The following is a 120,725-nucleotide window of genomic DNA, read 5'->3' as shown; positions in this document are numbered from 1 at the left end:
GTTAATTGCCCCCTGCGGGGGCAATTAACCACCCACCCCTTCAAACAGTCAGAGCACCCCTTCTCCCGAATAAGCCGCACGGTTTGACACCTCATTCATGGGTCTACGACGAACGGTGCGGGACTCAGTCAAATTTGTTGTCAGGGTTAAGTCTGTGGGTGGTTAATTGCCCCCTGCGGGGGAAATTAACCACCCACCCCTTCAAACAATCAAAGCACCCTACTCCCGAATAAGCCGCACGGGTTGACACCTCATTCATGGGTCTACGACGAACGGTGCGGCACTAGTAATTTTTTAAAATTCCCATTATAAGTCAATGGGCAAAGTTGGCAAAATCCCCATTCAAATTCTATGGGGCAACTTTGGGGACCCCTCTTGCCCCGGGGGTCGAACTTATCCCCCTGTGCCGGGTATCTTCTGACACAGGCTGCAAACCTCTTCAAATGTGGTAAATTTGACGTCTCTACAAAATTCACTCTCTGCGCTACAATCCGTCAAAGTTGGCCTCAATGTTAAGTCTATGGGACTTTTCGGGGCGGTTAATTGCCCCCTGCGGGGGCAATTAACCACCCACCCCTTAGAAAAGTCATAGCACCCCATTCCCGTATAGGCCGCACGATTTGACACCTCATTCATGGGTCTACGACAAACGGTGCGGGACTAGTTACGCGCCGAACTTTCATACGGAAGAAGAAGAATAAGATAAAGAATAATAAGTTTGCAAGAGAATAGTAGTGATGCTTTGCAAGCACCACTAACTAGATACAAAAGTTTGTTTAGACAAACTTTAAGTTGGCTTGAGAAAGCCGGAGATGAAAGTTTAAAAGTGTGAAAAGTTTAAAATAGTTTAAGAAGTTAAAAAAAGTTAAAACAGTTTAAGTTTAAAAGGTTTAAAAGACAGATAGATAGATAGATAGATAGTGTCAGACAGATAGACAGTTACAGATATATAGATTGATAGATAGATAGATTCATGATTGAGTCTATAGATAGATAGAAATAGTCAGATAACAGATAGATAGATAGATAGATAGATTAGTTAGAAATAGTCAGATGATAGATAGATAGATAGATAGATAGATAGATAGATAGATAGTGTCAGACAGATAGACAGTTACAGATATATAGATTGATAGATAGATTCATGATTGAGTCTATAGATAGATAAAAAATAGTCAGATTACAGATAGATAGATAGATAGATAGATAGATAGATAGATAGAAATAGTCAGATGATAGATAGATAGATAGATAGATAGAAATAGTCAGATGATAGATAGATAGATAGATAGATAGATAGATAGATAGATAGATTAGTTAGAAATAGTCAAATGATAGATAGATACATAGATAGATAGATAGATAGATAGATAGATAGATAGATAGATTAGTTATAAATAGTCAGATGATAGATAGATAGATAGATAGATAGATAGATTAGTTAAAATAGTCAGATGATAGATAGATTAGTTAGATAAGTTTGAATGAGTTAAAATGTGTTAGAAAAAGTACATAGAAGGGAAGTCTATAGATAGATAGAAATAATCAGATTACAGATAGATAGATAGATAGATAGATAGATGAGTTTGAATGAGTTTGAATGGGTTAGAAATAGTACATAGAAGAGAAGTTTGATTGAGTCTAATTGGCATTAGCAAGTCGGTGGTGTGGGGGATGGGTCATGCATGCGCACGCACACTCTTCTGTGACAGACACAGAGAACCGCAAACTGTAATAATTAAGCTCTCAAACAAACGCTTCCCAACCGAGAACCGTAGGTCCGATCGCAAAAAATCTTTCACCGTGAGTGGCAGGAACTTCCTGACTACGACATATTGAATCCTCATGCCCGTAGAGTGTATTATATTGACGTGGTGACAGTGTAAAGACACCCTCCGATTCACACTCTGTGAATATGGCAGTTGACAGTGGCACGCATGGTGGAAAATCAAAATTTTCATCAAACTTAAGCTGCTCTCGTGAAGCAACCGTGAAAGTTATCAAAACATGGCCCCAATCCGTAAAAGTCCAAAGTCTTGTGACCCGTTTAAACTTTGAATGATGTTTCTACGACAAATTATGGCCGAACGGTAAGCTTTCAAAGTGACCCATGTTTTCACCCTTTTTCGGGCAATTTCCCATTGAAATGAATAGGGGAAAATGGGGTGGTTATTTGGGAATTTCGGGAAAACCGTGCGACGGATCCCTACCAAAAGTCATAGCACACCATTCCCGAAAAAGGCGCACGGTTTGACACCTCACTCATGGCACTCGGGCAAAGTTAGTCTCAATGTTAAGTCTGTGGGGGGTTAATTGCCCCCTGCGAGGGCAATTGATCACTCACCCCTTAGAAAAGTCACAGCACCCCATTCCCGAATAAGGCGCTCGGTTTGACACCTCACTCATGAGACTCGGTCAAAGTTGGTTTTAATGTTAAGTCTGTGGGTGGTTAATTGCCCCCTGCGGGGGCAATTAACCACCCACCCCTTAGAAGAGTCACGGCAACCCATTCCCGAATAGGGCGCAGAGTTTGACACCTCACTCATGGGATTCGGTTAATGTTGGTCTCAATGTTAAGTCTGTGGGTGGTTAATTGCCCCCTGCGGGGGCAATTAACCACCCACCCCTTAGAAGAGTCACGGCAACCCATTCCCGAATAGGGCGCACGGTTTGACACCTCACTCATGGGATTCGGTCAATGTTGGTCTCAATGTTAAGTCTGTGGGTGGTTAATTGCCCCCTGCGGGGGCAATTAACCACCCACCCCTTAGAAGAGTCACAGCACCCGATCCCCGAATAAGGCGCACGGTTTGACACCTCACTCATGGGACTCAGGCAATGTTGGTCTCAATGTTAAGTCTGTGGGTGGTTAATTGCCCCCTGCGGGGGCAATTAACCACCCACCCCTTAGAAGAGTCAAAGCACCCCATTACCGAATAAGGCGCACGGTTTGACACCTCATTTGTTGGTTTACGATGAACGGTGCGGGACCAGTTATAATTCGCTAAAATCCCCATTATAAGTCAATGGGACGGTTAATTGCCCCCTGCGGGGGCAATTAACCGCCCACCCCTTAGGAAAGTCATAGAAAATTATTCCCGAATATTCTGCACGCTTTGACACCTCACTCGTGGGTCTACGATAAATGGTGCGGGACTAGTTCATCGCCAAAATCCCCATTATATGTCTATGGGGCAAATTGGGGACCTCTCTTGCCCCGGGGGTAAAACTTATACCCTTGTGCATGGTATCTTTTGACAAAGGCTGCAAACATCTTCAAATAGGGTTAATTTAACGTTTCTACAAAATTCCCTCTCTGCGCAACAAACCGTCAAAATTCTCTCAATGTAAAGTAAATGGGATTTTTGGGGCGGTTAATTGCCCCTGCGGGGCAATTAGTAAGTCCGATCAGTTAGAAAAGATATAGCACACCCCGTGAGATCAGTCTGAAGGTCTGGGCCGAGTTTGGAGTTAGTGGAGTTAAAGCTCTAGGAGGAGAAGCGTTTGAAAAATTTAGTCTCAGAATAATAATAATAAGTTTAAGTCGGATATCAGTAAGTTGGCTTTCTCAAGCCAACTTAATAATAATAATAATAACTAGATATAAAAGTTTGTTTAGACAAACTTTAAGTTGGCTTGAGAAAGCCGGAGATCGAAGTTTAAAAGTGTGAAAAGTTTAAAATAGTTTAAAAAGTTAAAAAAGTTAAAACAGTTTAAGTTTAAAAGGTTTAAAAGACAGATAGATAGATAGTGTCAGACAGATAGACAGTTACAGATATATAGATTGATAGATAGATTTATCATTGAGTCTATAGATAGATAGAAATAGTCAGATTACAGATAGATAGATAGATAGATAGATAGATAGATTAGTTAGAAATAGTCAGATGATAGATAGATAGATAGATAGATAGATAGATTAGTTATAAATAGTCAGATGATAGATAAATAGATAGATAGATGATAGATAGATAGATAGATAGATAGATAGATAGATACATAGATAGATTAGTTAAAATAGTCAGATGATAGATAGATTAGAAAAGTTAGATAAGTTTGAATGAGTTAAAATGTGTTAGAAATAGTACATAGAAGGGAAGTCTATAGATAGATAGAAATAATCAGATTACAGATAGATAGATAGATAGATAGATAAATAGATAGATAGATAGATATATAGATAGATGGATAGATAGAAATAGTCAGATGATAGATAGATAGATAGATAGATAGATAGATAGATAGATAGATGAGTTTGAATGAGTTTGAATGGGTTAGAAATAGTACATAGAAGAGAAGTTTGATTGAGTCTAATTGGCATTAGCAAGTCGGTGGTGTGGGGGATGGATCGTGCATGCGCACGCACACTCTTCTGTGACAGACACAGAGAACCGCAAACTGTAATAATTAAGCTCTCAAACAAACGCTTCCCAACCGAGAACCGTAGGTCCGATCGCAAAAATTATTTTACCGTAAGTGGCAGGAACTTCCTGACTACGACATATTGAATCCTCATGCCCGTAGAGTGTATTATATTGACGTGGTGACAGTGTAAAGACACCCTCCGATTCACACTCTGTGAATATAGCAGTTGACAGTGGCACGCATGGTGAAAAATCAAAATTTTCATCAAACTTAAACTGCTCTCGTGAAGCAACCGTGCAAGTTATTAAAACATGGACCCAATCCGTAAAAGTCCAAAGTCTTGTGACCCGTTTAAACTTTGAATGATGTTTCTACGACAAATTATGGCCGAACGGTAAGCTTTCAAAGTGACCCGTGTTTTCACCCTTTTTCGGGCCATTTCCCATTGAAATGAATAGGGGAAAATAGGGTGGTTATTTGGGAATTTCGGGAAAACCGTGCGACGGATCCCTACCAAAAGTCATAGCACACCATTCCCGAAAAAGGCGCACGGTTTGACACCTCACTCATGGCACTCGGGCAAAGTTAGTCTCAATGTTAAGTCTGTGGGGGGTTAATTGCCCCCTGCGAGGGCAATTGACCACCCACCCCTTAGAAAAGTCACAGCACCCCATTCCCGAATAAGGCGCACGGTTTGACACCTCACTCATGGGTTTTGGTCAAAGTTGGTTTTAATGTTAAGTCTGTGGGTAGTTAATTGCCCCCTGCGGGGGCAATTAACCACCCACCCCTTAAAAGAGTCACGGCAACCCATTCCCGAATAGGGCGCACGGTTTGTCACCTCACTCATGGGATTCGGTCAATGTTAAGTCTGTGGGTGGTTAATTGCCCCCTGCGGGGGCAATTAACCACCCACCCCTTAGAAGAGTCACAGCACCCGATCCCCGAATAAGGCGCACGGTTTAACACCTCACTCATGGGACTCGGGCAATGTTGGTCTCAATGTTAAGTCTGTGGGTGGTTAATTGCCCCCTGCGGGGGCAATTAACCACCCACCCCTTAGAAGAGTCGATCCCCGAATAAGAGTCGATCCCCGAATAAGGCGCACGGTTTGACACCTCACTCATGGGACTCGGGCAATGTTGGTCTCAATGTTAAGTCTGTGGGTGGTTAATTGCCCCCTGCGGGGGCAATTAACCACCCACCCCTTAGAAGAGTCACGGCACCCCATTCCCGAATAAGGCGCACGGTTTGACACCTCACTCATGGGACTCGGCCAATGTTGGTCTCAATGTTAAGTCTGTGCGTGGTTAATTGCCCCCTGCGGGGGCAATTAACCACTCACCCCTTAGAAGAGTCATGGCACCCCATTCCCAAATAAGGCGCACGGTTTGACACCTCACTCATGGGACTCGGTCAAAGTTGTTCTCAGTGTTAAGTCTGTGGGTTAATTGCCTGCGGGGGCAATTAACCACCCACCCCTTAGAAGAGTCACGGCACCCCATTCCCGAATAAGGCGCACGGTTTGACACCTCACTCATGGGACTCGGCCAATGTTGGTCTCAATGTTAAGTCTGTGCGTGGTTAATTGCCCCCTGCGGGGGCAATTAACCACTCACCCCTTAGAAGAGTCATGGCACCCCATTCCCAAATAAGGCGCACGGTTTGACACCTCACTCATGGGACTCGGTCAAAGTTGTTCTCAGTGTTAAGTCTGTGGGTGGTTAATTGCCCCCTGCGGGGGCAATTAACCACCCACCCCTTAGAAGAGTCACAGCAACCGATCCCCGAATAAGGCGCACGGTTTGACACCTCACTCATGGGACTCGGGCAATGTTGGTCTCAATGTTAAGTCTGTGGGTGGTTAATTGCCCCCTGCGGGGGCAATTAACCACCCACCCCTTAGAAAGGTCACAGCACCCCATTCCCGAATAAGGCGCACGGTTTGACACCTCATTTGTTGGTTTACGATGAACGGTGCGGGACCAGTTATAATTCGCTAAAATCCCCATTATAAGTCAATGGGACGGTTAATTGCCCCCTGCGGGGGCAATTAACCGCCCACCCCTTAGAAGAGTCATAGAAAAATTCTTCCCGAATATTCTGCACGCTTTGACACCTCACTCATGGGTCTACGATAAATGGTGCGAGACTAGTTCATCGCCAAAATCCCCATTATATGTCAATGGGGCAAATTGGGGACCTCTCTTGCCCCGGGGGTAAAACTTATACCCTTGTGCATGGTATCTTTTGATAAAGGCTGCAAACATCTTCAAATAGGGTTAATTTAACGTTTCTACAAAATTCCCTCTCTGCGCAACAAACCGTCAAAATTCGTCTCAATGTTAAGTCAATGGGATTTTTGGGCAGGTTAATTGCCCCTGCGGGGCAATTAGTAAGTCCGATCAGTTAAAAAAGATATAGCACACCCCGCGAGATCAGTCTGAAGGTCTGGGCCGAGTTTGGAGTTAGTGGAGTTAAAGCTCTAGGAGGAGAAGCGTTTGATAATTTTAGTCTCGGAATAATAATAATAACTAGATACAAAAGTTTGTTTAGACAAACTTTAAGTTGGCTTGAGAAAGCCGGAAATAAAAGTTTAAAAGTGTTAAAAAGTTTAAAATAGTTTAAGAAGTTAAAAAAGTTAAAACAGTTTAAGTTTAAAAGGTTTAAAAGACAGACAGATAGATAGATAGATAGATAGATAGATAGATAGATAGATAGATAGATAGTGTCAGACAGATAGACAGTTACAGATATATAGATTGATAGATAGATAGATTCATGATTGAGTCTATAGATAGATAAAATAGTCAGATTACAGATAGATAGATAGATAGATAGATAGAAATAGTCAGATGATAGATAGATAGATAGATAGATAGATAGATAGATAGATAGATAGATAGATTAGTAATAAATAGTCAGATGATAGATAGATAGATAGATAGATAGATTAATTAAAATAGTCAGATGATAGATAGATTAGAAAAGTTAGATAAGTTTGAATGAGTTAAAATGTGTTAGAAATAGTACATAGAAGGGAAGTCTATAGATAGATAGAAATAATCAGATTACAGATAGATAGATAGATAGATAGATAGATAGATAGATAGATAGATAGATGAGTTTGAATGAGTTTGAATGGGTTAGAAATAGTACATAGAAGAGAAGTTTGATTGAGTCTAATTGGCAGTAGCAAGTCGGTGGTGTGGGGGATGGGTCATGCATGCGCACGCACACTCTTCTGTGACAGACACAGAGAACAGCAAACTGTAATAATTCAGCTCTCAAACAAACGCTTCCCAACCGAGAACCGTAGGTCCGATCGCAAAAATTCTTTCACCGTGAGTGGCAGGAACTTCCTGACTACGACATATTGAATCCTCATGCCCGTAGAGTGTATTATATTGACGTTGTGACAGTGTTAAGACACCCTCCGATTCACACTCTGTGAATATGGCAGTTGACAGTGGCACGCGTGGTGAAAAATCAAAATTTTCATCAAACTTAAACTGCTCTCGTGAAGCAACCGTGAAAGTTATCAAAACATGGACCCAATCCGTAAAAGTCCAAAGTCTTGTGACCCGTTTAAACTTTGAATGATGTTTCTACGACAAATAATGGCCGAACGGTAAGCTTTCAAAGTGACCCATGTTTTCACCCTTTTTCGGGCCATTTCCCATTGAAATGAATAGGGGAAAATGGGGTGGTTATTTGGGAATTTCGGGAAAACCGTGCAACGGATCCCTACCAAAAGTCATAGCACACCATTCCCGAAAAAGGCGCACGGTTTGACACCTCACTCATGGCACTCGGGCAGAGTTAGTCTCAATGTTAAGTCTGTGGGGGGTTAATTGCCCCCTGCGAGGGCAATTGATCACCCACCCCTTAGAAAAGTCACAGCACCCCATTCCCGAATAAGGCGCACGGTTTGACACCTCACTCATGGGACTCGGTCAAAGTTGGTTTTAATGTTAAGTCTGTGGGTGGTTAATTGCCCCCTGCGGGGGCAATTAACCACCCACCCCTTAAAAGAGTCACAGCGCCCGATTCCCGAATACCGAATAAGGCGCACGGTTTGACACCTCACTCATGGGATTCGGTCAAAGTTGGTCTCAATGTTAGGTCTGTGGGTGGTTAATTGCCCCCTGCGGGGGCAATTAACCACCCACCCCTTAGAAGAGTCACAGCACCCCATTACCGAATAAGGCGCACGGTTTGACACCTCATTTGTTGGTTTACGATGAACGGTGCGGGACCAGTTATAATTCGCTAAAATCCCCATTATAAGTCAATGGGACGGTTAATTGCCCCCTGCGGGGGCAATTAACCGCCCACCCCTTAGGAAAGTCATAGAAAATTATTCCCGAATATTCTGCACGCTTTGACACCTCACTCGTGGGTCTACGATAAATGGTGCGGGACTAGTTCATCGCCAAAATCCCCATTATATGTCTATGGGGCAAATTGGGGACCTCTCTTGCCCCGGGGGTAAAACTTATACCCTTGTGCATGGTATCTTTTGACAAAGGCTGCAAACATCTTCAAATAGGGTTAATTTAACGTTTCTACAAAATTCCCTCTCTGCGCAACAAACCGTCAAAATTCTCTCAATGTAAAGTAAATGGGATTTTTGGGGCGGTTAATTGCCCCTGCGGGGCAATTAGTAAGTCCGATCAGTTAGAAAAGATATAGCACACCCCGTGAGATCAGTCTGAAGGTCTGGGCCGAGTTTGGAGTTAGTGGAGTTAAAGCTCTAGGAGGAGAAGCGTTTGAAAAATTTAGTCTCAGAATAATAATAATAAGTTTAAGTCGGATATCAGTAAGTTGGCTTTCTCAAGCCAACTTAATAATAATAATAATAATAATAATAAGTTTAAGTCGGATATCAGTAAGTTGGCTTTCTCAAGCCAACTTAATAAGTTTAAGTCGGATATCAGTAAGTTGGCTTTCTCAAGCCAACTTAATAATAAGTTTAAGTCGGATATCAGTAAGTTGGCTTTCTCAAGCCAACTTAATAATAATAACTAGATACAAAAGTTTGTTTAGACAAACTTTAAGTTGGCTTGAGAAAGCCGGAGATAAAAGTTTAAAAGTGTGAAAAGTTTAAAATTGTTTAAGAAGTTAAAAAAGTTAAAACAGTTTAAGTTTAAAAGGTTTAAAAGACAGATAGATAGATAGATAGATAGATAGATAGATAGATAGATAGATAGATAGATAGATAGATAGAGTCAGACAGATAGACAGTTAAAGATATATAGATTGATAGATAGATTCATGATTGAGTCTATAGATAGATAAAAAATAGTCAGATTACAGATAGATAGATAGATAGATAGATAGATAGAAATAGCCAGATGATAGATAGATATATAGATAGATAGATAGATAGATAGATAGATTAGTTAGAAATAGTCAGATGATAGATACATAGCTAGATAGATAGATTAGTTAGAAATAGTCAGATGATAGATAGATAGATAGATAGATAGATAGATAGATAGATAGATAGATAGATAGATAGATAGATTAGGTTTAAATAGTCAGATGATAGATAGATAGATAGATAGATAGATAGATAGATAGATAGATAGATAGATAGATTAGTTAAAATAGTCAGATGATAGATAGATTAGAAAAGTTAGATAAGTTTGAATGAGTTAAAATGTGTTAGAAAAAGTACATAGAAGGGAAGTCTATAGATAGATAGAAATAATCAGATTACAGATAGATAGATAGATAGGTAGATAGATGAGTTTGAATGAGTTTGAATGGGTTAGAAATAGTACATAGAAGAGAAGTTTGATTGAGTCTAATTGGCATTAACAAGTCGGTGGTGTGGGGGATGGGTCGTGCATGCGCACGCACACTCTTCTGTGACAGACACAGAGAACCGCAAACTGTAATAATTAAGCTCTCAAACAAACGCTTCACAACCGAGAACCGTAGGTCCGATCGCAAAAATTCTTTCACCGTGAGTGGCAGGAACTTCCTGACTACGACATATTGAATCCTCATGCCCGTAGAGTGTATTATATTGACGTGGTGACAGTGTAAAGACACCCTCCGATTCACACTCTGTGAATATGGCAGTTGACAGTGGCACGCATGGTGAAAAATCAAAATTTTCATCAAACTTAAACTGCTCTCGTGAAGCAACCGTGAAAGTTATCAAAACATGGACCCAATCCGTAAAAGTCCAAAGTCTTGTGACCCGTTTAAACTTTGAATGATGTTTCTACGACAAATTATGGCCGAACGGTAAGCTTTCAAAGTGACCCATGTTTTCACCCTTTTTCGGGCAATTTCCCATTGAAATGAATAGGGGAAAATGGGGTGGTTATTTGGGAATTTCGGGAAAACCGTGCGACGGATCCCTACCAAAAGTCATAGCACACCATTCCCGAAAAAGGCGCACGGTTTGACACCTCACTCATGGCACTCGGGCAAAGTTAGTCTCAATGTTAAGTCTGTGGGGGGTTAATTGCCCCCTGCGAGGGCAATTGATCACCCACCCCTTAGAAAAGTCACAGCACCCCATTCCCGAATAAGGCGCATGGTTTGACACCTCACTCATGGGTTTCGGTCAAAGTTGGTTTTAATGTTAATTCTGTGGGTGGTTAATTGCCCCCTGCGGGGGCAATTAACCACCCACCCCTTAGAAGAGTCACAGCATCCGATCCCCGAATAAGGCGCACGATTTAACACCTCACTCATGGGACTCGGGCAATGTTGGTCTCAATGTTAAGTCTGTGGGTGGTTAATTGCCCCCTGCGGGGGCAATTAACCACCCACCCCTTCAAACAGTCACAGCACCCCATTCCCGAATAAGGCGCATGGTTTGACACCTTACTCATGGGTTTCGGTCAAAGTTGGTTTTAATGTTAATTCTGTGACTTAATTCTGTGTTAATTCTGTGACACCCCTTAGAAGAGTCACAGCACCCGATCCCCGAATAAGGCGCACGGTTTAACACCTCACTCATGGGACTCAGGCAATGTTGGTCTCAATGTTAAGTCTGTGGGTGGTTAATTGCCCCCTGCGGGGGCAATTAACCACCCACCCCTTAGAAGAGTCGATCCCCGAATAAGAGTCGATCCCCGAATAAGGCGCACGGTTTGACACCTCACTCATGGGACTCGGGCAATGTTGGTCTCAATGTTAAGTCTGTGGGTGGTTAATTGCCCCCTGCGGGGGCAATTAACCACCCACCCCTTAGAAGAGTCACGGCACCCCATTCCCGAATAAGGCGCACGGTTTGACACCTCATTTGTTGGTTTACGATGAACGGTGCGGGACCAGTTATAATTCGCTAAAATCCCCATTAAAAGTCAATGGGACGGTTAATTGCCCCCTGCGGGGGCAATTAACCGCCCACCCCTTAGGAAAGTCATAGAAAAATTCTTCCCGAATATTCTGCACGCTTTGACACCTCACTCATGGGTCTACGATAAATGGTGCGGGACTAGTTCATCGCCAAAATCCCCATTATATGTCAATGGGGCAAATTGGGGACCTCTCTTGCCCCGGGGGTAAAACTTATACCCTTGTGCATGGTATCTTTTGACAAAGGCTGCAAACATCTTCAAATAGGGTTAATTTAACGTTTCTACAAAATTCCCTCTCTGCGCAACAAACCGTCAAAATTCTCTCAATGTTAAGTGAATGGGATTTTTGGGGCGGTTAATTGCCCCTGCGGGGCAATTAGTAAGTCCGATCAGTTAGAAAAGATATAGCACACCCCGTGAGATCAGTCTGAAGGTCTGGGCCGAGTTTGGAGTTAGTGGAGTTAAAGCTCTAGGAGGAGATAGAGTTTATAAATTTAGTCTCAGAATAATAATAATAAGTTTAAGTCGGATATCAGTAAGTTGGCTTTCTCAAGCCAACTTAATAATAATAATAATAATAATAAGTTTAAGTCGGATATCAGTAAGTTGGCTTTCTCAAGCCAACTTAATAAGTTACCCTTACTAACCTCTGACTGACGAAGGCGTATATCATCAGCTCCAGCATGTATCACTATCTTTAAAAACCTGTGCTGTCCTAGAGCCCTAAGATTATCTGCTATGTCCGGTGCTCTGGCTCCCGGGATACACCTAACCACTGCCGCTGACGCCCCTAAAGGCCTAGCTAATTTCACGTGCATACACACGGACATAACGGATGCCCGGTAGAATTTACAAGGAGGATCATTTAATTTAAAAAAACACTGGTGAAAAGGACTATTAAATATTGACTTGTATTGGATTTATACTCATGTTATGAGAACACTATGTACAGTAGTTATGAGATTTGATCCTATCTGCTTGAATGTTGTCAAATTATGCATGGTTGTGCTTGGTTTAAAACATCCATGATAATTTTATGTGCATTCTGAATTTGTGTTCAAAATTCCAAAGATGCCACAAGTGTGTGTGCATGTGTGTGTGTGTGAGAGAGAGAGAGAGAGAGAGAGAGAGGAATAAGCTTTAGTGCCCCATACGAATACCGTCCTGAATGGTAGAGTCAAAGATGAAGGACATGCGTCAGTGCTAATGTACACGTGGAAGCGACACATGCGTAACAGGAATAATTCAACAGCTCTATTTTGGGTAGCCATTCACAAGAGAGCATTCGAACCATAAATATATCATCCAAAAATCATAAAATGCCTTTTCTTCTCCGGGCTCAACACACAGCTCATTCTCCCTCTTTCTTATCCAGGTCAAGGTAGGTTTGTATCATGATTTGTCTAATAAGATTTTTTATCAATGAATATTAGTTATCTAACACTATTAGAATAACCGAACGCTTTCAGACAGAAAAGTACTAACTTTGTATTGTTCCTTCCTTGTTGCTGGGGTGATTTTTATTTCTGAGAAGACGAGTATATAAATGCATCAGTTTAAGTATATGTGTACAGTATGTGCATGTGTATGTGACGTGTACTAAATATTATACAGTGTGCATAATTGGACCTTGAGGACCACCGAAAGCTTTACCATAAACACGTTACTATCAAAACATCATTATTCAAGGTAGAACTCATGATTTAAAACAACAACCCATCCAAATAGCATGAGAAAAAGTACAGTTTCTTTATTACAAAGAAGCTATGTACAGTACTGTATATGGGGAATTGTAAAGTGTACATGAGAACTAAACAGTCTGTTGCGATGGGAAAGTGTGGTAAGAAATATCTTCAGTGCTTGACAACAGGAATGTAACTGTAGACCCAATTTGCCCCAGATGACAAGTTGCCAAATGCACTCGCAGGTGAGCTGGACTATTGTACAAATTGCACTTTAGACTGTCCAGGAACTCTGCTCTGTACGAGGTGCTTTACAAACCATTGTGAAGTGATAAAAAAAGATCTAACGAGGAAATGAACCAACTGAGCAAAGATACATTTTTTTAATCGAGGGTAAACGGTTAACACGGCTGAAACCGGACAAATTGCTATAGATCCCCAATTATGTTGTTTGTTTTTTATCAAATAAAACTGCTGGAAAATACAGTACTGCAAGATAAATATTAAAGCCTTCGAAAAAGAACTTGTGCTAGATTGACAATAAAATGTTCTGTTTAGTGTGTGCAATATCTTTGTTACATACAAGTAATGTGTTTGTGGTGCACAAAAGCAAGCACGATCAAACTTTTCTTATTCCTAAACTTTAACCGAGTTGCCAAATGGTTCAGTAGTACTGAGAGCATCACAAGTAAAAAAAGAAATAAAAAAGACATTTGTGCATCTGGCAAGTCTATCAAGCAAGAAACTTAGCGTTAATTTGAACGTGTTGTTGTAGACAATGATTAGCTGATTATCTGAATTTGTCACTGATTTCCCAAAGTTTATGTGTAGCTAATCAAGAACTGAATCCAAAACTGAACTGGCTTGTGCGCCATATGCAAATGTAATCATGAGTTTTCCCTGCTCTTAACACATCCCTATCAACTAACTAACTAGGTAATTAATACCATGTGCACTTAAAGAGCAAGGTTTGCAAGTTCTGTAGACACAGCATATTGTTCAGTCTGAATGCTTGACCTCAGCCCCACTTCTGCTGTGAACAAATGTCAAAGGAAGACCTTGAGGGGTCACCTTTATCAGCTCCTTTATAAGCTCCGATTTTATCCGCTGGTATAATATCCTGTCAAACAGTGGCTTAAAGGTTGGCATAGGCACTATTTCTTGAGGAAATACCCGAACTTACTTTTTCATCAAAAATTGGAAGTTGGATTATCTTTAAAATAGGGGGTTTGCAAGGACAAGAAGAAAAACAGGCTCCTCTCACGTGGTTGCTCCTATAAAGATTTTAATCCTGCTAGCCAAGATTTTATAGTAGGCCTGGATGCCATCCCGCAGCTTCAAGGCTACAGCTGCTATTGTATCTGTGAGAAAGGAAGGAACCGTACCAAGGCTCATATTTAGCCAGACAAGAACACTTATAGCACACTGTGTCCTCTATTTAATAGCTGCAATATAACTTGAACAAATATACAGAACTTCGAAGCCATGGAAAAGACATGAGCATTAGGAATCTTTTTCACAGCCGAATTGGCCACCATAATCAAACTACTCCAAAATCAAGGCTAAAAAAATATTAGAGTGTTTTTACTGGGTTTATTTAGCATCAGTAACGCTGTGCTTTCTTTTTCTTAAAGGGCACCAAGAGAAGAATGTCGGAGGGGTAATGTGACAACCTGTTTCTGATTATTCAATTAAATGTCATTTGTGTAGCAAATTAACAACATTTACAAAGTAGCTTTACAGACATAAACAACCATAATGATGAATATTAATGAAAGAAATATTTATTCAATTAATCAACATTTGCTTTCATTTTTGTTCCTTTCTGCATAACAACACAGACCGGTACGTTGAACCATGAAGTCTTCTACCTGACGTTTGTTTCACATTACAGTTCAAAATGTTGAAAATCACAATTTTTAAAAAAATCACCTGTGTCCCCTTTAAAGCCCATAAAAATGTAGTTATATACTATACATTTTGTATTAATTTAACTGTATGTCATCAGTGATTTATGGTAGTTACTTAAAACTATACCATAGGATAGCAACACCGGGTTATAAGCAGATAATTTAATGAATGTTATTCACTTTCTTTGCTTATAGAAAAAGAACAAGATCACAGCCACACGCCGGCTTCTCCTAAAAGTGAGTGATATTATGTCATGGATACGACATGATGGGGTGTGCATTCTGTTGTAGGAAAATAATTCACATAGGAGTCCATTTATATTTACAGTGAAAAAAAATACAATGATATATTACAGGATTATTAGTTGGCACCAGAGCTGCTGTCATCAACACTTGTTTATGCCATATCAATATTGGCCTTGCTATTATCCCAAGCACAAGTTACATTTATTTTGGGGTTTTTGATATTATTAACACCGGTTCACAAATATATGCACGAAAACACTGAATATTTCAGTGGCGAGGAAAGGCCTGAAATGTCTTTAAATCGCCAAGCCCTATGCCTCTCTGCTGTGTGTTAATGATGATGGTTGATCATAAATGGTGCCAACATAAAAAGAATTAGTTTGACAGCATTCACTGGTCTGACAAACACACAATACAGTGGGAGATTCCACGGAGTTTAGTGCGGATCTGAGAAAGAGACACAAATAGAGGAGAGGTGGGTCATTGGGAGGTGAAGGAAATTCCACAATGTCTGGAAGGAGACTAAATCTGTCACTCTTAGCTGGGAAGAAATTGGTTCAGATTTTTTTAAAAAAAGAAAAGAAAACAGGAAGTAGCTGGAACACCAGCGTCACTGTCAACAAACATTAAAGAAAATCTTTAATGGGCAAAGAAAAAGCCTTCTGGGCAAAGGTTTTGACCAGAAATATGTTTGGATGAGCAACAGAAAGGCATTTAACCTCAAGCACACTGTATCAAGTGACCATGGTGGTGGTAGCATAGGGACTGGGGCTGTATTACTTGAACTGGTGCATAGCACAAAGTGGATGGAATAATGAAGAAGGACTATCATCTAAATCAGTATAACCCGAAATAATAAGCTAGATAGTTGGAACTTGAACAAAACACACATTAAAGCCTCAACCGCAAATATTAATTTTTCAAAGTGAATATTTGGAATTGTGGTTAAAATTCTAATTTTAGTTAAACACTATCAATTTTGCCAAAAAGAGTGGACATATACAGTATCTGACGAGCCAGAAACTTGTTGATGGTTATCACACGTATCTGCTGAAGGGGAAATTAAGGGGCGCTGATTTCAGAAAACCTAAAATAAATCAAGGCATGTGCACCAAATTCTTAGGGGTTTTTCTTTTATTAACTATCCACATTATACAGCCATTCTGCCCCAACAAGACACAAGTTCATAAAAACCATTCAGGACTCAGTACATTATTTACACAACATTCATGTTTATAAGTGTATGAAAACCCCTGATTGTAGCGGTATATATTCTGACCAATCAAAGTCGAGACTTTAACGATCCTGTGATGTAAACCAAGAGATTACACTATCCATCTCACTGTTAAAATCCTTCCAACAGGGCAAGCTGCTGAAGAAGGCAGCGTCTATGCTTATCGCAGAGAAAGAGCAGAGCAAGCGGGAGAGAGAGAGTGCCCTGAATGAGAGATTACCTCCACTTAAAGTCTCTGGACTGTCTTCACAAGACCTGCAGGTAGACACAATCTATCACAGTAGCGCCAGGAGTGTATGAGTTAGAGCTTTGCAAAGATCCTGACAGTTAATGATTTCACAAAAATGTCCTCCTAGGAGCTCTGCAAAGAACTCCATCGCAAGATAGACACCGTGGATGATGCACGATATGACCTTGAAGTTAAAGCATCCAAAAATGAAAAGGAGGTAGGAGGTGGTGCTCACTTTTCAATGCTAATAAAAGTTTTTTTTTAAATGACTATCTCCTCCTGTCTTTAAAGATAAAATGCAGCAATATGTTTTGGTTTTAGCATCAATAAGACTGGTATAAAGAACTAAGGCTGGGACTGATTTCTTTTTAGTGCAGACTGTAGATTCATAAAGCAGCTGATTACACAGTGTAAAACACTCCCGACTCTAAATTTGATCTACTTAACCTGAGTTAACTTGACTTATTTGGACTGATATTTTTACGACCCATGTGACAGATGCGGTTTCTACTTATAAAGTGTAATGAATGTGTACGGGGTGCAATTAAGGGCAGAAATTCCATTTAAACAAAAATAAATAATGGTAAAATGGTTAAACAAATGAAATGAAATTAGGTAAACTTAATTTATTTTAGTAAAATAGATAGGATATCAATATGAAAAAGCAATATGAGGCTAGAAACAGTTTTCGAATGTGCTTAGGCTCTCATACCTATGAAGAAATCTATAAAAAAATAAATACATATTATTTAATTAATGACACATTAAATAACACAAAAAGCAAAGCCATTAAAACTGTATGTTCTTGTAAGACTGAGCCTTTTTTTATTTTAACAAAAGATATACAGCTTTTATTGAAATATGGCATGAACCTATAGGACAGGGGTAAATGCATTGGACCATGGATCGGAAGCTCCCATGGTTCAATCCCCACTGACAAGTTGCCACTGTGTGGCCCTTGAGCAAAGCCCTTAACCCTCAACCGCTCAGATGTTCAATAGAGTAAGTCACTCTGGATAAGGGAGTATGCCGTAATGTACATGTAAACCTTGTATAGCAATGCACACTTGAAACATTTTTAAAGATACAAATATTGTATCTTATCTGCCTTTAAGTGCAGGTATGCATTTGTAATAGTTTTTTTACATCATCATCATCATCATCATCCCATCTACTTGATTTCAATGATGCAGTTTTATGAATAATATTATTATTATATATAAAACACCTTCCAAATCCCAAGGATCCAATCATGGGTCCAAGGGCACACTCCTCACTCTTATAACTATAACCTGTTCCTTATTACAGTCCCTGCAGTGACTTAATAATAAAATAGCTATTGGAAATTGATTGGGTGAATCTGAAGATCTTCAGTAACACAAATGTTGTATTGCCGTAGATCCAATCGCTAACACAGAAGATTTGTGAGATAAAGGGCACTATGAACAGAACCAAACTGAAGAGGGTAAAGAAATCTGCTGATGATGTCCTGGGTGCCCTGACTGAATCCAAAATGTCATCGAAGGCAGATTTTAAAGCCAACCTGAAGACAGTCAAAAAAGAGGAGGAAAAGGTAAGCTTTAAGATAAAACTACATGGCTTATTAATGAGTCAGTATCATGAACATTGTATTTAAGTGAGCTTTTCTCATGGCGAGTCTTCTTCCAACAGAAAGAGGAGGTGACTGACTGGCGTAAGAACGTGGAGGCCATGTCTGGAATGGAAGGCAGGAAGAAGATTTTTAATGCTGGTCAATAATTTTTTTTTATAGATACAGAAGGGTCCTCTGTAAACGAATTAGAATAGCTGAGTGGTTCATTTTGTGCAATATTGTCTCACAATTAAGCAACATTCACTGCAGTTTTATACCAAATTGATGTCATACTGAAGAACAAGGTGGTCCCCGATGAGAAGACATCTTTATGGAAACTGAAGGAAATCAGTGGAAATCTGTGCATATTCTATTTTATTGTATAGTTCTTTGTGATCTGTGACTTTTCATATGTTTTTTATTGTAATAGATGTTGGCCGTTGTTTCAAACTGATTTTTGTCAGCATAAATATATCCTATATACATTTACTTCTTTCTGTTTGCAATGAAATACACTGTGTGCAGTGATCTGTGCAAAAGCTGAAATGAATCTGATTAGACGTGGATGAACTGTATGTAACCCTTTGTGTTATGATGGTATTGTAAAAAGGCAGATTTTGCAGATATTGCATACTTTTCTAGTCACTTGCGAATACAACTCACAGTGTAATGGCATTCCACAATTAAATATCACGTAATGTATTAATAAAAATGGTGTGTAGATTTATTTTTTCACCAATGCTCTCATTTGAAGAAAATGTCAGAAATATGAAATTATCTGAATGACTTAATTGCAATTAATGCCATGGAATTGACTAAATGGCAATTAATAAAATAATAAATGTTGTCAGTTTACGTTTAATATAATCATGTTTTGATGAAACTGATGAATAATTGGGCAGAACATCCATTAGCAAAAATTTGCATTTGTAGGTAGCTGTAAAGTAAAATTAGCCTGAGCTGGGACTGTTATTAACAAATCAGTAGATGTCTACTGGTATCAGAGTAAAATTGACTGTATCTTTTTACCTTATTTGTAAATATTTTGTTTTTTTCTTAAGAACTTAATTCTGAGCTTTGATCTAGTTTCACGTTAGTTAATGCAAACAGGATTTCATATCTTTCAAACAGAGTGATGCAGCAGCTTTACTTTTGGAACAAAGATCTTTTTTTGGCATTTGGCTTCTGTACACCAATGCAATGAATTTAAAATGCAACACTCAAGATGTGTGTGAAGTCAAGACTTTCAGCTTTAATTTAAGGGGCTTGACAAAACTGTGGCATTAACTATTTAGCAATTACGGCTGACCACATATTGTTCAATTACAGCTGATTTTCATACACACACCATTTTTGTGGGATCATAAAAAATGGAACAAATAGCTGCCAAGCAGTTGTATCCTCATTACTCCATTACTAATCAAACAGATAACAGTCCTGGAGGTGGCGGTTCTAAGTACCATATTTGCATTTGGTTTGGTTCACTTGAACTCTTAACATAAGGTCCAAAGCGGTTTCTATGCAAGTGGCCATCATTTGGCTAAAAAAAAGTTAAAGATAGCAAAAACACTGGAAGTGACCAATATAACAGATTGGAACATTCTTAAAAAAGAAGGATTAACTGTCAAAAGACTAAAGTGGATGACTGCAGAATCTTGTCCATGGTGAAGAAGAACCCTTTCACAACATCTAGCCAAGTCAGGAACACTCTAGAGGAGGTAGGCGTGTCATTGTCATTGTCATGTTCCAAAACAGCCCAAATGCCAAAACACTTATTTTTGTTCCAAAATTTATGACTCCCTGTTTGTAAGTCCTTTCATCAAACCAGATCTGTAATTTCTCTCATAATGACATCAATTTCTAAAATTTAGCAACACCATCAACACCATTGGACTCAACATCTCGTAGATAACTAACAATCTGAATCTCTGCTCTAACTGCATCTTATAATTGTACTGCACTCTGGAACTTTGAGTCTGGCATTTGCTTTTCTCATAAATATGACATTAAATGTTTCTACAAATGGTGAAGAGCTGGAGTAGCTAGTGCTCTTTCCATGTCCACCTGTGAAATAAGCAAACAAGGTGACCACTAAACACTACATTAAGTAATAAATTAACAACAGAAACATTAAAACATAAAAATATTTCAACATTTCATGTGTTTAGGTGAATAAATTTTTTAGCTGTTGTGTGTATGTTAATCGTGTATGTAAGACAAGTGAACCAAATTGTGTGCACAAAAGTGTGCTCTGATGAAACAGTGTGCATTTCCATGTCTGAAACCTTATGACAGACAAAATTTTTTAAGAAGGCACCAAAGCTCAACAGACTCACGCAGTCAGATTAAGGCCGGTGCAACATAAGAACATTGCACAACTTTCTATTTGAACCAGTAACACAAGGACAAGATCTGCTGCCAGGTCGATAATGAGATCATAGCACATAGTCATGTTAAGTAAAGGGGCCTGTTGCATTTGTCCAAATGTTATCAGTGGACATAAGGACTAAAAATAAGTCGGCGACAAAGGCTCGGTGATAATTCTTGACACCTCTGTCATGGACACGCTCCATATAGAGAGCTCACATAACAGTAAGACAAAGCTTCCACCTGCTTCCAAACGTCTACATAAAACCAGTGATTTATGCTGTTGAGATCCCGGATAAGCCACTTGTCCATGGTGCTTGGACATAATCACATTCATACAATTGTGAATAATTAGCCTAATTTTACTGTGGAATTATTTAATACATTTAAGCTCAAACAACAGAAATTCCGAAAATGTACTGCATACCCACTGTAATCCTGTTACAGAGTTAAACAACACCTTAACAGCTCTTTGGATTAGTCTTTGACCCAATCCAAACCAAGACTTCTTCACCCACAGTATATAATATGAGTGTCTCACTCTTTGTCTCAATGTGCCATTAAATGTCCCTTGTTGAATTCAGGGTCATCTCTCGTCACCAACAGGTGGCATCCAAACTCCAAACATCACATCTCTGCTCCTGCATGCCCCTAGTCTAATAAAAATTGTTTTATTACACCACTTAACTTGTGAATCGTGTTTCTTTAGCTATGCAGAATGACCAGTAGAATGGCCAAAGCAAAGGCGTCTATTTTTGAGAGGTAGTCGCATAGGTGATAGAAACTATAAATGTGAAAGATTTCACTCTATCCACCTCCAGATGGTTTTGTGCTCTAGCTTGACGTTTCTGCCTCAAAAAAGGTACGTCTTGTTTCAGTCTTAATCAGAGTGTAATATGTCAGTCTTGCATGCCTGACACTAAATGACATGTGCTTTGAGTAATTCTGGAGAGTGCTGTGCTGAGGGTATTCGTAAAGGCTTGTTCAGTGTTACACTGCTGGATGAGTGAGGTCCTCACTTATTTAGATGCCTCTGAAATTGGTTGCGGTCCAGGCCGATTTTCAGCTATGCTGAAACTCCTGAGTGCTATGTGAAGTAGACTTTCCACTGAAGACTCAAAAGACCTCTAATAAATAGATTTCTATCCTCCACAATAATTCATGCAGGTATAATTTCTGTATAATTTCACATCCTTGGAGGTGTGTCATCATAATATTGCTTTTTTTTCATATACATGTAAAATTTCTATAGAAATGAAAAAAAGAAAAAAGGTAAGTCTTGCTAATGATTTTCATCTTTAATATGGCATATTTTGTAAGAATGAAAAAAAAAACATGAAAGAATTGCAACCTCTCCATTTTCAATGTAATTTCAGGTGAATTGAATAGTGAGCTACAACACTACACGATAGCACAGACATGCAATAAAGGGTTGGCTTGGAGATAAATGCAGCCTGCATGCAATATTAGTACAGCTGAAGGAATAAAAAAAATGTTTTAAATGATTTTGCATCAGGTCTTTTTAAATGGCAGCAAATGCATTTAAAGATGAGATCTTCTTTGTTTAAAAGCAGGACTCACGAGGAGAAATGGCTGAAGCGTAAGTGACGCTACAAATTAAATCAATATGAACTTCTACAAATATTGCTTTGACTTATATAATGTCCTTCTAACTTTTTCTTTCTTTTTCTCAATCAGACCGGTGAGTTTTACAAATAAGAATGAAAAGATAACAGAACCTTATAACACCAAGCTCAGAAAATGTATGTAGTGTGTTGGATGTACAGTAACATACTGCTCATCATGCATGTACTTAAGGGTTCACAGTTCCTTTTTTTGTCTTAATTCTGCCTTAACTTCACCCCATCTCAGTCTAACCAGAAAAAAAAAATGAAAAACTTGACATAGTAGAGGTACTGTAGAATTAACACTGGGAATAGTGCTTACTAGCTAACATGATCAGCTGAAAGACTCATGAGAGCTCATGACAGGAAAAAAAGCAACAACAAAAAACAGTTTAAGCAGAGTTTCAGGTGTTTCTAAAGTTATAACTTAAATATATAGCATATAAATGAGTAAGTGGGCAACCCTACATGTTAAAATGCTAAAACCAGCAGCAGCCCAATTGATCTCTCCTGACCACTGTAGATTCCGGGGTTGTACTAGGAGTAGGAGGTGGGTTCAATAATTAGGAAAAATAAATATCACTGTGGATGCACATTGAACACCTACTTATGCACTAATATTCACAAATACTCCTTTTCTTCACATGTTTTAAACAAGCATGGAAAATGATGTGCAAAGCAACTGGAATTTCCACTCAATATCGTATTTTATCTACCCCACAGAAAAAGTCCAAAATTTCCTCCGGACGTCGACTAGGGTTGAAGGTGAGAAGAAATAATTAAACACCAAATCAGTTTACACTTAATAGTTTTTACTGAGTCTGTTTCCTCTTATAGATCAAGATGTTAAACACAGCTCTGGAAATGCTCAAAGTGGAGAAGGAAGAAAACAGGAAAGAAAAAGAGATAACATTAAGTGAGAGGGTTCCACCTCTAAAGCTCTCAGGCTTGTCTGTGCAAGAACTACAGGTAAATACTGTATACATCCATCTTAAAACTCCACATTTTATCATCTCATTTAAAATTTTCATTTCTTAAGTTTGTTTTCCCCCTTTTCTCATTTAGGATCTTTGCAGGGATCTACATCATAAGATTGATGTAACTGATGAGGAGCGCTACGACAATGAAGTTAAGGTGTCCAAAAATGACAAAGAGGTATGGAAAAGTAATGATGAGCTCACTGGGGGCTTTTTAAACCATTATTTTTCTTGCAGTTTAGCTGTTTTTTAAAGCCCTAATAGCTAAGTAAAAAAAAAAAAACTGGCCCTAATTCAGCATGTTGCAAGATAGCAGTGTACAGTCCCAATCCTGTCGATGTAATAAAAAAAATAATAATAATAACAATGCAAAGTGTATTTCCTGTGACAGATAGAGGAAATGACCAGAAAGATCATCGAGTTGAGGGGCAAGATGAAGAGGCCCGTGCTGAAGAGAGTGAGAATCTCAGCCGAGGCTATGCTTAGTGTCCTACTGGGTGGCAAACACAAAGAGTCTTTCGACTTCAAAGCCAATCTGAAAACTGTGAAAAAGGAGGAGGAGAAGGTAAGACCAATCATCTGTCACGTCTATCACAGAGCTCTATTCTGCATCTGACAAAACTGCATTAACGTTGAATTTGGATTCCGTGGTTAATGCAGGGATGAACCAGTGATTAGGAAGGTATTTTTTTTTGCCCTGTGTAGGGCAGAGAGTGTGTGTGAGGCAGAATTGGGGTGCTTCACACACAAACACGGTAGCAAATTGCACGTACTGTACACACACACATAACAGGCTTAACAGAGAGGGAGAGATAAAATGGATTTTAACCTTCAAATGAGACTCTCTTTTGCTTTACATGCTCGCACACACGTGCGTTATAAGAAACAGTACACGCGCGCTGTACACATGCGCTTACAAACACAAAATAAAATATGTTTTAAATACACGTGGTCACAATGTTATAGTAAACAGTACACGCGTGCACGGATGTTGATTATACCAGTAAGAGACAAGCACTATGACCCAGCAGAGGAGATGATTTAACCACAATTCCACAGCGCAAGAGAGAGAAAAACAGTTGGCTCAGTTGTGATTGCGTGACGCTCGGCATCCAAACAAGAATGTGCATGATACATCATACTTGGTAAACCAAGACTTGCTCGTTTTCCAAATAAAAATTTATTAAAAATCTTTGCTCGTCTTGCGGAACACTGTTAACCGTGTTACTCGCAATCCGAGGTTTCACTGTACCTGGAGGAAACCCACCAAGCATTGGGAAAACATGCAAACTCCATGCACACAGAGGCAAAATCAAACCTGAGCGGGAATCTAACCCAGACCCTGAAGGTGCAAGGTGACAGTGCTAACCACTAAGCCACAGTGCCACCCTATCTGAAACTGAGATTATTTAATTCCTTACCTATTAAAATGTAAACAATCAAGAACGTCTGTATCCGATACTTATAGTGAGGGTTAGACTTGAAAACCCTAAAGTGACCCCATGACTTTAACTCTGACTTAACGCCCTGGAAATAAAAGACATTCTAACGCAGTGCTAAGGCAGTGATAATACTAGGCTAAGGCAGCGTTAATACTGCCCGAGGAGTGTGAAAAATCAGTTCAGGAAAAAGTCAGGAGTGTACATAAACGCATTGTGAACCCCTAAAACTTTGTGCAAATTTTTATTTAAGTTCTCTTGAATTAATACAGAGTCAAAATTATACATATAAGTCGAAAAATATAAATACACCTAATATTTGGTTACATTTCTCTTATAAAAATTTCTACTTTAGCAAATACTTTTGGTAGCCATTACCACAAGCTTCTAGCTCAATTTAGGTTGGAACAACATAAACAACCCAACCAACCAACAAAAATGCAGTTGTTACCTTTTAACTGCATTTTTAACTGTTTAATTGTACCATTTTGTTCTGTACCAAAAATGCTTTCCTTACAAAGAGCTTAGACATACAATATAAACAGTTACACGTTTATATATATTATTGTAAAATAACAAGTAAGTTTTTTGTGACATTGCATAAAATGATTGTTCACATAACAGTTCACATTGTTAAGAACTGTTATTTGAATAAGAGTTGGCATTAGTGTTGTAGCTGAATCAACAATCAGAATTCATAACTCAAGAACACCATGATAGAAAATCAATAGACCCCAATTACTTAATTCGGTACAAAATTGTGACCACATAGACCACAAAAATGCACCTGTAAAACACTGATCATAGGAAATAAAACAAAAATCACAAAAAAATCTTAGACCCTCCGGGATTTTTCTCACTTTACTGCTTTGGCCATAACAGAAAGAGGAGGTGACGGACTGGCGTAAGAACGTGGAGGCCATGTCTGGGATGGAGGGCAGGAAAAAGCTGTTTGATGCAGGCCAATAAAAGGTAAATACGTCTAAAGCTCCGATGTAAGAGCCCTTGATAGGCATGTCTTAGGAATTCATAAGACATAATACTAAATAAATAATGATAATAAATACAAGAATCTGTTTTGTGCCTTTTAATTTATCCTGTTGTAAAGTTTCACTTTGTGTACTGTAAATTTTAATTTTTTGATAAATTATATTAATCTCTGCACATTTTTAGGTCCCTGATGCACGGCATACTTGGTGACAGCTACTGTACTGACTGAGAGCTACATGAAGATGATAATGCTGAAAATTTGAGTTTGAAGAACTGAAGTACTGAATTCTACTGTGATGTGAAATAACATTATGATTTTTTTTTTTTTTTTACTTTATTATACATAAGGCAATAAGAAACAGAATTGTTTATGGTTGCATATACAGTACTATACATATTTTGTATGAGTATGCTGTGTAATTAATTGTTGATATTGTGCAGTATAAATAGACATATTAAAAGTATAAAGTCAGATGTGGGTGATGCTACAGTATAGCGTCTGATGAACATTTTGAAATTCACACACTGCAGTTCCTGTTCCAACCAACTGATGGCCTGAACCCACTGAGTAAATCCAGCAGAACGTTTGAGTCTGAAATCTATTAATGTTTTCTTAAAATGCTTAAACTGAAGTAACTGAACAATTTGGTTATTTAATTTTGCAAGAAATGATATCTACTATAATATTAAACTTAATGTTCAATATACCAAAGTGAATTGTTTAACTAACCTTGGGAATCAAATCTCCTGCTTTTGCAATGGTCCATTGCTTTTGATTTACTCTTTATTATCTTTAAAACACCCGCACAGTGTATGAGCATCTTTGTCCTGATCAGTTAAGCCACTTGCTCACCCTTCCTCCAGTAAACTACTGTAAGTCCTTACTGACAGCAACAGACAAGACCCTGCAGATTTTCTGAGCTAGAACAGAACGTACAGTACCAAGGCTATTTTAGTGACCCACTCATAAGGGCTCCGGACTCTATAAATATGCCACCTTTCTTTGTTCACCACTCTGAAGTCATACAGCTGTCCTCCGGAAGGTAATTCTGTAAGTCTTATCTTAATGTCTGAGCCAAGTCTTAATTGGGGCAGGATAGAGAGTCTGAAGAGTGATCTGTTGTAAATGGCACAGTTTGTTTTGTTTTCTGGCTAATAAATATTATAGTTTGAAATAAATCTTACTTCTTTGCCACTTCTACATACATGCAACTCTTATGTTGTCATAGGGCACAGTTTTACAAGTTTGATTGTATTTAATAGCAACAGGATGAAACTTGATGCAATTTCACTGGTGAGCTACCGGATGTAACAAGAAAGGCAATTAATAAAAACTAAAAAATTACAATAAAATTATTTTTTTATCTGTTAATAGTAAATAAAACAATAAAAAGAAGAGGAAGACATGTCTGAGTCTGGGTGAGTATTTTCAAATAATTATTGGATTTTGTAATTTTTTTTAAATAACTTCTTAGATACTATCTTAATAATTGTCTATATATTGTACATATGTACATATATATATTTATATATCTTAATTGTATGTTTTTTCATTTCTGGTCAGAGCGGTAAGTACAAATTACAAACTTAAAAATATCTTGATCAAATATTAAAGCTGATGCCATAAACAAGTTAATTCAGCATTTTTTCTATATGTTGTGCAACGTTGCTCTCTTTTATACTTAGTGTGCTTTTTCTTTCAAAAGAAACCGAAGCCAAAGATTTCAGCATCACGGCGTTTATACTTAAAGGTTGGTATTATGCAATATTTCAGGTTTCAAAATTTTCAGAATTGATTTTCTTTGAATAATAATAATAATTATTATTATTATTATTATTATTATTATTGTTGTTGTTGTTGTTATTATTAGTATTAGTATTAGTTTTATTTTTTATTCATGGGTACTATTTCACTTGCTGTCACAGATCCATGAATTACTTTAAACTAGGTATCTGCACCCCTCAATTTAACCCTCCTCCAAACTGGGCTTGGGACATACAGTATACAGTACACACACTCACACACAGCTATAAGTATTAGTATATTAATAATGCATCATTAATATGATGAAGTGTGCGTAAATGTTTTGCATACATTCAGTTTGTTTTAAAAAATGCACAGAAACATTAAAAATTAGAGACTATTGCATGTTTGTGGACAGTTTTAATCACAGTGTGTCAAAATGAGTGATTTTACTCACTGTCAGGTATTCTAATTATCATACATGTGACAATAATTCACAAAAAAAAAGACTTTAATTATTTCAATGTTGCTACATTACATCTGTCTTATAATTATAATGTGTATATATACCAAAATATACCATATATATATACCAAAAATTATTTGACAACAGACGATACAGGATTTGGTTGGGTCAGAAATTTCATTTCATAATTGGACTTGTTTCAGTGGAAGTTTTTCTTTTACATTAAGTCTACATGAATTTATTATTTTTTTTTTACATTAAGTTAATTTTCTATACTAGATGTTTGACTTTAATTACATAACTAGTAGACTTAAAGCATCAGACTGTATCTAGCACACACTGGTTTTAATAATCATAATAGTTCTATATGGAATCTTCACCAAATTTCTTATGTAATGGGAATTGTAATAATTAAACTATAAAGCCAGTATTTTTTATTCATTCTTTCATTTATTCATTCATTCATTCATTCATTAAAAATAACTAATTTTTCAGCAACAAACCAATAAAATATTGTCCAAATTCAAATTGTGCCACCAGTACATGACATTTAGTGTACATGACACTCAGTACATAACAAGCAGTTCTTACTTATTGCTGCAGACAAAAATTCTAAAGAAAGCTACCACTTTGCTGGAGGAGGAGAAGAATGACAAACAAATCGAGAGAGAAAGAACTCTCGGTGAAAGATTACCTCCTCTCACACTGAGTGGCTTGTCACCGCAAGACTTACAGGTGCCTGTGTTCATCTTTCATAAACCATATAAATATAAATCACATACAGTATGCACAGTTTATCTGTACAGTATGTTCTCTATTGCTTACAGTGTTTTTTTTTTTATTTTACAGAATTTGTGTAAAGAATTGCACCGCAAAATTGACACTGTTGATGAGGAACGCTACGACATTGCAGCTAAAGTTGCTAAAAGTGAAAATGAGGTGATTTCTGGTTTTACTTTACGTTATTAAAAAAAAAAAAAGAAAATACTTATATGGTTAATTTATTAAAATACATATTCCCCAATACATCTTAAAAGTAATGTATTATTGAATATTTCGCTAAAAGACTACATGCAATTTACTTACTATACAATACCTTGATCTGTATTACATTCTTTATGTTTTAATGAGAAGTTTTTTTTTTTTACTATCTCCATTATGCCCACTTTAATTTAATTTCAATATTATGATGGCAAAAATGACATGTTAAAATATTTTAAAGCTTACCAAATTACCAAAATAAGGTTAGTTGAAGCCTTTAAAAATAATGCACACTTACAGTACTTTTGCTTTAGATTGGCGAATTGAGCCATAAAATCTTTGAACTGAAGGGGAAAATGAAGCGACCTATCCTGAGGAGAGTGAGAGTGTCTGCAGACGCCTGGCTCGGAGCTCTGCTTGGCTCCAAACATAAAGAGTCCATTGACTTCAAGGCCAACCTTAAAACAGTCAAGAAAGAAGAGGAGAAGGTGAAAGTTGTTTGTTTTGTCTACACTGCAATGTTAGACTGAGGCTTCAGGAAATATCTGTCTACATATTACAGCATTAAATTCAGAAACATGGAATAGGTTTTATGTTTTGAAGTAGTTGAAATATTTAACTTTTTTTTATAGAGAGAGGAGGTTACTGACTGGAGGAAGAATGTGGATGCCATGTCCGGTATGGAAGGCAGAATGAAGATGTTTGCTGGAACAGCATCATAATACAGTATAATGGACTGAATAAATACAAATAAAATGGGCTAAGAACAATTCTAATATTATGAATTATGAATTGTAAGTTCACTGTGACTAAACGATTTCAGTTGAAACACATAAAGAATACATTTGTGCAAAATATTCTATTATTATTATATTTTAACTGTATAATAATGTTTGTATTGCAGCAATATGTTCTTTATATGGGAAACCCTAATAAAATACTATTTTCTTAAAGTTCATTTTGAAGATTCTTTGAAATTTGAGAACAGCTGACATATGAGTTCCTACTTTTCAATTTAGATAAAACACTGTTAAGCGTAATATTTAAAACCGGAATAAATAAATAAATAAATAAATAAATAAAAATAATTAAATTCACATATTGTGAATGCAAAATAGGTATCAAAAAATAAACTAAATTGCACGTAGTAGAATAAATACAGATGCACCCAGCTTGTATTATCAAATTTTTTTCCTTTAAAGATTTACATATATATTTATAACATAAAAATTAGCCATTTTCCTTCAAGGTTTAATTGCAAATTTACCATCATAGGTTTGCATGTTCTCCCTGTTCTTGGTGGGTTCCTTCTGGGCCCAGGGTGTACCCTGCCATGTTCCCTAAGTCTCTCTCTGGAATAGGCTAAAGGACCCCTGCGCCTCTTTATATAGGATAAAGAGGTAAAGACAATGAACGAATGAATGAAAAGATATTGCACTTTGTTCTTTGATAATAAATAAGGTGAAGGATAGTAACTCGGGTTTCTTTATACTGTATATACCAGATACATGTATACTGATTAGAGCAGCAGGGCAGATTTGCTCTTTATTTTCCCCCTTTTCACACTTTAACATTACTATATATTCCATGGTATTAAAACATAAAATATATATATATATTTTTTTAGATTTAAAGCTATCGTTGTTTTTATATCAAAATTTGCCTTTAACACTGTCGAAATATAACTCAGTAGGGTCATCTATGTCGAATTTTGGATTCTCTTATATTAAACTTCCGCGAATGTTTAATTATTTCCCCTCAATTTCGGCCACCGTAGTGAATTAACCCGCCTCTTTAGGGTGAAAGCAGTCTTCTCATTGGCTGGAATATAAAATAAGGGCCGGTTTTAAATAACGTTTTATTATCTATATTAGCACACTTGCTAATGATTAGTGTTTGCACCCTAGGTAGTGCACTATATGAGAAAATGTAGGAGATTTGGAGTTGAACCCTGGTTTGTTGCCAGAGGTTCCAGTATAACCCGTATATGGTTGCTAGTCTATCTGAACGTCAGGACTCTCCGCCGGTGAGCAACGAACCATTTTATAGCGATTTCTGCAGCGGCAGTCTTTTAATATATTACCTGTTAGTTTGGGTAAAAAAGACTGAGTAATTTAAAATTTTAATTAAATATGGAAGTTAATATGAAATAGCTGGTTAACTGTTAGCGGTTTGTCTTTTGCACGCTACAGTTGTAAATAAACGCAGCTGTTTGTCGGCAGTAACACTAACGGTAATATTATAACGATAAAGATTTAATTTCTTTCTCTCTGTAAGCAGCTCTGTGTTTAATATGTGTAAAAACCCTTCATTGCAGAGCTGTAGGAGTGGATCAGGTCGCTGAGGAGCTAAAGCTGGTGCTTGACATTTAATTAGTGTCCCCTGACCTTTCCTTTCCAGCATCTGTGCATTTTCTGAGCCTGAAATACAGTCACACATATTCCACCTCTTACATTCACCATTTACAAACCTACTTTCAAATGTAATAAATAAATAACATTACAAAAGGATATTTGCATGCCTGTAAAGAAAGCAACATATTACACAACAGACCGGTGTAAACACAACTGACCAGTGTAAACAACATTTGAAAATGTTTCAAATGTAAACAAAATAATAATAATAATAATAATAATAGTAGTAGTAGTAATAATAATAATAGTTGCGATTGGGCCCAAGCAAACTGTGCCATCGCCGCCTGGCTGCACTACACAACCCGCATGTTTTTCGAGATAAGGCCTTCAGATAGCCTCAGATGCTGGAGAAAAAGTGTCACACTATGATGTCACTCAACGTGATGTCACTTAGACAAGTTTAAGGCGTCGTCACAGCTGAATTATGTGAGATATTAAGAATCCCTTCACAATTTTTTTTATCTTCAATAGCAGCAGATCCTGTCATGTGTGCTGATGAAAATTACGTTTTTAGCATGTTAAGAGCCCCCAAAAGCCCCAGATGCAAACAAGAGGGCTCCTCCCACACCATGATGACATAGGGCTGATGTAATTGTACTTGAGGACTAATTATTATTATTATTATAATTTATTGTTAATCTTTCTGCTGCTCCTGTTTAGAAGTAGTAGTTTTTGGAGCAGAACAATTTATCCGGCTAAAAAAAATTGGCACAGGTTTTACCCCGGATGCCCTTTCTGATGCAACCCTCCCATTTTATCCGAGCTTTTGCATAAACATATAAAGGAGCAAGTGTGACAAAGTTACCAGAAAAACTCATATTCTTCAGCACGCTCAGTAAAACCTACAGTAACAGCTGCTTTACTTACAGGACTGTGCAATAGTCCTGGAAACGTACAAAAATGCAATAATAAAAGATTTTTGTATAAGAATAACATCTATAAAGTGCACTAAAGAGTAATAAAATACACACAGTCAAAATTTGGTGTAAAAACCTTAAAAATAACCATTAGTGTTAGGGCTGGGACTCACCAGTCACCTTGCAATACTATATTATCACGATACTTAGTGTTGATTTGATTAAAATTGTGATTCTATAAGTATCATGCTTTGATATTATCTTGGTTATGATATTACATTTTCCCCCTATTTTTTTTTTCTATTTTTGAAGGCTTATATTTTAAGCCTTCAAAAATAGTTTACTGATTAATTAACTAGTTTTCTCTAGTTTCTCTAGTAATTTAACTTAGTTTTCTCATGTAGACACCAAGCGCAGTATTTAAACTATACAATAGTTTAACATTTCATTAAAAAATAATCAATTATATATATATATATATATATATATATATATATACACTACTGTTCAAAAGTTTGGGGTCACTTGCAAATTTCTTAGTTTTTTTTTTGTGAGTTATTTTCTACATTCTACAACAATACTGGGGATTTCAAAACAATAAAATAACACATATGGAATTAGGTAATTACGTAACAACAACAAAAACAACAGTTGGTTGTTATTTTAAGACACAAAGGTCAGCCTTTCTGTAATAGTTCTTGCAAAAACAGTATTGTCAAGTGCATTTGCAAAATCCGTCAAGCACCATAATGAAACTGGCTCTCATGAAGGCCATCCCAGGAGGGCGAGACCAAAACCTACCTCTGCCACAGACGAGAAGTTCAGCCTGAAAAATGACCAATTAACAGCACCTTAGATTAGAGGCGTTATGAAGTCTTTACAGAGCATAAGTAGCAGACACATCCCACCATTTACTGTTCATAAGAGAAATTAATGCATTTTTTGGACGCCTTCAGCATTCCTTTACAATGTAGAAAGAAATAAAAATCAGAAACAATTTTAATATATATTGGGCTCATTGGTAGGTGTTTCGCCTGCCATGCGGAAGGCCTGGGTTTGATTCCCAGCCAGTGCCCAAACTTCAGCCACTGTATGCAGTGGCGGTCCCAAGCCCAGATAATAATTATCATCCTCCATAATTATTATTTCTAACAAACTCGTACTACACGAGATGCCAAAGTGGGAGTAGTACAGGGCGCACTACCTGTAGGATTATAAAAAAACGGCAAAGTTTTACCGTCTCCAAAGTCTCAAAACTCATCTTGACAGTGAGTGTGCAGGCTGCATGTGGCTTCTAATGCGCTTGCTGTGTTTTGATACATACTGAATGTAAGCATGTGTGATGATTAGGGTTTGAGACTAAAGGGCAGATCAAGGACTTTTCCCGCTCCAATTATTTCAATAATGTACCGCCATAAAATGTGTTTCTGTTGCACAACTCGGAAGCTTCTGTGCTTGGTAAAGAATGGTTTATATCTTAAGCTGATGGCCAATCATACTGAAAACTAGCCAATTCTGGTCACTGGCCGATCGACCGGTTAATCTCTATTATAAATTCTATTATAAATGTAAAAATAGTTTTAAAAAATGTATTTCGTGAATATGTGAATCGCCACACAAAAGAATTGTGACCTAACTGAATCTGTTTCCTCCCTTATCTATTAGACACAGTTTTGTGCAGTTTTATAAGTCAAACGGCTGGAGGTCTTACTGGGCATGCTCGATAATATGCTAAAGTCTGTCTGTTAACTTTATCACACTTGCTTCTTTCTATTTTAATGCATAACCTATCAGTAAAAATATTGCAGTAATATATTTTAATCCACCTTTAAACATGCGTTATACCTGTCTTTAAGATTATATCTGTACTCTTAGTCACTGATGATGATGTTTTAGACATTTGTGTAAAATATCAGCATGAATCTACATTCTGCGCTAGAAAGAAATCAGCCCCATCTTTGCTTCATACCTCAGTATCACGAACATCTGCTGTAGATGGCAAAAAATATATAGTGATGTTTTCACCAACCACCATGCATCTGTATATGACTGCATATATCTCTATGACTGTATATATCTCTATATATATTTTAAAACTTTCAGGCTCGTGCCATACATCTCCCTAATGTCGAAGCACAAACTCTTCCTGCTGCGGCATGGTGAAGGAGCGTGGAACAAAGAGAACCGCTTCTGCAGCTGGGTTGACCAGAAGCTGAGCGAGAATGGCGTCCTAGAGGCTCAGGAGTGCGGCCGGATGCTGAAGCAGCAAGGCTACGGGTTTAACCTTGTTTTCACCTCCATCCTCAGCCGCTCGATTCAGACAGCGTGGCTCGTCCTAGAGGCCATGGGCCAGGAGTGGGTTCCCATCACCAAGTCATGGCGGCTAAACGAACGCCACTATGGGGCACTGATCGGGCTGAACCGGGCTGAGATGGCATTGAACCACGGTGAGGAGCAGGTGAAGCTGTGGAGGCGGAGTTACGACATCACCCCACCACCCATCGATGAGTCCCATCCATACTTTGCAGAAATCTACAACGACCGGCGGTATAACACATGTGACGTGCCCAAAGATGAGCTGCCTAAAACAGAGAGCCTGAAGGAGGTGCTGGATAGACTCCTGCCTTACTGGAACGATGTCATCGTTCCTGAAATAAAGAGAGGCCAAACTGTTCTCATTTCAGCACATGGAAACAGCTGCAGAGCCTTGCTTAAGCATCTGGAAGGTAAGTTAACACTTGCAAACTAGTTAAGAGTTGTGAGTTCAGGATCTGACACTACAGGAGACTCCTTCAATCCATGTCTTAGACCATGTCAACGATTATACATTCATCCTTGTAAAATAAGAACATGAAATATATACTACATGTAATTGTTGTTTAACAGCTGTTGTACAGTACAAGTCTTTTAAAATTAGCTGTTACAGTAGGCGGCACGGTGGTGTAGTGGTTAACACTGTGGGCTCGCTCTTTCAGGGTTGAGGGTTCGATTTTCACCTCAGGTTTGCATGCTCTCCCCATGCTTGGTGCGTTCCTCCTGGGTATTCCAGTTTCCTCCCGCAGTACAAAGACATTCAGATTAGGTTCATTGGTATTCCCAGATTGCCCATAGTTTGTGACTGAGGGTGTGGCGTGTGCATGTGTGCCCTGCGATGGATTGCCACCCTGTCCACTTTGTATGGACCGAAGTCTTCTGGCATAGGCTTCAGGCTTCCTTCGACCCTGTACAGGATAAAGATGCCACAGAAAGCTTGTAATTTATCTCGCAGCCCGCACTACAGTTTGAGCTGCCATTATAGGTAATAAAACAGCACCTTTTAACCAATCAGATTCGATAACCAGTATAATTATGGGTAAATATTCTAAACAAATCACAAGTTAATACCCTCAAAATAAATCTAATTACGTTTTAGGTCTAAAGAAGTTTCGATTTAAAAAAAAAGTTCTTATTTTTTAATAATTTGTTTCAATAACAGGTATATCTGATACAGACATTGCGAATGTTACACTCCCCACTGGAGTCCCGGTCCTGCTGGAGCTGGATGAAGATCTCCGGCCGGTGAAGCCTCGAGAGCTGCTGGGAGATCAGGCCAAAATTCAGGCTGCGATCAAAAAAGTGGAGGATCAGGGAAAAGTAGTTGCATGAGAGAAAAGAAATTAAAAAGTAATATATTAAAATATATATATATAATATATTTTACTATATATGGCAAGAAGTTTAAAAGAAATTAAATTATAGCAAGTTCTTACTTATTTATAATGATGCACTGAACAAGAGAATAGTTACACTGTACTGTATATCCTTGTTTTGTAGTTTTGTTTGTTTTTTTGTTTTTTTTATTATTATTTTACAAAGTCTGATGAGGACGTGCGTAAATTTTTCTTGGATAGGACAAACAGGCACATGCTTTCATTACTAATGATACAGCACTTAGATAAATTGGATTAAAATTGATGTATACACTGCATAAATACAGTAATAAGTTTGTGCTTAACCTTGATTGCAGATGTTTTTTTTAGAGTTTATCTGGTCTAACTGGTCTGCACTGAAAGACTAGCTGTGCTACTGTCCTAATTAAGGAGAGCCCAGGATCCACCTATGTTTACATCTTTTGAGGAATGATTTTGTCAAACTGTTAACAGATTTAGAACTTAGAATTACTTTAATAGTTTAAGTTACAATAAGCAACTTTGAAACAAGCTAGCTCTAACCCAGTACTTTCTCTCGCTGCTTTGCTACGCACCTCCCAGGTCGTCTCCCTGCTCACTGTGAACTTGTATAGTACACATCTTTTTCTGTTACTGCTTTTCCAGCATCTGAAAGTGGAAATTATAACATTCACCTGGTGGGCATTAACATAATGTAACTCACTCCTTACGAGTTGGTTCAGTTCTGGTAGTCAACACCTGCAGCCAAGCAGTCAAGCAGAAATAATGTCCAATTGGGGTTAATTTGGAAATTCCTCTTTTCTCTCACCTCACTCCATTTGCTTCAGCAGTTCTGATATAACTTTTTGATCTAAATTGAATTTTATTGGTGTGTGTTTTTGCTTATCTTGCCTCCTTTTTTCATGCACTTTGTCTTAAGTATTACTGGAATCTAAGAGCTTTCTAGTCCTCGAGTCAATCGTGCTTAACAGGGTTGCCAGATCAAACTAATAAATTCCCTCCAGACAGTGCTGAAAATCTTTGGTCAGATTGGATTTGCCCATGATAATGGCTCACCTTCATAAGTGACTTAAATCTGACTCTAATGTGGACGTGTCTGTCTTTTGAAACGACGTACATGCGCACATAAAGTGAATATGTCTTTGCTGGCGTCATCTGGGTTAAAACGTTATATTTGTATTTTATATGTTCAAATATAAATATATGTTTATATCTGAATGCCTACTCATTCATTTTAAACAATACGTAATAATATGCTTGCTTTAGAGGATTGCAAGCAGTTAGTCAGTCAGCTGTATTTTTGAGGTCCAGAAAAAGGAAGAAAGCCAGACATCTCCCTTTAGCTGTTTCCGGGATTGTGTTGATTAATCAACAGTTCACTCCAGACTCCAGCAGACTCACTAAACCATTATGAAGAATGACAACTTATAGTTATTTGGGTAGAAACATAACCTGCTGATGTATTTTATTTAGAAAACAGAAGATTTCAAATGTCTCTGGCATCGACTCTGTTTTAGTTACTAAGAATTCTTGCACCTTAGACATTAGCTAGCAGATACACACATAGTATACAGAACTCTTATATAATGTCTTTATTTATTAGAACGAGAGTATTTAGGGTTCAGATATATTTCTGCTTTCTTTAGCTAACTCTCTAACTTGAAGTGAATGTTGAAGTGAAAGTAAGGGTTCTCTGTGATGTCTGAAAGCTAAGCAGGACACACACCAGGCCCAGTGTTTAACCTTTTTTTTTAGTTGTAAAAATGATTAGGTCTTTACAGGCATTAATTAAAGCTGTCTCTGTTTTTGTTGTACAGGTAAATTGTGTGTTTTTTTGTGTCTCTGTAATTTTCTTGTTGTTGCATTGTGACTTATAGTCTGAGGACAAGTTTTTCTTTTCTATTGAATGTGTAATGTATAAGAGTCAGGCTGTAATTTTTGGTACAATTAATATCACACAAACATTACGTGCATCCCCTGCTACCTTTAGCTTGAAAATTGTCATAGTGTTGCCAGATTGTCCATTTTTGCCAAGTTGAGCTTAATTAATAAACACCACTATTTTTTACATTTATTTTAAAAGTATAAATACAAAAAATTATTTTAAAATATATTTTTTCCTCAAAAGTTATGTCAGCTGCATTTCTCATACACACTTTTATAGTTTACAGATTTTTATGATCTTAATGAAATGATTTGGTGAGATGATGTTCAACTATGTTACTCAGTACATATATATATATATATATATATATATATAGTAGTAGTATGTGTGTGTGTGTATGTTTCCAATATTTAAGCTTTGCAACTAGCAGATAAGTTACACTAAAGCATCATTTGTTCTATTGAGAAAGAATATTGTTTTTGGACTTGTACCCCAAATTATAAAATGATTTATAAGCTCATAAAAAAGTTTTTTTTTTTCAAAATCTGAATGTGTATTGTTCTCTACTGTACTCTACTAAATGGAAAATCCAGGTTGAATAAAGCTAGTTGTCCCAAATGTGAGTTCAAGTATTGCAGTGTTCCATACCCATGATCATATGCGAATTATTACCAGAAGGAGGTGTAGCTTTGCTCTAATGCTCCCTGGAAATATGTCTGCATTGAAATGTTCTGAAATGAGAATCTGATGTTTTCACAGAAAGCATTTACGGCATATGGAAAAATCCCATTATATGTACAACAGCTAGCAGTATATCATGTATTTGTTTTACTTGGCCTGTACTGTAATAGCCGTGATTTGTCATGTCAGGTGAGTTTATTCTTACATGTACATGAACTGTGTTCTATGAGATAACAACGTGTAAACCCTGTAAAGCTTCACTGTTGGAATTTCTTTTTATATTAGTTTTCCATAGCTACACATCTATCACATTCAGCCTTTTGATGCACTATTATTAGTAATCATTACAAAACCAAACATTACTTCTCCAAACATGTGATTTCATATTGGAAGGGTTGCCAGGTATGTGTTTAGAAATTATCCTTTGGATCGGTGGCAAAGAAGTCAAGTAGTGCAGCATTCATTCTCCTTAATATTTATATGTATTTTGCTTTTAATTATGTAACAGGATGAAGTGGAATCATTTTATTTCCTGTAGAGAAAAACTCAAAGTAATTTACAAAAGGTTTATGCTCTCAGAAAGTTGTACATCGTAATGGCTGATAAATAAAAAAATCTACATAATAAACTATAGTAGTTAACTAATCTTTGTAGACAAAATAGTCAGCGGGAATTGAACCTTCGACCCTGGAGGCGCCCATTCCTGTGTTAGTGACTCTTTTCAAATTATGAAGGCTGTAACGAAAGTAATGCAAACGTGGGCTGACCTTGGTTATTCGAATTGTACATGTGGTCAGATTGATTCTTCCTCTATACAAGGAAATGCATGGCTTGTGATGGAGGCTTGGTAAATCCTCTTTGTAAATCCCTTTTGTCACAGCTGATGGTATCTCACTGCGTGGTTTGTCTTCAGTGCTGCTTTCCCTTTCTTTAAACATCTTTATCTATCTGTGCACATTGCTCTCGTCAGTTGTGTCATCTCTGTAAACATTCTGTAGTACAGTGTGAAACCATTAACTGCAACAAAGAGGATTTGATAGTTGGTTCAAGGGTGGCACAATGCATCGCTTGTGATTCTTTCAAAGAGGATTCGAGAGTACCATTAAATAGAGGAAGTGTTACTCTACCAACATATGCAACTCAAACAACCTAGATCAGACAATAAACATAGTTATGCCGACTATTAAAACAACTTCCTAAAATAACTTTAGAGAACTGCATTTTGTTGTATGTAAATTGTGTTGACCTTAATATCTCCTATAATATTTTTCCATAGGTTAAATGTACTTTATAGGAGTACTAGAAGATTTTGTTTACATTTTATCCAGACTAACAACTTTTATTTTACAATGGACGTCTCCAAATGATTCATCAAAGGCCTGGTGTGGCTGAAGGTTTGTTTTCAAGAAGAAGCCACACCTGGCGAGATCAACTGATAAAACAGGTGTATTCAGGTGCGGCTCCTGCCTTGGTAAAACGAAAACCGTCAGGTATGCCATGTGCTAAAAGATAAAATGAAACACTTCTGTTTTACAGTATGAAGAGTAGGGTGGCCAAATGGTTTAATTATCACCCTAATGGAAATATTTAAAACAAGGATAGCAAATATCTGAACTATTTGGCACTATTTCTACAGTAGGTCTATTTTCAAAATGTAAAGGAATGTGTGATATTAATTAGTTTAATTGCTTTGTATTATATTTGTCCTCATGCCTAATCTCGATTATTAAAGCATGTGTTAAGACAACATGAGGTATTTGATGTATCATAAGGTTTTGGATACTGTGACATAATGCCTACTTCAATACTGAACCTAAAGCAGGACTGTATACTACAGTTGATTCTTTAAAAAAATGGCCACTCCAAATCACAACTCTATAAAATCATTGTATGGACTTAAAAAGTAATTGTTTATATAGCAAACAGCAACCTTATTCCCCTCTCATCTGTTTTAAACGCTCAGCAATTAGCATCCCTAGTATATTAATTAATCACTGTGCAGAACTTGTTTCTAACTGGTTCATGCCTAAAGTGAGATGTTTTTATTTAATGCTTTAATGATTTATAAGTCACTGTGTCACTTATCCAACAAAGAACGTTTCTCTGAAACTGGTCAGGTACAGGGACTGACCTGAAAATAACAGCCAAGAACATCCTTTAGGAATACAGGAGAACTATTCCTAAAGAGCACATAACTACAACATGTGAAATATGAAAAAATACCTCAGAAGCATGCCTCAAGACTTTTTCACAGTACTGCATGACCATATCTGTCACGATATTGGGAAATACAGATAAGAAGTGAATAGTATTAAATTAAATTACATTTTATTTATATAGCATTTAACAATGGTCATTGTCTCAAAGCAGTTTCACAAAATTAAAAGAAAATGATGGAAATTTGAAAGAAAAATGTGTAGAATATAAATCATAATGCTCCAGACTCAACAGGGAACCCATCCTCATTTGCGTTATATCCGATAGCAGGAATTGTTTCCCAGACATACTGTGTGTTAGGCAGCTGGAAGTTCAATGTAACAAAAGATGTTTAAGTTAACATGGAGGCCTGTTCTGCACCAGAATCCTGGTGAAGAGGGCAGAGGGGGGTTGGATCACAGGGAGCTCAGGAGCAGCAAGTGTATCTCCAAACCATCACAAAGCAGAATCCAGCTGGAGGTGGTCCTTCTTTGGATGCCTCTGGATCCTCGCAGGGTTGGCTTCTGTCTACTCGAGCTGGCACAACCCCCAGATGCCTTGGGATGGGTAGGAAAAGAAAGAACAGGTGGAAAAAAGCATAGCTTCCATTCATGATATTAGCAGCACTAGATGAGAGCGTGCATTTAGATGTACTGGAGTACGAGGTTATGGGGTGAATTGTGCCAGTGGTATTACGACAGTGAGTATTACTCGAGACACACACACACAAAAACCAGTTTCAAAGCCCCTGACACACTATCATGCTAAAACCAGGCTGTATCTGTCAGGTACATAAATGTCTTCATACAGCCCCTGTTTGAAAGAAGGGACTGTTGAGACCGTTGAATTCATACACAAAGCATTTACCATAAAGCACTGGTGTTTACATGAACATTTTTTCACCTTAAACATGTCCTGCAGACCTGAGCAGGAGCCAGCGGCCCTCGCTTACTTACCAAATATGTCCCAAAGGCAACATTTACTGTCTGATAAATCGAAGTTTAAGATAAGTTAATTATTAATTAATATATTGATAAATAATACACACCTTTTTATATGGATACATTTAAAATGTAATTGAATTTATGATAAACAAAATTCATATTTACACTCTGGATTATTTTTTTATTCATAATAAGCGTTCAAGTCAAACTGGGATTTTTGATTTACAGAATAGTGAAAGGAATTTGTGACATTTACATCCCCAAAAAACAGTTAAATGTACTGTTAAAAAATTTAATACTTATAAAATTCATAAAAAAAAACGTATAAATTCTCACTCGCTCATCTTCTATACCGTTTTATCCTGTATTCAGAGTCTCAGAGACCTGAAGTCTTAGGGCACGAGGCACAGTACACCCTGGACAGGGTGCCAATCCATCGCAGGGCACACACACATACACACACTAACACACTCATTCACACACTACAGGCAATTTGGGAACGCCAATTAGCATAACTTGGCAATGGCAGGAAACCAACCAAGCACAACATGCAAACTCGCATGCACACAAAGACGGGAATCGAACCTGGCCGGGAATTGAACCCAGACCCTGGAGGTGAGAGGCAACAGTGCTAACCACTACAACACAGTGTCACCCACTTTTGTAAATAGTTATCTATAAATTGTTTATATAAAAATATTTTCTAATATTATTAATATAAAGTTCACTAATGACACCCTGAGGATTCTTGGGATAGTTTTTTCTTTATAATATGGATGTTTAATTATTTAAAAGTCACCAATGGTAGTGGTACTACAGGTATGATGCAGTATTAGAGCAAAGACCCTTTTGATATTTTAAATGATGTACTGTACATTTGCTGCATACTTCTGGAATAACATATTTTTGAAGAACATCTGAAAGAAACCTGCGCTTTTTTGCCAACAAGTAACTTGTACAGTTGTATTGTTTATAAAGCGTAGCATGTGCTGCTGGGTAATTCCTTTTTTTTTGTTGGTGTAATTTTCCCTTGTAATTTTCGAGGAATATTACTCTAATACAGTAAAAATATAATTTACATTAACATTAAACCCACCTATTTTTTCTTGTGCACCTGGGGTGGCTCTGGCCCCTCAGACCTGTGGCTCTGCTTGGCCTCTGGGCAGTTCTGTGATGTCTGGCAGGAGGACATTGGCAGCAGATCCTTTTGGTGCTGTAGGTTGCAAGGAGGACAATTGTCCCACTAGTGCTCGACTGGATTAGGATCTGGGGAGTTTGGGGTCTGGGTGAGCAGCATTTCCTGCCAGGCCCTATGAATGTTCTGGTGCTTTTTTATTGTGGCCAGCATTGACTTTTTTCATCTATTTGTGCTGCAATTGGTTTTCTGTGAGATTGGACCTGATGAGCAGGGCTTTGGTCCATGGGCCATGGGTAAGCCTTGGGCGTCCAGGATCAGTTTCAGCCTGTTCAGTTTACCTGGTGATGGTGTTAATGTTAGGGCTGATTGGCTGTTCGAAATAGAGGAACCAAAGAACTGCTCTTTCTTTATGTATAGTCTATTTCATATTTCTAATTGTACACGTTATGCATTAAAACTGTATGTCAAAAGCCACTAATGACTCATGTATGTTTCTGTAATGTATTATTTTTACAATTAAAAAAATTGTAAAGAAAAAAAAATATTTATTTCAAATGTTCCTCACATTATTATCACATTTTGCATGTAGTGCATGACTTTTAAAGCTTTAGATGACACATTTTTTCTCACATGACCCACAGTTTATCAAAATTTCCACCTGTGATAATGTAGAAATTACCTTATTTCCACACTGACACACGTGTTTCTCTGCAGAGCTCAGCATGTTTCACGTTTTTTTTCTCTCACGTGTTTGTCTCTGTACTTTCACAGGTTCCCCACATCGTAATCACATATTACACAGATAATCATATAAACCTAAATATACCTGTGAAATGCACTTTTTCCCCAAAAAGATATATTTATTTATTTCTTCACTGCCTCTGATCTGCTCTTTCAGCTGGTTAGAGCTGGTTACGGCTGGTTAGAGCTGGTTACGGTTGGTTAGAGCGCGGGTCTGCGCGCAGGCTTTGCTTCACGCGAGGTAAGAATGAGGAGGAAAGAGTAGAAGATGTGGAGAGGGGGGGGGAGGGGGGAGGAGGAGAAGGAGGAGGGGTTGCTAATGGAGACAGATGTTGGAAAGGCGGAGCTTCACCAGTGCGCTTTATTTAGCGGATTCGGTGAAATGCGCGCATGATCGCGTTCCTCATTAGCGCGCGGCTCAGACTGCACTTAATCAGGTAAGAAACTTTTATCTGCTCCCTGACATCAGATTTACATCAGAAGGATTACATTAAACATGATAAACATTAAACATAAATTATACATGAAACATTAAGTGTTCACTCTGTGTGGGGATTTATGATTCTTTGCATAGTTTTGCTTTATAATAAAAAAAAATATGATTTCTTTTAATATCTGAAATAAATAATAGACATTTGCTGCATATTTCTGGCATAAGATCTGTTTGAAGAAACTCTGCTTTATAAATATATTTTGCCACTTTTTGCCACATATTTTGAAACTTTGGCGGTTTCTGTATGAAATTTTCCTTTATAGTTTCTGACAATACATTACAGCATGGCGAAATTCTATTTTTGCAGCTTGTTTAGAAAGCTGGGTTCACAAGGTCATGTGCAATGAGACATTGAGACATTCCATGAGACATTCCATGAATGAGACATTCCGAGGAGCAGTAAGAGTTAAGGGTCCTGCTCAAAGGCCCAGTGCTGTGAAGCTGCCAGTGCTGGAGATTGACGCCCCTGATGTCCTGATCAATAACCCAAATCCTGTTAACCCAGCACTGCCCTAAAAGCGCTTACAGCACCTAGCATTCCCAGTGCTCATGTATCCAAGTACTAATAACCAGGTCAGTCTCTGCTTATCATTTGAGATCAAATGCAGTTGTGTGTTTGTAGATCCGTATGGCCATAAATGGGAGTATGTGAAATGGTCAGCAGTAGATACATTTGAAACATCTGATCTCAGGGTCTGATGTAGCATTAGGGGTGTTTGGACGTAGGATGTTGGGGTCGCTTCTTACAGAAAGGACAAAAAAAAAAATGGGACAAAGGAGGGAACCACTGGCTGCACTGTGTGGCATTAATGGCCAAATTCATACACTTTTAGAAATAGTTCTTTTTTAAAGCATAAATGACTGTAAAGTATCGGTGCACAAAATTGTATAGAACATTAAGTGTCAACTCAATGAGCTAAGTCTTTAATAGCCAGTTTATGAACCAAAAACAGATGATGAAAAGAAAAAGAAGATGAAAGAAAGCTACAGCATGACGGGTTGTCTGAAAAAACACTAGAATTCCCTTTAAGAAAAGAAAAAAAAGATTGCTGATTTATTATAGTATTATTTCTCCTGACAGTTGCAGTGGTTTGTTTTTTATACCAATTGATAGACAAACGTGTCACGCTTGTGATTTTTTTTTGCACTCGATTGGTTTAAGACCAAATGAGTTTGTCATATTTGGCATCTTTATTGCTGCTAATGTAATACAGTATCATCAACATTTGATCATATTAGAGAATACAAATGTTGTAGAAGCTGCTTCACTGTGAAAAAAAAAAGAAATGTGTGTACTGTAATTAAAGGCCCTTATTGTCAGATACTACAGAAATTACTTTAATTATTTAAAACATGTGCTGTAGTCTGGTTTGTTTTTACAATAATGCCATTTGCATTGCAGTACAAATACAGTACAAAATGTATTTCATGGGTTTAAATAGCTGTATAGTAGAAAATAAATAACTGCTACAGAATATTATATGTTTTACCACTTGTGGACTGGAAATAAACCTAATACTGTATTTTTTTTATTTTCATTTTATTTCATTTCAGTTGCTTTTTTGAGGTCATTAACTAGCTAGCTAACTATGCTAGCCAGGTATTAAACCAGTGTTAATTAGCTAATTATATTAATATTATTTAGCTGTTGGTGGTTGAGGTTTAAGTGCAGGTGAAAATAAGAGTTTAGCTTATTATCATACAGAGTTTTCAGGTAAATGTTTCAGGTAAACGACTTGCAGTAATATAAAATACATGTTTAAGCTGGTTACCAGTTAGCTGACTGAAGGCTAAAAGGTCTCCTGCGAAGCCTTTGCCCAGGTTTAAACATTGCTCAGTCTGATTTGGTGATGTTGTTGAAGTGATTAGAGGGGATATGATGGATTACTGAAGGGAAAATAGTCAGGAGAGAAGAATGTACTTTGGTGTTTTAATGGTTAAACTTTAAAAATCTAAGCGGCACAGATCCGTGCCGGCAACACAGTTTAATGAGTTAATGAGGATTAAAAATAGATACATGCGCTTATGAGGTCTAAAGAAAGTTATCATTACTTTTATAACGTGTAAATCTAAACACTACCAGAATATGAGAACTCTTAAAATAAACAATTATATTATTATTATTATTATTATTATTTTGTAGTTATATAATACAGATATACAGGGCTCAGGATATGTCACTCTATACTGCACAATCCTGAGCCCTGTATATCTTTATTATATAACTACAAAAAAAAATGGCTAAAGTACTCTGGGTGGACTCCTGAACACAAAATTGGATTTAGTGATTACTATACATTGACATTACTCTATTTACTCTACTTTATTCTACTTTGCAAATGCAAAAATATGTTTCACCAAAATCAGATAGAAATGTTTTATCAGACAAATCAGACAAAGAGCCAGAGTAGGCACACAAAAACAGTCAGTCTGCTTAGAGATATCTAATCAAGTTTTTGCATACACGCATAAGCCTAATCAATACAGTTTCTAATAAGCTATAGGCTCTTAAAATGTCCATGATGCTCCATCAAAAAAAAAAGTTTGGTTACAAAATCATAACTGAATAAAGTAGTAATTATTTCAGACAGTGATGTTAGTGTGAACGGAGATCCATCGAGTGAAGAGACATTAATGAGACGTGTGTGTGAATGTAGGCCGTATGATTAAAGCGAGCGCTATCCGATTGTAAAATTCTTGTCTGGGTTATTGTTTCCTATAATTATAATAAATTAAATCTTCACTTTTTCACATTTGGGGGAACCAAGTGAAAAATTTACTTACGTTTGGTTGAGGTTATTCAGAAGAGTAACATTTAGAAGCAGTATAAAATGTTAAAATTTCCGAGCCTGAACGAGTTTCGTAGACCACACACATATTAATACAGCAGTGTATATGATTCTGTAATTCACCAGCACAATCTTTTATTAATTAAAATCTTTTACAATCTTTTTTTTAGAAATGAGACAAATCTTTTGCACATTTTTGTTAGATGCTTTTCATTCAGTTATGATTTTCTGTGTCCTGAAATACAGTAACGCCACTAAACAGACTGCTGCTCAGTGAAGCTATTCTACATCTGGTTACTGAACGAGTTACTGTAATGAATTATCTGGATTAGAAATAGAGTACAGAACTCCTGCATAGCACAGCCTAATCAGAGCTGGCACATTTAACGTTCCTCAATCATGAGGGCAAAACAAGCCGTGCCCATCTTATCTTCGGGTAGGTCCATCGAGTAAGCTCTGAGAGATCTGCAGGTGTTCATTGAGTAATAAAAAAAAACCTCTTTGAGATTGAGTCCTTGAAACAGTTCCATTCTAGCATGCTGTTTATCATACACTAAGCAGGCGTCTTACAGTGGAAAGCCTTTGGAGCTGGAGTACTGTCATGCCAAGACAGGTCCTTCTCCTTAGATGGTATAAGCCACGGGAATGGAGGCCTTCTGCAGCAGAGTGCACGAGCATGTGTCTGGCTGTGATCAATGCTTCGTCTCCCAGGAGACAGGGAATGTGTTGCATTGCAATTAGGGTCTCTTGCACAAGCATCCTGGTGTGTACGGGAGAAATCTGGAAACTGAGTAAATTGTCCTACTTGAGAGAATCACTAGCACATTGAGCAGTAACAGACTTTCCTGGAGGTTTCGGTTGTTAGAAAACATGACAAGTAAACGAAATATATAGTAAAGCTGTACTGGTAGGGGAGAAAATATGGAAATGTTTAATGTATTCTATTAAAGAGTCATGAAAATGTTTTTTAGCTTTCTAGTTGTTTATGGTCCAATTAGACAGCGGAGACATCACCATAATATAAAGCACCAATATATGATGCAGAGGTTTCACAAAAACACATGAGGAAACATTTTCATAAATGAACTGACCACCACATTGTGTAATGTATTCAATGCTGAAGGATGTTGATCAAATATTAGATTTATATATATATGTGGAATCAAATACTAGTTAATATGTAGTATATATGTACAGCATATGCCCAGCAGACATGCCGTACATATACAGTTTACAGTATGTCTGGTGTTATCATAATGTTGATAGAATGTTGGCAATGAATTCTACTTGACTACCTACAACTTCACCTGTTAATGGAACTGGTGCGTGGTGTTGTTCGCACGTGTTTGTGTGTAACGTGTGCTGTAAGAAAAATATGTGTGAATGCCAACATGTGATTTCAAAAAGATTTTTATTCCTGCCTGTCAAGGAAATTTAAAAAGCCCCAGGCGGTGGTGTATAAATTGAAGCAAGCCTTGGAAATATTTATCATACCACTGTGTGTGTGCCATTGCAGATTAAATATTACAGACTGGAGCAAGGAGCTGAACGCTGAGCTGCACAGCTGTATGCCTAGTTACAAAAGTACTTCATCTAATTACATTGGCTTGATTTAATGGACTTCGCCATCCCATTAGTTTTAAATAATTGGCCTTGTTACCTTCTTCAAAGCCACCATCCCCAGTGAGATATTATTATTAAACAATCTAGCTATTAGAAAAGTATCCAAACAGAAATACAATATTAAATAAAACATTTTTTTTTCATGTTAATTTTTAAAGACAGGGGGCGGTAGTGGCTCAGGTGGTAGAGGCTCTGGGTTGCTGATTGGTAGAGGGTTGGGGGTTCAAGTCCAGCCACCACCACCACTGTTGGGCCTTGGGCGAGACCCTTAACCCTATACCCCATATAACCCATTGCCAGAACCAAAGCTGGTTAGAAAATGGTATGGTTGTGACTGAAAGAGCATCTGGCATAAAACCTGTACCAGATCTTATGAATCTAATCTAATCAGATCTAATGATCTAATATGGGAACCCCTACGATAAAGAGACAAAGCCAAGGAAAAACATTCCCAGAAAAGTTTATGGACGTTTCCCGTAACCAGAATTGTGGATCTAGACTGTGATCACATAAATAGGCAGTCGAAGGCAAGGTCCTACACAAAAAATCCATAACTTTTATTAATGCATCCTTAGTAGCTTCCTGGACAGAGTTTTAACGGTTGAAAATGAATCTACTAGCTATATTATATTTTTTCTTATCTATATTTTGTGAAATAAATACAAAAATTTTCCTTTAAAAATTTAAACAGACGCAATTTTCTAAAAGAGTAATTTAGTTTTATTTTCCGAATATAAACTCACTAGTAGCCTGAATGTAAACCTGCTTTCAAATGCAAACACTGAAACAGATATCTGGTATCCTAAACAGATACAGATACGTCGTTATGCCCCATTGTTATAACTATGGATAAAAGTGTTTGACAAATGCATAAACATGCATGCAATGATCAGTGTAAAGAAAAAGCCGAATGTGTACACATGCATTTACTGTATATATGGGTTGATTTGTTTGCAAAAAAGAGTAAGCTTGTTCATTCAAACAGTCATCAACTAGTACAAGATCCAGGTGCACAATAAATACCAAAGCTTCTGTACAGAACGCGAGAATATCCCACTTAATTAGAGACAGACCTCTATCTAGCAAGTATCGATTATGTATTCTTTATTCTCATGTATGTAATCATTCACTCACTCATCATTTATACCGCGGGGGCCTGAAACCTATCCCAGGAAACTTAGGGGTCAAGGCGGGGTACACCCTGGACAGGGTGCAAATCCATCCCAAATACACCCACTTGCACACTCATTCACACACTACGGGGAATTTGGGAACACCAATTAGCCTAATCTGCTGGTCTTTGGATTGTGGGAGGAAACTGGAGTACCTGGAGGAAACCCACCGAGCATGAGGAGAACATACAAACTCCATGCACACAGAGACGGGAATCGAACCTGGACCCTGGAGGTGCAAGGCGACAGGATGCATTTAGTGTGATTGTTAACTGATTCCTCTCCTCGCTTACACTGACTGGTGCAAACCAAACTCTGGTGCAAGCACACAGCTACACGGCTCGAATTTGTCGTGGCCTTATATGGAGGAAGAAGTTCATCCAAGACATTTGAGACTTTATCAAATATCTGATTAACTGCTTGAGTTCTGATGATAAGTTAGGTCAGATCACATAGATCATTCTGATTACACGCTGGTTCCCGAAAGATATCATATCTATTTAGAAAGAAAATGTACTTGAATATCAGCGCAGAGTCACAGCACATCAGTGTGTTTGACCATGTTTGGTTATGCCTGTACACAGTGCAGAGCAACAGACCAAACAAAACCAGTCCTACTCACTTACTCCACTTTACTGCATGTCATGGATCCAAGCACTGTCATATTTTAGACCTGCGAATGTTGATTCTACGTGTCTCTGAAGGGGAACCCCAGGAATGGGCATCTGGAGATGGAAGAAAAGTGATTTTGGATGCTTTTATATGTATTTCTTCAAGGTTCTTTCGGATATTTAGGAGGTTATAGACCAACAAACAGGTGGTAAATGGAGTAAATGCTAATTTCACCTCAGAGTCGCCACTGTTGGGAATGTAAACCTACGCCCCATACATCCCAACCACCGGGAGGGTTGCAACAGGAAGGGCATTCGATGTAAAACCTGTGCCAGGTCTTTGCGGATCAATAGATCTAATATGGTGACCCCCCTATACCCCCCCCCCCCACCCCCACTCATGATAAAAGAGACCAAAAAAGTCCCAAAAAAAAAAGGAAAGCCAATTGTTTCTCTTTGGTGTGGTAGTGAGCTCTGACCCTGGTCTCATAAGAGATGAATGAAGGTTATCTGATTTAACCAAGTGGAATTGTGTTACAAATTTGCCATGCATTTGCACATACACGTCAAGTGCTCAAGTACAGCTCAAGATTCTTGGGTACCATCTCGATCCCATGTTACTGTCTGTGGGTGATTTTTTCCTATGGTTTTCTCCCCTTTTACAAAAACAAGCATACTGTAGGTGGATTTGTGACTCTAACTTGCTCTGTTATAGCATTGCTGCATGGAATAAGTGTCCTGTGTCCTGTGATGAAACAGGATAGGCTTCAGGTCCACTATGATCCTGACCGAGATAGATCTGTTATAAATGAATGAATAAATGAATGAATGAGGTCAAGTGGGAAGAAAATGTCCTTAGCGTTTCTATGTGCAGTGATGAATCAGTGCTCTGTTGATCTGCTTTCGAGAGATACAGCATCATCTGAGAATGTCGCACTTTTAAATTCCAACCTTATGTTGCAGATCCGCCGTAGTCACATGACGGGAAACAAATTTAGGCAGCAACCTGCTGAGGTTCCTCACCGCAGTCATCATGCCCAGTCTTATACTTCCTCTTGTTAGCTGTTTACTATTATTTATATTATCTATATATTATAGAAAAAGGGTGATATTTTTTCTGAATAAATTGGATCATTAGCACGTTCCATCTGGAGATTGCACTGCATTTCAGTAAGCACATTCCTCTCTGTGGACTTGTCTAAACTTCATATAATGAACCTTTATAAACAGCACACAGGCTAGATCATTACGCTGATTTAACCTTACTATACATGTTCCTTCACTTTACCAGAATGAGCTCCGTGACCTCAGCATGACTTTGCTGACTCTTGGAAAAAAAAGATGGCTTCATAGACATCCAGGTTTTTTTTTTTTGTTTGTTTGTTTTTTTCTGCACGTATCTCTTTCCTGTTATGATACCTGAAATAATTTGATATAACCCAAGCAATGCCCCTGAGGTCTTTGTTTGGAAGAGAGACGATTTATTTACACTGGCCATTGAAGGAATGGAATTCTGACTTTCAAGACCATGTGAGAGAGAGAGAGAGAGACAGAGACAGAGATATGAAGGAGGAAATATGCTCGGAAACTGTAACCAGTGGCAGATGTGTAAATTAGAAAATGTATTCAGCTTGTGTCATGTGGAAATGATTTATGAATCTGATCCTTCTCGCGGTTCAAAGGCAGAGTGCCTGGGAAATCTATAACAAGTCCAGAACAGCTCCTTAGAATTTCTGTAGACAAATTAGACACTTTACTAACGAGTTATGGTTCAAGAAAAAGAAAACTCATGCAGTTAAGTACTTATTAACTAAGAACCCAAATAATGAGTGTTAGTTTAAGTATACAGTCTGATAAGTTGCATGAACATTAAATGGCCATGCTGCAAGTATTAAGTCATAATCAATTTAAAATAACAATTTGGTCTTTTGTTATTTTAAGACTAGCCTAAATGGGGTGTTCTGTGGTGTCTGGCACTGGGATGTTGCCAACGGATTCATTGTGGCCCTCATAGATCAGACTTGTTTGTCTGGTGTATCCCATGGGAACTTGATCGGATTAGGATCTGGAAAATGCGAGGGCCAGATCGGCAGCCTTGGGCACGTTGCCTGCTGAGCCCCGTGTCTAGTCTGCTGCAGTGCAGTGGGTGTTCTGCCGTTCCATCATGTCCGGCATTGGCTTGACTCGTCCGTGGTCCCTACACGGATGGATGTGCCATGATGATTTGAAATCCATGATGGTTTTCTGGGATATAATTGACAATTATGTTATTCAATTCACCTGGTTAGTGGTGTTAGTGTTTTGGTTGATTTGTGTATGTTAAATCATCATATTTTGAAATTGGTAATATTTAGATATATAATACTGTATATATATATTTTTTTTTAATATATGTGACCATATAGGTAATATATATATGAAAACCTTTCTCTCTGTATTCTGTCACGATGCGGCTTTCAAACCTGTACTTTTAAAAGGATTCAGGAAAGTGGGATAAACCATGGTGTAAATGCATCGATTGTAAGCAGGCAAATAATTTTTTACTCTCTAGCTGTAAACTGTGTATCCGACCCACATTAAAAAACATATCTATCTTCCTCGTGCTTGAAAAACATCCTAGAGCATCCTACTTGTGTTGTGCATAGAGGCACAAATCCGGGGTGTTCGTTGTGTCACTTCATTCTCATGTCCATGATGGAGGATGAAGGTGAATAATTGCAAAGACTTTCTAAGCTGATGCTGTGAAATATGATAGATGGAAGTGTGACACCAGAACATTAATACAGTAACAGCAATCCATGCAGTGGTGGCCAGTCAATACGGGGCGCAGGGGCGTCGCCCCCTTAAAGTTGGGCAGAGAAGAAGGCTACTTTAACATGTAATCATTTAACATAATAATTATATTTTAATAATGAAATAAAGTCATTTAGTCACAATATTCCACTGTATTTCTTAATATCATTTATTTACGTAAATTTTTGGAAAGCATGTGATTTGAGGCTGAGCTCTAATTGCATCTTTTTAAATCATCCTATGAAATAACTCACATGGCATTAGGTCATTTAGTAACAACAACAATAACAGTCAGTTGTTATTTTAAGACATGAAGGTCAGCTGTTCTGGAATACTTCTTGCAAGAACAGAATGGTCAAGTGCATTTGTAAAGCCCATCAAGCACCATGATGAAACCAGCTCTCATGAAGACCTTCCCAGGAAAGCAAGACCAAAACCTACCTCTGCTGCAGAGGTGAAGTTCATTTAGAGTCACCAGCCTCAGAAATCACCAATTAACAACCAGCACGTGAGATTAGAGCCGTTATGAGGGATTTACAGAACATAAGTAGCAGATGCATCTCAATATCAACTGTTCTGAGGAGATTATTGAAAAAAAAATTTTTTGAAAGAAAGAAAAATCAGAAAAGACCACGGAATAGAGGGTGTGTCCAAACTTTTGACTGGTAGCGTGAATCCACAGCTTGACATTTTTACCTTCATGTGATATTAGGATTTGTCATGAGTTAATATAAAAGTTCCGGCATGGTGGCTTATTGCTCAGCACTGTCGATTTGCACCTCCAGGGTCTGGGTTCGAATCTCGGCCAGGTTCAATTAATGTCGCTGTGTGTATGGAGTTTGCATGTTCTCCCTGTACTTAGTGGGTTTCCTCCAGGTACTCTGGTTTCCTTCCACAGTCCAATGACATGCAGATTAGACCAATTGCCGTCCTTAATTTGCCTGTAGTGTGTGTGTGTGTGACCTGTAATGGATTGGCACCGTATCCAGGGTGTACCCCGCCTTGTGCCCTAAGCCTCCTGGGATAGGCTCCAGACCCCCCGCGACCCTGTATACAGGATAAAGCGGTATAGACGATGAGTGAGTGAGTGAGGGAAAAAGTTGTAACCCGCTTCATTTAAACTACTTTTAATCTATTAAAGGTGCAGATTATTATCCGTTACCTTGTTTAATATCACAGTTTATTGCACTGTTCATGTCATGTCGTCGTGTTGCTCCTCCTTTGCATGTGCATTTTTATGTTGTCTTGTGTTATCTTTTGTATAGGAATATCTTTTGTATAGTACTTTAGAATAGTTTTTGATAATTTATGGTGTAAAATTGGTTTGTCTTAGATAGTCAGCTAATTAGGTGTTCATTTATGTTACACGTATGTAGCACCTTTTTGATTTAGCACCTTATTGTATAGTTCCCCTCTCTATACATTGTTGTTAATGCTCAGGTTACTGTACATAGCAGGAAGGCTTTTAGTTAAATAGCAAAGCTCACAATGCTATTAGCATACAGTATACTGTATCTGTTTTCAATTACGCTTAATTCTGGTTAAATTACCATTCATTATTTTAGGCAATGTAAGCAAATTACACTATTGTTTAACTAAAAGTCCCTGCAGCTGAATACGTAATTTTTTTTCGAGCCAAAAGAATATGTTTTTGCGATGTGAAAATAAAGCACAGAAAACTTAGGCTGTAAACATAAACTCACCAGCACTGGGGATTTATTTGTATTAGATTTGTCTTATCCAGAACGTCTGGAAGTGGCATGATTTTGATGGGATCTCTTATTCCTTTCTTGGCTGACCTGAGAAAGAAGTCAAATATCGCATTTCCCGCACCATGTGTTTTGTGTTCTGCGATTTCCGATAGGTCGTGCTGTCCCTTCTGTCTTACTTACCCATAGAGAAAGCTTAAAAAAAACACCTTAACGCTGTAAAGTAAACGATATTCCCTGATATCTCAGCAGTCCAGAGGGGTCTTCACGCTGCGCTCATCGGAATTCACAACAGCTCTTTAAGGAGAGATTTTAAAGTACTGCTGTGGGCTTTAAAGCATTTAATGGTTTAACTCTATCATATATGATAAACTGTCATCCTGTAAGATCTATACTACAGATCTGCTTAGTACAGTACGGGATAAAAGTCTTGAGCCACCCCTTATTTCACCTTAGTTTACTTCCAAAGAGTCAGACTTTCTTGAATTTTTTTATGTGGTCTTTAGGAACAGTCCTCCTGTACAACTTTTTTTGGTTCTCATTTTCAGTCCCTGTATCTGACCCATTTCCCGGGGAACGTTTTTTGTTTGTTAAGTCACGCAGTGTCCCAGGAATCATTTGAACGTAAAAATCAGAAGCAATGAGAAACAGGTGCAGGACGATCAGGCCGGTGATTAGTTTACTGGTGATGCTGAAGTCTGACGAGACTTAACTAACATTCATTTCTTTTAATTATTTATTCATTTATTATTATTATTATTATTAAGAATTGTTATTATTAGTAGGAGATGTAGGAGTATAAGTGCTTTATTATTTCGCATTTACAGTATTATTTTATACTCTTTTTTACATTATAGCATTGTTGCCTGTGCATCTTGATCCTGTCACTGTTGTGTCCCAGGCCAGAAGACAGGTAGAAGACACTAAGGGCAAACCGAAGATGTAGAGAAAGCGTGTAGGGATGGTGCAGCATTTGCCTTTTCTGGTAGTTAAAGTCAAAGGGGGAAAAAGTGAGCGGGGATTGTGTTGGAAAGTATGGACATAATGCAGACAGACGGAAAGACTGGACTAGTCCTAGATCGCATTTTCACCTGCTTCAATAATCCATCTGTTTTGTCCCACAGTGACGTGAAGACACTAGAGGCTCCTCTGCACCAGACACCATGGATGAGGACTTTGAACGTCGCATGGAGCTCCGGAGACAAAAGCGAGAAGAGATGCAAAGAGAAGCGGAAAAGTAAAGCAACCTCATACACACACACTCACGCACACAGCGATGCCTTTTTTTTTGTCTCACACATATTCCGCCACCCTCATTTAAGTTCATGTTAAAACAGTATGAAAGGAATAAAACAGTCAGTAATGCCCCATGCAGTGCCGCCCAGTGTCTTGTGGCTTGAACCCCTGACCTTTAGATGCCTACATTTGGTCCATTTCTAATGATGCTTAATGGTGTGGAACATCAACATGACTAGTTCGGTCCTGTGTTAATAGTTAAGCCGTCGCTTTATTCGTCACATGTACATTACAGGATCAGAGCAGAGGGTCAGCCATTATAGGGTGGATCCGGTGTATGATTTTATAAATATTATTTAGATACCAAAATATGATGGCAGTATATCATATGTTGTGAGAATGTATTTCAGTATGGTGTTTTTGTCATATCTCTCACCCTTATTACTATTTCTGTTTGTCTGTTCTCTCTCTCCATCTCTCTCAAGCCAAGTTGGAAAGGCCTGTGTTTCTCAATCTAAACAGCAGTCTCCCAGCTAGCTTCTCTATTCCTTATAAAGCTTGTGGCATCTGTAAATCTTCCTCTGTTGCTCTGTTGGTCTGTTGGAGTATTTACAGTGCAGACGCTATAATATTCAACTGCAGGCTGTGAAATAAAGATAGCAACAGCTCTGTAATGGAATGATGTTTTATGCAGTTTTAAGTGTTTTATTTCACATTATATCGTGTGATATTATACACATCCGGAAAAGACATTAAAATATAGAAGTTAAATAAATTCTTAAAATTTTAAAGCAGATTAGAGCCTGGCCTGTCGCAGCTCGTTTGTGTTTCATACTTTTCAGTGAAAAATTGTAGATTGTAAATTACTTGTCCATTTATTGCATGTTTATTATAATCCAATAAGGACAAGTTCTGAACAGCTCACACGCAAGTCTCTGTGAACGCCTTTTTGTTTGCTTTTTTTTTTTTTTATTTGCTCATTATGGGTTAACATTGTTTTCTAAGCAATTCTGGGTCTGCCGCGTCCTCCTACAAATCCCACAATCCAGCTGGCCTTATAAGGACTGGCAGGCGGTTGTGTACACTTGAGGACGACAGATACGCTCATGCAGCGTGTGAATGTTTCATATCTACAGGGGGAAAAACTTTACAGTTTTGACATTATGTGGTGGTCTGCGAGGAGCCAGGCTTGGATATTTTACTATCATATGTAAGATTGAAAATTAGACTTTCCAGAACTGATTATTTTATTTTTTTTGCATGTATTTTGATGAAAACAAAGAAAAAAGGCATTTAAATATAAAATTCTAGTTTGAATAAAAGCCAGCCTGTGTGCATGGAGTTTGCATGTCCTCCCTGTGCTTGGTGGGTTTCCTCTGGGTTCTCTGGTTTCCTCCCACAGTCCAACGACATGCAGACAAGCCTGACTGGTGTTTCCAAATTGCCCGAAGTGTGTGAATGTGACCATTTTACTATCTACTGTACGTTATATATCAAATTCTAACATTCAGTGGCTTATTCTACTTCATCAGTCTAGGAGGACTAAAAGAAAAACTTGCTCTGTAGAACGAAGGAAACTCTGATCCAAACTAATTTGTCTATCACGGATATATATGTATATATATATATATATATATATATATATATGTGTATATATATATATATATATATATATATATATATATGGACGGGTTGCAAAGTCAAGAAAAACACTTCTGAGATGGCATTTTAGATCAACTTCCCTTTAAATCATTTATACTGCTTTATTCTGTATAGAGGGTCAAGGCGGGCCCTGGAGTCTATTCCAGGAGACTTACTGTAGGTCATGGTGTTGCCACGGGGTGCCAGTCAATTGCAGGGCACACACATACAAACATCATATTAGAATGCCAGTCAGCCTAATATGTACAGTATACAGTATACAAAGTCTTTGCACAGTGGGAGGAAACCGAAGTACCCGGAAGAAACCCACCAAGAGCTGGGAGAACATCAAAGCTAAATTATAATGTACTTCAAAGTGTGGTTTTAAGAGGAGATTTTCCAGAACTTTTAAAACGAGTAAAGGATGTCAGCACTATGTGTGGTTGGATAGTTGAAATGCAGTTTTAAAAATATAACCACACATGATATTAATCACACGTGGAACCGTGCCCAGGGTAACCAAATTATGAGTGATTTTTCATAGAGAATATCCAAGTCGTTTCTCTGCTGAGGTGATGCACCGTTGAGAAAGAAACCTACAATTGTTTTAATGTAGTATGATGAGGGTTTGTTTCAGGTCCGAAAGATGGAACATCCATGTGTTTAAAGAGGAAATCAGGCCTTTCACTGAATCATTCTTACACTCCACTGATTCTGATGCTGTTTCCAACAACTTCGGAGCATAAATTCTCATCAGTGGAAGACGTTCCTCCCTGAACATAATACTGTAAACAGTGGAGAAGGACAATGAAAGAAGAATGTTCTTATTGCTCTTAAATCATTACAACATCTGAGACACATTCACAGAACATTTCTCTCTGAACTTTAATAAAATCATTCAACTATACCCTTTACGTGATGGCTATGCAGGATACCAGTTGTGAGCTGGACCTGCTAGAGATTAACCTTGTACTCATGTAAGCCCAAAGGCATTTAAATCACATTGTGCCTTAGTAGTGGGGCAAAAAAAACATTAATAGGAGGATTGGAAAATGTTTGGCTTGTCTATCAAGAGATGCTCCTGAGATCTGGACCCTACTGTTGTGGACCTTGTAGGTTCTCGTCACTGTTTCAGTTTATTAGCACCTGATATCTATAAAGCTTTAAGTGATGTCCTCATAAGAGGAAAGTGGGGTTTTAAGAGGAGATTTTCCAGAACATACAGTAAAACTTACTAATACAGGAGCTTTTAATGCCTTAAACATTATTGTAGGAGAAAGGGATGTTTTGGGGTTTGTATGGCGTAGTGGCGGCGGGTTATTTAATATCACCTGTGGGTTGAGTAGGAAGCCTTTTTACTATTGACTGCTAAATGCTCATGAACACACCACATTTTATGCAGTTTGCTTCTAAGATAATGGTTTGTTTGGTGCTAATAAACAACCAAATGCATTCAGTCGTGCTTTGTTTGAACATGGCGTGTTGGACAGACCTCCCCATTATCTCTCCCGCTGCAACAATTATGGCTGATTTTTTTTAATTTTTTTTATGCTAACGCTGATATATTTGGAAAAAGCAGTTATGCAGCTCATTGTAGCTTAATAATGATCTGGGACAGTAAAAAAAAGTTTTTCTTCTGGCCAACAAATAAATGAAGATGCTAATGAGAAGTCAACGTATTTTAGAATATAAAGTACATAATAAATTCTATTCATTCTTCTTCAATAGCTGCTCTATACTGGTCACTTGCAGCAGATCCATAAGGAAGTTCTCTATAATAGTCGAGCTAAAGAAACTCCACATATATCCAGAGGTGGGTAGTAACGAGTTACATTTACTCCGAAATAAAATTACTTCTATGAGTAGTTTTACTGCACCATACTTTTTACTTTTACTTGAGTAGATTTGTGAAGAAGAAACTCTACTCTCGCTACTCGTTACTTTTCGAACCGTTTATTCTACGTGCACATGCCGCCGGTAGATCTAGCGCTTGACTGTTTCACCAATCAGACGCAGCAACAATAATCACATGACTCAGTTTGACCAATCAGTGGCGGTAACAAGAACCACATGTGTCACGCAGGAAATGGCAGAACGATATGAATCCAAGCGCGGATAATGACTGTATCGAGATGTGGGGGGGCGTGGTCGGAGGTGTGAGCGAGGGTCGAATGCCGTGAGTCCGTCAGCGAAGCGTCAAAAACAAAACACAAAGCGAGAGCCGTAGTCAAAAGGAAAGCGCGAGGTCAAAACCGGGAAGACAAGCAGCGAGGCAAAGCGAAACCAAAAGGACGAGAGACGGGAGCCGTAAATCAAAGGGGGAAGCGTGAGTCGAAACCGGGAGAGCAAAAGGCAGGCGAACAATCAAAATCGGCAGGCAAAAAATCAAAAACGAGAGAAAACAAAGCGAGGTCGTAACGTGAAAGACGATGAAAGAGAACGCGAGAGAATCGAGGTATAAACACACAATAATCCAGCGATCTGAGCAGCGCGCAGCGCGTGCTTAAATCACTGGGATAATCAGCGGAGGAGATGAGAAACAGGTGTGTGGACGGGGCGGAAACGGGGGCGTGGGAAAGAATGCATGACAGGCTGGGGGAAAACATGGGCACGTGGGTAAGGTGACAGCGTGGAGAAAAAAAAGGAATACGAGGCAGACAGGGCATAAATCATGACCTTAATGGGCATGAGGCGAGACGGCGCAGCTGGGACACGTGGAATGTAGAATTAATTCGCCGCATAGTTGAGGGGAGCAAGAGTTTAACAGCGCAGGGGTTGACTATCTTGGTGATGGTAAAGGGGCCGAGGTAACGAGGGGAGAGCTTGCGGCAGGTGGTCTTTAGGGGGATATCTCTGGCAGCGAGCATGACTCTCTGTCCCACCCTGTACTTGGGAGCCTGAGAGCGTCTGCGGTCGGCCTGTGTCTTGTATCTCTTGCCGACCCGTAACAGCGTTCTCCTTGCTTGCAGCCAGGTCTTTTTGCAGCGCCTGACAAAAGCTTGGGCAGATGGGACGCTGACCTCCTCCTCCTGAGACGGGAATAGTGGCGGTTGATAGCCCAGGCAGCACTGGAAGGGAGACAGACCAGTGGATGATGAGGGTTGGGAGTTATGGGCGTACTCAACCCAAGGTAGGAAACGGCTCCAGGAGGTAACATCTCGAGCAGCCATACACCTCAGGGCAATTTCGAGCTTGGTTCATGAGATAGGGCTTGCTTGACACTGGTTTCGATGTCGAGCTCGGCCACGGCGAGTAGGCAGGGGGGTGGCAAAATAGTTTCACCTGTGGCAGGGTCTTGGGTGGTCGTAAATAGTCTCGAAAGGGCGTCCGGCTTGGTGTTCTTAGACCCTGGTCGGTAGGAGAGGGAAAGGTTGAACCTTGCGAAGAAGAGGGACCAACGGGCCTGGCGAGAATTGAGCCTCTTGGCGCTCCGTAGGTACTCGAGGTTCCTGTGGTCGGTCCAAACTAGGAATGGGACCTCCGTTCCCTCTAGCCAGTGTCTCCATTCCTCCAGGGCTAACTTGATGGCTAAGAGTTCACGGTCTCCGATGCCGTAATTACTTTCAGCAGGAGTTAGGCGGTGGGAGAAGAAGGAGCATGGGTGCAGTTTATTATCCAGGTTGGATCTTTGTGAGAGGATTCCTCCTACTCCAGTGCTGGAGGCGTCGACCTCCACGATGAACTGACGTGACGGGTCTGGGATGGTGAGGATCGGGGCGGAGGTGAACCGCTTCTTAAGTTCGCTGAAGGCTTTCTCAGATTCCGGGTTCCAGCAGAAATGGGTCTTAGTAGACGTGAGGGCTGTTAGAGGGGCGGCGATGGAGCTGTAGCCTCGGATAAACCGTCGATAAAAGTTAGCGAAGCCTAAGAACCTCTGAAGTTCTTGCCGTGAGGTAGGGGTGGGCCACCTAGTGACAGCTTGGACCTTAGCAGGTTCCATCTCGATGCCTTTGGGGCCGATGGTGAACCCGAGGAACGTGGTAGACGTGGTGTGAAACTCGCACTTCTCAGCCTTGATGAACAAGTTGTTCTCCAGCAGCCTCTGCAGCACCTGCCTGACGTGATGTTGGTGTTCTTCTGGGTTCTGAGAGAAGATCAGGATATCATCCAGATAGACGAATACAAAAGAATTGAGAAAATCTCTGAGAACGTCATTGATTAAGGCCTGAAAAACTCCAGGGGCATTAGTAAGTCCAAAGGGGACCACCAGATATTCATAATGTCCAGTTGGTGTGTTGAAGGCTGTTTTCCATTCATCCCCTTCCCGAATGCGGACAAGGTGATAGGCGTTGCGCAGATCGAGCTTGGTGAAGATGCTGGCCCCCTGGAGGAGTTCGAAGGCAGTAGACATTAGAGGAAGGGGGTACCGGTTCTTTATTGTGATGTCGTTGAGACCCCTATAATCAATGCACGGGCGAAGGGAACCATCTTTCTTGCCTACGAAGAAGAATCCGGCTCCTGCCGGAGAAGAAGAAGGGCGGATGATTCCTGCAGCGAGGGATTCCGTGATGTACTGATCCATGGCTTGGCGTTCTTTGGGTGACAGAGAGTAAAGACGGCCCTTGGGGGGGGTGGTGCCTGGGAGAAGGTCAATGGCGCAGTCGTATGGTCGGTGAGGGGGAAGAGAGACAGCACGAGATTTGCTAAACACGTTCCTGAGGTCATGGTATTCTGGGGGGACACGGGTGAGGTCCAGTGACTCCTCTGTGGGAACAGGGTCGAGGCATGGCGTGGTGGCGGCGCGTAAACATGACGTGGAACAAGATGGGTTCCATGCTACGATAGAGTTCCTAACCCAATCAATGTGCGGGTTGTGTTGGGTTAACCAGGGGAGGCCTAGGACGACCGTGGCATGTGACCCCTCCATGATGAACAGCGACGTCTGTTCCAAGTGGTTGCCGGAGACCCTTAGACCAATGAGAGGGGTTCTGTGGGTGATAGATGGGAGCGAACTCCCGTCGAGGGCCTGGACCTTGAGATGGTTCTCCAAGGGCAGCGCGGGAATACCCAGGGTTTTGGCTGAAGCCGCATTCAGCAGGTTACGATCTGAACCTGAGTCAACCAGGGCCTGCACAAGGTGGGTCTGTCGCTCATGGATGAGAAGGATGGGAAGCAGGTGACGTTGCTCTGGGAGTCTCCTTGGAGTCCCGCCCTCTAGTGCTCCAAGGAGACTCCCAGAGCAACGTCACCTGCTTCCCATCCTTCTCATCCATGAGCGACAGACCCACCTTGTCTCCAAGCTGTCACTAGGGCGCCCCCTTTTGCTGGACAGTTCCTGAGTAGGTGTCCTGGTTTCCCACAGTAAAAGCAGGCCCCTTCCACTCGGCGGCGGAGACGCTCTTCTTGGGTGATGCGGGTTCTGCCCAGTTGCATGGGTTCCTCCTGGGGTTCAACTCGTAAAGGTGGAGGTCGCGGCAGAGTCCTGGGTGGAGAAAACCGAACCGGCCTACGAAGACGGAGGCGTGCATCTACTCGGCCGGCCAGATCCATAAGCTCTTGGAGAGACGAGGGGAGCTCTCGTGATATTAGCTCATCTTGGAGCTTCTCTGTCAGCCCCTCCATAAATACGTCACATAGCGCTCGGTTGTTCCAGCCGCTGGAGAGGGCCAGGGTCTGGAACTCAATGGCATAATCATAGGCCGAGCGCGAGCCTTGGCGGAGTTTCAGCAGTCTTCTACCTGCCTCTCTGCCGTGGCATGAGCGGTCGAACACTCTCTTCATTTCTCTGGCGAAGTCCTCGTAATTGGAGCAGCAGGGGTCATGGGCATCCCAAAGCGCGGTGCTCCATTCCCGGGCACGTCCTGACAGGAGCGTGATGACGTAGGCCACCTTGGATCGTTCGGTTGAGAAGGCGGAGGCTTGGAGTTCGAAGATCAGGGAACACTGAGATAGAAAGGAGCGGCAGGTGCCTGGATCTCCCTCGTAGGTGGGCGGGGCGGGGAGGCGTGGCTCCTGCTGCACGTGGGGGTTGGCTCCTTGCGGTAGGGAGAGTTGGAGCCTCTGGAGCTGGGACGTGACGTCAGCGAGAGTCTGTTTTGTGCTGAGCAGTTCCTGTTGATGAGTTCCAAGCAAAGCACTTTGACTCTCCAATGCCGCTCTCATACGGTCAGAAGCCGCTGGATCCATAGCTGGCTGGATTATTCTGTCACGCAGGAAATGGCAGAACGATATGAATCCAAGCGCGGATAATGACTGTATCGAGATGTGGGGGGGCGTGGTCGGAGGCGTGAGCGAGGGTCGAATGCCGTGAGTCCGTCAGCGAAGCGTCAAAAACAAAACACAAAGCGAGAGCCGTAGTCAAAAGGAAAGCGCGAGGTCAAAACCGGGAAGACAAGCAGCGAGGCAAAGCGAAACCAAAAGGACGAGAGACGGGAGCCGTAAATCAAAGGGGGAAGCGTGAGTCGAAACCGGGAGAGCAAAAGGCAGGCGAACAATCAAAATCGGCAGGCAAAAAATCAAAAACGAGAGAAAACAAAGCGAGGTCGTAACGTGAAAGACGATGAAAGAGAACGCGAGAGAATCGAGGTATAAACACACAATAATCCAGCGATCTGAGCAGCGCGCAGCGCGTGCTTAAATCACTGGGATAATCAGCGGAGGAGATGAGAAACAGGTGTGTGGACGGGGCGGAAACGGGGGCGTGGGAAAGAATGCATGACAGGCTGGGGGAAAACATGGGCACGTGGGTAAGGTGACAGCGTGGAGAAAAAAAAGGAATACGAGGCAGACAGGGCATAAATCATGACAACATGTAGTCACATGACCACTGTTTCATTAAATGTTGCAATGTTGGCATATATAATTATTATAACTATACTATTATATAATACATACAATATTGTATTATAATATAATAATATACAGTATATATATATATATATATACATATAATTATTATATAATTATTATATAATTATTATATAAAAAGAAATTTGTACATTACGATTAAAACAGTTACTCAGTACTTGAGTAGTCTTTTCACCAAATACTTTTTTTAACTCTCACTTGAGTAATATTTTGAATGACTACTTTTACTTCTACTTGAGTAACTCTTACTTGAGCTACTCCACTCACCTCTGCATACTGTAACTTCACCCAGTCACTAAATTGCTTCCTCTGCTCCCCTTAATTTCTGATTGTTACATTGCGTACTGTATTTGACAGACATAAATCATGCATAGACAAGATGACACCTCGCAAATCATTCTAAAGAAAACCTTTTTTAAATGCGGATGCCCCTTTGTCTGTCTCTTTAAATAACCTTTCCAGTTTGAAAATCACTGACCTACAGGATGGGATCGGAAAGAATATACAGGCTTGTTGTCTCTGTTTTGGATCTTTCCACCATCCGCAACATCTGTAAATCATCGGCAAGAGGGAAGTTAAGAGGAGAAGGGGAAAATAATCCCCATCCTTTATCAATGGGCCATTTCAAACATGCGTTGCCTGTTTAACACTGGCATGCTGAGGCCAGACCAGACTGGTTAAACAGTGGAGGGAGAATTAAATGTTCTCTGAGCTGCATCGGTGCACTGAGTGTCAGATGTGAGAGAGTGTGGAACAGAAACTGCTGCCCTAACTGGGCTGTTTGGGCAAAATCTGGAACGGTTACATAAATCACCATTAGCATGCACACAGCACTTTCCTCTCCACCTATCCAAAGTGCTTTCTGCTTGTTACTCTGTCATTAGGTTTAGCCGCAAAAATGTGTGTCTGACTGGGTCAGTGTTTATCCATTAATGCTTAGTGAACATGCAAAATCTGTATTAATAATAATCATCATAATCACTCTTGGGCATCAAGATAATCAAGACATTTAATCTAATAATATTAACATTGGCAGTTAAAGCAAATACTGGGAATATTCTTATTAACTTGATATTGAACAGGACTAGTACATGCTGTACTGTACAATAATGTGAGAGAATCTGTATGCGTTTATATTCAGTAATAAGTCTACTTACGTATATAAATACACCATTATTATATCATGGGTACAAATTGTGTTTTGTACGTTTATTATGTCTGGATTGGTTGGTTATAGTGGTATATAGCAAATAATTTTGTACATAATAATGCTGACGTGATAAACAGATATAACAAAATTTCTAATATAGATAAAAAACAGCACTTTTTAAACAGTACTGTATATATACAGACCCAAAAAATGTCTACAAACCTCAACATTTATCTATGAATTATTGCACCAATTATTATTACCAAGTATTATGAAAGATGTCAGTATTCATACCAGTGTTTATATTCGAACTCAAACTCATCTGAATCAAATGAACCAACATGGATATGTGTATGTATTTTGCTGTCTGTTAAGGATGAAAGTTGATGACGATGATGAAGAGGCTGCTCGAGAGAGAAGGAGGCGTGCCCGACAGGAAAGGCTACGCAACATGGAGAACGAGGAGCTTAGCAACACTGCCAAAGAACTCAACAGCACCGACAGGTAGAGTGTGCTTCCATTGCTAACAGGGTCAGTCCAACACTACAGAAAACTCAAAACAACATCAAAACATATATTAAAAAAAAAAAAACCTATACTAGCGTAACCAATTCATGTGTTAGCATTAATTTTTACACAGGGATGTAATTTTATTATTATTATAATTTTTATTTTTTTGGGGGGGTGGGGGGTGGGGGTCATGTGGCAAAGTTTAGAGCTAAGCTGAGTAAGGGGGTATCTAAGGGAACAATAGGGGAACATCTGATTTGCTCTAACCCCCTTTCATGTGAACTGAGGCACTTGACTCGAGCAGTGACAATGTGTAACATTTAACTAAATCTGATTATGTTCTTTTATGATCATAATCTTTTGCACTTTTCTTTACCAGTGTAACAGACACAGGTTCATCAGCACTGATTACCGCTCCAGCCGCTAACGATGATGACCAGGCTCTCCTAGAGCGTCTGGCCAAGCGTGAGGAGCGCAGACAGAGGAGGATGAAGGAAGCCTTGGAGAGACAAAAGGAGTTTGACCCCACCATCACTGATGGAGAAACCGCTGACACCACCACCACCACAACCAGCGAGGACAGGCCAAGCCGCAGGAGCCGTCTCAGAGATGCAGATGAGGAGACCACTAAAAACGATGTTCCGTCCTTAGAGACCAACTCCTGGACAGAGAAGGTAGAAGAGAAAAAGGAAGCGGAGACAGTCCCAGTGAAGGAGGAACCCGTGCCAGAACCTGTTTTAAAGGTAGCAAAGGAAACACAAGAAGACAGTGTGGAGAAGAAAGAGGAAGAGGAGGAAGCTGAGAGGCCCAGGAGATCCTACCTCGGAGAACAGGTTGCTTCCCTAAAGTTTAAATACTTTGAAAGTATTTTCCCAATAGTTTTAGATATACATGAAGTAGGATTGAAAAATTAATATGTTGTGAAATTTCCTACAGCGATCCACTGAAGAAAAAGACCAAGAGTCAGCAAATAAGGTATGCTTGTTACTAACCTAGACCTGTCTGTGTTTTGGGTCAAAATTTGGAAAAAATATATATAAGTTGCATAAATTATTTGCTATATTTTGTAGGAAAAGCACGAAGATGAATCTGTTAGTACAAGCAATGTGGATGAGGAGAAAAAAGCTACCGGTTTAGAAGGCACAGATTTAGAAAATAAAGAGATTAATGATAAAGGCTTATTATCAAATGAAGACAGTCAGGTTGATGCTAAAGAAAAAGTTGAGGCAGCGTTCAGCGAGGAACCTGTAATATCCAAGATCGAGGAGGAAGAAAAGCCTGTGGAGGAGGAAAGAACTTTAGAGGCACCATCAGAAACACCTGCTGTTCAGGATGAACCTTCCCTGGAGACCAAGAAAGTGGAGGAAGCGCCAAAGAAAACAACTGAGCCTCCAGTGGAGACGAAGGCAGTGGAGGAACCACAAAAAGAAACACCTGAGGTTGTGTTGGAGAAGACGGAGGTGGAGAAACCCCAGAAACACGTATTTGAACCTGAACCAGTAAAGAAAGAGGTGGAGAAATTAAAGGAAGGTATTAATGAACCACCACTGGAGATGATGGTGGTGGTGAAAGTGAGGCAAGAAGAGGAGAAACCGCGAATACCAGAGAAAAAAGCTGAAGAAAAGCCAGAGAGGTCAAAGAAAGAAGTAGAAGTGAAGATTGAACTTCCGAAGAAACAACCTGAGGAGAAGCCTTCTGTAAAAGTTAAGGTAGAGGAGAAAGCCGCACCCCCTAACAAGATTGAAGAGAAACAGTCGGTTTTGAAGAAGGAGGTTGAAGAAAAACCAAAATGGAAGAAGGAAGCGGAAGAAAAATCCAAAGCAAAAATTGAGGATAAAGTTAAACCAAAGGAGGTATTCACCTTCAAGCTTGGGTTGAAGCTCTGCAGACCACATGACAGTCTTGTCATCTGTTTCTGTTTTACACTCTTCCTTACATGGTGTGGTCACGAGTTTGTTATGAACACAGCATCGCAGATTAATTTACCTTCTTCACGTTTTTGGTATTAACAAAAATCTATGAAAGGAAAAATCCACCCTGAAACACTTAATATGTTTATAGACTTTAGCAGATGTCTCATTTCTAGTAGTAACGCTGCGTCGTACTGTATAAGAAAACATTTGAACATTTTTAATCAGCGGTAAGGGATAACCATGATTCAGTTTATTTATATTAAATTCTATTCTGTTTTATTTGTTTAGTGGTTTTATGACGGGACATCATCACAAAGCAGCTTTACAGCAATGTAAAAAATCTGGATATAAATTGAAAGCTTTATCAGTTTGTGCCTGATAAGTAAGTCAGAGGTGACGGTGGTGAGGAAAACTCCTTTAGCCAACATATTTAAAAAAATATTGAGAGGAACCAGAATCAAAAGGGAACAGATCATCATTTGGGTGATGCAGTAACATATACAGTACTAGTACGACCATACGATCCATAAATCTTTTCTATAACATTTTTAGTTAACATGAAGTCCACTTTGTTGAGGTTATCATCTGTTGACTGATGGATTCATTCAAATGACTCATTTTTTTACCTTCTGTACCGCTTTATCCAGTATACAGGGTCACAGGGGGCGTTAAGGACGGGGTCCATCCTGGACATGATGCCAAGCCATCGCAGTGCACACATCATTATGGGCAATTTGGGACCGCCAATTAGCTTATTTACAGTAATTCACCTGGTGATGGTGTAGTCCTGTGGCCCCAGCTGAAACAAAACAAAACAAAAAGGCATTATCTGGAGGGTAATTCAGCTGGGGCTTTAACATTGGGAGAAACTTCGAGACCTGTGGGGTAACTTGTTGAATTATAAAAAAATAATAATAAAACGAAATAAGGGAGGTGGCACGATGGCTTAATAGTAGGCACTGTCAACTTGCCCCTCCCAGTTTCGGGTTTGATTCCCACCTCGGGTCTGTGTGCATGGGGTTTTCATGTTCTCCCAGTGCTTGGTAGGTTTCCTCCGTGTACTCCAGTTAAAAGACGTTCAGGCCATTCATTATCGTACCTGTGGGGACCAAAAGCCGGTCCGGTTTAACCTTAGAGGAGCACAAATTGCTGAAAAAAAAAGTTCAAGCTGGTAACAATGGAAGGGTATCAGAAGACTCAGTGCATCACAGCTTGCTGTGTATGGGGCTTAGCAGGCAAAGAGTTCAGGGTATTTGATCTGGCCTCCAAATTAAAATTAATTCCCAGATTTAAAGTCTATTAAGCATCCATGGAATGTGCCGGACAAACAAGTCTGATGCCCCTCGGCAACCCACAGCTCCCAAAGCATCCAGCGCTAACATCCTGGTGCCGGACACCACAGCGCACCCCAGTGGTCATGTGGAGTCATGACCCAAAGGGCCAGAGCTGCTCTGGTGGCACAGTTTCGGCTAAATGTTTTGGATTTTAATTACGTTATGTCTGATCGGTGTAAATTGTGACATGAAACTTGTTCAGGGTGGATTTTTCCTTTAGGTATTGCTGTGGTGTTTGCTTGCTGTCTGCGGGTCACAGTATGCGGTGGAAATATGAATCAGACATACTGTACTACACTCTTGGTGCCTATTTTTCTATGCATGCTTTTATTATATTTTCTAATCCTAATAAAAATGGCTATAATAATGTCGAGGTCTTACTGGTGAAGTAATAATCAGGACGTTAAATCATAGCCTGGCTGGACATTTACTTTTTATGGAAAAAAAAAACTGAATCACTTCTTTCTAATCTAATTTTGCTCTTTTTTTAGGTTGTGGAAAAGCCTAAACCTTCCTTCTTACGTGACAAGGTAAGCTGCTTCTGGTTTGGATCATACAATGTCATTTTCAAATCATTATTACTATGTGAAATTATTATTATTATTATTATTATTATTATTATTATTATCATTTGAAGCTTCCTAAACATTAACACGTTTTTTTTTCTCTGTTCATTTGAGCAGAATGAAGAAAGTTCCTCACCATTTAAGAAACCCGAAAAGCCAGTAGGGTATGTGTAACAGAACCGCCTCTGGAGACCCGACTCCTTACTGTGAACATAAAAGAACTATCTAAGAATTATTATCATTAACCGAAGATTAACTGTCCTCATATGAGGATTTTACAAGAATATACAGACAATGTAGTTGGACCAAAAATGTCACGTCCTCATATGAGGACATTTGAGTCTCGGGAGGTTCTGTTCTGACTTTTTGTTTTATTCATAGTTTAGTAGTAACAGATCATAAGGTCCTGATTTTTTCGATATAACGGCTTTGAGTGCTTGATGTGATGGATAGACTGATATGCTATTCAAAATGCTGACATGTATAAATGTGTGTATGTGTGTGTAGCCGCATAGGGCTACGCACGCCCGAGGTAGAGAAGCTGGACCCGGCGGCGAAGCAGGAGGCCGAGCGGAAGTTGGTGGAATTGAAGCGCCGGAGAAACGAGACGGAAAGTGAGGAGTTTGAGAAGATGAAGCAGAAACAGCAGACGGCTGAAGCTGAGCTCGAGGAACTGAAGAAGAAGAGAGAGGAAAGGAGGAAGATCCTGGAGGAAGAGGAGAAGCAGAAGAAACAGGAGCAGGCAGAAAAGAAGGCCAAAGAGGACGTACGTGCTGTAGAGACCTTGATGAGAAATAACCAGTGTTGGGTGTAAAGCGTTAGAGTACTTGGATTACTTTTTTTATGTAACGAGTGATCTAACGCGTTAGGGCCGCCATTTAAATACTGAGTTATTTAGTTACTTTTTTAAAAATGTAATCCGTTATTTAGACAACTTATGCAATCCGTGAGCCAGACAGCAGTCAGACCAATCCATTAGTGTGTGTGTGAAAGTCGTCCCACAAGCCCCGCCCCCGATACCCAGCCCCACCTCTATTATTCCTGCTGTTATTCCCCTATCTCACCTATGCATTTTGACTATGCGAGGACCGACGCCAAAACCTGCGGTGAATCATGATGAACCGTACTTACGGCCTTACTTTTCTCGAACTAGTTACTTTTATCAGAAACTAACACTGTGATGTAACTGATTTCTTTCTAAAGACAGTAATTTTGTAACAGAATTATTTACTTTAAAAAGTAACGTCCCCCAACACTGGGAGTAACACATCAGGAATCACAGTTAAATGAAATCCACCTCACAGAGTCACAAACACCAAAGCTTAGAGTTTACACTTCTTTCCCGTTGTCGCATTTTTCTCAGCAAGAGAGACAGAAGATGAAGGAGGAGATCGAACGCAGGAGGGCCGAGGCAGCTGAGAAGAAACGGCAGAAAGAGGAGTCTGTGGAAGACGGCAAGCTGGCGTTCAAATGTCTGTCTCCAAAAGGAGCCTCGACTAAGGTGGGCAAACGCCTTCTGAAAATAATAATAGTTATTTATACAAGGACTAAAACACTTGGGTGTGTATTGTTAGAGGAAGATAATAATCAATGGTGTGCTTTTATAAAGGCTGGCTTAAACCAGAGTTGATTTTTTTTTTTTTCTCGTATAAGATCATGTCCCCTTAGCATTTAATTTTTCTCTTAATACAGCAGTTTGTCAACAATTACAAATATTTATAGGCACATTGTAAGTTATCTCTTGTTTTAAATATGTCTATGTTATATATAAGCAGCTATAAAAAGATCACATTCTCACCAGTTTGTCTTGAATATAAAGCCAAAAAAAAAAAAACAGTTTCTGGGAAAAGGTCCTATCTCCTGTTAAAGCTATTGTTACTTACACTGGAGACGCCTTTCAAAAGTGTTAGGGTTTTCCTTAAAACATCGTCTAGTGGTGTAGTGGTTAGCAGTGTGGCCTCTACACCACGCTAATGCTTTGATTCCCACTTCAGGTTTGTGTGTGTTTGGAGTTTGCATAGTGCTTGGTGGGTTTCCTCCGGGTACTCCGGTTTCCTCCCACAATCCAAAGACATGCAGATAAGGCTGAGTGGGGTTGCCAAATTGCCCGAAGTATGTGCTTGTGTCCCCTTCAATGGATTCGTAGATAAGAAGAAGACCCCACCATATTCCCAAAATCTCCTTAAATAGGCTTCAGAGCTTTAAATAAGCTCCAGGCCCTGAAGAAGATAAGAAGTATAGAGAGTGAGTCATAAGTAAATAAATATTATTTTACATATTATATGGAATATTGGTGGCACGGTGGCTTAGTCGTTAGCACTGTCGCCTTGCACCTCCACATCTTTATGGGCATGGTCTTCCCGTGCTTGGTGGGTTTCCACCAGGAACTCTGGTGTCATTCCACAGTCCAAAAATATGTATATTAGGGTAACTGGTGTTCTAAAATTGCCTGTAGTGTGTAAATGTGCATGTGAAAGGTGACCAGACGTCCTATCACGGTCATACAAATGGAAATAAATGCAACGGTCAACATTGGCCTCCACGGCCCCTGATTGGACTACAGAGGTTCCTAGATACAGTAGATGGATAGATATGGAATATTGAAAAAAAAAAAACTAATACATGAAAACCTCTGAGGTACACCTAGCAGTGTTGTCAGACTTAGTGTAATAGAAAATAAATTAACAGATTTTGGCCAATCAGAATCAAGAATCCGATATTTGTTTACTATCAACTGGTAACCAGATTACACCTGTAGTTTCAGGACATTAGTTTGGACATTGATACGTAACACTAAAATGAATACTAAAATAAAATATATCACCAAGATTCAGTTTAAAAAACTTGTTACTTTGCAAAATGAAAAATTATGTTTTACACTCTTCTTACTGATTTATACAGATCGGAGAGAAAGCAGAATTTCTGAGCAAGTCAGCTCAAAAAATGTAAGTTACATTGTTTAAATGTTAATATACTGTATATATATATATATATATATATATATATATATATATATATTGTCTGACGTTCTGTTTTACTGTTTTATTTTATTTTTAGAACAGTAAAGGTGCCACACACTCCATTGGTGTGTAAGATAGGTAACAGGCTGGAGCAGTACACCTCAGCTGTTCAGGTACCGGTGAAAACGTGAACGCATGCTTACTGTATGTATATGACTGACTCTTTGTAGTCTCTTTGTATATAACCCTTCTATATAATTTGTTTATTGTGCAGACTAAGGACGTTAAGTCACCAAAGTCTCCAAAGGACCTTCCTGTGGTGGAGGGAATGCGCAGTATTAAGAGCATGTGGGAGAAAGGTAACGTGCAGAACCCCGCTGCTCCAGGACCTGCCGGTACCATCACTGTCACCGTCAACAAGGTACCTGACACAGTGCGCTCGAGATACTGTCCTTATCAAGCTCGTCTGTCAGTGAAAATAACGAGCAACACATCATGTCTTCACAGGAAACAGCTAGCCTGAACACAGGAGTGTCAGGTCGCATCAACACCTGGAAGACCAAGACACCAGAAACCAAAACTCCTGAACCCAAGACTCTTGGAACCAAAACTCCTGAAATCAAGCCACCGGAAATGAAGACCCCTGAAACGAAGAGCTTGAAGCCTGCTGAGACGAAGACGATTGAGACGAAAACACAAGAAACTAAGAGCACTAAAGTGAGTGAGATGAAGAAGACTGAGACAAAGACTCCTGAACCAAAGAGCTTGAAATCCACTGAGACGAAGACGACTGAGAAAAAGCCTCTGGATACAAAGACCCCGGAAACAAAACCCGCGGACAAAAAGACCCCAGAGATGAAAACTCCAGCACTAGGAAAACCAGCAGGAGGCAAACCGGTGAGTAGTTCTATCAAAGGTATCTGAGGGTTAACTGTTTTAGCTAATATTATTGGTGTCATGGTGGTACACCAGTCTTGTGTTTGCGTGGGGTTCCTCTCGTGTCTCCGGTTTTCTCCTGTTGTGTAAAGCTAAAGCCCATTCCAAATCCCATTTCTTATAAGGTTTTTTTTAGTTGTTAAGTCGTGTCCGACTCGTGAACTCATGGACCGTAGTACGCCAGGCCTTCCTAGAAGCTGTCCATGGGTTTGGTTTTTTTTTGGCAAGGATTCTCAAATGGGTTGCCAGATCCTTCTCCAGGGGACCATTTGGAAATGCCAATTAGTCTAATCTGGATGTCTTTGGACTGTGGAAGGAAACCGGAGCACCCAGAGGAAACCCACCAAGGATGCAAACTTAATGCACACAGACCCGATGCAAGAATCGAATCAAGGACCTGGACGTGGAAGGCAATAGTGCCACACCACTGTACCACCTCTTATAAGGTTAACCAAGAATACAGATTTAATGCAGAATATGATCCAGCTTAGTGAATTAAATATACTGTAGTGTAAAATTGTTCCCAATTATGTCCTTTAAACTTCAGTTACAAAATCAAGTAAGAAAAATCTAACACGTTCTGCATTTTTCATTAATTTTTTTGTTATTAATGCTTCAAGTGTTGAAATGATTTTGTGTCCCTGAGTTACTCTCATGGAACTCCCCCTAGTTGTCCCCAGTGTCACATGACAATCATCTATAAAAACATAGCAGGTCTCACTGTTTAATAAAATTTTGGTCTTTTGGACTGCTTTACAGAGTCGATAAAGCATATCACGCCCACACTGTTACCTACAGCGTGAAAATATGCCTGATAAATATACTAGTAATAAACCATTTTGGTTTAGTCACATTGTGCTAGAATGTTGTTTATCACACCAATAGTAATACCAGGGTTCAACGTAAAATGTCCCCCTGTTACTGTCCACCTTGTTTGTTTTTTTTAATGGAGGGTGCCTTATAACAGCGCTGATGTAAGTGAGTCCTAGATCCAGAACAATCTTTCACTCCTCCTCTGAGCCCAGACGGTCTCACTAAACCAGGATCAATAATTCTAATAGAAATATTGAGATACATACACTATACACACAATTAAGGTATTAACAACTAGTAACTATAATGGTGCTTGGTTATAATGGTTATAATATAATATTATATTGAAATCAATAATCTTCTTCAATTATTAGATTAGATTAGATTAGATTAGATTAGATTAGATTGGATTAAATTAGATTAGATTAAACTTTATTGTCACTGCACATGTAGGTACAAGGCAACGGAATACAGTTAGCATCTAACCAGAATTGCATTTCCACGGTGCAGAATAATTTGCATATATAAATAGTATATAGAGAGTACAGTATATAAAGAGGTAGATTAGTTACAATGGGTGCAAATGAGCAAATGATAGTTTAGTACAGTTAGTACAGTAAGGAAGGTATTGCATAAAGAAGTTTGCATATATAAACATTATACAGTGAGGAAGGTAATATAATGACTGCAAATGAGCAATTGAATTATAAGTGGGTGCATTATATTTGCAGAGCAAGAGTTATGTACAAAAAGTGCAATGAGTTGATGTGGACAGTGTAAAGATATTGTATACTTATAATAAATAGGTCGCATATGCATACTGTATGCATATGTAACTGTAAACAGAAAGGGTTATATACAAAAGGGTTATATACACTGAGTGCAATGAGAAGGGTTTAATGGCAAGAAAACAATCATGTGCATATGAATATATATATATATATATATATATATATATATATATATATATATATATTAACATATTGTCCACTTTTTTAAATTAATTAATTATTTATTAATTATTAATTTTATTGTTGTTGCTTATAATTTTGTAAGATCAACTAATATTATATACTCATGAACATTCCACATTTTTAAATTAAAAAAAAGAAGAAGAATGTAAAATTTTACACAAAAATCTGCACCAGAAATTCTAATTTCACACAACATTCCCAATGAGCCAATATCAGTACGATACGGCCAAAAGTCTTAGCATGTGTTAGCCTGAAATCACAGCAGTAGTGTCTTTTTCAGTCTGATTTCTCAAGCGAGGCCATCAAATGGCCAAAATTTGATTCTTGGGGTTGTCACTCTCGGCCTTCTAACCCTACAGTATGATGCTCAGCAGTGGAATCAGGAGCCAGTTGAACAGAATCTGTTCAGTAACATGAAAAGAGTATTCCTGGCAATGTCAAACCGACTGCTCACTAAGCACCAGGTCGAGGCGTTCCAATGGCATTCCTATTCGCTAGCATTGTTTAAACGGGGCATGATTACTTTGCCAGCTAGAAACAAAACACATACAAAAGTGAACGCACAAACATTACGGAAACGTGCTGCCAATGCAAACACACCGGCGAAATCCAAAGCACATGCAAAACGTAAAGCACTGCAAAATCAAAAACACCCAAAAAAGTCAAAACCAAGCAAGAAGTAAAATCCTGTAAATCCACAAACACATGCAAAAGATAAAGCGCATGCAAAAAGAAAAAATGCATCAAAAGAGATTTGCTACACCGGAGGTGCTGCAGGACGGTTGTGGAAGCGATAAGCTACAATAAAATTTTTTGCAGCATTTTACTTTTTGCATGTGTTTTTGTATTTGCAGTGCATTTCCATTCCAAAGTGTTCCCCTTACTTTTGAAACCAGGACTTTTTTGCTAATTTTGTGCACATGCACTTGAGGTTCCCCTTAGGAAGATATGAGCTAGGTTATGCATGACAAAGTAATGCTCTACTGACCATGACAGTAAATTTGCATTACCTGTCTTTGTAAAATAAACAAGGCAAACAAAATTATGATTTAGATTTCATAACAGGGAAGATTTTTGTATGATTTTTTTTGAATAGTGCAACATTTTTTTTTTTTTTTGTCCTTGAGATCATATGTTGTTGACTTTTTGGCTGCTCCCGGCAAGGGGTCGCTACAGCGGCCCATCTAATCCGCACAACCCTTGCATTTTATCCGGGCTTGGGACCCAGTTTGGGGGGCTCGGGCACTGGCTGGGAATCGAACCCGGTCCTTCTGCATGGCAGGCGAGATGTCGATTCTTTTCACAGAAAGTTACTTGCCTGAAATGACGTCAAATAATATGAATAACTGATTGGTGATAATAAGCCTAAACTGGAGCGACAACTCCTTAATCAATGAATATGTATCCTTGGTACCTATCCCCACCTGGTGGACATGATGAACACACAATCCTCTTAGAATAAGTAATAATTATAGCATAAACAGCCTTTATATGGGCATGTCTTTTTTATATACTTAAAAAGGGCCAGCCTTAAAGTAAATAAAATGAGGATAAATGATATTTAATTGTGCGTGTGTGTATGTATGTGTGTGGGTCAGAGGTCAGGCATGTGGAGTGTTTCCTCACACAGTGATCATGTGGCACAGATCCAACATTTCTCCTTAGAGTGTCTCTCTCCCTTGCTATAGGTCACGCTCGGGTCCTATTTATTTTAAGCTGCTCTTACTAGATTTGGTATCAGAACTGAAGAGGCACTTACGCTGTAACGTCTCATATACAGATTGAGAAGCTGAATGAGGTTCTGTTATAGAGCACAACAGCATCGATAAATATGATGATGATACACAAAGTCTGGAGACACAGTAGGACAGTGATGATATAGGAGATTCAATCGAAGTGTCTCTAGACTCTTTGAAAATGAAATAAATGGCCACATGGAACTATTTCTGGAAGAAATCTGCTCTTGTTCTCTTGACGTGGAACCCATGCTCACTTTTTAACCGTCGGTCTACATAATGCAGTAGGACCCTCTAATGGTTTGTGCATGTATTACACTGGAACTTTTAGTCCTGAGAGGTGAAGCTGCTGAAAACATGACGAGTGTAAAACTTTATTTCAGGGTCCATAAATATTCAGTATAGTCATACTCATTTTAAACCTTTCATAATGATGACATGCACCAATTCATAACAGATAAGTTAACAGTGATGTGTAGTCTTCTCCGCCCTACGGACCAACCCAAGCTCCAGCGTATTGAGAAAACTTTTCAAGAACTAGTGAAAAAGTGAAGAACAGCGGTCCAGGCGTAGGCCTACTGCTTGGAAGGTCGCAAGTTCAAATCCCAGCACCACCAAGTGGCCACTGTTGGGCCCTTAACCCCAAACTGCCTAGCAGGGCATCTGCTAAACATCGTAATGTAAATGAAATGCTGGGATTAGTGTATCAGGGCATGAATTAGAGAAATAAAGGTCGCTTTCACTGTTCTCTTATTCTTTGCAATCAAAAGTTTTGTTTTGACACCCCTTGTATTTTTGGGAACAATAAAGGAGAACTATCTCCCTATTTAATTGGAAGTGAAACGCTAACACAGGCCGTATTAGAAATAGAAATTGAATATACTGTACATATGGTTCAAATTTTCCCCAGTGGTATGAAGCATACGGTTTATAATACAGGGTTGTAAAGTCACATTTATTCATGATTTTTTTTTTTTTTAACCTATGACTTCCCATGACTTTTAAAAAATATGCCACAATTATTATTATGTGTTTCAGTTTATCACCATCTTGCAAAGAGACGTAGATGAAGTGGTGATGTCATTGGGATCATGTCATTTCAAAGCAAATTTGATTCATCCCAGGGACAGTAATAGGCTGAGATTTTTGTAAAATTAATAACTAAAGAAAATTGTATGGTACAGTTATTACAATATATATATATATATATATATATATATATATATATATATATATATTAATGGTTCGCATTGTCATGCAAATTCCAGGAACCGCGTTCGATTCCCACCTCAGGGTGCTCGGTGGGTTTCCTCCTGTTACTCTGGTTTCCTCCACCGTCCAAAGACATTGGTTGTCATTTCATGCACTAATTGCCATTTTCAAATCGCCTGTAGTGTGTGAATGTTGACCAGAGGTCCCACCATGGTCATAAAAACACTGTTAATCACCACTGGCCTCCACAGTCTCCAGCTGGACTACAGTGGTTCTTAGATAGATGGATGGAATAGTTACCTGCTGTAATCATTATCCAATCATTAATAGACTTAGTGCTAATGTATGCTCTTATTTAATTATTTACGAATAATTACAGGTCTTTATTTACCATCATGAAAGCTTTATGCATTAGAAGTATTAATATTTCCTTTTTTTGTAAATCACATAGTGAAGCGTTACTGACAGATGGTAATATAATAAAGTTTTATGCGTTGTCCGTAGGAACCAAAGCCGACTGATGTGTCTAAAACACGGGGCTTATGGGAAACCAAGGGCTCCACCCCGTCCAAGGTAAGCACAGCTGTGCAGATGTGTACGTCCTACTGCATGCTGCAGAATCATATACAAAAATGGAGATCCCATTTTTGGTTTCTATCTGCTTTGATTTAATGCTGATTCCATTTGATGCACTTAGCAAAATCACTGACACAAAAACCTGGAGGGAAGGTTAATACCGTAAGTATTTACTGCAGGAGTGTGGAAAACATCGCTGCATCATGTGCATAATGTCAGCATTACTAGCTACAAACAGAGCATCACTTTTATATGTATATTTAAATATATTATAGTTTTTTGCAAAAAAATGGACTTCTATACACTTTACACAATAGTAGCAATGATAGAAACATTTACCATTAATCATGCATATCAAGGATCTGGTATTATATCAGAATTAATATTAAGTAATGATCATATCACTGTGTTGTGGCTTAGTGCATTGCTGTGGCTTTCTGGATCCTGTCTCATCCTAAAAAAGCCCACACACACACATATACACCGATCAGCCATAACATTATGACCTAATATTAAGTACGTCCTCCATTCTGCAACCAAAACATCAATGGACTGCGTGTTCTGACTCATTTCTTTGGGAACCACATTAACAGTATAGTAGCTCTTCTATTGGATCGGACTACACAGGCCATCCAATCCACACACACCACATTCATCAATGAGCCTTGGCTGCCTGTGACCCTGTCACTACCGGACCGGATTTCACCAGTTCACCAGATTTCCTTCTTTGGATCACTTTTGGTACAGAATGTCCTGACCACTGCAGACTGGAAACATCCCACACAGCTGCGGTTTCGGAGTTGCCCTGACCCAGTCGTCTAACCATTGCATTTTGGTTCTTGTCAATGCTTGTTTTTTCTGCTTTCAACACATCAACTTCATGGACATGCGGTTCATTTGCTGCCTAATATATCCCACCCACTTCCAGACGCCTTTGTAATGAGATACTGTGAGGAGGGACAAACTGTGATGGCTAGACGACTCGGTCAGAGTAACTTCAAAACTGCAGCTCTTTTGGGATGTTGCAGGTCTGCAGTGGTCAGGACATACCAAAAGTGGTCCAAGGATGTAAAAAAACAGTGAACCAGCAAGGGGGTGACCAAGGCTCATTTATGCACATGGGGAGCGAAGGCTGGGCCGTGCAGTCCGATCCAATAGAAGAGCTACTGGAGTTTAAATTGAGGAAAAGGTTAATGCTGGGTCCTGTAGAAAGTTAGAACACAAAGTGGAAAAAGAGAGACGTACCCAATATAAGATGGGCAGTAATAATGTTATGCAGTTTCATTCGGCTCTTTCTGGTCACCAAAGTTTAGTAAATAAAACCATCATTACATACATCATATGTCACTGGCTTTATTTATTTATAATAATAAGAATTAATTCCAGTCATTAAAAATTCACACCAGTAATATGAAGACACACATATGCACTAATTCACACAAGCATGTCTGCTCAGTGTGTAACGTGCTTTGTGGATGCACTTTTGCAATGCTTGAGGTTATCATGAATATATTGTGCTTGAATATTCAGCAGTGTTGCTTCAGTGCTGTAACGATGAGCTTCTTGTTACTTGCTGTATCTAATGAGACTTTTTTGGTATTGTGTTATATCAAGGTGTTTGGACTTAAGACGACACCATTTACGAATGGTAAGTACTGTATGAATAACTAAAGAAGCTTTTATGATGTACTGTATATGTACTGTATATAGTGCTATACACAACTGTATACTCGTTATTACCTATGTTTAGGTCGTAGGCATTAAATGAGGAGTTGGCAATTTTGGAGAAAGATTGTAGAAATTTGAATGCAAAAAACCAAACACATACACCTCTCCCTGGTCCATCTCCACATCCTGGTCAAGCGTATATATATCGATTGTATGTTTAGTATACACTGGTGGCCAAAAGTATTAAGACATTATACGGTATGCTCTGTATTATAGTTCTACTGGTGCACAAAAAGGTGACGTCACTCTTTAATTAGTTCGAGAAAAACATTCAGCTTCTCGAGCCATGGCTTGGGTCCGCTCCAGTCCTAAAGCCAATAGAATTCTGTAATGATGGTGAAACAGGAAACAAGCTTCTGTACATGACCTTCAGGAAGAGATCAAGCAGGCATGGATTAAGCAAGAGACACCAGAGTACAGCAAAGGCCTTTTGACTCCTTGGCCAGCCGGATCCTGCAGGTTTTGAAGAATAAAGGACTTCATACTAAATATTGATTAGTGTTTAGTAGTTTTATTGCATCAAAACAACAAATTATTCTTATCTTAATTGGGTTTATTTTTAGAAATGCATTCTTTTGTCCCAATACTTTTGGCCCCCGCTTACTGGAAGTAAGTAAAGCTAAACTAAAGGTATATCAGTGGTCCTTACGACCTAATTGTGTGCATTATTTCGTACATAATTGGCTCTTACGGACCACCTTTATTTTAGCTTTACTTACATTTCAAGGTACACCACATGCATCTACTGTATATACTGATTGTGTATAGTAGATGTGTAGACAAGAGTGCACGGGCATTCATCATATCCACGATTATATGCTTTGTCTGTTAAATAAAGCACGCTTTTTACATTGCATAATATTAGGCTTAAATCGTATTGAGGAATCTGTTACTAAAGAAACTATAAAGCTTTATAATAATGCCAGCTTAATATAAACCTATTATTTGAATTCCAGCTGGTGCTACGGTCTAAAAGAATTAGTAGAAATCTTCAAACTAAACAGGTTCGAGAATGATAATAATTTATAATATTGACATTGAATAAATTTTTTTACTGGTAAAGAGTTTTAACCGTTTTGTTTTGGGTTCTGTAGCCAAAGTCATAGTATTGGTTTTGGATCAACCACTTAAAATCAATTGAGACAACTGATGTGTAAAAAAACGATTCATATTCTGTAAGCAGATGTGTAAATAAATAGATGAGCACGGTGAATCGGTGCAGAGTGCGTGACGTTTTGAAAAACCGGATTGTCAGATCCACCAGAGCAAGATAGCAACAAAGTCTCTGGAGCATCTTTGACTGACAGCACGTAGTCCTGCTGTCCTGCCCTGAATGCCACTCAGCTCTATATTTACAGACATGACCTTGCCTTCTGGCCTATATGGAACATTCAGGGCTAGTGGCAGGTCGAGCATGTCTGTGTCACAGGGAGCAGCGCAACTCTGATGCAACCGGTGACGAATCACATCCCCCGTCCCAGCTGTCCTAATCTTGTTTTACAGCCGTGTGTCTTACCGCTATGATTGAATGAGATATAAATTAACGGCTTGCCAGAATTAACAACACAGACTATAAATACGACTAAGTGTGTATGCTCAAATGATCAGGTCCTGCATCAACAGAAGGTGCGATATTGCGAAAGGGCCATGAGCTGTGCTCGGTCCATCACACTGGCACTGACCTGTCTGACCCCTGACCTCGTGGTTGATAACAAAAACATCTCAGTGTCATGAACCAGTGTCAAGGTGGATAGGTTATCTGATCTGTGTGTAATGCCATGCACGATTACTAAACTCTTCCCTTTTTATCTGTATTGCAGCTACGAGGAAGTAAGCACAGACGCACCAAGAACTGGCTTTCGAAGCAAGAAAATGTCGCTGCATATTGCATCCTTTTTATACTTTAATATCCTCCAGTTGTCTTTATAATAAAATTATAACGCTTGGATTCAGTGCAAAAGCACATATACACCTGTATCTGAGATCCTGTTTACACCTTGTCGTTTAACGCATTTTAAAATCAATGTGGATTTTATTCTGTTAAGGTTCTAACTACATGCGTTTACATTTTTCCACAGTGGAAAACAGAAAGAATTTTACAATTGACTGTTTAGAAACCACTGACACTGGAGACTCCTTCCATTATGGTACATAAAAATGTATTCAAAAATGAATTCTCACAAGCAGACAAAATAAGTGGACAAAAAGTCAGATTTGATATTGTCATAATAGAAACCACTTTAAACAACTCTAAAGTGCTTGAATATTTGTGCTTGAAATGCATATAAAAGGGAAACATACACCGATCAGCCATAATATTGTAGCGTTTTATCGCCGGGAAGGATGGTGGAGAGACGAGTGAGCTTCCTTGCTGCCCAATGCAAATGGCTGGGAGTAATTTATTTAACATAGCACCATAAGTCACACAACCACACATTCAACACAAATCCACAAGACACACTTCTAACTCACACACACACACACCCTGGCCGAAGCCACTAACCCAAACACCTTTCCTCGACAGGGTGAACACCTAACAACCCCTCCCGCAAAGCATGATGGTTACTAGTCCCAAAACCCCGCCCACGCCACAATATTAAAACCTTTAAAGCTAAAACTGGGTGGCACGGTGGCGTACTGGTTAGTTCTGTGGCCTCGCACCTTCAGGGTAGAGGGTTTGATTCCTGCCTCTGGTCTCTGTTTCTCCCCATGCTTGGTGGGTTTCCTCCCACAGTCCGAGAAATGTAGATCAGGTTAATTGCCGTTCCCAAATTGCCCATAGTGTGTGTGCATGCGAGGCTTGCTATGGATTGGCACCCTATCCAGGGTGTACCCCACCTCATACCTGAAATCTCCTGGGATATCCTCCAGGCCCCCCACGACCCTGTACAGGACAACGTGTTATAGAAGATGAATGGATGAACATTGAAACCAGCTTGGTTTTGGCTTTTCCCCTCTGGGAGAGTTTTTCCACTCTGTGGCACCAGAATGTTGCCAGCAGATCCTTTGCGTGCTGTGGGTTGTGGGCTCATGGATCTGACTTGTTTGTCCGGTGCATCTCATGGGCGCTCGATCACATTGGGACGCCAAGCAAGTGGAGCTTGGAGGCTGGATCGGCAGTCTCGGGGTTAATTGTTTCCTGGGCAGCAGCACAGTGGGCTGTGGGTTACTGGGTGTTCTGGTGCCGTCCCTTGGTCCGCACAAGCATGGGTGAGCCTTGGGTGCCCATGATCTTGTCACCAGTTTACTGGTCTATAATTGATGATCAGTGTTTGTAACCAGTGTTGATGTTATGGATGATTGGTGTATTCCAGTTCCAGAAACTCCAGGCTGCACACGTTTCCACTTTAGTTTTCTCCCAAATCCTAAACATGTTGGGACCCAAATTTGAATTCCAATGTTTTAATTTTGTCTGTTCTTGTGCCTTGATGTGAAAGAATCTCCATGTGTTTAACATTCTGATAAAATGCAAGAATCGACAAGGTGATAACTGGGTTGATGTGCAATGGTTCTGTGTTTTATTCTGCATAAAGCAACTTTGCCTGAAAATTTTTCATTTTAGTTACCCAAAAAACTGTATTTTCCTGCAAGTGTCAGTGATAATCATACAAGCAACAGAGCATTTGTTTCAGAATGTCATGCTATTCGCATCTGTGTAATGAACAGAGTGATGTCCAGTTTGGCTTTTTTCAGGTCACACTGCATGGCAAAGCACAGCTACGGTATATTATGAGCGTTTAGGCCCTGTGGAGCTACTCCCGGTCCTCACAGCATGCTGCCATATTAGCCACTTTAAAGGTTGAACTTTTTTTTTTTTCTCCCACAGAATAGTTTGTTATCAGGTTGCTGGTCTGTCCGTGAACCAACACGCTTTACCAGCACGCGTCACATATAAACCACCTCGACTATCAAAATATAAATAGGTTTTACAAGTGCTGCAAATTTACAATCTCGGATGATCCGATCCTTATGAGATCAGATTCCTAATAAAGTTACGAGTGTCCTTGAGTGTCCTGGCTGTATCGCGTACCAAAGTGTAACAAATAAAGTTGATGATTCTCATTACAAGCTGTCTTCTGTCTTCTGTTTGATTTATTCCCTCTCACTTGTCCTTTTTAGACTTGAGAGCTAAACTTCAGGACTACAATAGAGGAGACATACTGTATGAATCCTAAACATTCGCACAGATAGGATTTCAAACGAGGCACAGGAGGGAGAAAAAAAAAAGGTCAGATGAACAGAATGTGAGGTTTTAGAATTACTTTGACTCGTGTTCGGAGGTCTTGTGTTGTCTAACAATAGACCAAGGCCTTCAGCTCACACCGATATGGAGAGGCCCTGCGGTCACATGGTGTCCAGCGTGTTAACTTCGACGCACCTGTCTCGACAACACGAGACAAAGCAGAGCCGCTCCTCCTCTGGAAGCTCGGTGAGACGAATTCCCCTCCACATCACTAACTCTCTGCTTTACAGCGTGATGCGTTCATACTGAGAGACAGCTCTTTATTGAGATCGCAAAATTGTAAACACATTCAGGTTTATTTAATCTTTATTAGTTTTTTTTTTTTTTTTTTAATCATGCATGTTTCTTGAATTTGACCTGTGTTGACTTTGTAACTTAAAGTGCAGGAAATACAGTAAGTACTTTAAATTGTGGAAGGATTTTGATTGATGTGAATGCGAGTGTGTACAGTATATATTGTTCTGATGTCTTTAAGGGAGTTATCACAAACAGACATGGCTGACGATGATGATGTTATGGAGGAGGAGGTCCAGTGAGTAGCTCATCCTTTAATTATTCATGAACATAAACATGTCCACATCCTTTAGATGTTTTTAATTACTTAATATACAAAAGAAAAAATTTGACTTAAAATTTTTTCCTTTACATTTTTTTCTGTAAAAGTACACACAAATGTCCATGTAGGTTTTATTGGTATAAGAAAATTAATAAAACATTTATACCCGAAAAAAAAAATCTTGATAATATCCGCCATGCTGATATTTAGCACAACAGCACGGCCTTGAGTGTGATATTGCTTTTATCCCAAAATTCCACAAACACTATTTATTTTCAACAGATCATGCATCAGATCATTTGCTTGTTTATTTAACCAGTGATTTTGCTCCGCCCACAAATATCCATCCCCCCCTGACTGGCAGAGCTAGCAAGCGACATTTAGCGACAGACAGTTAGTTTAATTAACAATGTGAAAGTAGGTTTCAATTTTTTCCTGGTACTATGTAGACAAAAGGTGAGGAGAATAGGTGAGGACTGTAGTGGACAGTCCTGAGAAACTTACAGGATTTAGTGCTAAATGGAAAGCTAGTGCTCTATGTAGGGTGTAGTAGAGCACTTGATTAGGAGTCAGGAAATAGGTAGTTTAGTATCTGTAAATAAAAGAATACAGACAGTTCAGAGGGATTTTGAAGCAGTTACTAAGAAGACAAAGTGTTGTTTAAGATGACGTAACATTATAACGTGTGGTTTATTGCTGAAAGTGCTTCCGTGACTGGTTTTGAATCTGGGTTTTGGCAGGCGTCTGCGCTTCACTCTTCACAATACTGATACTTATGGTTTAACATCCCAGTGCGGTTATGCTTTATATCATCACTCATGGAACCCCTTTTTATCCAATCAGATTTCTCCGTCGGAAATAACTGTTGTATAATATTTCCTTATACCACACATAGTTTAAAAAAGTTATGGTGTTTACTCCATTCTGGTTATATTGTTGTTGGTCTTTTGGCTGCTCCTGGCAGCGGACCATCCGAACCGCATACAAGCTTGGTATAGGTTTTACACAGGATGCTCTTCCTGCATCTAGTGGCTGGGGTTTGGGCATTGGCTGGAAATCGAACACAGGCATATAGTTATAGATTCCTAGCGAGTGCCCAAACCCCAGCCACTAGATGCAGCGCCGGGGTCCAAGCCCAGATAAAATAGGAGGGTTGCGTCAGGAAGGGCATCCGGCATAAAACCTGTACCAAGCTTGTATGTGGATCGGATGGTCCGCTGTGGCGACCCCTTGCCAAAAGCCCAACATATGTATAAATCTAATTGTATTTATGTTGTTTACAAAGCTTGTGACATGCTTAGATAGAAACAGACATCACTGAGAATTCAAAATGAAAAATATAAATTAAACATGTCATATTTCCCTAAAACCAACATTAAATTGACTCTTCAAAAAAGTGTGGACACTATACATGGAAAAATTAAGCATGCATTTAAAGAAAAGGTTTTGCTTCAATACTATGGATGGTATATAAATATTAATTAATTATGTATTAATTAAAATGAATGAATACATCTGTATTGTTCCCTGCGAAATAATAAAATGCTTGTTTCTCTTTTTTCTTTCTTTTTTTTTTTTTGTTATCAGGGAAGAAGGTATGGTTCTACGTCACTTATTTGGCTTGAGTCATTAACATTAAATTGTCCGCATGTGAGAAATCTGCCTTTGCATCATAATTCTCGGCACAAACTCAAACTGATTCAAATTTTCCAATGAGCTTGTGTTTGTTTTTTTGCACAAATCTAGTGGACGAGTCAAAGTTCAAACCTAAGTGAGTTCCTCTTCACACTGTAATGTACTATGAGGTGAATTGTCTGAACACATCACTGAACCTTCATGTGATCACTGATTCTGTAGGTTTATGCAGAACATCCAAGCACCGAAAATTCCAGAAGGGGAGAAAGTGGATTTTGATGTGAGTAGGTCTATATGTGGGACATCCGTTAGATCCGTTAGAGCTGAAATTAAAGTGGTGTGTGTGTGTGTGTGTGTGTGTGTGTTAGGACATTCACCGTAAACGTCAGGAGAAGGACCTGGCTGAGTTGCAGGCTCTGATCGAGGCTCACTTTGTCCAGAGGAAGAAAGAGGAAGAGGAGCTTATCGCATTGGTTACCAGAATCGTGAGTGTTTCAGGTTTAGAAGATAGAACATGAAATAACTCGTAATGAAAATGTCCTGTAACAAGTTTCTTGATTTATTTGTGACCTTTGGTTATGTGTTTCCTACATTACCCACAATGCTCGGTGATAGTGGATCAGTGGCACTTAGCTCGTGCTCCACCTACCTACCTAAAGCGAGCGATGCAGGATCACTTTAATCCCGTAGACTGTAGTCCATCCAGATGTCTCACCTGTCCAGCTGCTCAGACAGATCAGGTTCCTGAGGTTTAACTGTCTCACACGACCAGACAGGAACCCAGGGATCTGTGTTCTGAGTCGTATCAAGTGGTTTAAGGGCAAACAGCAGAATCTACAGCAAGTTTAGGTGTAACGTTCCAACAACAACATTCCTGCAATCTGTTGTAATGATGAGCGGCTTTTATTAGAGTTCAGTGTTATTAGAAGAAAAGAACTTGCATTATGAAAGCGTTCGTGTTAATCTCCATTATGTGAGAACATTTTCCTGCTTCCCGCCATGTGTTCCTGGGTCTTATTTTATATCCAGCACAATCTGGACCAGGATAAAAGATTTACTGAGATAAATGAACCGTGTTAATGAACCTACAGCTGAAATGTGGCTGAAACATTTTAGGAACGTTGATGAAGACGGCCGAGACATGGTGTTGGTGCTAAAAGGTGTCTCACTAGGTTTTAGAATTTAAATCTTTCAATGATCTTAATTGTCATTCAAATGAAGCTTAAACCTAAAAAAGTGTATTTTTCTTAAATGTAAAATTGCAAATCAGGAATTTGACATGGTTACGGACACTACATATTTTTTTGGGACAAAAATGTCAATTTTTCTTAATTGCTTTATGCTTTATAAGATTTGTACAGGTCATATGCTTCTAGAAGATTTCACCAATTTTTGTATCAATACTCATTCGAAATATAATATATTTTAAAAAAATGAATAATTATTGTTATTGTTTAAAGCAGACAAACAATGTCTTCTTTATAACATTCTGTCTAACGCTAATTTTTGATTTTCATTTTCACATGAAATGTTCAAAAAGTTAGCAACCTGAAATTTTTAAGGTAGCAAAACTTCCTTGTTGCATAAACTTCAGGAGTAGCTTCTTTGGCACACACATTCTGAAAAAAAATTAGTGCCAATACTGTGTTTTGGTCGAGAGTTTTCGGGAAAAAAATGCTTAAAGATCACCAAAGGAGCAGAATAGAGCAACATTCTTGAAATAAAAAATAAAAAATAATAAAAAACAATTGTTCTTAAACCATGATATGCAGAAAACATTTTGCTAAGCAGAAGTTTAGCTGGGTCCTCATAAATTTAGCAGCCATAACATTTAAGCTATTAACATAGGTTTCATTTAGGTTCCCCAGCGTGTGGCTCTGTCCCTTAGGTGCGTGGCACCAGGGGGCCTCTGGGAGTGTGCTGGCACTATGATGTTGGTAGTGTTGGTACCTTTGGGTGATGTGGGCGCATCCAATGGATTGGGGGCTTGGGCTCTTTATCTGCTGGGCTCAATGGGCTGAGGTGCACTGGGTGTTCTGGTGCCTTTCTATCTTTATTCTGTGGGATCGTACCAGACAAGCTACTGTAGACTTTGGTCCTTGTGGGCATGGGTGAGCCTTAGGTGCCTATGATCCTCCATTATGACCAGTAATAATTATGTCAACAAAAGATCCATACAAGCACAGTAAGATGTGTGTGTGTGTGTGTGTGTGTGTGTGTGTTCAGGATAATCGTCGTGCAGAGAGGGCCGAGCAGCACAGAATCCGAGCGGAGAGAGAAAAAGAGCGACAAGCGAGACTCGCTGTGAGTTACTCCTGAGCATGTGTGAGAAAAATATCTTATCTTCCAGCGCCTACAATAAACTCAGTGGACAACATTTGAAGGCAACTTTAATTGCAGGAGGAGAAAGAAAGAAAGGAGCAGGAGGAGCAGAGGAAAAAGCTAGATGAGGATGCAAAGAAAAAGAAGGCTCTAAGCACCAAGACTCATCAGTACGGAAGCATTCAGCAGAGGGTGAGTAGACGTGTTTATCAGAAATATTGAAGGAATGAGCTTCAGGGTCCGGGTTCAATTCCCACCTTGGGTCAGTGTGCATGGAGCTTGCACGTTCTCCCCAGGCTTGGTGGGTTTCCTCCCACAGTCCAAAGGCAGAGTGGTCTAATTGGCATTCACAAATTAGCCTTAATGTGTATGAATGCTAGAATGTGTCTTTAATCCTCTCTGGAACTTATGGTATCTTTCCAATGCTGTCCATATATCATATATTGTCCACTCAGACAGCCTTGGGGGCACTTCACAGCCATTTTGCATTTCTTATTAAAAAAAAAACAATAAATGAGGAATTAATGTGAATCATAAACCTTTATCAACTTCAAAAACAACTGCCCTTAGACTACGTTTATAGTTTTCCTCCTTTCATCTGGTCCCCGTCTGTGTATATAAGAGTGTATAACAGCACAAACGTAACAGTGTGTATTAATGACTTTCAGGCCGACGGTCGCAAAGGAGCCAAGAAGCAGACGGAGAGGGAGAAGAAGAAGAAGGCGTTGGCTGAAAGACGCAAGCCTCTTAATATTGATCATCTCAGTGATGACAAGCTCAAGTATGATATCATTATATATATAGAGAGAGAGAGTCCAAATGTTTCACTAATAACCAGGCTCGTCACACTAACATCTAAAGGAAGGTTAAAAAAGCAGTTCAGCTCCGATTTCTTAATGTAATGAATGGAAATGCAGTTCAACCCAGGTTTCATTCATTCTCTTTCTGTTCTGAGTTTAATTAGCACCAAAACATCTGGATTCCCAAAATGCACTACAGTATGTCTTATAATGCTTTTTTTTTTTTAATAGAGAATATGATATTTAATGCTACATTTACAGATACAGGGCTTTTGTCCTTCCTAGAGTAATATACGAGGGGCGTTCAAGTCAAACCGGGACTTTTAATTGTGCAGAACAAAGTTCTGAGAGTAAAAACTCCCTTTATTTCTGTATATAATCCCCTGCTACACTAGTGCACTTATCCAGTGTTTCACCAGTGCTAGGATACCATTACATTTCTCAGCGTCTTGCTCAGAGTGCCTGCTTCACATCTGAAACACTGGCCTCCCAGGAACTCCTTTTATGAGCCCAAACATGTTGAAATGGCTTGGTGAGGTCAGGACTGTAGGGGGGATGTGGCAATAACTCCTAACCGAGTTTCTGTAATGTGCAAGTGGCGTTGGTGAATGATTGGGTGCTCCATAGACTGATGTGTCTTTCCCACAAGTTGGTGATGAGTTACATTATATTACATTATTACATTAAGGCATTTGGCAGACGCTCTTATCCAGAACGACTAACATTTTTATCTCATTACACATCTGAGCTGTCGAGGGTTAAGGGCCTTGCTCAAGGACGCAACAGTGGCAACTTGGTGATGGTGGGCTTTGAACCTGGACTTTCTGAACCATGGTCCAATGCCTTAACCACTGAGCTACCCCTGAATCGAGTTATCCATCGATTCAAGCATTAGGCGTCACAAGTCCTGGTATGGCTGGAACACCCCTCGTATAACCCACTTATTAAACGTGACACTAAAACAACATGTAGAAAGTTCTGTACCCAGGAATAACTTTACAGAACTTCCCGACCTTGTTTTCATGTGTGTGCAGGGATAAAGCTAGTGAGCTGTGGCAGTGGCTGATGGAGCTGGAGGCAGAGAAGTATGACCTGGCTGAGAAACTGAAACGTCAGAAGTATGACGTAAGAGAAATCCCTATGATACAAAACAAGCTTTTCAGTAGTTCAGTAAGACACACCTGGTTAAATCATGTGGCACTGAGGGGAGCTCGTCCGCTTCCTGCTTTTCTTTGTCTCGCAGATCACTCTACTTCTTGTCCGGGTCCAGGACAGTCAGAGGTAAGGAGATCTTTAAACTCCATTTCGGTCGTGGAACAATATGAATCTACTTTATATTTAATCTTGATCATGAAGTGGATAAGCACAGCGGTCATGTTCTCGCACATTATTATAAGCTAAAACAGTACTTCCCTCATCAGCATCTAAAATGTCTAGAGAAACCCAGACACTGTATTCTTTTTTACTACAATCACCCATCATCCCACATGGAGCGAAGCCGTATTTAACCGATGGTATTGTACGTACTGTACTCCACCTGTCATGTCTCTGCATTCCTGTTTTTCCTACCTCAGCAGTGGAACCCAATGTCCCCTCTCTGTGTCTCTCTGCAGCGCGAAAGGACGAGGCAAGGGCAGCAGAAGGAGGTAGAAATGCTGACAGTCTGGAGATGGGAGAGTCTTCCGCTCTGCACAGCCTCGTGGGATTTGTTAACGTCATTAGAAGTTATGTAACCGATTGTAGGATAACGAACCCTTTAAGTGTATATTTCTGCCTGGCATTACAAATAAAGCACAAAATGTTTGACCTTGGCTTGTGAGAACATTAAACTTTTGTATTGCGACAAAAATGTAGAGGGAAAAAAGTATATAGGTATACGATGCAGAATGTAATGACCCTCGGTCACATGATGCAGCACTTCATTAAAAAAATCTGATAAAAGTATTGTAATAAATAAAATATAGTGAATTAGATTACAGGCACTAGTTAATAGAAAGCAGTATAAATGCTGTATTTCTAAAAAATTGCTAATTTTAGGTAATCAGTATATAAATAAAAGAAAGGGTTTGTCTGTATATTTGTTTAGTTTGAACTCGCTCTTTCAATGATACCTTTACAATTTATACACACATTAGAGGACCCGAAACTAGTCTCGGAAAAGTTTCTGTCTGTCCAGCCACATTTTGTCACAGCATCATACAAAACTGGCTGGACAGAATTTATTCAAACTTTGCCAGTCCTTAGGTCTTCGCCTGAAGTTAAACCTGCACCATAAATGAAATGAGTAGCATAAATGAAACCAGTGACAGTGAACTGCACATGTGCCAAACTGTGGGCGCGTCTTAATTCGACCACTGGACAGAAATAATTTTTAGAAATACTTGGAAGGCCGTGAACAGGGAGGTGCCACGTTTAATAATATACTTTTTTTTTTAAATGACTAATAAGCTACTTGTTACCAAATCTCCTATTCCTATGCAAAACAAAAAAAAAAGTCTATATTTTCTTCAACAATTATTATCAAACCATTCATCTCTGACACAAACAGGACACACAGCGCTGCTCTTTTTACATTACTAGCTTTAATTGAAGCTACATCTGAGACATGTGCTGCTCGGGAAGCCACACATGAAAATGAGACGTGCATTGTTGTTTATACATATATACGATTATGAAAGACACAAGTTGAGTGTGACAAAATGGCATGTGCTGCCCTCAGTGTACTTCAATGAGAGTCCATGGCGTGTGTGTGACATCATGAAACTATAGACACTATGCACACACAAGCTAACACCAGTGCATTTTCAAGTTGTCCTGTCTGGAACCTCCTGAGACGAGATGCAGACGGTGGGCAGAGTGAGACGAGGCAGTGGAGCGTGGGTGGGGATCCTCACCACAGGTGCGTCTCCCGGATCTCCGCAATGACTTGACTGGCTTTTTGTAAGGCCTGTGGGCACACAGAGGGAGGGGAGGAGTTAGTATGGGTCTCTGCAGAATTACGAAAATCTGTGAAGGAATAATGTGAAAATGTCCTGGTGCTGACATCGCTCACAGCTACAGCACGTCGCATCTTTTTAGTATCTAAGTCATAATCTGAATTAATGTATATTCAGAAATTTAACACAACACAAATTCAAATAAAAAAATCTGTTTAAAAATTATTATTTATTTTTCCAATAATGTATCTTTCCATTCCTAAAGTGAACTAAAAACATTTCTGTGGATTAACGGCATCATCTCAAATTCAAATTCTTATTTGGCGCATACACAGTCATACACACTCATACACAGGATGATATGAAGTGAAATGTTTATACAACTGCTGATGACCTCAAGATTCAAAAGAAAAGTTTCGATGTGAAAAATAAGAAAAATTACAAATTAGAAATATAAAAAAATATGTAAATAAACTTTCAATTTAAACAACTTTTTAAATTTACATCATCATGTACAAGCAATAAAAACTATAAATATATAATATAATTAGAATAAAATAGTACAATAAAAAATTAGAGACATAAAAAATATAATTAAATATAGTGTATTAAGAAAATAAAATTAAATATAGAAGAGTTGAGGTGTAATGTTTTTATAAAATTAAATATAGAAAAGTTGAGATGTAATGTTTTTATAAAATTAAATATAGAAGAGTTAAGATGTAATGTTTTTATAAAATTAAATGAAAAGTTGAGATGTAGTGTTTTTATAAAATTAAATGAAAAGTTGAGATGTAGTGTTTTTATAAAATTAAATGAAAAGTTGAGATGTAATGTTTTTATAAAATAAAATATAGAAGAGTTGAGATGTAATGTAATGTAAATAATCTTATACTTTGCATGTAGTTCTTGTTCAAGTCCAGGATTTAAACCTATTTGGCGCCATGTTGTGTTAGTAACTGCTGTAACAGGATGCGGCGATGGTGTGACGTGGTTATGGTGTGAACTTGCCTGCAGCATGTCTGCGGCCTCCTTGCGCCGCTGCGCCATGTCCTCTGACTCGGTTAGCAGATCGTCTAGGAGGCCCGATTTATACAGCTGTCCTACCAGCTCACTCTGCAGACTGTCTTTCACATGGTTCACCAGAAAGTGCATCACTGCCTTTGGCACGCTGGAGAACAGAGTGAGGGAGTTAGTGTGATAGAGATGTAAGTGGGTTAAATTTGGTCTAAATAGACAAGTAAATGACAGTCATTTTTAATTCTCTCTGTTTGACTTTTTAATTTATAATGATTTGATTTATAATTATTTATTTAGTTTCGTTTACTTTTAGATTACCCTGAAAACTAAACAAAAGTAAGTTCTCTCACAAGAGGCTAAATAATGCACAAATCAGGAATGATGGTTTTCACTGAAATGTAAACTTAAATTTTTTTTTTATTTATTTATTTATTTTTTACTTTTTATCGCTACTTTATTTACTTTATTATGCAACTTGTGGAATAAAGATTACTACATACAATTGTTCATTCAATATTTAAATCATTATATTGGAACTGAATAATTATGAGCGAGTGTGAAACTCAGATACTCGCAATGAGCCGTGAACATGTTTCAGGTGTTAACGCATCATAAAACACAAGAGCCAATCATGTTCCAATATGTAAACACAGACGAATCAGCACTGTTCAACTGTTTTCAAAGATTTATACTGAAATTATCTGGCTTTCTTAATAAAAATAGTGTTGAAGTTTGCTACATAATTATTTTTCCCCCTTTTTTCATATAAAATTGCACACAATATAAAAAGAAAATCCTGCTAGTTTTGATCCAGTGCCTGTGCACTGTGCATGACTGTGAGCACAGGTTTAGGTCTCTGAATAACAAAACCCAAGGCAGGGATCTGTTACCTGTCCTGTATGTTCTTGCGTACGATGAGGAAGTAGGACTTAATGAGCCTCTCGATGACCTCACAGTCTCTCTGCTCACGAGCCGAGAGTTTCCTGGCAACCGGTACAGGCTGGCGAATGTACAGCAAATTATTACTAATGACTTCTGGCAAGCAGTTAATAAAACGCACACATTTGTACGCCTCCCTAATTAGATTAAAACGGAGCCAATTTCTTGGACACATTGAATTGATTTCTCATTAATTAATCTGGTGCTGCTCAAGCTAAAACAGTGGTGTAACATTAGAGGATACAGCCAGTGTGTGTGTGTGTGTGTGTGTGTGTACAGTAAGGAGTAAAGGGAGCAGCAGTGTGGTCCGTGGTGTGTAGTGTGTGTACGGACGCACCACATCCAGTAAGTTGACTGCATGGCCTTTCTGAGGGCTGGCTGGCAGAGGAACCGGCTGCTTCAACTTATCATCCGGCTGACCCTCTTCTCCTTTTTTCAGCATGCCTCTCCAGGTCCCTGTGCCTGTTTCCTGGTCACCCTGAGCACTGCCACCCTACACACACACACACACACACACACACACACACATAGTGAATTAAATTACACTACCTACAATGAGGATGTGACCAAAATTTGTTATGTGGAAAAACACACAAAAAACTGATCACTTGTACGGGTTTTCAACCGAAACACATACAACAATTACTGAATGCTTGCACTGATTCCTTTCCTTTAGATTAATACAATCAATGCTGGTGAAAAAATATGTTGCTACACTTGTTTGTTGCCAGATCAGCATGATCTTTTTAATCAACTACAGTGGTTTTAGGCTGATAATTAATTGTAATGTTAAATTTGGGAGCTTGTTTAAACAGCACTGGGATGTGCATCCAATCTGGCAACCTCAAATATGTTGCATGGGAACCATTTTCATGCAGGGGTACACTTTATGGCCTGGGACAGCATCCATCCTTACTGGTACAAACCGTGGTGCTAGACTGACGTCGCAAGTAAGCGTAAGCAAATAAACCAACATTCTGGCACGTGTGTTTCAGCCCGATGCACAGACTTTTATTTTATCAACTTGGAAGCATGGACACATTGAGAATTAACCTAGGAATAAAAGACGGGAAACACAGAGCATTAGACAAGCTCTGGACCTTCAGTCAGACAATCAGGTTTTTACATCCAAGACGTAAAATTTATGAAGGTGCCAAACACTCGTGACAGTGTGATCAGTGCGATCCAAATTAAACCGACAATAAACACGGGAGTCTATGATTTTAAAGACATACACTGCACACTGAACAAACAACAAGCTTGTACAACACAACTCTATCGGAGTGTGGCTCGCTGTTCCCTGTTAGTCCTATGCAACACAAAGACAAGGGGAGCGCTCCTACAGAAAAAATCGGCATGCAAAAAACACGACACATCAAGCAGATATCCTAACTGGAATCTCTTTTCAATAAACAAGCTTAGGAGACCGAGGTCATGTGACCCGGATGCCTTCACAAACAGCGTATTACTGGGAGGGATATTAGAGCCATGCCATGCGCACACAACCGCTGTGCGGCGCACACCTTAGCAACATCGCCATCAGTTGAGGCCTGATCGCTGGGGGGCAGAGACTGGCCACCGGGACCCTTCAGACTCTACAGAGAGAGAGCAGGATGAGGACGGAGCCACTTGCTAGACAGCAAACGTACACAAGAAGAGGCGAAGGGGGAAAGAAATGATGTTAGTGAATGGGAGAAAGGATCTAGATTTCAACACGCTACCTTATCACGTGGTACAGCCGAGGGGAGGTCTCTCATTCTGTTACGCCTCTGTTCCTGCACAGAATACAGCAGCGTCAACTTTTTTCTAACAGGGCTTGAGATACTTCAATTCAATGTCAATTTTATTTGTAAAGCACATTTAAACACAATAGCTTGATCTGCCATGACTGATCATTTTAGCCGTATAATTGATTGAGTGGTGCGGCAGAAACACATTTTTATTGCGTTACATTATCACGGTAAAAAAGCCTCTGATTGGCTGTTTCTTTCAAACCCTGCGAGTGAGTTAGTCTAAGAACAAACTCATTTCAGTGTAAACCAGCCTCAAAAAAACCAATTAGTCGAATAGTTTAGTAATCGTGTATTCTACCAAAAATCAACTCTTCTCTTGGCCCGCTGATATTTTTATCGCTCCCTTTTATTTTGCAGCTCGCAACAGAATGCTCCCTCAAATCAAATCACAGCTAACTGTTTCTGTTTTTTTCCGCTTTTTTGGGTTTACTGGCGGCTTGCATCCGGAAGCGCACTTTGTCAAAAGCGCACTGTCAACAAATAATTGCGCAAAAACATTTAAACCCAAGCTTTTAAAATTAATTCAACAAAGCTTCGAGGCAGAAGATTTTGCCTCAATCATTTTTTGTAATCAAATTACTCCAGGAATCGTTTCAGCCCTAGAACAGACTACATTGAATTATTCAAATTGAATTGAATTGTGAAGCTGTTAAATAAAGCTAAGGTCTAAAACTTTCAGCTTTTTTGTATTGTATTATGCAGGACCACTTTCACCATCACTAACGGAATCACTGCTGTCTGTCTGGTCACTGGAATCTTTTTCTTTTTGTGTTACTTTAACAAGGAACCTCTCTAATGACACTTGCTTTTGCCTCCTTTTGAGGATTTCGCAGGCGTCGTTAATCAGATTGATCTCCCACACGGCTAAAGTCTTTTGAACTTTCTTTATCTTCACGTGGGCCGTTCTTGCAGTACAGTAACTAAAGAACAGTCACTTCACTTCGACACACACACAAAAAAAAGCTTTACGCACAAACCTCTATGTTGTTGTTCATGAGTCCACAGGCATCAGCAAAGTCTGGATGTTTGGTGTTGATGTACGCCAGCTCGATAGCTACCAAGTTGTGAACCTGCAACAGAATTACAGTCTTGAGCGCTACAAGCAGACCGCGTTGCGTTAGGTGAAACGAATGAACAACAGTGATTCGCACCATCTCGTTAGTGACAGGAAGTCTTTTCCTCAGAAGGGACGTGACCACTTCTACGATGGCGTCGTGGAGCTTCGGGAAGCGCAGCAGCTCCTGAAGACAGACATTTGCTGAATGATAGCTGGGTTCTGTTAAGACTATTCAACTAGTCATTGTCAGAGAGAGAGAGAGAGAAAGAGAGAGAGAAAGAGAGAAAAAGTGAAAAAAAAAATATGATACAAACCTGGGTGCTGTAGTTACTGCAGTGCTGGATGATTCGCTGCATCTCTTCATGTACGAGCTCCACACACCGCAGGCTGGGCTCCTCCAAACGCTTCACCTGCCTCTTCACCAGCAGCTCGAAAGACACCTCAGGGACAAACAGGGCAGGACGAGGACCCTGCACACACGCACACGCGAACGCTTTGTCATACTGATGTACTCTTTCAAAACAGACTACAATAATTAGGAACTGCTGCATAAAGCTCGTTCTGAAGCTTTACTCCAGAATGAATTACAAAACACATTATATACAATAGAAACTGCATCGTAAAATTTAGGGAATTTAATCAAAATTAGGTTTTCAAAAAAGGTATCAATGAAACATCTATAATTTATTACAAAAATGATAAGATTTATAAATCTTAAAAAAAGTTTGGGAAAATCACCGTGGCGTTTCTGATGGCTGTGAGCACATCAATGGTCGTGAGACCACCGAGAGGATCCACTGACTCAAGCGTCCTACCGAACGTTTCATGGAAAATGTAGCAAATTCTGGCACCACCACACCTGAAACAGAAACAAAGGAGCAACAGGTGTTTAACTGCCTGATACCACAGACTCAACGTTATATAACTTATTTTTTAAAAAGTTGGAGAAGTTAAGCAGAATATTAAGATAAGATTTGCTGTACATACAACATCAAGCATTTATTCTGCTTTATTTCTTTACTTAAATTTATTTATTTAAGTTTTGTCTAACAGTTTGGAAAAAAAACACTAATGAAAAATTACACACAGTTCAGCGGTCTCGATGTATTTGGCTGTTCCCTCGATAGTGTTGCAGTACTCTGCGGCGAACTTGGTGATGAGCTGCAGCAGGGTGGCGCTCTTGTCCTCCACAGGCTCTCCGTAGCTGCTGAGCAGAGACTGGTACTGAGCGGCAAGGACGTTGATACGTGTCTTTAGCTCTGGCAAACAATCCCGAATGTGGTGCATCAGCAACCTGGAACGGAGAAGATGTTCAACATGGGGAAGGTGACAACATGATTTTATTAGCATTAAAAAGGAGGAAAGTGGAGATCGCCGACCAGTTGCAGTGAACTAGAAACTCTGTAAAATAAACACAACACTGGAGCAGTTTGTTTAGAGCTCTTTGCTGTCTGGAAGGTTAATCTTATGCAAAAAATTACATTTCCCTAAAATGACCTTGCCAGAACAGGTTCCGTTGAAGGTCAGTAGATTTTAAGAGGAAGCAGAAGGCTGTAAGAGCTTACGATTACAATAAATCCCACAATATTTCCCCAAACAAGTACACAATGTGATCAAGTGAACACATAGGATGGTTTTCTCACGCAACACACTAATACATACAGGCAACTGGCACTACATTATAGCCTCTATGTCCTACAGCTCTTTTGCTCGACTAGCCTGATCACACTGCGTTATATTTGTGCCTCATTTCTGAGCGAAAACTCCATTTTTTTAATGCACACCCTGACGGCGAGATAGAAAGCCAGGCCAATCAGAGACTCGAGGAAGGGATGCTGGGATGCAGAAAAGAGAATTCAGACTCAGGAATGAGAAACAAATATACGACTATTTTTATGTACTATTTGTAGAGCTTGTGAAACAGGCAGGTGCACACAGTAGCTGAAATAAAAGCCCTTAATGTGTCCTACATTTAGAAAAGGGCTGAATTCGATGAGTCGTCACTCTGAATCTCAACTGATTAATCTATCCTGTGACCAACACACTTTTTAATCGCCATCATCTCAACACGGCAGCAAGAACGCTCACAGAAATAGTGGGTTTGGAACAACATTGATATCATCATGCTGTTCTTTATTATATAATTTGCTTCTTTCTACAACACAGTATTTTCTTTGATACTAGACCTGTTAAGATGAGATCAGAAAAATGTGTTTTGTGTGTACATAGTGTAGCATACATGCGTGACCTTGTCTATGTATCTAGTTTGACAGTCAATGTGTGGGTGATGGTTGTGGAGAGCCTGTCTTCCCCCTTTTGGGCCCCCACATGGCGCTTACCCTTATGACCTTAATATATGCCTATAGCATACCTTGTAAGCTTAATTTAAAAAAAATACAATAAAGGCCTTGAACCCATAACTGATTCTGGACTTGTCTCCGGAAGAGCAAAAAAAAAAGAAAGTTTGCCTTCACTTCAGAAAAATTCCTTTTGAGCCATGGACACAGATTTCCAAAAAGGCACTAAATACATCTGCTTGCGCTTTTTTTTTTCATTTGGTATCAACATTTGTGCTTCATGTCATCATGCAGGAATTCCGTTTCCCAATCATCATGAAATTTGTAATGTGATACTTTGAACTAATCGCGTTACTCTGTGTCCAGTGCGGGAAGTGAAAGATGAACGCCTGTTATACATCAGTGACAGTGATGTGTTTTTTTCCCCCGACACATTTTCGAAAGTACTTGAGTTTTCACACTTCACCACACGGCCTGAACTCTTAGGGAAAAAGGCCCAGAGACCAGACATGATGTACTGTAGAAATCACACACACGCACCTAAAAAGCTTCTGCTACATAAGGGAAAAAAAACTGAACGAGTAGCTTCACTAATTGGCCTAATCACCACAGCAACAAAGAAACGTCCTCATAACGGGCAACAGATTTTCACATTCACCCGAGCCAAACAAAAAAACATACCAAACATACCAAAATTCCTGCTTAAATGGTTATTACTGATTAAAAGTATGATGAATGGAGTTTCGACTGACTCGGATAAATTTGGAGGAGCATTTCATAATAAAATCTTCCACCTCTTCACAGAAAGATCTTCTTGGCACATACAAGAAGGCAAAGCTGAGTGATTGTCACTGGAGCCTGTACTGTACATCTTTTAAATATAATATTATAATGAATCTAAAAATACAAATTTCACCTTCAAATGACTTAAAGAATTGTACCTATTCAACGTTCTGGCCAGGTACTTGGTTCCGTTTCTGTTAGCTAAGGAAGGATACTTCTTCTGGAGGAAAGCATACTCGTCACGGATTGCATCAGCCACTGATTTCTTGTTGTTGATATCAAGTTGACTCCTGGTTGGATCAGGACAAAAATAAATACACAAAGGAATGACAAAGAACACGGTGCATCATGTATAATTTATAAGTTTTTTTTTTTTTTTAAATAATTCAAAATTCAAAGGATTTTATTAATCCCAGAGGGAAATTGCTTTCCGTTGTTTTGAAAGAGTAATAAAAGAGTAATACGTTAGGGAAGGGGGAGGAAAAAAGTTTGAATAAAATTTTATTTTGAAAAAAAAAAAAAAAAAAGGTTCCCTATAAATAAAAAGCGTTGTTATTCTTTGGTCACCTATTGACGACTCCTATGAGTCCCAGTTTAACAGGAATGACTCTGCCCATGAGTACGTCCATGGCGTCTGTGCCAGCGTCCATCAGATCCAGTTTTGTCACCACAGCTAGTGTCCTTCGGCCTAAAGATGACCAAACATGGTGCTGGAAAGTGAGATACTGCTCCAGAAAGCATACTAAAATTTTATGCAGAATACTTGAACAGATTGACCAAAAAAAACAACAACAAAAAACAATAAATAAATAAATAACGACTGACCATCAGGGTCGACCTCACGAGCCACTTTAAGAGCCTCGGACGTAGCCATGTCTGTGTTGGCGGCTGTAACAGCCAAAATAATGCAGTTTGGGTTGCTAATGTACTGGAGGATCAGCTCACGAATTTGGACCTCAATATCTTTGGGTTGGTCCCCAACAGGAACCTAGAAATAAACACCCAATGAACCACAGGTCATTCTAAACGCTTGGTCAGGATATGATCATGCTGATTGTTGTGCTGAAAGACAAAAAGACCTTTGTAATGCCAGGCAGATCCACCAACGTGAGGTTTACCACATGTGGAGAAAAGATCTTTAGGTGAATTGGCTCACTGCTGATGCCCTGAAGAAAATAAAAACATCATCAGCACAACAAGGATGATAAAATTATAAAGCTCTGTATATATGCATGTTTATTTATTTCCATATTTACCTTGTTGTTGCCAGAAATTCGTTCTGTTTCAGATTCAATTTCTTGCCTGATTTCGTCAAAATCTGTATAGATCTGTATAGACACAGGAAAAAATTAATTTTATGTTGTTACGAAAACATTAAAAAAACAAAAACAAAAAACACTCAACATCCTTAAGTATGTGATAAAAAAATAATGACAAAAAATTTAAACACATTGTTCCTAGATCTCCATTTACAAACCAGTAAACTGATTTTTAATTATAAGAAGTGATTGGTTCTTTAGAATGTTTTGCATTCACAATACACAATGAATTGCAATGAAAATACTGTTGAGCCTTTCTTTTTATCCATTAATGTCAGATAACCACATGTGAACAAAATACTATTAAGGCTAGAAAAACTTTAACTATCATAAGCTGGTAGGTTGATTGTCACCCAAATGACACAAAAAATGCTTCTTTAGTTTTATTCTGTGTTGTTCCTGGAGAATACGTCCATAATTAACTACTTAGTTAAAAATACACCCTTCCAGGCTAGGTAGCCTGAAAGACTACAGTGGAAAACATTTAGCATGTGCAAATCGCCCACTCAAACATCATTTTACTGTACATTATTAATGTCTCTAAGTCAGGAAACTAACATGATTAGGAACAAACACATCTATATATTAACATTTTACCCTCGCCATACCAAGGCCACGGCTAGTGTATTTTTGACGAACGAACCAAAATTTTGCATCCAGACGATCAAGCTGGTTGCACACACTTCCACTTTCGTGTATCTTAGGAAGCCTGTGTTCTGTACTGTGTTCTAATAATTTGGAACTTGTCATAGTTTTAATGGTACTGTTTCCATATGACAAGGGAAAAAAAATCTCAATCATAATTAAAGGTTAAGTGAGGTTTAATGTCTATTTTGTTTTTACTTCATTAATGTGTCTTATCTAAATGTTTTGATTTTTTGATTTTATATGCAAAAACCGATTCAAGTGGATTTTTTTTTATATATTTTTGGGTGGCTGGAAAGGATTTTTCTAGTTTCACTATACAAAATTCAAAGTTACAAGCTCGCCTCAGAAACAGATTCAAATCTTACTGAAGTGTAAGCATGTACCTTATTTTTGGTGTGTAGAAATTTACCCCATTCTTCACCCTCTACACCTGGAAAAACAGAGTAAAACAGTAAAATGTTACAAACATGTCGGAATCATCAGATTTTACTTTGAGTCTAGGGGCCTTCCATAACCCGATGCTACCCTTATTCTCTGAACGTTCCTGAACTGGATAAGGTGTGTTATAAGTGTAAAGCACAAACACTTGGTCCTTAAATTGTTCAATTATAAAACAGGAAAGCTTGTTTATCCGGATATCAGCTATAAGCAGCTTAAAGAATTATGGAAAACCTGCAATTCAGGAAGTGACATCATCACGATCATGTACAGTGCAGTAGGTTAAGCCAACAACCCTCTGTCCTTTCCAGTTTCCTTTTAAAAGGAGCAGTTTGTCATTTTCATGCATTTTTAATAAAAAACATCACCTCCCCCCACACACACATTCCACCTGACTCTATACATCCTGACGTTACTTAAAACTTTTGAGTTTTACAGAAACAGATAGGTGTTTCAGAAAGGGGCGGAGCTAACTTTAGGCCCAGAAAAAAATGCCAAGCCTGAAATAAAGTGTTGAGCCACAAAAAAAAAAAATCCTGACATTGAAGAGAAACCAAAATATTACAAACTACTCCTTTCGTGCAGACATGCAGCGCAAATAAACGTACCACTTAAGCACAATATGTTCACACTAGCAAGTGAGAAACTGAGCTGTGACACACACTTACGTCTTCTTTACTGCGTATCTAACTGTAAAACAAGCAGGAAAACACACACACACATTTTGAAAACTACCAACAACTTGAGCGACTTATTGCTTGATAGTGTGAACGCACAGGAAAAGGAATGCTTTGTTAGTGAGATTTTAAATGTATGGCGCTGCTGTAGAAATGATCTTCATACTGTACATAGTAGCTTAAAGAAATGCGTAGGTACATCAGTTGACTCGTATTCTAAGAGCTGACTGATGCGTTGGCTGTTACAGCTAGCAAATAAAAAAGGATGACACAAGCGATACAAAAGGGTAAAAACCAAATAATTAGATGGGAGCTGGGTTAGGGTTAGACAAGACAAGACAGACAACAGCGCAAGCAACAAGGAAAAGGAGACCTTTATAAAGGCGTCCATTTTTCCAGGAATTGGGGTCTGTGGTTAAAGAGAGACGAAAAAAAGAACAGGGTTAGCCCAAGACAACTGTTATCTCTATATAGCAGTGCAGTCTCTAGAGGCTGTAGCACATGAGCCAGTGACCTGAATGCCGACACTCAGAATATCCTGTTTAGCTCTACTGGGAAAAATCAGTGACATCAGCACTAGCACAAATAGCTGTATCCCCCGAATACAAAGCTGACCTTTTTTTTTTATTATCATCAGGGGGCGGTTCTTTCATGCTACAGAAGCTGCTCTGCTTGTTCATAACAAACAAAAAACAAGCAAAGGAATAATTCAGGAACTGTTCTTTGTGCTGTATGTGGGTGCATGTGTAGCTAAAAGACAACCACCCACACTTCATGCCAGTCTTATTGCTGTGACAGGTTGATTATTGAAAGTGCTAGCCCAGCCCTAACTGCGCTCATTCAAGCATGCACACAAACATACACGCGTGACAAAAGGAAAGGACAGGACTGCAGGCGAGGTGCGGGTACCGTTCTCCTCACTCGTCTTTCTCCGGTCCTCTGGGTCCACGTGCACCAGCTGTAGGATTAGTGGCCTGCGCGTCACGATGCCAGTACCGCGAGGCAAGAGGTCTCTGCCAACCAGACTCTCCAACACGGAGCTTTTCCCACTGCTCTGTTAAAGAGAAACGTCACAGGCATGTTAGCAACATTTCCATTTTCAGCTGAGGGTTTCAGGAGATACGCGAGACATGTATAGTTTTAAAACCCTGGTGTGTTTCCTACCCTTAGCGTTGCCCTTCATTCTACCGACTACCCACTAAAAGTCGTGGCAGTGAGATCTAACTCACGCTTTATCTCTACTTCCGGAGAGTGATGCACCACAGCTTTAGGATGTTTTTCCATTGGGGCCCCTGGATCATTCCCGAGAACACTTGACCCCAAAGTCTGGTTCTTTTGGATCAGTGAGAACACAATCGTTCTGCGCTCGGGAACCATACCGGAGTCCACAGGAAAATGTGGTTTCAAGAAGGATACAGCATACTTGGGCACGGATCAGATATTGAAGCCAATTTTACCTGAGAATGAAAGTAGATTCCTAGGAGAATGGCGTTATCAGTGCTGGCTGTCTCCTCTGAAATCTCAGTGTGCACGCCAGTCTCATCCTCTGTCCTGCACATCCATAGCTGAGTGGATGTGTAGGACAGAGTAGCAAAAGTGTCGCACTCGACATTTTTTCCGAAATATGACTAATATTAGGGCGTAACCAACTAGGTGCATACTGCCACCTGCTGTATTGAAGAGTGTAAACACGATAGTGTACCCGAGAGCTAAAACAGCACTCACATCTCAGGTGATGGGGACAATCGTTCCTGGGCACGGTACCAATCAATTGTGCCGAATGTGAAATGTGTCTGACTCTGTAGACTCGATCAGATCAGCTTCCAAATCTTTAACATTCATGCTAATATCACCAACACCACCAACATTATTGTCACCTCACAGATCATTAACAAGCTTAGTCAAGTCTCTGCTGTAGCTCTGACAGCATTCATGACAAACTTTTTAGAGCATTCAAACAAACTCAGCTGTCTGAAGTCAGAAAGAAACAAATGCTCATGGTAGGGTGCCTACAAAAAACAGAAATTCAAGTTGTCTTTGGTAAGTGCTTAGTTTATTTGTAATCCATCATTAATAGTAATGGAAATTGCATGAATGAGAGGTTGATAAACATAAACCTTTTAAAATGCAATCGTCCAAAGATCTGAAGTTTGAATCCTTATGATGCCACAGTCATGAGTATGTGAGGTCACGTATGCAGAAGTGGGTAGATAGCACTTTCCTACAAGGGAGTAATCTGCACCCTGATGATGAATGAGCTGCAGATTGAGAAGACTCAGAGAAAGCAAATGACATTCTGCACCCTCTCGGGTTAGTATCTGTCATGTGACATCCCTGAAGTGGTCATGACTAAGGTGTGGACTAAATTACAATAAAACAGTTTAAAAAATTATTGAGAATACTAAGTAAAATTCAAATGCATGCAGAAATGTAAAAGACAGTTACGGCTGCTTTTCACATTAGACACAATCGATTCATACTGTGCTCAGGGTTCACAATGTTTTTTTGCGCCCCGTTCTCAGGTACGCTTGTATATTTAAACCCTCTGATAGAGAAAGTGTCAGTGTGCACCTACTGTACATGGTGTGTGAGCTGCCTTGTGAGCTGCTCAAGGAAGTGATCCTTCACGCTATGCCTATTACTGTATTAGTGATATTTCATTAAAAAAAAAAAACGTCAGGAACAATGCTCTCACGTGCCTTCCTACTTGATCAGCTATGGCTGTGCAGGTCAGAGGATGAGTGTCGCGTTTAAACATCAAGGTACATCAGCTTCCTTATTTGATTCAATCCGTGCCAGAATGTGCTGTATCTTTCCTGAAACCACCTTTTCCAGTGAACTCAAAAATTGTTAGTGTTCTCACTGATGATGAACCAGACTTTGGGGTCAAGTTTAATTAGAAATGATCCCTGGGCCCTTATGGGGGGAAACCTGGAGCTTATCCAAGGAGACTTGGGGTACAAAGTGGGGTATTTGTCGTACACACACTACAGGCGATGTGGGTACGCCAATTATTCTACCATGCATTCCTTCGGAGTACCCGGAGGAAAACAGAGGCAGGAATCGAACCCTCGTCCCTGGAGGTGCAAGACCGCAGTGCTCACACTTCCTCCTCAAGTGGGAATTTCTTACTTATTAAAGACTAATATACTGGTTATTACTTAGCAGGACAACTCATAGTTGTAGAGAGATTTCTTTACTAGGACGTCAGAAAACCCTGCGTTCCCAGTTGTTCCTGATCGCAGCATCATCGTCCACCTGCACTGCAGTCTGTCTCCACTGCGTCCATCAGTTATTAAAAGTGTGTACTCATTTTCCTTGTTCCTGATTGCTATGCTAAAAACGTTCCTTAGTGACGTCAGGGATGCACACAAGCAATTCCTTCACACAACATCAACAACAACAAAACAGCCTTATCATCAGCATGATCTCTAAGCACGTCACAACACTGCTATATAAAACTAAACAGCTCTGATATGGAGGATGGAGTTAAACACAGAATACTCGATTGTCTTATTGACTTAGTATCTAATCCTAAATGAATAAATACATAGTCTACCTGGTTGTGGCCCTGACTCACTCACACCTGCATAACACACTGGATATCCGAGTGATGATCCCTAGATAGTGCACTCAGACAGGACACTGAGGTAACTGACACTAGAGCACGTAGCTACACGAGCAGTAAAGCTAGGTTAGTGAAGGTGTAACGATTATAGACAGCTAGGTTAGCTAACTGGGTGTCTTATAACACACCAGCTAACGTTAACCAGTCATATAAAACGTCTAACGCCCAGCCTTGACACTATATAGTCATAAAATCAAATAAAACGTGAATGTAAGTTCCAGTTTCAGTTGGATTAGCTTGCTAACGCTAACGCTAGCTGTACCGAAAGTGAAGCGCTCGCGCTACCTGAGTCCCGACCACAGCAATCTGCGGCAGCTGGATGATATCCGCTCCAACGGTGTTAAACACATCCTGCAGCTTGTTAATGACAGGAATAAGAGCCTCCATCGCTTCTGGTAATCGCTGCCTGTCAAAAATGAATGAACCGGCGAGTGAACCGCGCAGTTAAACACGGCACAAAGTCATCCGAATGTCCCTCACACGGCCACCATTAGATTAGCAAGCCGCTCTGACAGCTACGTGCGCACGCAGTCTGTCGCGGGGAACTCTGGGACTTGGAGTTTGCAACACAGTCGGCGCAAGTACAGCTGAGGCGTCTGGAAACTACACTTCCGGGTCTCTCTCTCTCTCTCTTTTTTTGAGGGCCCGTAAAACAACTATTTCGAGCTAATTTTATTTTTGTGTTGACATTCGGGGGAAAATATTCCGTGGCCATGACTTACTAATGCGTGGGAACGAGATACTCTTGTGTGGCACCGAACTTAAAAACACGTGGAAAGAATTAGTATAACATGTTTAACACAACTTAACAAGGGGTTACTAAGCTATCCTGTGTGCCAGTGAGTAAATAAAGGTAATTGTTTGTTTATACAACCGGTTATAAATCTATATGCCAGGCACTGTGTCCATGAAATTATTGAAATGCTTTTTTCAGTGTCTTGACATTTTATTATATAAATTTGTAAACTATTTTACTTCACTTAAAGTGATGTTAGTGGCTACACCTTATATACTAGTGTAGTTCCCTTTTGTTATTAAGTTGTGACTACAACATGAAATCTCGTTGCCACGCCTTATACTATTTTATTCCCACACTTTATAATATTTTCTTCCCACGCCTTAGTAAGTTGTGGCCACAACATAGTATCTCATTCCGACGCTTTAGTAAATCACACCCATGGATTTTTTTTTCCCCCGCGAATGTCACCAGAAGGTATACACACTTCAACATGAAAATGATAGACATCTTTTGTGATGGTCACATAATAGCATCAAGGATGGTGTGACTACTGACATCTTTAGAGGAAACATAATATTACACATTGCTGACATCATTCAATTTGAATAATTAAAAAAAAAGTTGAAATGTGTTTTATAATATAAAAAACAAATAATAAATTTCTTGGCTCTCTGTATTTAAACAATGTAATAAATTCATACTGAGTAGAAAAAAGAGTGAAATATACTTACTAAAAAAAATTTTTTTTCTTCACGAAACATTGATCAGCGCTCAGTTCAGTTTCTCTAATGTATGCACTTTTTGCTACAAGTGACCACTTAAACTGTACATACAGTACAGTTTAAACACAAGTTTGGATTTATTTTCGACAATACAATACTGGATTTTTTTTTTAAGTATGAAATAACATATATGGCATATATGGCAAGTAATTATGTAATAACAACAGTCAGTTGTTATTTTAAAACATGAAGGTTATTTGTTCAGGAATAGTTCTTGCAAGAACAGAATTGTCAAGTGCATTTGTAAAGCCCATCAAGCACCATGATGAAACTGGCTCTCATGAAGACAATCCCAGGAAAGCAAGACCAAAACTTAACTCTGTTGCAGAGGTGAAGTTCATTTAGAGTCTCAAGAATCACCAATTAAAAAACAGCAGAACTTAACAAATTAGAACTTAGAAGCGTATAATCTGTCACATTATTAAATGTGTACCATAATATTCTGCCTTTTTAGTGAAGTGTGAGAGTTTTTAAAAAATTTTGTCCTTTAACTTTCTAATAGCACAATTACTCAGTAAAAAGATTGTGGTTTTTCACACCTGTTACAAAATTAGAAATTCACAAACCACACTTTGAGGATCATTGTTCACCAAATTGAAAAAACACCACAAAGACCAAAGGCAGGTGCATTTGTATATTTTATTACACACAAGAATATTATATAACATATTTGCTTTGTAATATAAACATTCATACACATGGTGGCCCAAAAGACAGAACCTGTAGGTAAAATGTATTTTTAAATTATAATTTAGGCTTAAATGCTCAAATTGATGGCCTCTGACCTTATAGCACATGTGTACACTCTAAATACAAGAACACTGAACATGTTTAATGTATCAGATGTGATATTGTTACATTTGAAGATGATTTCCTCCTTTAGTGCAATGATTGTTCTTGGCCAATCCTGAGACTATGGAGTGATGTTAGTTCTTTTATCATTTGATCTTGTGTTGTTCGGTAAAAAGAAAAAAAAAAAAATAAGTTTCATATATGCAAAAAAAGGCCTACAAATCCAGCTTTCGGGCCATGCCTTATAGTTACATATTTATGTAATTATATATCGATATATTTATCCTCTATCCATAGGATTTATGTAAGTGCTTGATGAGTTAAATCATAACAGTGGCAAGTCCAGCAAGTACCTGTGATATTAACAGCACAGCTGGCTTTAACATATTGCACGCGAACAAAACGATTCAGTGTGAAAAATCAGGTAACATGGGATACAAGAATATGACTGAATTAGGCAAAAAGGTATAGACATAGTATGTGGTATTGAGGTGTTACGTGCACGTTAGAGGATTTTCAGGCAACGTGTCAAACCTACATCCAGGTTTTTGGAGTCATGGTACAGTGTGACATCATGAGCCTTAATCTCAATGTGCCTAATAAATGATGAACTATCAGCTTAATTCCAGCATCCTCTAGGTTTAGACTAAACATAGTAAACTGCTATTGCTAAACACAGTAAACTGAATCGAGTCATGTTTACCAATTTGAATGTAAGCCTTTACCACATACCTTCACATTTCTATTTAAACGTAGGACAATATTATGCTGAACCATGAGCAAAATCTTCTATGCATGCAACATGGGTGGACAAAGTCTCTCCCATGTCATTGTTGCCAAGTAAAAACAAGCATAAAAAGAAAATGGGCTCTCTACTCCTTCTTGTTTTTACCAAAACTATGTATATTATTGTATTGTGGCACTGCTACTATAATGTGTGCTGCCCTGACTCCCACCACCTGCTGCATTACACACATCGCCTGGGGCAGTGTGGCTAACGATGTAACAACTTTCACTTTTCCGGATCATTTGTGCGCACTAATGACAGACTTTCCTTTCAGAATTAGGAATATGCAGGTAAATAATAAAATCCAGCACAAAGATGCTTCAGCTGCCAAATTAAACACTTTGACTGACAATAAAGATGATAACCAGATCATTTACAATCGATGTGAGAACATAACACCGGATCTAAAAGCCAAATTTTGGCCAAAGTATATTTCATTGAGGTCGCAGGACACCTGTACACAATCATATACTCGTACACTTCTTTCAGGTAACTGAACGCACTACAACTGAGGGATATTTTTAAGAGACACACCAGTCGATCGGCTGTTTTTTAACATTATCGGTCATGATAGGCTGATCAGATTTAACCGATTCTGTATCAAGTGCACAAGCCTCCAAGTGGTGCAACAGAAACAGATTTTATGGCATTACATTAAAAAAATCGAACGGTTAAAAGCTTTTTTTTTTAACCTAAAATCTGCATGTCAATTAGTCTCGAAATTCACTCGTTAAACACTCTTACTCAATCTCAAAACACAATGCGCGCAAATAATCTTGCATGTTAGAAGCCCCATGTGTCCGCATTAGAATAAGCGAGTGCCTACATGCTCATAGGCACTCTAACTGCATGTTTATGGGCAAGTTGAGTTTTGAGACTTTGGAGGCATTTGAGATGCAAAACATTGTTGTTTCTTTATAACCCCACAAGTGATACACTCTAAACAGTTTACACATTTTCATCCTGTGTGGCAGATGTAAATTATTGGCTTTATTACTTTTTTTTTTTTAGAAATAGCAGTTATAGCAGATGACATAGAGATATGTGCTGCTCAAGAAAAACGTAACTTTTTTTGTTTAATATAATTTGGATTAATTGCTAAACTAAATGTTTAAATGCTGCGCCTCATGTTATAAGAAATGGACTTAATTTACTTACTTATGTTTAGTTGTGAAAGATACGGTGTAAAGCTTTTGAGTTATGACTCAACCTTCTTTAAGAGTTTAAGGTCTTAAAAATTGTAATACATCTGGGAAAAATGCAGTACCGTATTAGGTATACAGAATCATAATATAAATTAAATCCGCACCTACTGTAGGTATTGTAATAAAATTGTATCGGGAGGTGACTGGTGATTCCTGTCCCTAGGACGTACTCTGCTATCACACTTCTTTGCCTAATAAACTAGGTCTCTGAACAACTAAAACACAGGACTGGGTACCACCCTGGAGCACAGAATAACGTCAAAAAGTACTTCATAATGCATACGCACTGCAAAAAAATAATAAACCTTTCAAGCAATTGCAAAACAAAAGAAACTCAAACACAATCTATTGTAACACATGTAACTAATCATTCAATCAAGTTCAACCTAAATCTTACATCGCCCAACAACAGGAGAGCCATCGTTTTGTAATTCTGAAAGAAGTCAGTTATCAATGTCAGTTCGTAAACTGAAAATCCCTAATAGTGCTCATCATAACTTGGTAATTGATACACTACATTGCGCTTAATTCATCTCAGCAGCAGCTTTATAAATTAGTATGTCTCATCAAGACAAAATTAGCTTAACTCTAGGTGAGGAGAAAACTCTACTGAGGATGTGACACTCAGGACGAGGTACAGTCCGTGTAGGTGGTCACCATGTTCCCCCGTCTCTGAGTCACAGTCCTGCAGTGCTGCTTCGCCATGCCGTGAAACCTGCTCTCGGTCCGCTTGGCATGTCTGGCAAATGTAAACATTCTTTCCATGTCGTCAGACAGATCCTCAAAGATCCCAGCTCCGAATGCTCCCTGGAAGTGCCTCTTGTGGCGGTTCTGGCTGGTCTGGTGAGCCCGGAAATGCTCCTCGAAGCTCCGTCTGGGGCGCGCGTGCCTGTTTTGGCTGTAGATATCGAAGTCTCTGAACATGTCCTCAAAGTTAAAGTCGAATGACTGCTGGAAGTGCTGGTTTCCTCCTTTCGTGCCTTCGCCGGAGAAAGCGCTCTGTCTGAGCCGATCGTACTCTCTCCTCCTCTTCTCATCTGACAGTGTTTCATAAGCTAAAAGAGATGGAAGAATAGTGCTTAGCCCGGACTGCAATGACCTGAATGAAGTTGATCAGGAAAAAAAATCACCATCCTTTAACAAGAACTTGCAAACATAAAGCAGCTGATCAAACTGTACTTTCTAGTTTTTCTATTGGGTAATTAATGATGTCACAGATCTTGGAAGCTTGCTGTGTAGTGGAGTCTCCCCCTTAAGGAATTCTGACCAACTCCCGTGTAAGATGCTTGAATAAGCTGTGACTACCATAAGTATTGTGGTCTTAAATATAGGGAGACAGATGTGACTGTGATCTTTTTTTATATTACTGCAGCATGAGAGCAAGACTGATAGTGCTGCTGTGCTCTAGAGGTATATTACAAAAGAGGTATTTAAAAAATGTACAACACTATCTGTTTCTAAAATTTTTTGAATGAACCAAAATTTTTGTGTTACCATGAAGTGCGAGATTGTGTTAATTAAGTAGATTGCAATTGCACACTCATAAGTGCATATTAAAAAATACAGCGCCATTTGTTGAATTTTGAGTTGAACTGATGATTTTTTTCAAGACTGATTTTTTCTTCTATTCTATTACATATAATAAAACTGTAAAGTTGATGTGTCTGTATAGTATATTGAAGATATTTGCGAAAAAATTATTTAGGCGGACATAAGAGGGGTAATAGAAGATGGCTTTGGAAATTTTTGTCTGTTTGTTTGTCTGTCAGGAACATAAGATATTCATCACATGATTTTTTTTATTTTATTTTTATTTTAATTTTATATATGTCACTAACTGCAGTCTATTGGCCATAGAGCAAAACTAACTTGTGAGAGTTGATATGACTGGTCACAATTAATGACTTACCCTCCGCTACTTCCCGAAACTTCACCTCGGCATCAGGGCTTTTATTCTTGTCTGGATGATATTTCATAGCCAGCTTGTGAAAAGCCTTTTTAATCTGACGTTCACTGGCATCTTTAGGTACACCCAGAATATCATAGTAGTCCTTTTTGGCCAGTATCAGCTCTGTTATCATCAGGATGCACACAGTGAACATAAGTGTCGACTGCACCGTGGCCATGCTGTTGCTTGTGCCTGTTTGATAAAAGAGAAGAGAATAAGAAACAGAGACATGATTACGTCAGTCTACAGATGCGATACCCAGATTAACATACTAAGATCTAAGTGAAGATCTATACTGTATATTACAGCCAACAAATCCCACCATGAAATAGTGTAAAACATTGAACCTGGTGAACTTTTTCAAATCCTCCACACATATTAAGGATCCCAGAGGTTATGTTTTAAAGTACTGATTAAATCAATTTCTATATTTTACTGTCCATCTGCTTATGATTTTTACCCAACAGAACTTCTTATTCCAACGTATTTTATTCTTTTTTACAATAACTCTGCTCTGTGTAAGGAGACTCATTCTGTGACATCACTATGAACAGGGTCATATACATTCTGTTGTCCACCTGATTGCATTGTACTGATATGATCATGTCCTTTTATTCTCTGTTTTATTAATATTACAACTTTCCAGCACATCTTATGTACCAACCTGTACATACAATCATCATAAACATGTACATAAAAACTGTTTTTTTTAATATCTTGCATCTTAAAGTGCAGTTTTTCTGTTATTTTATGTATTTATTTAGTTAGTTGTGTCAATAAATAACTGTGATTTTTAATTTTATCATAATATTTTTTTATCATATTATATTTTACCTTGTTGATTGTATTTTATTTTATTATCTGTGAACTGGCAGCACTGTGGAATAATGGTTAGCACCGTGGCCTTGCATCTCTAGGGTCGAGGGTACGATTCCTGCCTCAGTTCTGTGCGTGTGTTGAGTTTGCATGTTCTCCTCGTGCTCAGCTGGCTTTTTCTGGGTACTAGTGTTTCGTCCCACAGTCCAAAGACATGAAGATAAGGCTAATTGACATTTCCAAATTGCCCGTATTGTGATTACATATTTGAGTGTGTGCATGCTTGTGTGCCCTACAATGGATTGGCACCCCACCTCATGTCCCCTGGACTGCAACACAGAGACTGAGTAAATGAGTATTAGGGTTATTTTTTAGAGAGAAAAGCCAGAGCTTTCTCTTCCTGAAATTTCCCTTAAAAATACACAGGTCTGAGTTGACTGTGGTGCTTGGACCCTTAAATTCAATAACTGATAATTCCCTTTGGGTGTATAATTAATTTATTTATTCGTTTATCTTTTACATCGCTTATTCTGTACAGAGTCACGTGGACCTGTAGCCTATCCCAGAAGACTCTGGGCACAAGGCGGGGTACACCCTGGATAATCTATTGCAGAGTACACACACACACACATCTTCTTCTTTGTCTTTCGGCTGTTCCCTTTCAGGGGTCGCCACAGCGAATCATTTGCCTCCATCTAACCCTATCCTCTTCTTTCACCCCAACTAACTTCATGTCCTCTCTCACTGCATCAATAAATCTCCTCTTTGGTCTTCCTCTAGACCTCCTGCCTGGCAGTTCCAACCTCAGCATCCTTCTACCGATATATTCACCATCTCTCCTCTGAACATGTCCAAACCACCTCAACACACACACACACATACATTTATATATATATATATATATATATATATATATATATATATATATATATATATATACACACACACACTACAGGCAATTTAGAAACACCAATTAACTTAATCTGCATGTCTTTGGACTTTGGAAGGAAAGAAGACTACCTGGAGGAAACCCACCAAGCACATGCAAACTCCACGCACACAGACCCAAGGTGGGAATCGAACTGTGTAATTCACTACTGTTGAAAATGTCTTCTTTTCTACATTTGCTCCCACGCTTAGAATGTCTGCAACTTTACCACACATGACAGTTAGGAAACGCACAAAACCATGTATATTTTATGCTTAATTTACTCAGCGATGTTTTGAGACTTATCATCCAATCCAAATAGAAAAGTGCCGCATCTGTCTGATTTGTGTTTGCAGAAAATCCAGGAAAAGTATGCTGGAGTGTAACAGCACATATATGAAGCTAAATCTCCAAGAAGAGCAAATAACTAATGTTATATCGTCACCACAAACCCTTTATAATGTGCAGATCAGACTTATTCAGAGAGAACAGGGTAATTTATTATTTTAGCTTTATCATGCCCTAAGACATTGTGCAATATTAGTATCACAATAATAATATCACATGCAAAACTAATAATTATGCAATATTATGAAAGTCATGTGCAATATATGGTGTGCAATATCAATATCATTATTACTCTCTATATGCAATATCAAATATTATGTGCAATATATATCCTCTGAACAATAATATATATGTACAATACACAAAAGAAACAATTATGCACCTTTCTGTACAGTCAGTTTGTTTTTTTAGTTTTTCTATATATTTTTATTTTATTTCTATATATTTTTTATATTATAGTACATTTTATTTTATTTTCTAATTTTCTTCTTTTTATACTGTATTTGTATCTTTTAAATATGCAGTTACTGAAGAAGCAATTTCCTTTGGGATTAATAAAGACTTATCTAAGCTTTAATGTAATTAGTGATATTATTATATTCAGGTTGAAGATCACGTACATCTGCTTGTCTTTCCACAGGGCAGAACTCTCAGTTTAACTTACTAATACAAAGAAATAATATTTTGTAAGGTTGAGTATCTTATCAAATACGCTCCCTGTTCGGTTCAGTAATTAGAATCACAGATGAAAAATCAGTAAGTAGAAAAAGTAGATCAAATATTTTTTTCCTTAAAATGATTCCAGCGCGTTAAAATTCACTTATACCACTTCAGTGCTGTTCTTTCAGTGGTGATATTATAAACTAATCCCAGGAAAAATAGTCAGTTTATGTTTTCTTATTAATATTTATTGATGCAGGTGTTTGTTTACATTGAGCAAGTAGCTTATTGGTATTTTTTTTAAGTAGATTGTTAAATCCGGTACATAACTGTTTACATCATCACTTTTACTCCACATTTTGATTTCTTTTATAGTGCAGGTTAAGCTTCAGGTAGATATACAAGTACTACAAAAGTTTCACTAAACACAGTTTGATGTTCACGCAGCACACTATCAAAACGTGTGGGTTATAATCTGGCACAAAACTGCTTATAACTCAACATTCAGACATGAATCAGACATACTTAATATTTTGATTTCATTCATGACGGAGGTCATAAAAAGGGGGAAAGAAGAGTATTTCAGTAAATTCTGTTCACTCAGTTTTGTGTGATGCTGTGACGAAATCTGGGTGGAAATGGTACAGAAATGCATGCATATATATATATATATATATATAAATACATACATGCAGACGGACACACAGACCAGAGAGACTGGTTTTGGGTTCTCCAGTGTATGAAACGTACATATATAATTGAAAAGGCGAGTTCTGATCAATGTACTGACAAAACCTTTTATTTGTATGAATTAATTTAGACATTAAACCCAACTGTCCAATAACTCATAGGATTAACTTCAATAATAACCAGCACTAGGTGATTTCACTTTAAAGATCCCTCGGGGTCTCCTGGATATGCTTCACACCAGTAAGAGTCCCCTAGACCTCACCTTTTCTCAGTGCTAGTGTATTACACTGCTAGCTAGCTATAAGACACATAATACTCAGAACAATCCCAGACCCTGGCTTCAGTAAAGCTGAACGTTAAACGCTAAACATCGCGTCAGCAAGTCGCCCTGGTGTCGAGAGCTAACAGTTGAGCTAACAGCTAAGCTAACGCGCGAACGAGCTAATTATATCATTACCGTTAAACAAATAACACCAAAACAAACAAAACCAGAAAAAACAACTAAATTTTAATCATATTACGTTATTTTAAAAACATTTTACCTGTATTACGCACAGTCACCGGTGAAGCACAGATAACGGTTTGCTTTCGTTTCCATCCCAAGCAACAACACGAAGCGCAACCCCATTGGTTGGTTTTGTATCACGTGATCACCACGTGCGTAGAAAGACGGCTCGTGCAATGTGAGCGAGGCGGTGTATCAAAGCAGACATGCGCGATAGACTTAAGAGTTTAGTGCAGTTATACTTCCGCTTCTCTGAGACACAGCAGTGAGTGTATTAATATCACATGAACTATTCACACACCGATATTATCAGATAAACAGTAATTATATTGACCCAAAACTTTTGCACGTTTCTATAATTATAACAGGAAGTACATGGTAGTCATCATTCAGGCCCCACAAACCCTAAGGTAAAATAATTTAAAATATTACAAAATGTAGCAGTGAATATATTACTACAGTAAATATGACTACAGTAGCAGTAAATTAGATTTTTTTTTTTTATCTAATCAAGTCTCCCAGGAGACTTAGGGCAAGAGGCAAGGTACACACACACTTATTTACACATTACGGAGAATTTGGAAATGCCAATTAGACTAATCTGCATATCTTTGGTATATATATATATATATATATATATATACTGTCACATCAACACCGTGGTAAAAAAGGTCCGGCAGCATCTGTACCACCTCAGACGCTTGAGAGACTTTAGACTGCCCTCCAAAGTGCTCAGGAATTTCTACTCCTGCACCATAGAGAGCATCCTGACGGGAAACATCACGACCTGGTTCGGGAACAGTACCATGCAGGACAGATGAGCTCTACAGAGGGTGGTGCGATCAGCTGAGCGCATCATCCGCACCTAGCTCTCTGACCTACACTCAATCTACACCAAGCGGTGCTGGACCAAGGCCAGGAAGATCGTGAAGGACCTCGGCCATCCCAACAATGGACTGTTCTCTCTGTTGAGGTCAGAAAAGCAATTCCATTCCCTGAAAACCAACACCAAGAGACTGAGGAGGAGCTTCTTCCTCCACATCACCATGCAGATCTAGTACAATCTTTTAACATCCATGGACACTATGGACACATTCACACACATCTACACTCACATCTACACTTACATGTTTATGTTTACATTCTGAACCATTGCACAAAGACACTTTAAGAAGGCACCTTAATAAGACACTTTTTATGCACATTTGCACACCATCTTTCTTTCACTAAATGTAATTTTTTTAAATGTTCTATGTACAGTATATTTCTATTTTTATGTACAGTATATTTCTATTTTTTTTTCTATCTATCTATCTATCTATCTATCTATCTATCTATCTATCTATCTATCTATCTATCAGTCAGTCACAGAAAGAGAGCAAACAGATGTGTCTGTGGAACAAAATAACTGGATAAATAAACAAATCATAATCCATTGGTAATCAATGGTGTTAGTGTATAAAATCAACATAAACTCGAGTTGCACCCTTGTGCCTACAACCAAATCACAGCTGCGGTGATATCTCTTGTGTGCTATTACTTAATTATATTACAATTAGGTGGATAATATTTAGTCCTACTATTTGAATTATTAAGGATTGAATAAACCAATTTAATTTAAATTACCCCTGAAATCAATGCTAATAGTTATAACCTCCAAACACATACAATAATTAAAGCTATATATTTGACAGGAGTGATGCTCTAATAAACTGGTCATTTCCTAGTTGCATTTACTCTCTTGCTTTTGTGCATGCCCTGGCCTTTGTGTGGAAAGAGTTTTGTTTACCGTCTTCTAATATCAATTGATTGATTGATTGATTGCAGCAGAGGCTAGATATAATGACACAGCTCCAAGAACTAGAGAGAGTAGGAAGCAATGTTAAGTGTCTTTTAAAATGGGAAGTCACTGATCAGGGACTGAAGCATTTAATGTTGTTTTTGAGGAAGACTGGACTTGGCTTTAAATGGTGGGAAAGCTAAGGAGAGAAAGAACTCTGAGAGAGTGGTACTGAGGGAAAAGGTGAAAGAGTGTATGGAGGTACCGGATAAAGCAGACGAAGAGTACAAGACAAGATCAGGAAAGGATGCATTAGGCATTTTAAGGAAGGAAAATCGACTTTAAGAAGTCGGGATGATGAAGGAGAATGAGACGTACAGTTTGTGGTAATGTAACCAACCTACTGGATTCCAACCACTGTTAAACAGCAAAAAAGAAGATTGATTGATTGATTTTTTCATTCCTCTTAGGGACTTCTGCATATTTAAAAATATCAATAATGTTGTAAAAAATAAGTCTTAGTTTGGGAAAAGTGTTTGTACATTCAGTGCAAAGTCCTTTCAAAAAACAGTCATGTTAGGATATTCTATATTAGGACTCTACTAATTAAAAACCATGGCACAATATTAAGATTGAAAAAAAAGTTCCTCTGTTAATTTACACACAAAGATTTA

General features: G+C 39.0%; 7 protein-coding genes and 1 pseudogene across 13 annotated transcripts; 6 read left to right on the top strand and 2 right to left on the bottom strand.

The window, feature by feature from the left end:
• Positions 1-15,349: 15,349 nt before the first annotated feature.
• LOC128531774 (troponin I, slow skeletal muscle-like) lies at positions 15,350-19,074 on the top strand. The gene is made up of 5 exons (XM_053505912.1): positions 15,350-15,522; positions 16,895-17,026; positions 17,122-17,211; positions 18,394-18,567; positions 18,666-19,074. The coding sequence occupies exons 2-5, from the start codon at positions 16,922-16,924 to the stop codon at positions 18,750-18,752; spliced, it is 456 nt and encodes a 151-aa protein (XP_053361887.1). The 5' UTR covers positions 15,350-15,522; positions 16,895-16,921; the 3' UTR covers positions 18,753-19,074.
• Positions 19,075-21,663: 2,589 nt separating this feature from the next.
• Positions 21,664-25,962, top strand: LOC128531389 (troponin I, slow skeletal muscle-like; annotated as a pseudogene).
• A 1,426-nt stretch (positions 25,963-27,388) lies between these two features.
• Positions 27,389-30,127, top strand: tnni4b.3 (troponin I4b, tandem duplicate 3). Its single transcript, XM_053505203.1, has 7 exons — positions 27,389-27,402; positions 27,548-27,551; positions 27,690-27,734; positions 28,797-28,928; positions 29,043-29,132; positions 29,489-29,662; positions 29,807-30,127. Exons 1-7 carry the CDS (start codon positions 27,389-27,391, stop codon positions 29,894-29,896), a joined length of 549 nt encoding a protein of 182 aa, XP_053361178.1. The 3' UTR covers positions 29,897-30,127.
• Positions 30,128-30,840: 713 nt separating this feature from the next.
• Positions 30,841-38,151, top strand: bpgm (2,3-bisphosphoglycerate mutase). 4 transcript variants are annotated; one of them, XM_053506047.1, is made up of 4 exons: positions 31,155-31,200; positions 31,492-32,014; positions 34,549-35,171; positions 35,921-38,151. In XM_053506047.1, coding segments are annotated over exons 2-4 (795 nt in total). In that variant the 5' UTR covers positions 31,155-31,200; positions 31,492-32,012; the 3' UTR covers positions 36,091-38,151. The 4 variants fall into 4 exon arrangements, with proteins under 4 accessions (XP_053362020.1, XP_053362022.1, XP_053362023.1 ...); XM_053506048.1 differs by having other exon boundaries at positions 31,166-31,200; positions 31,492-31,531; XM_053506045.1 differs by lacking the exon at positions 31,492-32,014 and having other exon boundaries at positions 30,841-31,200.
• A 5,893-nt stretch (positions 38,152-44,044) lies between these two features.
• cald1b (caldesmon 1b) lies at positions 44,045-85,042 on the top strand. Its single transcript, XM_053506561.1, has 17 exons — positions 44,045-44,135; positions 56,013-56,125; positions 66,098-66,226; positions 66,612-67,065; positions 67,169-67,207; positions 67,303-68,085; positions 69,971-70,009; positions 70,160-70,209; positions 70,553-70,811; positions 71,409-71,546; positions 72,947-72,990; positions 73,103-73,178; positions 73,280-73,426; positions 73,513-73,902; positions 79,181-79,249; positions 80,867-80,900; positions 82,801-85,042. The coding sequence occupies exons 2-17, from the start codon at positions 56,052-56,054 to the stop codon at positions 82,812-82,814; spliced, it is 2,739 nt and encodes a 912-aa protein (XP_053362536.1). The 5' UTR covers positions 44,045-44,135; positions 56,013-56,051; the 3' UTR covers positions 82,815-85,042.
• A 675-nt stretch (positions 85,043-85,717) lies between these two features.
• On the top strand, positions 85,718-92,347 carry tnnt2d (troponin T2d, cardiac). The gene is made up of 11 exons (XM_053505727.1): positions 85,718-85,755; positions 87,367-87,374; positions 87,526-87,550; positions 87,637-87,694; positions 87,783-87,899; positions 89,641-89,718; positions 89,815-89,928; positions 90,405-90,517; positions 91,571-91,661; positions 91,780-91,817; positions 92,150-92,347. The coding sequence occupies exons 1-11, from the start codon at positions 85,718-85,720 to the stop codon at positions 92,184-92,186; spliced, it is 717 nt and encodes a 238-aa protein (XP_053361702.1). The 3' UTR covers positions 92,187-92,347.
• Positions 92,348-93,099: 752 nt separating this feature from the next.
• dnm1l (dynamin 1-like) lies at positions 93,100-108,598 on the bottom strand. 4 transcript variants are annotated; one of them, XM_053505971.1, is made up of 19 exons: positions 108,357-108,598; positions 105,353-105,497; positions 103,712-103,758; positions 102,618-102,689; positions 102,441-102,527; positions 102,187-102,349; positions 101,929-102,049; positions 101,520-101,651; positions 99,369-99,575; positions 99,020-99,140; positions 98,596-98,751; positions 98,376-98,465; positions 98,202-98,294; positions 97,153-97,206; positions 96,955-97,026; positions 95,769-95,924; positions 95,383-95,492; positions 94,484-94,643; positions 93,100-93,483 (listed from the first exon to the last, which is right to left on the bottom strand). In XM_053505971.1, the coding sequence occupies exons 1-19, from the start codon at positions 108,456-108,458 to the stop codon at positions 93,427-93,429; spliced, it is 2,145 nt and encodes a 714-aa protein (XP_053361946.1). In that variant the 5' UTR covers positions 108,459-108,598; the 3' UTR covers positions 93,100-93,426. The 4 variants fall into 4 exon arrangements, with proteins under 4 accessions (XP_053361946.1, XP_053361947.1, XP_053361948.1 ...); XM_053505972.1 differs by having other exon boundaries at positions 105,365-105,497; XM_053505973.1 differs by lacking the exon at positions 96,955-97,026 and having other exon boundaries at positions 108,357-108,597.
• A 2,976-nt stretch (positions 108,599-111,574) lies between these two features.
• Positions 111,575-118,394, bottom strand: dnajb9a (DnaJ heat shock protein family (Hsp40) member B9a). The gene is made up of 3 exons (XM_053506434.1): positions 118,309-118,394; positions 114,286-114,516; positions 111,575-113,431 (listed from the first exon to the last, which is right to left on the bottom strand). The coding sequence occupies exons 2-3, from the start codon at positions 114,500-114,502 to the stop codon at positions 113,001-113,003; spliced, it is 648 nt and encodes a 215-aa protein (XP_053362409.1). The 5' UTR covers positions 114,503-114,516; positions 118,309-118,394; the 3' UTR covers positions 111,575-113,000.
• Positions 118,395-120,725: the final 2,331 nt, after the last annotated feature.

The sequence above is a fragment of the Clarias gariepinus genome, chromosome 10 (assembly GCF_024256425.1).
Source record: "Clarias gariepinus isolate MV-2021 ecotype Netherlands chromosome 10, CGAR_prim_01v2, whole genome shotgun sequence".
NCBI lineage: Eukaryota > Metazoa > Chordata > Actinopteri > Siluriformes > Clariidae > Clarias > Clarias gariepinus.
This window is presented reverse-complemented; position numbering and strand designations above follow the sequence as displayed.

Excerpts from the sequence above, each read along its gene's own strand:
- LOC128531774 (XM_053505912.1), top strand. The coding sequence starts at position 16,922 with ATGCTTATCGCAGAGAAAGAGCAGAGCAAGCGGGAGAGAGAGAGTGCC. Across the intron at positions 17,212-18,393 it reads CATCCAAAAATGAAAAGGAG|ATCCAATCGCTAACACAGAA; the intron begins GTAGGAGGTGGT and ends GTATTGCCGTAG. Across the intron at positions 18,568-18,665 it reads TCAAAAAAGAGGAGGAAAAG|AAAGAGGAGGTGACTGACTG; the intron begins GTAAGCTTTAAG and ends TTCTTCCAACAG.
- tnni4b.3 (XM_053505203.1), top strand. Across the intron at positions 28,929-29,042 it reads TGTCACCGCAAGACTTACAG|AATTTGTGTAAAGAATTGCA; the intron begins GTGCCTGTGTTC and ends TTTATTTTACAG. Across the intron at positions 29,663-29,806 it reads TCAAGAAAGAAGAGGAGAAG|AGAGAGGAGGTTACTGACTG; the intron begins GTGAAAGTTGTT and ends TTTTTTTTATAG.
- bpgm (XM_053506045.1), top strand. The coding sequence starts at position 31,094 with ATGAGAAAATGTAGGAGATTTGGAGTTGAACCCTGGTTTGTTGCCAGA. Across the intron at positions 31,201-34,548 it reads AACGTCAGGACTCTCCGCCG|GCTCGTGCCATACATCTCCC; the intron begins GTGAGCAACGAA and ends TAAAACTTTCAG. Across the intron at positions 35,172-35,920 it reads CTTGCTTAAGCATCTGGAAG|GTATATCTGATACAGACATT; the intron begins GTAAGTTAACAC and ends TTTCAATAACAG.
- cald1b (XM_053506561.1), top strand. The coding sequence starts at position 56,052 with ATGGATGAGGACTTTGAACGTCGCATGGAGCTCCGGAGACAAAAGCGA. Across the intron at positions 56,126-66,097 it reads ATGCAAAGAGAAGCGGAAAA|GATGAAAGTTGATGACGATG; the intron begins GTAAAGCAACCT and ends CTGTCTGTTAAG. Across the intron at positions 73,427-73,512 it reads TCACTGTCACCGTCAACAAG|GAAACAGCTAGCCTGAACAC; the intron begins GTACCTGACACA and ends ATGTCTTCACAG.
- tnnt2d (XM_053505727.1), top strand. The coding sequence starts at position 85,718 with ATGGCTGACGATGATGATGTTATGGAGGAGGAGGTCCA. Across the intron at positions 87,900-89,640 it reads TCGCATTGGTTACCAGAATC|GATAATCGTCGTGCAGAGAG; the intron begins GTGAGTGTTTCA and ends GTGTGTGTTCAG. Across the intron at positions 91,662-91,779 it reads TGAAACGTCAGAAGTATGAC|ATCACTCTACTTCTTGTCCG; the intron begins GTAAGAGAAATC and ends TTTGTCTCGCAG.
- dnm1l (XM_053505971.1), bottom strand. The coding sequence starts at position 108,458 with ATGGAGGCTCTTATTCCTGTCATTAACAAGCTGCAGGATGTGTTTAAC. Across the intron at positions 98,295-98,375 it reads TTCCTGTCACTAACGAGATG|GTTCACAACTTGGTAGCTAT; the intron begins GTGCGAATCACT and ends ATTCTGTTGCAG. Across the intron at positions 97,207-98,201 it reads TCATGAACAACAACATAGAG|GAACAGAGGCGTAACAGAAT; the intron begins GTTTGTGCGTAA and ends TATTCTGTGCAG.
- dnajb9a (XM_053506434.1), bottom strand. The coding sequence starts at position 114,502 with ATGGCCACGGTGCAGTCGACACTTATGTTCACTGTGTGCATCCTGATG. Across the intron at positions 113,432-114,285 it reads GTTTCGGGAAGTAGCGGAGG|CTTATGAAACACTGTCAGAT; the intron begins GTAAGTCATTAA and ends CATCTCTTTTAG.